Source organism: Scaptodrosophila lebanonensis, unplaced genomic scaffold, assembly GCF_003285725.1.
Source record: "Scaptodrosophila lebanonensis strain 11010-0011.00,11010-0021.00 unplaced genomic scaffold, SlebRS2 tig00000001-arrow-pilon, whole genome shotgun sequence".
NCBI classification, from domain to species: Eukaryota; Metazoa; Arthropoda; class Insecta; order Diptera; family Drosophilidae; genus Scaptodrosophila; species Scaptodrosophila lebanonensis.
In genome coordinates this window covers 30,117,370-30,261,548 of record NW_022060529.1, presented here as the reverse complement: position 1 = coordinate 30,261,548, position 144,179 = coordinate 30,117,370, and the positions used below count along the sequence as shown (strand labels likewise).

At 39.1% G+C, this 144,179-nt stretch overlaps 3 protein-coding genes across 6 annotated transcripts; 1 reads left to right on the top strand and 2 right to left on the bottom strand.

Moving 5' to 3' along the window:
• The first annotated feature begins 14,381 nt into the window (after positions 1-14,381).
• Positions 14,382-15,174, top strand: LOC115633869 (NTF2-related export protein). 2 transcript variants are annotated; one of them, XM_030531365.1, is made up of 3 exons: positions 14,382-14,499; positions 14,564-14,650; positions 14,706-15,174. In XM_030531365.1, the coding sequence occupies exons 1-3, from the start codon at positions 14,491-14,493 to the stop codon at positions 15,015-15,017; spliced, it is 408 nt and encodes a 135-aa protein (XP_030387225.1). In that variant the 5' UTR covers positions 14,382-14,490; the 3' UTR covers positions 15,018-15,174. The 2 variants fall into 2 exon arrangements, with proteins under 2 accessions (XP_030387225.1, XP_030387226.1); XM_030531366.1 differs by having other exon boundaries at positions 14,744-14,917.
• A 182-nt stretch (positions 15,175-15,356) lies between these two features.
• On the bottom strand, positions 15,357-17,657 carry LOC115633867 (gastrulation defective protein 1 homolog). 2 transcript variants are annotated; one of them, XM_030531364.1, is made up of 3 exons: positions 17,533-17,657; positions 16,322-17,360; positions 15,357-16,267 (listed from the first exon to the last, which is right to left on the bottom strand). In XM_030531364.1, exons 2-3 carry the CDS (start codon positions 17,262-17,264, stop codon positions 15,453-15,455), a joined length of 1,758 nt encoding a protein of 585 aa, XP_030387224.1. In that variant the 5' UTR covers positions 17,265-17,360; positions 17,533-17,657; the 3' UTR covers positions 15,357-15,452. The 2 variants fall into 2 exon arrangements, with proteins under 2 accessions (XP_030387224.1, XP_030387223.1); XM_030531363.1 differs by lacking the exon at positions 17,533-17,657 and having other exon boundaries at positions 16,322-17,374.
• A 52,026-nt stretch (positions 17,658-69,683) lies between these two features.
• Positions 69,684-133,329, bottom strand: LOC115623455 (venom metalloproteinase 3). Of its 2 annotated transcripts, XM_030517815.1 has the most exons (15): positions 132,394-133,329; positions 127,213-127,308; positions 110,854-111,288; positions 110,614-110,709; positions 100,137-100,266; positions 93,057-93,325; positions 90,275-90,379; positions 90,031-90,173; positions 86,427-86,482; positions 85,124-85,250; positions 83,548-83,712; positions 83,262-83,493; positions 77,923-78,002; positions 76,956-77,716; positions 69,684-69,868 (listed from the first exon to the last, which is right to left on the bottom strand). In XM_030517815.1, exons 2-15 carry the CDS (start codon positions 127,279-127,281, stop codon positions 69,840-69,842), a joined length of 2,697 nt encoding a protein of 898 aa, XP_030373675.1. In that variant the 5' UTR covers positions 127,282-127,308; positions 132,394-133,329; the 3' UTR covers positions 69,684-69,839. The 2 variants fall into 2 exon arrangements, with proteins under 2 accessions (XP_030373675.1, XP_030373683.1); XM_030517823.1 differs by lacking the exon at positions 76,956-77,716.
• Positions 133,330-144,179: the final 10,850 nt, after the last annotated feature.

Genomic DNA, 144,179 nt, shown 5'->3' with positions numbered 1-144,179 from the left:
TCCATGCCTCTAGATGTGAATGCCCTTTCGCGAAGATCTTGCAAACTTGATTTCCGTTTATCGGCATATTCAGTGTATTTTTTGGATTTCGATTATACAATATAATTTATTTACGAATGAAATACTTTCTAGGGTTCGGAAATGTGCTCACGACCCGCTGCTTCTATAAGAAAATCTGCCGCGGGTATTAGTGGGTCACTGCCCTTGCAATTTACAAAAAATATATTTGTTCGTTTTTGTGAATTCCGACACTCAACTAATTTCGTTCTGTGACCCACATATATATTTGGATATCTGCGTTGGATTTTTTTCGGCACTTGGGCAAAATTTAAATTTATATTTTATTAAATTTAATATTTCCCTCCAAATTATTTGGCCGTGTGCAAATTCTCCATATTTTGTACACGCGTTTATTTTGGATCCAATAACAACCTCGGCGTTGATTAAAATATATTTTCCCCGTTTTTTGTCTGCGCAAAATATTTATATATTTTTCTTTTCGCAATCCAAAAAAAATTTGGGGTTTATAAATATTTTTCCCATTTTTCAAAAAATTTAAGAAAGCAATCCTAGGCTTTCCGTTCGTATTGCCGCCCAATATAGTCATTCCAAGTCCGTTTTTACAAGGTTTACTATGCCAGCAGGGGATCAGGCTAAGGCTTCAGAGCAACAGAACATAGCTGATCCACTTTCAAAACCAGCGCTAGCTACACTAAACGTTCCATCTCCCTCAACGTCAAGGGTCAGTCCCACTCAGCCGCTCACACCAAGTGCGAGTTCCAAGGCTTCTGTTTCCGAAGACTGCTCCTACTGAGAAAAAAAGGACTAGGTCCGTATCTCAGGAGTCCCGATCGACCAGCCAAATGTCGCTTAATACCTTTCTCCTCGGGACCGACAGGTTAAGCGCTTTCGAGGCTACTATGTCCGCCTCCTCAATATCATCCCTGTATATACTCAATACCTGACGAGACCAAGTCAAGGCGTTATGGGCCCAAGTAGAGCAGGAGTGTGATCAATGCACAAGATCACTAAGTGCGTTGGCCACTGAGGAGAGCAGGCATGATATTGCAGTCGTCCTCAAAAAGTACGAGCACTGCTACTTGATGAAAAGTGTGCAGCCAAGGAGCAATTTGAGAACAAAAGATTGCTGGTTAATAGGCAGCTAAACCTTTTGTTCGGCCTTTCCACAATCGGCCAAGAGTCTGGAGCAGCTGTCAAAGGCCTTCAAAGCACCATTCAAGGGAACATTCCAAAAGTCAAAACAGAAAACTGGGACCCTATTTTGTGCTTTTTCTGTGAGCACAAGCTTCCCAAGGTCACCCGAGGTCTGTGGGAGCAGTCCTTAAAAAGTAAAACAGAAATTCCAAAATGGGCGCATCTCAACACGTTTTTGGTTGAACGCTACCGTACCCTTGAGGCAATGGACGACGAGAGGTCGGCGTCCAGTTTTCACGAGCAAAGCCATTCCAAGCCTCAGAGAAGGGACGGGCCGCCTAAGAAACTCAATTCATTCGAGGCAAAGATTAGCGTGAAACCACCTCCATCCAACAAGACCAAGCCACAGGCCTGTAAAATATCTTCCAAAGAAAACCAGTCAACATTAAACACAAGGAATTACCGTAAGAATGATGTAGTAGATATAGAAAGAGAAAAGAATCTGAAATGGTTCGTAATGAAGTGCCTCTTTCTCTTGACTGGCGCAGCGCGCGACCGCTGACACCGACTCCAAAAATAACAATAATTGTATCTACATTATATATTGAATATTAAGTTGTAGAAGAATACGCAATTATTTTTTACTTTTTAGTGCCTGTTAATAGTTTGAAATCGGTTTTTTTTTTTGTTTAAGTTGTTTATTTTTGGATTTTTAGTGAATGTGAAGTACACTAACTAATGTGTATGAATATGGGTAGACCTAATAAACGTGTTTCTCATATGAGACAGCGCCACTCTTGTTCTCAATATATTTTGTCGAAAACGTTCATCACACTGTCTGTCTGTCGTCTGCGAATATCTTCTGTTCTGATTTGTTGAGTTGCGGCTCTTATTGCAGTTTGTTCTTCTGACTTTTGAGCCTTTAGAACGCTGGGGTCGTGTATTTTTGCTACACGCATTGTTACGGTTAGATTTTTTCGACGGCATTATACTGAAATTGAAATTCTATTTCTCATTTAAATTTGACACTCATCTACCGGGTGCCTTCGAATGATATCTAAAACCCATGAACATTTTGTATGTTTTAAGAATTATATGGATTTCTCATGGATGCCATTGTCAGAATTGGACTAAATTGAAATGGGACCACATGGGAATCGTCAGCTTTCAAATACAAAAGTAGAGCAGGAGTGTGATCAAATCGGTTTACACTGTCTAAAGTTCTGAGGTAACAATGAACAATACAGTCGAATTGAGAACGTCCTCGTTTGCAGAACCTAACCAAACTCTCATCAAAGTACCCTTAAAGTACATCCTTTCCAATAAAAAAAGAATCATCGAAATCGGTTATCGTGATATAAAGTTATTCGTTCTTTGTCTTGCACATACTTAATACAAATTTAAGACTTATGCTGTTTTCTCATGGATGCCATTGTCAGAACTGGACTAAATTTATATGGGACCATTCTGGAAGCACCAGCTTTCAAATGGTATAAGAACCATTAAAAACAGTTCACCCAGTCGAGTGTACCGAGGTAACAAACATAAAAAAAAAAAATAAAAAAAAATAAAAAATACAGACGAATTGATAACCTCGTCTTTTTTGAAATCGGTTAAAAACGGACAACACGTTGCAAATAAAAAGTAAAACTACAAGTGAAACAACACAAACCAAACGCTTAACGCTGAGTACCGGGCAAACCGACAACGCTACATAGAGCGCATCAATGAATTGAAGGCCGAATTAAAACTTCACAACCGGGCGAAGCCACGCAAGGGAGCCGCAAATATGCGTAAGCCTTAACTTGCCATAGATTTAAGTCCTACATGCGAATTGATGCACATCAGTGCAATTCGCAAACACTAAAACCTGTTAGGCTTTTATTACTAACATATATGGTAGGAGAATTTTTTTTTGTGATTTGTAACATTGAATTGTGAGCCTACGACATAAAGTAAATAACTAACTTTTTCCACATCTCTGGCGCTGAGTATTTATACTCAGCTGCGTTTAGAATTTTTGTGCAATTTGATAAACCTTTCAATGAACTCAAATTTTGTTTTCGATTTCCTAAGAGGAAATATATTTTCTTTATAAAATCCCATATAAAATTAACCAATATTATGAAAATAAAATTGATTTGTCTTTCATGAACGTTTTTTTAGAAAAAGAAAGGAATTTTTTTTTGAATACACATTAATACAGTAAATGATTATATATTTGTTCAAAAGTCAACTAACAGAATTATGCACCAAGTATAGTGATGTGTTCGGACTGGAAACTGAACCAATAGCGACAAATAATTTTTATAAACAAACATTGAGACTTAAAGATGATGAACCCATTTATATTAAAAACTACAGAAGCCCGCATAGCCACGTTGAGGAAATTCAAAAACAAGTAGGGAAATTAATAAATGACAAAATCGTAGAACCGTCTGTATCCGAGTATAAGAGCCCACTCTTGTTAGTTCCGAAAATATCATTACCAAATTCGGAAGAAAAGAAATGGCGATTAGTAATTGACTATCGCCAAATAAACTTTTCATGCCTTGACTTAATGTCAGGTTTCCACCAAATTGAACTTGAAGAAAGTTCAAGAAATATAACATCTTTTTCAACGAGCAATGGCTCATATCGCTTCACGCGATTACCATTTGGTCTTAAAATAGCACCAAATTCATTTCAGAGAATGATGACTATAGCATTCTCGGGTTTAGAACCCTCTCAGGCATTCCTTTATATGGATAACTTAATGGTGATAGGATGTTCCGAAAAACACATGATGAAGAACTTAACTGATGTTTTTAATGTGTGCAGGAAATATAACCTAAAGTTGCATCCAGAAAAATATTCATTTTTTATGCATGAAGTGACATTCTTAGGTCACAAATGCACTGACAAAGGGGTATTGCCAGATGACAAGAAATTTGACGTCATCAAAAACTATCCTGTCCCTATTGATGCGGACAGCGTGAGACGATTTGTAGCATTCTGCAATTATTATCGTCGATTTATAAAAAACTTCGCCGATTATTCACGGCACATAACTAGATTATGTAAAAAGAATGTACCTTTTGAATGGTCAAGTGAATGCCAAAACGCATTCCAATACCTTAAAGAAAAGCTTATGCAACCCACATTATTACAATATCCTGATTTTCGCAGAGAATTTTGCATAATAACAGATGCTAGTAAACAAGCTTGCGGAGCGGTTCTAACTCAGAACCATAACGGAATTCAACTCCCAATAGCTTATGCATCTCGTTCATTTACAAAAGGGGAAAGCAATAAGAGTACAACAGAACAGGAGTTAGCGGCAATTCATTGGGCGATTATCCACTTTAGACCATATATTTATGGCAAACACTTTACTATTAAAACGGATTACAGACCATTGACATATCATTTTTCTATGACTAATCCCAGCTCGAAATTAACTCGCATGCGGCTAGAGCTTGAAGAATACGACTTCACAGTAGAATACATAAAGGGGAAAAATATTTATTTAGCAGATGCACTTTCGCGGATTAATATAAAAGAACTCAAAGATATGCAACATAAAGTCCTGAAAGTCACTACCAGGCGACAAAGTAGACAGAGTAAAAACTGTACAGTAGAAAATTATGAACTTCTGCCAAGGCAAAGTCATAAAAATGTATCTAAGCCCAACGTACATGAAGTCATTACAAATGATGAAGTACGAAAAGTAGTGACCTTGCGAATGACACAATCCAAATGTTTACTTAAGCACGGAAATAAAGTTATCGCAAGAATTGAAGTTAGCGATTTATATACTAATGGAATCCTCGACTTAGGTCAGTCTTCCAAAGGCTTGAAAAATCTGCCAACTTAAAGTGGCACCGAGCGAAAAGATCTTTGAATCAGTTTCAATAGATTCTTTTAAAAATATGGGCAATAAAATATTAAAATCTTTAAGAGTAGTGCTACTCCAGCCGGTGCCCCAAAAAAAAAATGAAAAAGAGATACAACAAATACTGTCTACATACCATGACGACCCAATTCAAGGAGGTCATAGTGGCATAACAAGAACGCTAGCGAAAATAAAAAGACACTACTACTGGAAAAACATGACACGTCATATAAAAGAGTACGTACGTAGATGTCAAAAATGCCAAACGTCTAAAACAAAGACGCACACAAAAACTCATTTGGCTCTCACAGAAACACCTGTGAATGCTTTCGATATAGTGATAGTGGATACAGTTGGTCCGCTACCTAAATCGGAAAAGGGCAATGAATACATAGTCACATTAATATGTGACCTTACAAAATATTTAGTAGCCATTCCAATAAAAAGCAAAAGCGCAAATAATGTCGCAAAAGCTATATTCGAAAATTTCATACTCAAGTTTGGTCCAATGAAGACGTTCATTTCGGACATGGGAACAGAGTATAAAAACCAGATTTTAACTGATTTATGCAGGTATATGAAGATCAAGAATCTCACCTCTACTGCATATCATCATCAAACATTAGGGACAATAGGACGAAGTCATCGAACATTTAATGAATACATTCGTTTATATATCTCTGCAGACAAAACTGATTGGGATGTCTGGATTCAATATTTCACTTATTGCATCAGCAACGCATGAGTATTGTCCATACGAACTAGTATTTGGCAGACTACCAAAACAGTTTATAGATTTAAACACAACTAATTACGTAGATCCTATTTACAATTTAGATGACTATTCTAAGAAAATAAAGTTTAGATTAGAAATAGCATACAAAAGAGCTAGAATTATGTTAGAAAAAGCCAAGGCTTATAGGAAATTAGTATATGACAAAAATACTAAGAATTTTGATTTAAAGGTAGGAGATAAAGTACTTATAAAAAACGAAACCGGGCACAAATTAGACCCAGTATATTTAGGACCATATATAGTAGAGAAAATAGAAGATAATGATAACATTTTCATTAAAGATAGTAAGAATAAGAAACAAAAAGTACATTAGGATAGGTTACAAATATATATTCAATGAAACGTTTCATGAAAAAAAAACTTATTACGTTATTTTTCAAAAGGAGGGAGATGTAGTATACACACATACTGAGTACACACTGTACGCAGTGTATTTATGAAAACCAAGCATAATTCATACGCGACGTAACATGATCGCACTTATGCGCCCTAAGCGGCATAATCAATTCATGTGCGCATGTTATTCTCTCTCGCGCTCTCGCTGCCAACAGCGCTGAGTATATAGGCTAATATATAATGCGGCCGCTCCGCTACCGGCGTCACCGACAGCGCAGCTACGCGGCCCTAGCTAAGCTAACCCTAGCTAATAAAATATTTAAAGTGAATGTACAACCAATCATCTCGTATGCATCATTTGGTACTACACAGCATCCACCCCACTACATTTCATTGGTCCTTCGAGCCGGATTTATAATGCGGCCGCTCCGCTGCCGGCGTCATCGACAGCGCAGCTATGCGGCCCTAGCTAAGCTGACTCTATGTAAAAATGTAACAGTTCAGTATGAATAAAGATTATAAACAAGAGACGTCTGTTTGTTTCAAAGAGGTCATTACAGTGTAGGAGTATGCACACCTGTCTTACGTGTAAAGGTCGACATCACGCTCTGCTTCATCGTGCCTCCCCTCCGTCTGCTGCGGCAGCCAGTGTTATTCCGGCTGCTCAGTCCTCCACTCCACAAATACAGTCCACATCCGATAGTCAGTTCATAATTATTTGGTTGCCAATTCCCAGAATGTCCTGCTGGGCACCGCCTTAGTTGACATTGGTCATTTGGATAAAAATTATACAGCGCGAGCTCTGATCGATTCCGGATCAGTGGCTACATTTATTTACGAGCGCCTTTTTAGTCGTCTACAGCTTCCATTCCAACCGGAGCAATCCCAAGTATCGGGACTCAACCAAGCTGTATCCGTCCAAGCGCGCAAGCTCTGCCATTTTACGCTCGCATCGCCGACCAAACCAAGGTTGCACGTCGAGACCTCAGTGTTTGTAATTCCACAATTGGCAGGAAATCTTCCCTCGTATACTATACCCCATGTTCCACAGAAGCTCGCAGATTGACGTGCTGATTGGCGCTGATAAACTCCCATCCATTATTTTAGGCGGCTTCCAGAAGAATATTTGTGGTACTCTCCTTGGGCAGGAATCGATTTTCGGCTGGATCCTAAGTGGTCCAGTGACCCAGAGCCCCGTGCAGTCTCTCGCTTCGTGCAGCTTTCCAACAATCATGGCACCACACAGGAACCGGTCGCAAGAGCAAGCGTTGCATGGGAATGGATTCATTTCGCTGGCGAGTCTGTCGGGGAATCCATCCCCTCCGCAAGTGTCAGCGTTTCCTGCGGCTGAATGCGGAAAAGCGGCTTTTGCTCCACATGCGGGAGCATGCACATCGTGGCACAACCCGCGATCGTGCAGACAACCCTCCCAGGCGGTCCGCCAGAGCGCCGATCATGGTCAAGCGCTTGTCGCGCCAACACGTGCGAGGCCGTGCAGGCCGCCCCCAAGGCATTCCGCCAACACGGAAAAACTCTCGGCATGCCCACGGTTGTCATCCAAGTCGCCTCAGGACGGAAATGGTTTCATGTCCGCGTCCTCCTTGAGCCCTGTAAGCCGCATCAGCGAATCCTTCGAAAAGGCCTGAAGCTGGCCAGTGTCCCGATAGGTGCCGAAAAAGCCTGTTCAGCCTTTGTACGCTCCAAGCACAGCCCTTCCACCGAACTGGAGGTGATCCTGAAGGTGGAGGCCAGGGTCCAGTACCGGACTCCCTCGGCTGCGGTGGGCGAGTCTGTTCGGCGCCACTTCGCGCATCTGCCGCTTGCGGATCCCAATTTTGACCGGCCTTCCACGGTCTTCCTAGTCCTCGGCGCTGATGTGTACCCAAACATCATACATCAAGGGCTGTTGCCGGGTCAAGCTGGAGTCCCCGTCGCTCAGAACACCCTCTTCGGCTGGATCTTGTCGGGCTTCTGCAGCTGCTAAGCGCTTCCCAAGTCCTCCCCACGTGGTTTTGCAATGTATTGCAAGGGGGGCGGAATGTTTGCGTAAGAGGAGAGCGTACTGTCCGTCGGTCGTCCGCTGCCGAACGTGAACAAACCACACCGACGGCCGCCTAGCATAGGCTTAGAATGAGCTTAGGCTAGGCTTAGTTTTTAGTTCTCTTATTGTATTGGCAATATAAGGTCTGCGCATGTGCGCCCCCGTCCAAGTGAAGTGCTTTTATTGAAATAAAATAATTAAAGTGAAGGTACAACCAATCATCTCGTCTGCATCATTTGGTACTACACAGCGTCCACCCCACTACATTTTCATTGGAATTGCATTTTCTCCTACTTAAAAAATAGGCTACAGAAGATACTGCTCAGGTCGAATATTTCTGAGCATGTTCTCGTCACTTGGCCCCCCATTATTCATCCCGTTTATTAACGACCTTCCGTCGATCCTGCTGCATTCCCGTATAATGATGTATATCGATGATGCAAAGCTAATTTTTTGTAAAAAGACTCTTTTTTTATCAAACTCATCTTCAGTACGATCTAAACTGCTTGCAATGGTGGTGCTACACCTTAACTGTTCTAAATGTAAGTATATGACTTTTCACCAGTCCAAACCACATCTAGGTACTTATGCGATTGACAATATTCCAGCGAATATCTACAGTAGAAGATCTTGGATTTCTGATTAGTCCCAAATTGAATTTCAAGATTCACATCTCCACTATCGTTAACAAAGATACGGGTGTTCTTGGTTTTATTAAATGGTCCAAAGAATGCAGTGACCTCTCTACTACTAAGCTACTTTACAGTTCCCTAGTACGACCAGTGCTGTTCATGTTCATGTTGTACTGTTCATGTGTTTGGTGTCCTGAATATAAATTGGTCCAGAAACAGTTTCTTCTTTTTGATGTCATTTTCTTAACTTGGATCCTAATCTGCGTTTACCACCCAGTAGACTTCTCGTTATTAACCTGCCTTTGTTAGCTCACTGTAGGATTGTTCTTGGTGTTCCTACACAAATTAATTGTTGGAGATGTTGATTCCTGTATGCTTTTAGGTCGTATACATTTCTTTGTAACTTTCAGGCCAACAACGAACTTTGTGCCTCTTCTACTTAACATATGCACTAGTGATATCGCCATGCAAATTTAATACCTTTTACTTTTTAATCTCAAGACAGTTCTCTCTGTCTTAGGGGTAGGGGCATATCTTGCCGGACTGGTTAATAAATTTTCCCCCAGGGTCAGTTATTCTCCACCTTTAACTATTAATTAAATTTTTTCTCTTATTATTTAAGTATTTTACTTCTTCTTTATTTTTATTGCTATGTATGTATTTCTTTAGTGTCATTGTGCGGAAGGCAAACGCAACGTCAATTACAACACAATGAACAATTACAAAGACGTCTTATTTAGTCATTGTTTCGTCAGAGACTCGGTTCGAGCGAATTGCTGGAACTACAAGGGACAGCGAGATGGGGGAAACAGCTGATAGGGCTTATCATAGGTATTTATCCTACTACAGTTTCTTTTTTGTTAGGTCTTATAACGTTTCAGACTACCCTCTGCGTGAATCGGGGCATAGCCACCGTTTGGCAAATAAAATTACCCCACCGAGCCGGATTCGTTATTAGATATTTTTTTAATTTTTATAGGCTTTTTTATTTATTTTATTTTATTTAGCTTAAGTTCTCTACTGTATTGACTTTTTTTATTTGTTTGTCGTTGAATTAAATAAATTAAAATAAATCCCACTCTAGTAAAACTACTACTGATAAACTTGGAAGATACAAAGACTTTGAAGCTTATTTAGTGTTCATTAGACGCCGCATTAAAATATTCGGCAAGTCTTTTTTGAGCTATGTCTATTGTGTGCAATTGTCACTAGTGCGAAAATCTTGATGCAGGAAATTTGGTTGCAAAATTGCGCTTGGGATGACCAAACACCTAACCATCTACTTCATGACTTGGAAGTGACTGATGTCGTTCCAAACTCAATTTTAGAACTATTCAAAAAGTCAATGTCGTATTAAAAAATTACCGTGTCGTTTCGTATATGTTTGATTTGTTAACTGTCGATCAAGTTATTCATCACTTGTGCCTGTTGTGGTAGGTGTACATGCAATACAACACGGAGCTTTTGCAGACGAGGTCTCAAAGCTAGAACCTTCATAGTAATAACTGAATCCATTTCTTCGTCCGTATCAGGAAGGGAAACACGCGTTTAGGTTGGTGCGAGTTGCCGGTCGGATGCTTAAGGCACCTTGTCTCATAATGCTATATTTCCTCTACTCTTTCCAAAAGGATGCCGTTTTGGAAATTTATATGTACAAGTATATGTAATATTTGCATTCAATTGTCAAGCTGAACCGAGCGCCAACAAATTTGGTTGATAAACGCGCGGCAGGCTTGCAGCGCAGTAATGCGACAGTGTGTGCATAATACGTTGCGTTGTTTATTTGTTTCATGTCCAAGACTGTCCAAATTGTCACTGATTTGAGTACGAATTCGATTCTATTTGATTCATCCAGATTAGTTGGTTGCCGTGGACCTGTCAAGCGCATCCATTGCGACAGTGACACAATTTTTGTGGATGCAGCTTGTAAGCTCGGGGAGTTTAGCCAGCATTGTGGTATTCTTCGAGAGCATCGGCTGTAAAGTCGGCAACAACGTTGTTGCTGAAGGCAATAGGCCACGCGCTTCTACGACAAGATGAGCTAACAACAGTTCTGGCGGAGGTAGAGACAGTGCTCAACTTGCGTCCTGTCGTCGTGGGGAGTGCAAATCGCAATGATGGGGAGGCCAGCTCACCAGTGTATCTGATCGTCGGAGCAACGCTCGTAGTGCTGCCATTTGAATCAATGCAGCTCGTGGCAGACATCAGGCTAAAGTACTTGCAACGTTGGCAGCTCATCTCTGCCATTAGCCGCTGATTGTGGGCAGATTGGTCGAAGGATGAGCCTGCAATAGCGTGAGAAGGGGTCCAGAGACCGAAGCAATCTGGAGGAGCAATTTATCGTTTTCTGGAGGAACAGTATCTGCAACCGATGAGGTCTGGTTGGCCATAAGACAAATGAATGCAAAAATTCCCGAATTGCTGGTTATTCAAAGATAAGGACTTTAAACGGTAGACCACATTCCTGCCACTGGAAAACGTGCGGTAGTAAAAGTTCGGACAGGGCACGAATAGCAGAATTTCAGAAGAAGCTAGACTCGATTGAAGATCAGGACATGCAGCTATGCAGTGAAAAATCGTAGAGTCGCTATTCCCAGACGGAGAGTAACGAAGTTATTCAGAAATGGTAGATAGAGTGTACACCCCACTTTACACGCCGCCGCATCCTCTTTGAAGAAAAAGAAAGCCACTGGTCCCGATGGTGTCTCAAGAAGGCCACTTGACCAGGACGATTGGGGCCATAACCGTGCAAAAAACACAAGGATAATTTCATCATTCCAGGGGCATAATCGTTTTAATAACCTGACGTAAGAAATGTTTTTATTGGAAAGAAGATTTCATGTACTGGTGTCCATGGCACAAATTAAGCGCAGCTACTTGAGTGTACAGGAGTGTGGCTAATATTCCATCGATTAAAAATGGCTGTCGAAAAGACGGAAATAATTCTCCTGACAAGTCGACAGAGAATTAGTTGGGTATTGGGTTCAGCCCTTGATTGACATTCTAGAAAACAATCAAATACACAGAAAAACGTCAAGGATTACAGCATGTTTTAGGAAACTAATGGCATGCGTGAAAAGAAGATTAATATGGATAAGCAAGTAAACAAATGTCCCACCCATGGATAAAGCTGTAGCGAGACAGCAGTTAATGCAGCAGTGGCAAACTCGATCGACCTAAGAGACCATAGTGAGACGGATAGCTAGGCTAATTCCCGAGCTCTTGGTATAACAGAAAGATTGGAGATAAACTACTACATACATGCGCAAATATTGTCTGGCTACGGATACTTCAAGTACCTAAATAAAATGGGAAAGTGCAACGATGCTTCTTTCATTTACTCAAACATATAATTCGTTTCGGTGCGGAGTAACCAGAGGCTGGCCAGCGAAGACCAAGCATCGACGATGAGGTTCCGATACGACAGCACCACTTGTCGAACGCAGGAAAAAAATTTGCAGTAAACGCTACGACGGGTCAAAAACTGTGAATGCATTCGTGTCACCGGCCATCGTGCGTTTTCAACAAGAACCGAAAGGCACAGGCAGACCGGGACACGTGCGAGAGAAAACCACGAAAGCCGAGGCACAACAGCGTCGGGAAACCTTACAATGGAAAGTAAAGTGTACTGTCACACGTGGCCAATAGCTCCAGCCCCAAAACTAGAGGTTGGTTTTGAAAATCAACTACGAGACTGTAGAAACTGAAGGCGGTTTTGATTGATGATAAAAGGTTGTGTTCCATCTCTAAACAAACGCTGACGGTATCTTTTATTTATTTTTGGGGTCTCAAAAACTAACAAATTAACAGTATACCATACAGTCTGCCCGACAAGCATACACGGTCCAGAGCATCATTCTGAAGCGATTTTCCTACTTTTTTTAAATTTCTACAATCGTTATTGGGGACCCTGATCTTAGCTTCCCCACTTGTCTAGCTCTCTTCCCCTCAATAACAGCTTTTTATACTCTGTACATGAAATGTACAAGAGTATATTAGATTTGCGGGAGGTGAAAAATTTAACAGCCAGAAGGAGGCATGGCCGACCCCACAAAGTATATAAATTCTTGATCAGCATGGCAAGACGAGTCCATCTAGCCCTGTCTGTCTGTCCGTATGAACACCTGGATCTCAGAGACTATAAAATCTATATATTTATATATATATATATATATATATATATATATATATATATATATATATATATATATATATATATATATATATATATATATATATATATATTTATATAAATAGATCATATATTTTTTTTCATTTCTTCATATTTTAATTTTTATTATTATTCTACTCAGAGTATTTCGAAGTCGAGACACCCGAGTTTAGCTTCTCCACTTGTTTTTCTTTTAAAGGGTTTTATATGACAAAAATAGTGTACATATATTGGGAGCTTCTTCAACTGCGCCTAGATATGCACTGTTAGTATATCAGTGCAATGACTTCTTATGATAAAGTTTAATCCATGGTGACATGACATAAAGTCCGAGGACCTGCCGCCTAGAATGATTTATTCTTTATGACCGAAATAGTTCGAGCTTTATGACCGCCAAAGTTACTTTTGCTATTAACGCCATGACCAAAATTATTTGCACTGAAAAATAAGTTGGCAAAAGTAATTTTTCTGTTGATTTATTGGTATATCAATACAATAATATTTATAATTAAATTATTATCATTAATAAATTAATAATAATAATTTTAATGTGTGGGATTAACGAGAAATATAAAGTTAACTTTAATTTTTAGGTTCGGTTTCGACTTCATCTTAACGAAGAAATTTATTTATATTAATCATAAATAATATGAATTTCCTGTTTCCAGTTTTGTTATAAAGTACATCTATCATTTGCGACCAGCCAAAAAAGAGACAATTAGGGGTGCCACAGAAATCTCTTCCGCCCGAGTTTTGCCTCAAAACCAATTGCTGTTGCTCACAGGTGGCTTGGAGGAGGTTCGAAAAAATGAAATCTTTCGAAGTTTTGTGGCCAAGATGGATGTTTTCAGAGATTTGAAAGACACCAGTAGCCGACATCTTTAGAGTTTTCTTTGGTACCCTTGAATGCTTCAAAGATTTTTGCAGAATTTTCGAAAACGTCACCGAAACATAATAAACAATCCTCAACAACACGGACTGACGAACATCGATTCGTCATGTTATGTATGTATACATAATTTGGTGGGTCTACCAAGGTTCCTTCTTATGTATGTATGTATGTATATACATTCGCACAAAAGTAATATACACCTTGGGTCCTGGAAATAAAATGGATTACCAATTGATAAGAGTGGTATGTGCGGAAATACCAAACAAAATGATTCATTTTATGTTTCACAAAAATGTCTAAAAAATTTAAAAATGAATATAACAAATTATAAAAAAATGCGTTTTATATTGGCTGTATTTCTTAACATTTCTTTCTTCTTCTAAATTGAAGGAAGTATTTATTTATTTGTGTAGTATTAATTGATTAATAATCAATGTCGTTGGTCGTAATTTATGTATTCTGCAGTTATCGATAGTTCACAAAATCAACGATAGTTGCAGAAAAATTAAACTATCGAGACAATTGTGCCACAAATGATGTGACATCTATTTTTACCGCTAAATCGTAAACTTCATTGCATTGATTATCAAATTATGGACAACGTTAGTATATTCTGTAATGTGAATTTTAGAGTCGGAAAACTAATATAATATTTAATTTAAATAGGAATTAAAAAGCAAAGTAGAGGCTTGTAGCCGGACTGCAGAAGATTTCACCAGAATTTATTATGCGTCTTTTGATAACCGACGTCAAGTGAGTTAGTTATTCAAAACTAATTGGATGATTCCATTTACCGATATTTTTTTAGCATATGGGTCGTCTTTATATTGACAATGCAATTTTCAGTTGGAACGGCAATGGCGCCAATGGTAGGGATATGATTGAACGTTACTTCTCGGAGCTCCCATCATCATCGCACCAATTGTCTACCTTGGATGCCCAGCCAATTCTTGATGCGGCTGTTTCTAATCAGTTAACCTATTTAATACTTGCGAGCGGTACAGTCAAATATGCCGAACAACCTATGCGCTGGTTCCAACAATCTTTTATCATAACAGCTGAAAACGAGAAATGGAAAATCGCCTCCGATTGCTACCGCTTACAGGAATGCATGCTGTAAAAGTTTTCGCTTTGTTACATATAATAAATAGAATTGGGAAATAAAATTTTTGGTTTGTGCGCAGTGTAAGGGGATATAATGGAATCGTCGTTTTTACAAGTAGGAGCCGTTGTTGGTCCTACAAAGTTAATAAATGTATGTTTTTTTGTGACCACGAGACGAGTTTTCCATTTCCATATGCACGCAAGGGCACATTACTATTATGTATACGACGAATTAATCTGACTCCAATTAAAAACAAAGATGGAACATATGTTAAGAATGAACAAAGATGCCGAAAAAGCCACATCCTAAACAGCATAAATCGTTAATATTTAGCAAATTTTTCTTGACACAATCTGGCTGCTAAAATAATAAATACATACTATATTCTTTATTTCTCTAAAACTAAAATGATATACAAAAACAAGGTATATAATATTGAATAAAGTTGGGTTATTGGTTATTGTCTGACACAGTTTTTATTTTTTTAGCTTGTGGCGTATTATCCTCCGTTAATGTCGGTAGTGTTTCAGAAAATATGGTTGTCGGTTGAGTATTTTTGTAGGCAGGGGCTATCCAATATGGGTTCTCCGCTGCGTCCCTTGCGTACTTAAGTATGGCTTCGCGTGGGTCTTGGTCGTCGTCAACGCGTTTGCTTAGACCCAAGTTACGAATGACATACGACGACAATGTGCCCCCTGAACTTGCCACACGGCCACCTTGTCCGGTTGTGATTGGTAAATCAGGTCTTTTTGACTTAACCGGGTCCATACGAGCTTTTTCCATCTTTTTGCGTGACGATCGTGACTTTTCTTGTCGGAATAGGGGCAACGCATGTGGAGTTATGATTTGGGAAACCCCTACCATTTCTGTCTGCTGTCGCTTCCGATGAGTCTTAACAGCGCAGAGTTTAGCGCCACGTACACTGCGAAGCTCGTCATAGTAACACTTAATAACTCCATTGCCGCAGCTTACGAAGAGCTGATTTAATTTGGGATGCCATAAGGTTTTGATTACATGGGAATCGGAAACGGGTATTCGGTGTACTTCTTCAAAGGTTTGCGTGTTATAGAAATAAAGATTCGCCTCTTTTCTTGTTTTATGAAGAGATTCGCCGGTGACGATTATACTATCATCTGGACTAAAACAGCAATCAGTAGTATCATATCGTGAATAAAGGTCGTACCAAGTATGTAGCGGCTGCTTGAAGTTGCGCAAGTCCCATAGTTTCATCGTTTCGTCAGTGGAACGTGTGGCCAACTGTCGACCTGTCAATGATGATATTGCGGCTTAATTGGAGACATAACAGAACAGGAACTTACCCATATAGGAAAACGTAATAGACGTTATGTCACTGCCTTTTTGATGTGCACCCCGTACGCAATGTGTTGTGCTCACAAACATCTTGCGCGTATCCCATGTTTGTATAGAACCATCAACACAACCAGCCGCTATCAGCGTAGCATCCCTGTTATAGTTACAAGCTGAGGCACTTGTTTTTAGTCCACCGCGTGCCCGTGTCTTTACGACTTGGTGCTGTTCCTTAACTTTCAAACCATGCCAAATGCGTAATGTGCCATCTAGAGCGGATGTAAGAAACTGTTCACGATTAAAAGGATGCCAACAGCCGGAAGTAAGCTGTGCCACATGGCCTTTAGTACGAGACATATCGCTAATGTATTGATCTCCCTTCAAGCATTCGAGTTTTTCAAATCCGTCACGATCGAGCACTTTTGCCTGTGCATTCCCTGATATTACTAGTACCATATCCCCAGTCACAGAGTATTGCAGCGCACGTATTGGATGGTTCTCACATGGCTGCAGCTGACGAAAGCTTCGCATGCCCGAGTCCATACCGGCAAAATCCCAAAAACACATATCGTAGTCTATGGAACCAGACACAATACGTGCGCCGGACGGATCGCAGGCCAATGCCAACACGGCACGTGAGCCGTGACGCATTTGAGCCTCGTGGGTATATGGTATACGACGTGCAAAATTGGACTCGTCGTCAGAATCATCAGAGGCAGTGTCCCCATATTCGTCAATTGCTTCACCCCTGGAAGTGTCCAATGATCCTGTGTTTGGAAGTGCATCAATTACGATTTGTTTTTCTTCACTGCTTGGTTTCAACAGCTCCGTTGGTGACGCTTTTTTAATTTCAACTTTGGTTATTTGGGGTGATATGTGCGATGAGTTACTTGGCCCCCTTACATTTTGTTTGTTGTCATGAATTTCTTGCATCATCATTTGTTCTCTGGTCATTTTCTTGAATCCGCCACCTTCTATGGAATTAGATGCAATTGTTGTAAGTTCATCGGACAGGCTAAGGTTAATTTTTCCAAATGCAATCTTCCCCCGCTGCATTTCAAGGAAGGTATTAATAATTATAATAAAGGAAAATTAGTGATGTAAGTAAACATTGATTCTGACAAAGTCGATTTATTTCGATTTTTCAATAGTTTTTTTCATTGATGTCCATTGATCAATTTCTACAATATACTTGTATTAAGCATTTGTCTTCTGAACATACCTAAAACATATCAAACCTCTGCCAAGAAGATCACAAGTTGTACAAAATAATTAATTTGACATTTCAGGTACATACTAAGTGTAAACTCTTTGATTATAATGTTACAGTTATTGTTTTCGATAAAAAAAATGACGATGGCCCTTTCGAGAGGTACGGTAATCGTTAAAAGTTTAACAAATTATGAAATAATAATTCGTTTTTAAATGTATTCATTCTCTTATAATTTTATGACCTTACTTATAAGCTATACTTTACAACTCAACCAAAACTATACTCAACCAATAATCATTATTTATGAGCAGAAAAAAACCGGATAAAATTAGGGTTATTCCTTAAACTTTTATTTTTGCTCATACAAAGTAATCATTTTAATCATTTAATTTTGTCGTTTTCGTAGAAAATAACGATAAATTTTCAACAATTCGCGAGAACGAACTTCTATAGTCCTTTCACAAAAAAAGGTTTCATTTGTAATCAATCCATTATCCTTCTGCAATGCAAAATTATCAGGGACCGCAAGTAAGTTTTGGGAAAACAAGGATTATTCCAATATCCAATGATTTATAAATTTTAATTTTTATTCGTTCTCTTAAAATAAATTGATTAGTTTTCAATAATATTTTGCCAACCAAAATAAAACTAATAATCATTATTTTAAAATAAAACATACTTGCACAGCGTACACCTATGTATATCTCGGAGACTATAAGACCTAGAGGCACCAAATTTACGCCTTATGTGAATACGCAGAAAATGTGTATTTAGGAGTTTCCCTCCCTCCCCCCTCTCCTTCGCAATGATTTTCCAATCTCCAGTATTTCAAACTTTGGACGCCAAAATGTGGGATTTTGATAAGAAGAAGCTGCAGGGTCGTCAAGTGACTCAGATAGGTGCAGTACCGTTGCGGACGATTAAGTAGTTCGGAAGCAGGTAAAGAACCCAGTGAAAAAACACACAGTGCCCGCTTGACTTAAGCGGAGGTAGGAAGTGAACGCCACCTGTGGTACATCCCAGAAAAGAATACAGCGGAAACGGATGAAATAAAGGCCACTGGTTATAACAGGCTGGAGTGTATGGCCTCTAAGCATTGCCTGATATTTGTTACGCCTGCTAGTTACTTAGCCATTCCAATGAAAGTTCGCTGAAGGGATCCTAATCCCTAAGCTTGGGAAGCCGGATCATCAACTATCATCATATCGACACATCAGGTTATTGCCGGAAATGACAATACTTGAACACAAGAATCTGATCTCCGACCACCAGTTTGTCTTCAGTAGCAAAGCATGGAACACCGGAGCAGTGTCACGGGCTAGTGTACCAAATTGTACAAGGGTATGAAAATAAAACAGTCTTTTTGGACATCAAATAGGCATTCGATCGAGTTTGGCATAAAGCGCTCCTCTTCCAGTTAAAGATGATGCTTTCCACACAATACTTCAAATTTGTCCTACCTGGACCATAGATCCTTCTATGTGAGAGTAGGTGAGGATGAAGTTACACAGTAATAAATACACTTTACACTATAGCAGACATACCAGTGCTGGACGAGCCAGAAATTATAGCTGCAACCTACACCAATGACACAGCTTTTTTGGCAATGTTCGTTTCAGCATGCGAAGCATTGGCATTAGTCCAGAGGCTAGAACAGAGGCTAGAACAATTTATCTTTTTGGTACATTTTTGTCCTTTATTTAAGATGTATCTTAAGTTGGACAATTATTAAATCCTATGATAACCTTGACATTTTTTCAATCATGCTTCTGCCATGATCATTGCGGTGTGCGTACGCACATTGCCATAGCTATGCCAGACCTCAAAACAACAATTGAAAACAAGAAAAGAATGCTAAAGTCGAGCAAGCTCAACTCTTAAATACCCTGTAGCTCCCACCAAAAAGGAAAAAATGAAAAACAATTTTTTTTAAATAATAAAAAAAAGTATATATTTATTAATTTATTTAATTAAATTAAAGACATGTTCATGTACAGTTTAAACAGCATACATTTACATCATAATAGTGTCTCTGCGTGTGTATATGCCTGTATGTATGCAGCACAAAGTTGAACCCAAGCAGCAACAACAACAACAGCTGCCGGCAGAGCTGCAGGCAGCGCATGAGCAGCGATTTTATTTATGGCTATAACTTTCTTCAGAATTGACCTATCATGACGCTACCAAATTTTAGTTCGAAATTCCAAGAACTACGGGAGTTATGAAAAAAAACACTAATTGCGGGGGAGTGGGGGGGTGTATCAGAATAAAAAAATAGACTTGACGTGCCTGGGGCTTATGGGAATCTGGATACCGAGTTTGGTTATTTTAGCTCTTGTACCTTCTGAGATCCTTGCGCTCATACAGACGGACAGACGGACGGACATGGCTATATCGACTCGACTTGTCACCCTGATCAAGAATATATATACTTTGTGGGGTCTGCCACGCCTCCTTCTGTGTGTTACATACATTCGCACAAAACTAGTATAGCCTTTCACCCTTTGGGTACAGGCTATAAAAATTAAGGCGTATTAAATATCCAATATTTACGTTAAGTTTATGTAGTTAAGTTTTTATGTAAGTAACTTATTTCCAGTTGCACACAATAACACAGTCTTTCTGTGAATTGGCAAACCGTGATGCCTGAGCTAGAGGGTTGGTAATATGGTCCACTCCCAAACTCAGCCCACATTTAAGGGCAGTAACATAGAGATCGGCGTTGTGAATGATCGCTCGGAGAGGATCAGTCGTAGCTTTTCACGTTTACATAAGATGGCATATTATTTTGAAACTAACAGCATGATAAAGACAAAACTGATAAAACGGACATTCGTCAGGAATTTGGTGTTCCTTACATCATAGGTGAAATAGCTAGGCTCAGCACCAGGTATACAAAAGCGCCTCTCTGTGCACCCAAACACCATGACCATAAATATCCTTGACAATAGTAAAACCAGTCTGCCCAAAACCGCTGCTTGATGCTTAAGATCAGCTGCCAGCGTTGCAAGTAGGTCAGCGTGTTGTCTCTCGCGAGTTGCCCTGACCCGATTGTCAGCGGCACGAGCGTTCCGCTTACGAGCAGGTGAGCTGAAGTGACCGCCTCGCCGTCGTTGGGATTCGATCCGCCCACCACGAATGGCCACGAATTGATGATGGCCTCCACTTCTCCATCTCGGTCGCCAGCTCGTCCTGCAGCACCTTGGTGCCTTCAGAAGTTGGACTCCTTCCGATTTTACGGCCGCGTAGCATAGGCCGCCGAAATGCTACCCTCTAGGGGGAATAAACTTAAACGTTAATCCCTTGGTGGCTGATGAAACTGGCCCGGAACTCCTCCAGCAAGCGCGCTGCACCCACAAAGTTGGTGGTATTGTCGCAGTAAATTTGTTTGACTGCTCCACGGCGACCACCAAAAAACCTGGATAGACACATTATAAAAGAATTAGCAGTCAAGTCGGAAAATATATCAATGTGCACAAATTCAGACATAAAACAAACAAAGACGGCAACGTACATCTTAACTGGAGCTCTGCCACGCACTCCCAGCGTGACAGGAATACGACCACAAAAGTCCACTCCGCTGACTTCGAGCGTCCTACATCCTACATGTAGCCGATCAGCGGGTAAATTTCCGATTTTTTGGCTGGCTACCGACTTGTATAGAAAAAAATGCACACACTGCCAAACCACTGCGTTGCAGGTATGCCTGGCGAAGAATAGCCAAGAGCGCACGAGAGCCTGTATGGCAATTGGTAAGATGCAAATACCGCAAATACAATTGAACAAATCGCAATCTTTTTGGCATAGGCAATGGGAATTTCGCAATCTATTTGGCATAAGCAATGGGAATTTCGCATTGTGGGGTAACGGCGCTTTGAGTGAATGGCCTCCAACTCGCAGCAACATCAAAGTTCGCTTTCCATTCTGATAAGGACTCAGAAATGAATTAAGATTCTGTTACGATGGTTGCAGGACCACCGACTTGTCTAATTTGGCTATTTCGGCTGCGAAAGCAGTACGCTGAATTAAATGCACAATGGCCAAAAAGGCCTGTGTCCTGACCCCTTTTCGTTTACATGTACGACACTATGTGGAGAATTTTTAAATACGACGACAACCTTTCAATTAAATCAAAAATTGTATTAAAAGCAATGTCGGCCGCTATGAGCACCGTCGCATTCTTCCGCTTCTCCAGCACTGATTGATCCTTGGCCTAATGTGAAAATTAGTTGGCCAAAGGTTCTGGTCACTTTGTAAGAACTTTGAATTACCAACCACGCGAAACTAAGTCAGCTGGATTTTCTGCAGTACGTACATGGTGCCAAGAGGCGTCTGATATCAATTACTGTATGGTAGCATTGGCGAAAAATGTATTCAAATGTGACAAATGTGGCACTGACTTTGTCTTCAGAGGCGATACCGTCGTCGTCGTTGCAGTCAGCAAATTCACAATTACTGTGTGCTCTTGCTCAACTCTGAGGTATTTACCTCAGCCACAGCACCCATAAGCCCTTGTCGATGCGTCAGCAAATTGTGCCGTTGGTGACGCCGTCATACCGGGGAATGTGTATCACCTCAATCACAATTGTAGTGAATGAATGAAGTTGATAAGCTTGTAAGACAGAACTGTGTCTGACATGTTTTATTCAGTTCTCTTTATACAAAGTGTGTACTAACAATATTTGATTACTGTTAAGTGTGTGTAAGTAGATCAGCTATTGCTGACTAAATATTGCTGTGTAAGTGTAAGTGAGTATTGGAGTGGCATACGACCCTTAATTGTTCCTATTCTTCTCCGTATGCATCGATCTTCAATAAGTCCATTTCGCGCACTACTTTGATTGGTCTTTAAGTCAGTGCTATTGCTGCAAGAGCGTTGACACTTTTTACTGTGCCAGTGGGCCATAGGTATTGATGAACTGTGGCTATGCTACACAAAAAACGATCGCGCGATTGTCTGCAACTCTGACAGCAAATGGTCAGGAATTTGCTCTCCCCAAGCGGATTTTAGAAGCGAAATATTTTGGTGTTCGATATTGAATATTTAAAAGCGTCTTCACGCGGGCTCCAAATGAGCCCCAACGTCTGATGGCCTATCACCATTTCGTCAGAAGGCTTTAAATGTTTCACAATTTGATGCCCATTTTGTTAGAGTGAAACCGAACGATTCGAGCCCTGAAACTAGCTCAGTCCGCAGCATTCGCAATTCTTCCACTGTATCTGCTCTAGATAGCACATCACCCACATAGAAATCGCTGGCAAGCGATGTCAAAAGATGCGAAATAGTATGTAGCTCACTCAGGTACATTATGCCACGAATTACCACAAAAGGTTCCGAAGCAGTACCATATGTTACCATATTTAAATTGGAGTGGTTCAGTGGAATTGCTTCTCCAAATTATAAGATGGAAATACAATGCGATTCATGGCAAAGCGGGCAAAAATTCTATTCAACTGGGAAAGCATACGAATTCATTTTAGAAAATTAACTGGACTTGATACTGTAAATTGATTTTCAAACAGAGAGCAGCACCCATTACAAAAATTATATATTTTTCTCTCCGTTTGCACGCCTCTTTATTTTTTTCGCCGCCAGTATGTACACGTATGTATATACGAGTATATAAAAATTGATAAATTATGTAAGAAAACAAAAATTCAAATTGTTAAATTTTACACTCTTGATGTCGCACGGGACCAACTTTATATTAGTTCCACGATTACAAACATCTTATTTTTTAGCAATTTTTTTTGCATTTGAAATCTTTAGATGAATACATTTTCATTTTTTTTGAATATAATTTTTCCTTAACCTCAAAAAAATCTTGACCCCCCTGGACTAAATCCTGGCTACGCCCGTGCTTGTAGTGGTCAATTGGCATACAAATCGGTTGACTTGCTGTGCCACTGCCAACGCTGTCTTGTCACTCCTTTGTGACCCATCGGATCTTGGCCTGATGATGCCTCCTTAACAGACAGATTCACCCCAAGATGGAAGCTGACTGTAGTCGAGGCCCTTTTTCTATTTGCATCGGGTGATGGAATCTACCAAATGTATGAGTATAACGTGTGCTATTCACTTCACCTAATGACAACAGGCACCCCTTGCATTTTGGGTAAGTCGAACAGCTTGGCGACGCTGTCGAAAACAATTACGCTAACTATTGTCATAATCCCGTTTCAATACTGCTAGTGCCTTTGGATAATTGGAAACAGTCACTTGGTAAGCTTTGACTCTACCAAGCGCTTCTTTGTCGAAACAAGATAGCAAGAGGTTTGTTGCGACGCGAATGAATATATGACATCTCATCAACGCAACGCAAATAGACATTCAATAAAATAGCTTGGCAACACATAACATACATATAAGTACACATAAACCTATGCACCCATATTGTTTTAGCATAGATAATATTGGCACCATAGTATGCACGCGCATACGAATTACAGGTGCATTGACACTGGCCAGTCAACATAAGCAAGAATAAGACACATAATTTTCTGCTACCTCAGTATAAGACCAACAATAAGGTCACAGTTTACGTAAGCTCATAATATATGCTTGTGCATCATTATTGTGAAACCGCCAACACATATAAATGGTAAATGTAAATAGTCGTAAGATAGTTTTAAGCATGGCTATATAAGCCATGATTTGTAAGAATAAAATCAGTATGCAAATTAACAACGAACGGCCTGTTACTTTGCGCCAATGCGAGAACCGCTGATCTTTTTCACGCCAACTCCCACGTTGAACTACATGCTCTCAAGGATTGCCAGCCGGCATCCTTGGTCACTGCGAGCACCCACCATCCAGTTTAGGATTCTGGGACAGCTCGGTATTAAATACGAAACTAAACCGAACGTCCTGCGTCACTCAAGCGCAACCAGGATAACCGGTGTTACTCGCACCTAGTGGACCACAAGGGTCCACTGAAGCATCAGGGCCACAAGTGCCTTTAATTAAACGGACCACGAGTGTCCACCCAAACATCAAGCCGGACCACTAGGATCCCGCCTTGATCAACAGAAGGACAACAACCGTTCTTTATCTGAACTCGTCAGGACCAGGATCGTCGTGCCGATTCGCATTACCACACGTGTGCGAATAAACAAGGTTAAATTTTTCAATAGTTGTCAGAGATGCGTTATGGTCAAACAAGGCGGGATCCTAGTGGTCCGGCTTGATGTTTGGGTGGACACTCGTGGTCCGTTTAATTAAAGGCACTTGTGGCCCTGATGCTTCATATATATATAGCGATAGAGTAGCTTCCCAACAGTGAAAGAATCATTTAAATCGGTCCAGTGGTTTCGGAGCCTATTCAAAACAAACAAACAAACAATCAAATCTTTCCTCTTTATAATATTAGTATAGATATACATATGTATGTGTGTATAAGGCCATTTATATAATAATATATATGTGTATATATATATATATATATATATATAATATATATATATATATATATATATATTATTATATAAATGGCCTTATACACACATACATATGTATATCTATACTAATATTATAAAGAGGAAAGATTTGATTGTTTGTTTGTTTGTTTTGAATAGGCTCCGAAACCACTGGACCGATTTAAATGATTCTTTCACTGTTGGGAAGCTACTCTATCGCCGGTTAACATAGGCTATATTATATTTTCACAAAAGATAGGGATCCTTACTAAAACGCCAATAATGTAGCCCAAGGTGTAAAAAAATTCCATAAAAAATTCACGAACAACGTGCAGTATGTTTTGAATCATCCTCGAAACAGTATGTCAGGGTGATTTACGATATAATTTATTTCGAGGTACGTACTATCCTGTTCGGATAGTGAATTAGTAGTTCATATAATTTCTTAATAACCTTTTTATATAGAAAAAATAGTGTTGTAAAATATGATGTAAGTCCGAAATAAACATCGGAAACGAAAATCGCCATGGCAAAAATCGATGCAGCGATGTATCAAAAACTAAACATCGATACATCGTTTTTTAATAAAAATGTTTAATTTAAAACAAGGATGAAAAAGGTTACGTCAAGCGGGATCAACTTTTAATTTAAGAGTCTTAAATTAAAAGTGCATATAACATTTGAACCCTTTGGTTACAGGGTGTAAAAACTGAAAGAAACTTGGTGCCATTTTGGCATTAATTATAAAATTTTAATTCATCAATATGTCTTATCTATACTAATATTATAAAGAGGTACAAGTAAGATTTGATTTTTTGTTAGTTTGTTTGCTTGAATTGAACGACGCTAATAATGCACGCAAAGGTGTAAAAAAATTACCTTAAAAAATTCTCGAATATCATGCTGTTAGTTCATAATTGTTGGTTTATATTATTATATTTTGTATTTTTTATATTTAAGTTGTCATATATGAATTGTTGAAATTGAATTGTTAGTTATTTAAGTTAATAGATGTAAAATTAAATTGTTAATTTAAGCTTAAGTAATTGAAGTCAATGTTGTCGTAGCTTGCGCCACTATACAAATGAGTGGTTTAATGTAAAACGGTATTAATCCAACTGTTAACCTAAGCAATCGCGCTTTTATGTTGCCGAAAATAAACATGAGCCTCTTCTCTTGTGACCACCGAACACAGCGGACGTTTTTGTTTTTTTTAACCAAGCGCAACAGCCAACTACTTTGTCTACTTTTCCGCAGTTCCATTTGTATGCAAGTTATTTAACTAAATTGATAGCTGCATTTATTTCATTTTGTTTATAAAATTTACATGGCGCCCGAGCAGGGACTTCGGGAAAGTTTGGTTTCGGTTTAAATACAATACTTTGATAATTTAAACATATTTTCGCGACAATTAGTTGGCTGCTCGCTTTGGTTATTCGCTTGTGAACGCCGCTGGACCTGGAATGGATACAAGGAAAGTCGATGAATCTTCATCTGATGACCAGGTAACCGTGTCATAGCATATGCATACGGATATATCTGTTCATTGTTCGAACTGCTTAAGATACACATATGTATGCACATTAAGCTTCTGCTAATTACATACATACAGTTCTTAGCACATACAATCAATTTTCGCATATAGTGGCGCTTGCATCTGGTTTGGCACAGGAAATATTTGTGTCAAGTGTAAAACGGCAATTTTAAGCAATTATTAATTGTGATTAAAAATCGGGAATTGAAAATTGTTCGTTCCCAAGTTCGTTGACCGACCAGTTTATGCTCATGATTCTTTGCTGACCGCGGTATCGAGTTAGTGCTGTGCGTGCTCCTACATTCCCCTTTTCGATTTCGTTCGTACAGCCTACGTTTACAGAAACGGCTTATGCGTGGGTGCGCGCCAGTACACACTTAGACCGCTCATTTCGTGCCCTTTGCCCTCTTGTCGTTTTATCTTCACACTTAAACGCTGGGTGCAGTGATTCTCTTCGTTAGTTGTTTTTTCAGCAACAATTCGGCTTGCGTAAGAGTATGGTAATTGCTTCCCTTGCTTTCATTGCTTAAATTGGCCGTCGCTTATCGCGTACGATAGGCAAGCCGACTTACTTTTGAAAACTCTCTTCGACGAACTAGATAATAAACTCAGCTGACAGCTGAAACTTGTTCGAGCTGCATTTGCTTTTATATATGCACAGTGGGATGTACCATTAGAAAACTCGTAACATAATTAATTAAACTTTAAATAATTACTTCGCAAATATGTCGACCAACAAAGTAGACGACAACTTACCAAGTTGTTCTCGAAATTAGAGAAGGTAGAAGAGGATATTCTTCGATTAAAAGAAGCTTTCGTGAAAAAAACTACTCCACCAAATCCGATCGAAATACAGTGCCGATTGGAAATCCTAAATTCTTATATATTAAGGGCCATGGATCTTCAGTCAGATATTGACTCCATTGACCCAGATAATACAAATCGAGCTTCATTGGAGGAAACTTGTATAAGTGCCAAAGCGCTATATTTATCTGCATTAAATGCACCGCCGGCAGTTGACACATTGCCTCCTGCTGCGCAACATTCTCATTTACCAAAAATGAAGCTACCAAGATTTAGTGGCAAACATGCAGACTACAAACAGTTTATAAGCCTTTTTAAAGGTTTGATAGATTCTGACCGCTCACTATCAAATATTGAGAAGTTTAACCATCTCCTCTCGTGTCTGTCCGACGAAGCCTTAGGGACAGTTAAAGCTTTCCAAATGATCGGTGAGAACTATTCAAAGGCCTTAGAAAGTCTAGAGCGCGTATATGACAACAAATGCTTAATATTTTTTGACACATTAGCACAGTTGTTTGACGTTCCGTCTATGAGCAAGCCCTCAGCTTCGGCTTTGAGGTCAATCATAGACACCGTACCAGCCATTTTTGAGTCACTTCTGTCTTTGGGGAATGAAAAACAAATGCACTGTTGATACACATCGTCTTGTCGAAAGTAGACAGTTACACAAAGGCTAGATACGAAGAGCAGCTCGACTATGATAGTTTACCACTGTGGTCGGAGTGTGTCACTGTACTCAACAGGCGATACCAACACTTGTCTGCTGAAGAGTCCTCAAAGTCAAAACGAAACCCAAGGTTTGAGTTTCCGTCGAAAAAGGCCACTAAATCGTCGTTTTCATGCTCCAAGAGCGAACAAAATTGTTCTTTTTGTGAAACCGATCACCATATCTCTAAATGTCGAGGTTTCAGTGCGACTCCTGTTTTAGAGAGGTTTGCCTTTGTAAAAAGCAACCTCAATAACTTGTCCGTTGTTGAAGCTTCTTCGCATCCTGCACATGTTAATCACGCTTCATCGGAAATCGAACACGTCATTCTTGCAACAGCCCTAGTGCATATCCGTGACCGCTTTGGTCAAATTCACGTCGCAAGAGCTTCGTTAGACTCAGGTGAATTTCATGACAGAAGACTTTGCCCAATCTCTGCGTATTTCCAGACAAAAGAAGTGTCTTACTGTCACATCAGTTGGTAAATCCAGTCTGGTGGCGAAAAGCGAAGTCACCGCAACAGTTTTTTCAAGAGTGAACTCTTACCAGTTCAATGCTTATTTTAGGGTGCTTAGTTCAATTTCTAAAAAGCAGCCCGATTGCGATTTGTCAAGCAATCAGTGGAAAATCCCAGCCAATCTTGAACTAGCCGACCCCGAGTTGTACAAGCCCCAAAGAGTTGACTTGTTGCTTGGCGCTGACTCATTCTTTGACCTGTTATGTACTGGTCAAATGAAACTTGCAGACGGTGCGCCATTACTGCAGAAAACCCTGTTTGAATGGGTAGTATCTGGGCGATGCAAGAACTTCAATACGCGAAGTCCGTCTTGTTGTGCAGTCTCATATTCTGTTGAAGACACTAAGCTTGAGGCTCTAGTGGAGCGTTTCAACACTCGAAAATCCACAAAATTCTCTTCCGAGAAAATTGCATGTGAAGAAGATTTCGTCAAGCGTGTACACACGTTGCCATCAGGTAGTTTGGAAGTCAGTTTGCCATTTAAGACCGATCCTCAGGTCTTAGGCTCATCATTTGACATTGCCAAACGACGAATTCTAACGCTAGAATGCAGAGTTCTAAAACCCCCCTCGCCCCAAAAGATGTATGTCGATTTTATGAACGAATACATCGAGCTTGGCCATATGACTGCCATAGGAACAAAAATTCCACCGGGACCACACTATTTCATACCAAAACAGTGTGTCCTGAGGCCTGATAGTAGTTCCACCAAACTGAGAGTTGTTTTTGACGCTTCGTGCAAAACAACTTCTGGCAGTTCATTAAATGATATTCTTATGGTGGGACCGACTATACAGAGGGAATTATTTTTGTCGCTCATTCGATTTCGTTTAAATCGCTTTGCCATTACGGCAGATATAACCAAAATGTATAGGCAAGTGAGCATATCCGAAAAAGATCGCTGTTCCAACTTATTGTTTGGCGTGAAAGCCTATCTGATGAGCTTCAAGTTTTTCGGTTGAACACGGTCACCTACGGCACAGCTTCTGCACCATTTCTTGCAATTCGGTGCTTGCAGGAGCTAGGAGTTCGTCATAAAGACGCTCTCCCAATAGGTGCCGAGGTTGATTGCAACGACTTCTATGTCGACGATATGCTCACTGGAGCCGACAATTCAGACATGGTAAAGACGATTTGCACTCAGGTGTCTCAAATTTTAGAATCAGGCAGTTTTCAGTTAGCAAAATGGTACACAAACCAAAGTCGTTGAACTTCAATGATACCGATTCCACCAAGACCTTGGGTATGAGGTGGACGCCAAACGACGTGCTCAAGTCTTCTTAGCTTCCAGCCAGGGTGACCTTTCGTATGTACTTAATCGTTTTACCTCGCATCGCAAACTTGTCAGAGTGTTCGCTTATGTATATAGATTCATATTTCGATCAGCTGAGAAACGCAGTACTTTGGAACTAAGCGTTAAGGAGTTAAGCTTCGCAACGCTTAAATTATTCGAGCTGGTGCAGCGCTCTGAATTTTCAGAAGTGTTTGCAAAATTAAAAAAGGGTCATCTTCTTCAACCACGCTTTCAAGCGCTGACTCCATTTATCCAGCAGTATTCAGACTCTGGTAGACATTTTTCGCTTATTCGGGTCAGAGGTAGACTGCTAAACGCCCCTCTTGACTATGAAACAAAGCACCCCATATTGATGCCAAAGTCCTCAGCGTTTGTCGCAATGTACTTGCGAGAGCTACATATAAAAAACTGCCACACTGGCGTTAAAACTATGATAGCGCTGTTCCGACAACAGATCTGGCTTATTAATGCCCGAAAATAATGCACGCAAATTGTTCGAAAGTGCATTCACTGCTATCGTTATAAGCCTAAGTTATAAGCCTAAGCCAGATTATGGGAAACCTTCCAGCTGACCGCCTTCTGGCTATGCGACCATTCTTTGTTTGCGGTGTTGACTTGTGCGGTCCCATTAATGTATCCCTCCGTACAAGAGGACGACCTCCAGTTGAAAGGTATATAGCAGTGTTTGTGTGCTTTGCTTCAAAAGCCGATCATCTCGAACTCGTAGCTGACCTATCAACTAATTCGTTTATTTTAACCCTAAAAAGCTTCATCGCGAGACGTGGCGTTCCTCAACGCCTATACTCGGATAACGCGACCAACTTCGCGGGAACCAACAACCTGCTGAAGGAGCTGCAGGCGGAGTTCAGCAAGCAGCATTCCAGTCTGCAGTTGTTTGCAGCCGAGCAAGTGATGGAGTGGTGCTTCATTCCACCTCGAGCGCCTCACTTCGGAGGCCTTTGGGAAGCGTCAGTCAAGTCGGCAAAGCACCTCCTCATATGCCAAATCGCAAACGCGTCGTTGGTGGAGAGCGAGGTCAGAGGCCACTTGGCGGACGTGGACGGCAAGCGTGGTCCAAGGACTACGTACACAGCCTTCAGCTTCGCACCAAGTGGCGGAGTCCGCAACCCAACGTAGGCGTCGGCGCCCTGGTAATCGTCCACGAGGACAACACACCACCGCAGCGTTGGATCGTAGGACAGTTAACCAGCGCTACAACAGGAGCAGACGGCCAAGTGCGGGTAGCAACCGTAAAAACGGCCATGGGCGAACTTAAACGGCCCATCCACAAGCTAGCCATGCTTCCTATATTTTGAAGGTCCAATGCATGGCCCTTCAACGTGGCCGGCATGTTGGTTTATATTATTATATTTTGTATTTTTTATATTTAAGTTGTCATATATGAATTGTTGAAATTGAATTGTTAGTTATTTAAGTTAATAGATGTAAAATTAAATTGTTAATTTAAGCTTAAGTAATTGAAGTCAATGTTGTCGTAGCTTGCGCCACTGTATAAATGAGTGGTTTAATGTAAAACGGTATTAATCCAACTGTTAACCTAAGCAATCGCGCTTTTATGTTGCCGAAAATAAACATGAGCCTCTTCTCTTGTGACCACCGAACACAGCGAACGTTTTTATTTTTTTAACCAAGCGCAACAGCCAACTACTTTGTCTACTTTTCCGCAGTTCCATTTGTATGCAAGTTATTTAACTAAATTGATAGCTGCATTTATTTCGTTTGTTTATAAAATTTACAATAATCATACTCGATACATTTTCACTTTTAATTATTAAGGCAATATTATTCAAAAGCCCCTAGCCAAATAAAAGTTTACAAGTCGATCAAGACCGTGATTAATATTGAAGACATTTAAATTCTCTAAGCCCTTCTGGACCGCCACATGAATTGACGGTAAAATTCGGAATTGCAATCATGCTTTTGAGAAACTAAAGCCTTCCAAGCACGTGCAATGGGACGAGGCTGCTTATTAAGGAATTGCAGGACAACAACAGGTAACAACTATTATCAACGGCCCAGCAACTGATCAACTAGTTCATATAACGAGGATACCGATATGAATGAAAATGAAATGAAATGAAAAATTCCAAGAAAAGCGGAAGTTATGGAAAATCACTAATTGCGTGGGAGAGGGGGAAGGAAGTTAAATTCCAAAATACACATTTTCTGCGTATTTACATAAGGCACCTGGGACTAAAATTTGGTGTGCCTAGCTCTTATAATGTCCGAGATATGGGCAATTATACGAATGGAAAATCGGGAAAACCTCCATAGGGCGGCAGTGGGGGGAAAATCAAAACAAACTCGTATAGCGTACACACATAAGGCATCTTTGTGAAAAATTTGGTGTTTCTATCTCTTATAGTCTCTGAGATCCAGGTGTTCATACGGACGGACAGACAGACATAAATGGACTCGTGTTGTCATGCTGATCAAGAATATATATACTTTGTGGGGTCTGCCACGCCTCCATCTGCCTGTTACATTTTTCAGCTCCCGCAAACCTAATAGACTCTTGTACATTTCATGTACAGAGTATAATTATTAAAAAAAATTTAATTAATTAATTTAAATATTGTTGACTAACTTTCTCGGCAACCACCAAACGACTGACTGCCATTTTTATTTCAGTTCTTCTTGTAACTCTTCCATGTACATTTTTACATTAAAACAATTTGAAGGCAGCCATTATCAAACGAGTCACTGAATCCTCTAATCGCCAACTGCACCAGGCAATATCAGGGCTCGATCTTGAAGATAAAAAATCATCGCAACTGCTACATCAAATGACAAAGCTTTTAGGCGAACATGGTTGTAGGGATCTCATACGCGTACGCTGGCTCTCATTACTGCCACTGCATGTGCAGCGCGGCCTTAAGCTACTACGCTTAGCTTCAATCGAAGAGCTAACAGCATTGGTCGATAAACTGATGGAAGATGAGATTGGATCCTTCGTTATGGCGACTACACATACAGTGGGCCAACGTCATCCTACAAGTCCTCCAACCACCACATCAGATAATCGCCTGGACGATTTTAAGCGTGACATCGTGGACATGAAAACAACACTGGCCTTACTTCAGAAGGAGCTTGCCGCCAACAAGTCGCGCCAAACAACAAAACATTCTCAAGAATCACAGTTTTCAGACAAAGCATCACGTCTTGCTTTTACCACGGAAAGTTTGGAGCTAACGCACGCCGTTGCACACAACCCTGTTCGTGGACATCACAACAGGAAAACTAAAAAAGTTGTCACCCGTACTGGCGGCCGATGACAGCGAAAATCGGTTTGCCCGCCTTACCAAAGAATATCTGCTCCATATCGGTTATAGATATCTACCAACTTTAAATTCCCAATTGATTCGGGTTCAGTCATATCACTCATACCGATATCAATTTTAAAAAAGAGCCAATATAAAAACGACGACTTCAAATTATATGCTGCTAACACGTCTGTTCACAAAAGTGAACAAGAGCTCAGAAATGAATTGTTGCCTATTCATAATCAGCAGGTAATCTCAACAGAATCTCGGCCTAAAAATAGCCGCATGCAGCAGTGCTGCAGACCAATGCATCATAGGCATATGCATATGAAAAGACAGCGTTTAAGGGTGCGTGCGCAATGCACTAGATAAGGAAGGCTTCAAATAAGTACATATGGAGGGAAAATCCACTTGACACCGTTAGGATAGAATAAGACAAAAAATGTAAAATTAGAGTAAGTACAATGTTTAGAGAATAAGAAAGAGTCAAATATTAAATTATTAGTACATAAGAAAAACCTAGTAAATAAGACAAAAAATTGTATAAATACTGAAGGAATTTCAGGAATAAAATTAGAATGAAATTGGAAATTTAAGAATTGGTTTGTTTCCTTTTTTGTTCTCTCAGAGACGCTCTACACGGGATTAAGTGTAGCCTCTGATAGTAAATAGTTTCTAGCTGTATAGCAAGGAACTATTTACACGTCAGTTATTGACACATACGGCACCACAAACATGTCGTGTGATCTCAACCTACGACGCAAGTTTAACTGGTCCTTCATAATCGCCAACTTGCAATAAGCGATAATTACGCCACATTGATCCCACCACTTCGCGGTCAACAAAAGGAAAGTTAACTGAAGTAAAACTCTAGAACATTCCTACATTTCCACAATCAACGCGCAGAACTACTACAGCACAGCCCAGCCGTATGTGGACCAACTTACATGTTACATCGAAATCACTCGACCAAGCACGTCTCCTGCAACACAAGTCAATAATGACGTAGCGCATTACATCGAGACTCACGGCCCCCCAGTTTTTGACAAGCCAAGACGTCTTACTAGTGAAAAACTGGATGCCGCACGCTGTGACTTCGATCTGCTACTGCAATGAGAGGTTATTCAAGTAGTCAATGGGCCAGTCCAATCCACCTGTTTCCTAAGAAACAAACACAAGGCTTGGCGTACCATAGGTTACACTCCAAAACTAAACTCTCGCACCAATTCAGATAGGTATCCTGTTCCACACTGTGAAGATATCCTCCAGCGACTACATGGCTGCAAAGTTTTCTCTACCATAGACTTGATACGCGCATGCCTTTAAATTCCAGTTGCGTCGGTAGACATTTCGAAAACCGCTGTTACGACTGTTTGAGTTTATTGGCATGCCGCCAGGCCTGCGAAATGCAGCTCAAACTTTCCAAAGTCACATAGACAACTTATTCCGCGGACTCTCTTTTGTCGGCTGTTTCATTGACGACATAATCGTCTGCTCCACTTCCCACGAGGAGCATCTGCAACATCTTTCAACAACGTTTGAAATGCTACGCAAAAACCGTCTAAGCATCAACCCACAGAAAGGCCAATTTGGTAAAAGTGAGGTTGATTTCCTGGGCTTCACAGTTACTTCTCAAGGTTTTAAGCCACCTGCCGAGCGCACTCAGGCAATCAGCGACTTTTCGAAGCCCAAATCAATTAAAGAGTTGCGAAAGTTTCTCGGAATGATCAACTACTAACGACGGCTCATTCACCATGCAGCCAAAATGCAAACTCCGCTAATTGAATATCTTAAAGACGCAACGAAGAACGGCAAGCGTGAAAAACCCTGAACGACTGAGGCAAACAAAGCTTTTGAAAATTGTGTGAGTAGTTGCTTGCTATACAGGTCACAACTATTCTTTTTAACCAGATGCCGCAACCAACTTGCGAAACGTCTCTGTGAGAACAAAAAGGAAACAAACTAATGCTTCAATTTCCAATTTCATTCTAATTTAACCAGATGCCGCAACCCACTTGCGAAACGTCTCTGGGAGAACAAAAAAGGAGACAAACAAAAGCTTAAATTTCCAAATTCATTCTAATTTTATTCCTGAAATTCCTTCAGTATTTATACAATTTTTGTCTTATTTACTAGTTTTTTCTTATGTACTAATAATTTACATTATTTTGTGAAACATGTCGTAGTATTGCTATCGAAATGCGTCAGTTTATGAAGCAGACGCATAAAAGCATAAAAGAACTTCGTGCCCAGTTTCAAGTTTTCCACGAAAAATTTGTAGAGCTGGAAACGACGTTTCTTGGCCTTAAGCTACTGTCCGAGTCTCCAAAAAGGAAGAAGCGAAACTTGACTATATCCCAGCCTAACATACTTACAATCCCGGATAACAACACAAATTGTGCTTCACCTTTTACACCGGCTTACCCTGATCCTATCGTTGAAGCATTTGCTACACCTGCCGCGGTCTCTCTTGGCGAGAGCGCTTCATCTTCGCGTTCACTTGCTGCCCCTATGAATAGTGAAGTGCTTGTTCCGGGTGTTTCTTCAGCCATATCAATTGCTAATGCTACTACCGACGTGATTGCTGCTGATTGCGGATATTCCTGTTACTGCTGCCTGTTCTGCTGTACCCACCATCGCTGCTGCTCCAAGACGCCAAACTTCTATTTCTTCTTCTGCCCAGCATGATCCTGGCACCACTCGGGCCTTAGTTGGTGTCCCGCCACGCCAGTCGATTTTTGTATCCCGGCTAAGGCATGATGTTTCAGAGGATGCCATCAAGCTGTACATTTGCCAAAATGTACCTTCTTGCTTAGCTGATGATGTTTTGGTTTCGAAATTCCAGTTTAAGTATAAGCGTGACATTTCGTCGTTCAAAATTTCTGTTCCTGAGAATTTATTTAATAAAATCGTTGACCCTACTTTCTGGCTAAAATATGTAGTTGCTCACGAATTTACCCGTAAACGAATTTACCCGTAAACAGTACATCATGCGTTGCTAATGTTATTATATTAACTGAAACGTGGCTTAAGCCCAAAGTGTTAAACTCTGAAATATTTATTCAAAAATATTCTATTTTCAGACTTGACCGTATATAACGCTAAGGTGGTGGTGTTCTTGTCGCTGTAGATTCTCTATTGTCGTCTGAATTTGTCTCTTTCAAAAATCCGTTTTTAATCGAGTTTATATGAGTAAAGCTTATATTTGCGCGTTTTTCTATATTTGTCACTTGTTCTTATATCCCACCTGCATCCGATAATGAAACTTACCTTCTTCATTGTTCTGCAATACAACGCATATCCAGTATGCTTAAAGATAGAGACTATTTGGTCGTTTTTGGTGATTTTAATTCAAATTTCCTAACTCCTTCTCCTGCCTGTCAATTTTTAGATGGTACGCTTGATATACCACTTTTTCAAGTTAATTCTGTGTTAAACTCGTCAATGAAACTTCTAGACCTTGTTTTCTTAAATGATGTGTCAAATATGGTTATAAATAGAACACTGCCTTTGTCCCTGCCCGTAGATCTTCACCATCCAACATTAGAGCTAGTGATTGATATTGAAATGTGCACCACCATGCCTCAAAACCAAAATACGCGGGTACGTTGCTTTAAAAAAGCTAATTTTATTAAACTGAATTGTATTTTAGCGCAGCTTGATTGGTCTCATTTATATGTGTGTAACGATATGGACTTAGCCATTAATATATTTTATGGAGCTCTTAACTCCGCGCTTGATGCTTGTGTTCCTATTTGTACTCTACGGCCATCGCGTCGTGTGCCTTGGTTCACTAAAGAGCTTTCCAAATTAAAGAATGATAAGTCCATGTTATATAAGAGTTTTTCAAAATCTGGGACCAACTCTGATTTTTACAAATTTAGTGTAGCCCGTTCTCAGTTTCTAATATTAAACAATCAATGTTATGCCGAGTACTTAACACGATGCAGACTTAACTTTTCTCAAGACCCAAAGCAATTTTATAGTTTTGTTACCTCAAAAAGAAATGCAAATGGGTTTCCTTCAATGTTGTTTTTTAAAGGACTTACTGCTAACACAGATGCTGGTATCGCTGACCTTTTTTCAACTTTTTTCCAAGATACATACACAACAAATTGTTTCTCCTCTTCCAACATTAACTTTTACGGCAATATTCATCCGGATCCGGTCCGGATGGTATACCTAGCTGCCTTATGAAATTCTGTACTGAGGCCCTTAGCAAACCACTTTATAAACTATTCTCCTTATCACTTGACAGATGCCGATTCTCCGATATCTGTAAAAGTTCTTACATCTTCCCTCTCTATAAAAAAGGACCTAAATGTGACATTGAAAATTACAGTGGGATTTCTAAACTCTCTATCCCCATACTTCTTGAAAAACTGATGACCTCTCAGTTACAGCACCATTGCAGGTCTATAATTTCCCCTTTTCAACATGGATTTATGAAACGCCGCTCTACCGCAACAAATCTCCTTGAATTCTCATCGTTTGGTATGAATGGGTTTTTTGCTAAGAGCCAGACGGATGTTGTATACACTGACTTTAGCAAAGCTTCTGATTCTGTTAATCATGAGCTATTGATCCATAAGTTGGGTCTTTTGGGATTTCCCAAAAATCTTATCTTATGGATATATAGTTATTTGTTTGGCAGAACACAACGTGTAATTTTTAACTGCGTACTGTCAAAAGCTATTAAAGTAACTTCGGGGGTCCCACAGGGTAGTCATTTAGGTCCTCTACTGTTTACTCTTTTTATAAATGATCTGCCATCATCCCTAACTTAGTCTCGTGTACTTTGCCTCTCATATAACTATGTTCAGTTTCATGATAATTTGCAGCTTGATCTCAATGCCTTCCAATCGTGGTGTTCGCGGATTCTGTTGAACTTAAATTTTGTTAAATGCAAACTAATGACGTTCCACCGATGCAAGCCTTATTTCATTTCATATTATTTAAATACCTCTCCTGTAGAACGAATTTTCATTGTTAACGACCTAGGTGTACTGTTTGATGCTAAACTTTGTTTTAATGATCACATCTCCACCATTGTTAATAAAGCAAAGGGAACTCTAGGCTTTATTAAACGTTGGGCAAAGGAATTTGAAGACCCCTACACAACACTAATTTTGTATACGGCTTTGGTACGGCCTACCTTAGAATATTGTTGTAACGTCTGGTGCCCGCAATATGAAATACATAAAAGTCGCATTGAATCGGTTCAAAAGCAATGTCTTTTGTTTGCCTTACGTGGTCTCGGATGGAGTAGAACTGACCCTCTACCATCATATTTTCACAGGCTACAATTGTTAGGTCTTCCATCACTTGCTAACCGCCGGATTTTATTAGGTGTTGTTTTTATACATAAATTAATTACCGGCGACATCGAGTCTTCGGTGCTTGTTAGCCAAATTAACTTTACGGTACCACAAAGACCTTCAAGATTTTTTGTTGCCATAAGCCTAAATCGCTGTACAAGCAAATATGCTTTGCACAGTACGTTTCGGGTTCTGTGTAGCAACTACAATAATTTGAGTCATCTCTTTGGCCATGAGAGTTCGGTTAGTTCGATTAAATCTTGCTTACTTAATTTCCTGATCCGGTCTGAATCTCTTTAAATCGTTTGTAATTCTACTTAATTTAAATTTTTATTTTTTATGTTTTTTTTTCAATATTTGAATGTATATCTAGTTTGTTATTTCTTTTCTTTATGTTTAACATTGACAATTATCAATTAAATAAATAAATAAATAAATAAATAAATAATAAATATTTCCGATCTATGCCTTCGAATAGCGGTTCTTGAATTCCAAATTGTGCTGGCCTTAAACTGTTCTCTAATTCAATGCTACTGTCTAACCTGTACAGTGGCCTGGAGTTTAGTATTGCCTTGATTTGTACTAGTGACGTACTTATTTCTCGTACGTAAGAGTGCGTCCTTTTACTATTTCATTTTGGGTATTTTTTACTCAATCCGCCCCGGCCCTCGGATTCCTCCGTAGTGAGGACTTGCCAGAAATATAAGGTGAAATTCAATTAAATTTGCGTGTTTGTATTGTGATTTTTGAAACTACTTTTCCTTTCGTTGATTGGACGAAGTCTGCACCTACGAGCTCAGAGGGTTTATTAATCTCGAAAAGGGTAATTGGTGACGTTCTTTCGTGCCTGTTTCCTCAGAAATTCCTAATTCCTAATTGTGTTTTTACAGTGGTAATACGAGAGGAAGTAGATGTCTCAACATCGACAAAATCATATTTTTCTTCAAACATTAAATCTTCTGATTTTGGGACCAATCTTTCTTCTGTCGATTGAACGAAATCCACTACTATGCTCTCAGAGGACTTTTCAAATTCGCATGAGGCTAGTTTTATGCCTGTTTCCTCACAATGATTGAAGTTGCCCTCTTTCTCAGTATTTTCACCTAAGACTTCCCAAAAACACATAAATTTAGGAAACTCTATCGCTTCCTCAAAAGAGTTTTCTGAGACTTCATTTATAACATCAAACTTAGGAACATCTATCTTTTCAGCAACTTTCTCTGAGACTTCCCAAAAATCCCTAAATTTTGGAAAATTTAATTTTTGCTCAGAGACTTTCTCTGAGACTTCTCTCATAAAACTCATTTTAGGAAAATCTAAATTTTCCTCAAAGGCCTCTGAGACTTCTGCAATAAAACTAATTTTAGAAAAATCTAAATTTTTCTCATTTTCATTCAATTCCCTCATCTTTTGGATATAACCGAATTTTATTTTATCTAACATTTCTTTTATTTCGTCCTCATCTTTCAATTGATGGAACAAGTTTATGGCGATGATTGCCTATCCCGTGGCAGAGTGCACGAGTGGTTTCAACGTTTTCAAAGTGGTCGTGATCAGCGAAAATTCCATCGAAACTGTGCGTGAATTAATCAAAAATCAGCCGTAATTATCATTGAAATTGATGGAAATAGAATTGAAAATCTCCAAAACATCGATTTATCACATTTTGACCGAACATTTGGGCTTACGAAAGGTGTGTGCGCGGGTTGTTCCATACAAATTGACTGACGACCAAAAATTGCTCAGATCGATCGACGCTTGTGACCGAATATTTGACCAAAAATTACATTTTAACCATTAACCACTCGCCGTATTCACCTGATGTGGCCCCGTGCGGCCATTCAAAAGGCTTGCACCGGCATTCTGGTGGCGATACCGGCCAACGAGCTAAAACACTCGTTCGACATGCTTTTGGATTGTGCAAAAAGCTGTATTGAAGCAGAAGGAGACTATTTATTTATTTATTAACCTTATCCTAGCGTTACAAGTATCGGTTACTTTTAAATTATTACGCTAGTCATTACAATTTAATCATAGTTTTAGTTTTCACATTAAACATTTTCATTATTCTTTATAATTAAATATTTTTAATTGGATAGTTTAATAGTTTTATACTTAATCTAAATTGCCTACTAAACTAAGTGTGTCGTTAATATTATAGTTTTTGGTAACGTTAATTTAGTTAATGTTTTGTAAGTGTGCTAGAATCTTAACTCTAAAGTGCGTCTCGCTGCTAATTGTTTTTAGGTTATGCGGAAGATCATTCCACAGACGAACAGCAGAAATAAAGAAATGTTTTTCCGAGATTGCTAATTTAAATTTAGTGCAAACTATGTTGTTCGTTCTTCTTGATGTCGTGAAAGCAATTTTGTCGTGCAGATAATTTGGTTCCTTACGTGCAATAATTTTGTGCAAGAAGATTAGGGTTCTAAGCTTAATCCAGGAGTCAAGGGTCAGATTGAATATTTTATTGGTGTATGTCGTTATTGAATCTCTTCTTTGAATGTTGAAAATGTACCGTGCTATGCTATTAAAGGCTACTTTTAATTTGTTTTGACTTACTGCATCGCAGTATCCAAAAAGTTCACTCCCATAAAATAGCAAGGATGTCAGGCATGTTTTGGCAATAAGGAGCTTTAGTTTTATAGGAAGAAAATTCTGCGTCAAAGACAGGCGCCTTAGTGCGCTATATAGTCTACCTACTGCCTTATTGACATGGTCACACCAAGTTAATGTTTGGTTTATATTTATTCCCAGGTTTATTGCCTGCTCTACATACGCAATGGGCTCATTGTTGAGGCGTACTTGCTCAAGATTGAGTGTGTTGATTTTTTTTTTATATATTACTAAACATTTTGAATTTTTAGGGTTGACCTCCAATCCGTTAATACTTGCCCATTTGCTGATTTTGAAGAGATCATCATTGCAGACACGTATACATTCATCTATTCTATATAACGGATGACTAACATACATCTGGACATCATCAGCATACATGTGTAACTCGGAATTAGACACACAACATGGAAGATCATTGACATAAATTGAGAACAATAGTGGCCCTAAGACAGACCCCTGAGGGACTCCACGCTTTATGAATAAAAAAGACGAAAAATTATGCGAAGTAATTACTGCTTGGTGACGACAGGACAAATATGACTGGACAAGATTAGTAGCTGAGTCAGAGAAATTATAAAGTCTTTTTAATTTCGTACACAGTATGTTATGATTAACAGAGTCAAAAGCTTTTGAGTAGTCTAGTAGGGTTAGGAAAGTTACCTTACTGTCGTCCATTTCTTTCCTAATATCGTCAGTAATTTTAATTAATGATGTAATACAACTTCTATTACTTCTGAAGCCCGATTGTTTATCACTCAAGAGTGAGTTTTCTACCATGTAATTGCTAATTTGTTTGGTCATCAAGTGTTCAAGTGCTTTTGATAGAAATGGTAGAATTGTGATTGGCCTGAAGTCATTGCTTCCTTTCGGGATAGGAATAATTTTTCCTGATTTACACTTGTACGGAAAGCACGATGTCGTAAGCACTGAGTTAAATATGTGAGTTATATAATTTAAGACTTTCGGAAGCAATAATTTTAAAAATTTGGGGTGTAACTCATCTAGGGCAATGGCGTTGGACTTCACTTTAAGAACTGCATCTAAGACATCACATTGACGTACACACATAAAACTAAAAGAAGTATCACAGTTTAATAACGAGGTAGAATTCAGGTACGTATTTTCAAGGACTTCAGGTATTGCTAGTTGTACAAATTTGTTGTTTAGTTCATTTACGTCGACATCAATACATAAAGAAGGTCTACTTTTTCCGATCCCTAACTTATTAACTACGGCCCAAACTTGTCTGGACGAGGTGACCGATGAACATTTCAAGGAGAAGTGAGCACGCTTCGCATTCATAATTTTCAGCCCAACTCTACGTCTCAGTTTCTTATATTGCGATAAGTGAGCCGTTGTCTTGTACCTTTTCCACTTTTTATATGCGTCGTCCCTGCATTTTATTGCACATTCGATATCCCTATTAAACCATTCATGTTTTACAGGCCTGATTACTTTGTGCCGCAGCGGCACAAAGGTATTGAACAGTAGCTCAACATTGTCATTAAACAGTTGGAGCTGCTCGTCTACGGTGGGTTTTAGGTAAATGTCATCAAAATTCAAGTTATCACAAAAGTCAAACAGTAGTCTGTGGTCAATGTTCCTAAAGTCCCTATAACTAAATGAGTGGTCAGTGTGGTCCAGGAAAATATCGTAAGTTATGAAAATCAACTCATGTTTGGAAAAAGCTGGTACGGACAACTGGTCAAATAGGAGAATTTTTTCAGTGTCATTTACAAAAAATAAGTCAAGAAGGGTATCAGAGGTGTTAGAGAAATGTGTAGGTACTGTAGAGTTTACTATCTTCATGCCAAGTGACACCATATCGTCCTTTAAATGTCGTTCAAGAAGCATATTGCTATTGAAATCTCCAGCCAGGACAATATTGTTATGCTTCAGGGACACAGAGGAGAGAATGCTCAAGAAATCAGTGTAGTCAGTGTTTCTGTTTGGTCTATACACACATCCGACTAATATGCTTTCCATATTTCTACTGTTTGATAATTGCAAAAACAAGTACTCAATGTTGCTGTCTACTGGCTGTTTGCAAATCACTTTAGCTTTGATATTATTTTTAACATATATAGCTACACCCCCCGCATGCCCCACACGGTCTGAACGGTAAACTCTAAACCCATCACAACATATATTATTATCATTAAGACAAGACACAAACCAAGTTTCAGATACACAAACTACGTCTACATTAGAATTAACAAACAAATACCTAAACTCATCCATTTTTTTTTACTAAGCTCTGCGCGTTAAGGTGGCATATGTGTATACCATTCTTTTGTTTACATAGAACCCGAATAATAGAATTACTGTCCGTTGTGGAAGCACATCTTAAGTTATCTTGCATTGAGTCCATAAAACAATCATACGCTCAACATTATACAGCGATCAAGAGCACTAACAGATGATCTGCACACTATTAATACATTAACATTTACAAGAAAACAAATATTACAAAAACAATTTATCCAAAAACTAAACCTAAAACTTATATTAATATTAAAAGCTAACATATGTTTACACCGCAGAGTTAAAGGCAGTGGGAGAGCGAAATCCACTCTCATTATGGAGAGAGAGCTGTAAAAGCTCGTCCCTGCTTTGTATGGGCTGCGCACTCTCGTTCTCCCTAAGCTTCACGTGCACTATGCCTCTACGTGAGAACACAGCCACAAGACGTTTCTGTTTTTTAAGCTTTTAATGTAAATGGGGGCTGGAGAGTCAAAGCCCATTATCTTTGCCGAGATTCCCTCTGACTGGCGGCCCTCCTTAACGTCAGTGACGGTGTTTTCTCGTGCGCGTTTGTTGGGCTGAGGTGCCATGTTGTTCAGTGTAAGTTTTCGTTTGTGTTTTATTGAGTGGTTTGTTGAGCACAGATGAGAGATTTTTTTTAGTGATTATTGAGCGTTAATACAATTAAGGTTATAGCTCAGTGTCTCGGTGTTGGAGTTGATCTATGTGTTTGTATAGATTGGTTTTTCGCGCTTGAATGTACTTTTATTTAATTTGTGATTTTATTAAAGATTCCTTTAATTTATTTGAACACCAGAAGTTTCTATGAAGAACGTTATTTTACTTCTCGCAATTATTTGCACTGTGTACGTACACAACTTAACAACTTAAACAATTTAAACGTCCGTATGCAAGCACAGCTGTAAGAGGTTTTGAATAAAATAAATTGATTTCGGCGAAAAAAGTCCTGTTTATTTTGGAACACACCTTGTAGTTGTGGTCTGTTGTCTTCGTTCTTCGGCCCAAACCTTGTAGGGATTTGGGACCTGCTCTCTTCCTTTTTCGTCCCTCGGCCCAAAGCTTGTAGGGGGACTTTGGGACCCGCTCTTTCTCCTCTTGCTTCTATGGCTTCTCGCTTCTTCGTCCTTCGGCGGTCCAAACCTTGTAAGGGATCTTTGGGAACCGCTCTTCATTGACCCTCTGGCTTCTATGGGTTCTCGCTTCTTCGCCCTTCGGCGGTCCAAACCTTGTAAGGGATCTTTGGGAACCGCTCTTCTTTGACCCTCTTGCTTCTATGGCTTCTCGCTTCTTCGTCCTTCGGCGGCCCAAACCTTGTAAGGGATATTTGGGAACCGCTCTTCTTTGACCCTCTTGGGCCAAACCTGGTAGCGGTTTGCAGGGGTCTTCCTTCTGATTTATCGGCCCAAACTTAGTAGAAGTTTGGCAATCGATTTTATTCTTTCGTTTTCTCAAGACCTGGTATTTTTATCCTTCCTACTTTAAAGGCTATGGCCTTAATGGTTCGGCTTTTTCGCCTTAAATTTTCATTTTTTGTATCTGACACTGATCGCTCAGATCATGCAATATTGCCGGTAGGCAAAAGTATAAATGGTCCCTCGTCGCGACGATCCAATGAGAAGTGTATATAAGTCGCTTGTGGACTTATACAACAAATGCACAGCTGACGCACCGAGAACCACAGGAAGAGCGAAATAAAGCAACCGCACAAATCAATTTCAAATTTCCAAATGTTTATTGCTAGCCATGCAAGGCTTAGCATTAGCATAACAAATGTTGTGGATCTTATGTTAACAGCGAGAGCAAGAGAATATAAACAGCTGTTACATTAAATGAGTGCACTTACAATTATTGCTTATAACAACTTAAATCTACAATTCAAATATTTACAACAAACTTAAATCTATACTTAAGTATAAAGGCATGAAATGCCCATATATCGGCCGCGTTGAAGCGATTCGCTTCAAAACAGCTCGCCTTCGTCCTTATCGTCACCACGCGCACTTTTCCATCGGCGCCTTTAATCGTCTCTTGAACGACTCCCAGCATCCACTGCTGAGGCGGCGCGTTGTCCTCGTGGACAAGTACTACGGTTCCGGTTTCCAGATTTGGCCGACCTACTGCCCACCTTTGGCGCTGCTGCAGGCTCAGCAGGTAGTCTTTTGACCAGTCTGCCCAAAACCGCTGCTTGACGCCTGAGATCAGCTGCCAGCGTTGCAAGAAGGTCAGCCTGTCGTCTCTCACAGGTTGCCCTGACCCGGTTGGCAGCGGCACGAGTGTTCCGCCTACGAGTAGGTGAGCTGGAGTTATCGCCTCGCCGTCGTTGGGATTCGCTCCGTCCACCACGATTGGCCGCGAATTGAGGATGGCCTCCACCTCTACCAGGACGGTTTCCAGCTCGTCCTGCCGCATCTTGGCGATTCCTAAACTCGAACGTTATTCCCTTGGTGGCAGCATACGACCTGATGACATCCTGGTTGCTGATGAAAGTGGCCCGGAACTCCTCCAGCAAGCGCGCTGCACCCACAAAGTTGGTGGCATTGTCGCAGTAGATTCGACTGACTGCTCCACGCCGACCCACAAACCTGGAGAGACACATAATAAAAGAATTAGCAGTCAAGTCGGCAACAATGTCAATGTGGACAGCTTTAGACGTAAAACACACAAAGACGGCAACGTACATCTTAACTGGAGCTCTGCCACGCACCCCCAGCGTGACAGGAATACGACCACAAAAGTCCCCTCCGCTGACTTCAAACGGCCTATATCCATGTAGCCGATCAGCGGGTAAATTTCCCATTATTTGGTTGGCTAGTATTGGCTTGTATCGAAAACAATGCACACACTGCCGAACCACTGCGTTGCAGGCTTGTCTAGCGTTTACCAGCCAAGTATTCTGGCGAAGAATAGCCAAGAGCGTACGAGGGCCTGCATGGCAATTGGTAAGGTGCAAGTACTGCAAATATTAATTAACAAATCGCCATTCTTTTGGCATGAGTAATGGGAATTTCGCATTGTGGGGCAACGGCGCCTTGAGTAAACGGCCGCCAACTCGTACCAACATCAAAGTTCGCTTTCCATACTGATACGGACTCAGAAATGGATTAAGCTTTTGGTACGACGGTTGCAGGATCACCGACTTGTCTAATTTGACTATTTTGGCCGCGAGAGCAATATTACGTTCACAATAGCCAAAAAAGCGAAGTGCAATTCAGCCGAAGTTGGCGCAAGCGAAATGTGTCCTGACCCCTTTCCGTTTATAAATCGAAACATTTACGACACTATGCGCAGAATTTTTAAGTACGACGACGACCTTTCAATTAAATCCAAAATTGGATTTGAAGCATTATCGGCCGCGATGAGAACCGTCGCATTCTTCTGCTTCTCCAGCACTGATTGCTCTTTGGTCAACTTAATGTGAGAATTAGTTGGCCAAAGGTTCTGGTACAACCACGCGAAGTTAAGTCAGTTGGATTTTCTGCAGTCGGTACATGGCCCCAAGTGGCGTCTGATGTCAATTCCTGTATGGTAGCAACTCTATTGGTGACAAATGTATTCAAATGTGAAGGATGAGTTTGCAACCAATGCAGGACTACCTCTGAATCAGACCAAAATACGATTTGGTCCACAGGCACATGGAGAAGATGCCGAACTTTCTCCCACAAATTTGCGAGCAAGTGTGCTGCACACAATTCTAATCGTGGCACCGACTTCGTTTTCAGAGGCGCTACCTTCGACTTTGCAGTCAGCAAATTCACAGTTACTGTGTGCTCTCGCTCGATTCGGAGGTAAATACAGCACCCATAAGCCCATGTCGATGCGTCGGCAAAACCATGAATCTGACATTCTGTGCCTTTGCTGACGCCGACATATCGAGGAATGCGTATTGCTTTAATCTCACAAAATGACTGCAAGTCTGGCAGAAAATGGTCAGGAATTTGGGCATCCCGAGCGGATTTTTGAAGCCAAATTTCTTGCATCAGAATTTTTCGTCGAGTAATAATCGGGCAAAGTAAACCAAGCGGGTCGTACAATCTGGATATACACTATAAAATCGAGCGCTTGGTGGGGGCAATGTCTATCGACTTGTTCGAAATCGAATATTTAAAAGCGTCTGCACGCGGGCTCCAAATGAGCCCCAACGTCTTCGTATCCTCCTGATGGCCGATCACCATTTCGTCAGAAGGCTTTAAATGTTTCACAATTTGATGCCCACGAGCACTGAAACAGCTCATTCCGTGGCATTCGCAATTCTTCCACTGTATCTGCTCCAGATAGCAGATCATCTACATAGAAATCGCTAGCAAGCGACTTTGGTGCTAACGGATGTGAAACAGCATGTAGCTCACTCAGGTACTTTAAGCAACGGATTGCCAGAAAAGGTGCCGAAGCAGTACCGTATGTTACCGTGTTTAAACGATACAATTGGAGTGGTTCAGTGGAGTTGCTTCTCCAAATAATAAGCTGGAAATTGCGATGCGATTCGTTGATTTCGACTTGTTGGTACATTTTTGCAATGTTTGCCGACAGGGCGAATGGATGATGTCGAAATCGCAACAATGTTGAGTATAGACATGGCTGTATGGTTGGACCAACCATCAGGATGTCATTTAAAGACAATTGTGACGACGTCTTGCTAGACGCGTCGAAAACGACTCTCAACTTTGTTGATGTGCTTTGTGGCCTTAGCACGCATTGGTATGGTATAATGCGGCTCTCTCGGTACACTGTTTTCAATGGCACTCATATGGCCCAATGAAATGTACTCTTTCATAAAGGTAATGTACATCGACTCCGTATCAGGCTGCTTCGCCATTCTTCTTTCCAGAGCCAAAAACCGCCTTAAGGCTGTCTCATACGAATTACCAAGACTTTTGGGACTGGATTGGAATGGCAAAGAAACAGATTCAAGGGCGTACGCAGGGGGTGGGCAGGGGTGGCCGTGATTGGTGAAAGCTGGCTACGCCCTTGGACCGATTCGAGAAATGTTTTCTCGCAAAGCACTTGTTCTGGGGTGTACAAACTTTGATCGGACAAATTTTGATCTTCTTCCAACTCCCAGAATTTACGGATGAGACTATCTAGTTCCTTACATTCTGTATTTGACAAAGAGCTCTGTTTTAAGCTCACGAGCGATGTTGACGGCAGCTCAGTTGACTCTGCAGAACGGCAACGACCAGCCACAATCAGTTCCCTGGCTAATTGGTAGGACCCTGACTGGTCCATTACCTTAACAATTGCCGTTGCCAAAATTACTTGGCCGGTCACCGTCGTGGCGTGGTTCAATGCCGACGTTTGCGTTAGTACTGTAGATTGTGCTACCAAAGTTTGACTAGAAGCCGCTGCTTGCGAAGTGCTGTGTACTATATTCGTACTTGTGCAAGAGCGTGTGATGTGGCTTCGAACAGACTGCAACAACCAGACTTGCAGGATTTAGTCTTATGACCTTTCCGTAAACAGTTAATGCATAACTGGACCCTTTTTACAAACTTGAAATGATCGTCTTTAGCGATCGCTGAGAATTAAGGCAATACTTGTATGTAGTGGTCATTCGACTGACAAAACGGACACTTAGAGGTCAAGGGTGGAATTGGCTGTGCTACTGCCAACGCCGTTTTACCAATACTTTTTGAACCATCATAACTTGGCTTCTTTGGCCGGCCAGACGATGCCTCCTCAGCAGACAGATGCTGGTAGCGTTTATTAAGAGTGGCCTTGCATTCTTCCCAAGATAAAGATTGACTGTAGTCGAGGCCGTCTTCCCATTTGGATCGAGTGATGGAGTCAACTTTACCCATAACCAAATGTATGAGAATAACGTTTGCTACTTGTTTCTCATCACCCAATGACAACAGCGATTCATAAATTGCCCTTACATTATCTATTAAGGAGCGCAAAGATGAAGCATAAGGCCCTTGCATTTTGGGTAAATCGAACAGCTTGGACACGCTGTCGAAAACGATTAGGCAACTATTGTCATACACTCGTTTTAATGCTGCTAGCGCCTTTGGATAATTGGCATTAGTCACTTGATAAGCTTTGACTGTGCCAAGCGTTTCTTTGTCCAAACAAGATAGCAAGTGATTAAATTTCTCTATGTTCGTCAGAGATGCGTCATGGTCAACCAAGTTTTCGAACAGACCAATGAAATTTTTGTACTCCGAATAATCGCCACTGAATTTTGGGAGTTTCATCGACGGCAGCTGCTTGCTATGGCAACCTGATCCAAACATTGTAGAGTTTGCCAGGCTATCCCTCTGAGGCTTAGGCCGAACACCTTTACTCATGAGCAGCGTTTCTGTCATGACGCACAAATTTTCTAAATCTGCTCTTGAGGCTAAGGCCGGATCGATTTGATCCAACACTTCCTGCAGATTGAACGCTCTGTCAATATATCTGGTTAAAATTCTCAACCGGCACTCCATTTCAACAGACTCAATGGGCTTAGTGGTATTTTGCATGGAATCTTTTATGCGTTCTATGTCTCTGACAACATTTTTGTGTGATTGCAATAATGCATCGAACTTGCTCGACTCCAAATCATCCGATAGCTTGTCGTAAGTTTGCTTGCTGCGTTTTGATGGCATGGTTGTAGCGAGTCTTTAAATGTTTGCACAAGACTAAACGTGTATAAATGTATAATTGGACTATGTCCAGAATAATATATACACATATATTATAATTATAGACAATTAATTTATGGATGTACATATGTATGTGCCAAGTCCAATCAGACAGATTTGGCCGCTATTTAATTTGCACTCGTTACCTGTGTATAACTTCCCTGTGGAATTGGGCACTGCATCGCCAGCTAGCGTAAATAAGGAGAGTTCCGAACCAAATATCTAGACCACTCGTTGCTGCACAACCAGATGGCAGCAATAACTCCAGACCCAATGTCAAGTGTCCAACACGTCACAACGAAAAGTCCACCCGGGGGCGCCAAAATGTTCGCTCAGGTCATGCAATATTGCCGGTAGGCAAAAGTATAAATGGTCCCTCGTTGCGACGAACCAATGAGAAGTGTATATAAGTCGCTTGTGGACTTATACAACAAATGCACAGCTGACGCACCGAGAACCACAGGAAGAGCGAAATAAAGCAACCGCACAAATCAATTTCAAATTTCCAAATATTTATTGCTAGCCATGCAAGGCTTAGCATTAGCATAACAAATGTTGTGGATCTTATGTTAACAGCGAGAGCAAGAGAATATAAACAGCTGTTACATTAAATGAGTGCACTTACAATTATTGCTTATAACAACTTAAGTCTACAATTCAAATATTCACAACAAACTTAACTCTATACTTAAGTATAAAGGCATGAAATGCTCATACAGACACCTTTTCGGTATCTAGTTCGGATGGGCCCGCTGCCGACCTCGCCGTTTTCTTGCTCGAAGAACCAAAATGTAAATAGTTCCTTGCTATATAGCTAGAAACTATTTACTATCAGAGGCTACACCAAAAAAGGAGACAAACCAATTCTTAAATTTCCAAATTCATTCTAATTTTATTCCTGAAATTCTGTCAGTATTTATAAAATTTTTGACTTATTTACTAGTTTTTTCTTATGTACTAATAATTCAATATTTGACTTTTTCTTATTTTCTAAACATTGTACTTACTCTAATTTTAAATTTTTTGTCTTATTCTATCCTAACGGTGTCAAGTGCATTTCCACTCCATATGTAATTATTCGAAGCCTTTCTTATCTAGATGGTGATGTCTGACGTCCTGTCAGTTTCTTCTCGCGTAAGCTAAGCCCTGCGGAAAAGAACTACAGCACTTATGATCGTAAACTTTTAGCCATCTTCGCTGCCATAATCTTTTTCAAGCACATTATTGAGGGGTCCTTTTATCTTCCAAACTGAGCATAAACCAATAGTTTATGCGTTTGCACAAAAAGCCACCAAATCATGGCCACGACAGCTTCGCCAGCTTGACTTCATTTGGCACCTCTCGACAGAAATCGTCCACACGCCTAGAACAGACAATGCCGTTGCCGATGCCAAGCAGTTTCGATTCGCAGATTATCTATGACGCCCAGCAAACTGATGGAGAAATTTCTCAGCTGGAATCAAGCACATCTTGTGCGATACGTCAACTGGACGCACTAGAGCATACCTACCAGCCAACACTCGACGACGAGCTTTTGACTCAGTGCACGGATTGGCGCATCCTAGTGGTCACACAACTGGAACTGTTTGGCCAGGTATAAACCGGGATGCCCTCGCTTAGTCAAGACAATGCGTTTCGTGCCAACGCGCAAAAATTCATCGACATACACGCATCGCTATTGACAATATTGAAGTTCCTGATAACCGCTTCGGGTACATCCATTTGGATTTGATAGAGCTACCTCGTATCAACGGACTATGCTACTGCTTCACTATCATCGATCGGTTCAGCAGATGGCCCCTCGCTGTTCCCCTAGCAAATATGTCAGCGAGACTATGGTCTCAGCTTTATACACGCAATGGATTTGCCTTTTCGGCACCCCTCTCACCATAACAACAGACTAGGGTACACAGTTCGAGTCATCCTTATTCGACGAGTTATCAAAACTCATAGGAGCTTAGCGGATTCGAACTACAACTTACCATCCACAATCCAACGGCATAGTTGAGAGATGGCATCACACACTCAAGGCAACGTTAATGTGTAATCCACAAATTGCTTGGCCAGAGCTGCTTCCTACAGTTTTGCTGGGACTACGTACAACCTTCAAACCTGCAATCTTCGCCTGCAAAAATGCTCTTCGGCACGACACTTCGCCTTCCCAATTACTTTTTCGTGCAGAAAAATGTAACATCGCTTCACTGAAAGGCTTCGCCAGCTAATCTGTGTAGTGAGGCCAACTCAAACAGCGCATCACAACAGGCCACAAATATTCTGCTCAAAAGAATTGAAAATATGTACCCACGTTTTTAAACTGGTGGCGTCTATGAAGAAGCCTCTCGAGCAACCATACACCATACACCATACATACCGCCGTATCGATGACAAGGTCTGCGTCATTAACATAATCGGTGTTAACAAAACAATTTCGGTCGACCTACTCAAGCCTGCATTCCTCGCTAACTTCGACCCCCCAAACGACGAAGTTACGAGATCTTGTCCAGCACCAGACCTGGATGCATCGCAGGCAACGTTATCACCAGCAATATCGCCTTCACGGCCACACGAGCATATCCCGTTACCTTCTCCTACCGACGAAGTCACTGAGGGGGGAGTAGATGTGGCGACTCGGTCTTAGCGGACACAGCCCCGTCTGGGAGCACCGCATCGTCGAAAACAAATTATAGAAAATAGATTGATTGAAAAGGAAGAAGCAGACGCGAGCACATGTAAAAAGAGACACTCTTAAACTTAATTTTTTAAAAGTTGTTAAATATCGAAAATAAAGTTGAATTTTAAACTTCAGATGTGGGGTGAGCCCTCCCACTTCTTCGCCAATCTACATTAATACATATGTGAACATGCTCAGCGTGAAATAGCATCGGATGGTTATGCTAGTTCTCTGGCGTCGGTGATGGCGACATGGTGAATACTCTCGGCTGTTCTGAGCGTGAAGTGGAGTGAAGCGGTATGGTAAGGTGAAATCTGGTGGCGTCGTAGGCGGCGGCGATAACCAGTATGTTCTTGGAAACGATGACATCCTTCTACTGGGAAAAACTATAAGTTAGTGAACAAAGATGAGCATAAAGAAGTTGGAAATTCATTGCCAGATCAGAATGTTGCTGCAAACGCAGCCAAGAACCAACAACACAACTTAAGCCGCACTCGATCAGGAGTTAAATATTTTGGAAAGAATGTCTGATGTGTGTATTGTCCGGAAACGCTTAGCAGAACTGCAGGCAAGTATGTATGATACCGAAGCCATGTTGGAAAAATTTGAAGCAATGATTTCAGCATTTTCCGGAGACGATCACCTGCCAATTAATGTTTGGGTGTGTGAACGTGCAGCGGAAACTTTTGAAATGACCGACAGGCAAACTTGGCTACTCGCTCTTAGAATGCTGCGCGGCTCTGTAAAGAACTACATCACTTACGAAAAATCATCAAATTGGAAAAAGCTGCGAGATTCTTTGACTGATGTGTTTGGCACCAAAAGTACACGCTTGGAAGTATTTAGGTTATTGGAAAGCCGTAAGCTTCAAAAGGATGAATCCTTGTTGCAGTATTTTATTGCAATGCGCAATATTGCAAAACAAAGTGATTTGGAAGACGCTAACATTATAAAATGTATAGTAGACGGCTTGGAAGACTTCAGCGGTCGGTCGAGTTCCCTGTATTTTTCCAAAACAATGGGTGAGTTGCAAAAACGTCTACTACGTTACGAACAAGTACGTACAATTGCAGTTCGGAAACCAGTTGCACTCCGTCGGCTGAGTTCTGAGCCCACAAAAGATATCCGATGTTACAACTGTAATCAGGCTGGCCATAAAAGCAAGATTTGTCAGCAACCGAAGAGGCCTCCGAATACTTGCTTTAACTGTTCTGATGCTGGCCACAAAGCCCTATGAAGATCGTAGGCGTCGCTACAGAGAACAACTTATCGTCACAAGAAGACCAGTCTTACATAAAACTAGTAAGTTTAAGAATATATGAAAATACCGGGTGCACAGAAGTGAAAAATCTTTTTTCGTTGCTAGATTCCGGAAGCCCAGTAAGCTTGTTAGCAAGATAATTTGTGCCACTAAGAATTTTGAAAGGCGAATTATCGAATAGTAAATACCGTGGCTTTGGCTATCAGTCCATCCAAACATTTGGAGAAATTACTTGTTCAGTTCTGTTTGAAAGAAAATATTATGAAATACCAGTTTATGTAGTTCCCGATTTGATTTTACCAACCCCTTTACTATTGGGAAGAAATGCTTTAAGTATACTCAATTTAAAACTTTTGGCAAATAGTTGTGTATCCGTACTCGACAAATCGAAGTTGTAATACAGACAATCACAATAGCCTTAAGGAACTAAATGAAATTAATGAATTTTTGGAAGTAAGTAACAAATGTAATGCATCCAAGGCCGAAGAAGCTGAGCAATTGTATGGTGCACGGTTGCGAGAATTTGAACTGTTACAGAATGTTAGCCTTGTTGATGAAAGTCTAAATGTCGGCTTGGAATTCGCACTAGGTATAGCTGACAAATGCCGGGATTTAATTAAGGTTCATTATTTAAACAAAATCCCAGTGAAGGATTGTCTAGGATATTTGGGGGGAAAGCAGTGTTCTCAGTATTTGATCTAAAAAGCGGATTGCAATAATATATGCCTTCGACGGTTTAGGATATATTTGGAACATATGCCTTTTCGCATAGTGACGAACTGTAACTCTTTAGTCCAAACGTTGAGTAAGAAAACTGTTAATCCTAGAATAGCCCGTTTGTCGTTGGAACTGGAAGGATTCAATTATTCTATTGTACATTGGACGGGATCAGGTATGACTCACGTTGATGCGCCCAGTAGTCAATTGAATCCATTAGAGTCCGAAAGTAATGACCCTGTGGCAAATGTTGTAACTTCATTTGAGGAGGAAGAGATTTTCGAGTCCATAGCCAAATTTTTCAAAACGCGTGAAAATATATTGTCAAATTATATTATTGGATTGGTCGGTGCAGCTCCAGGAGAATTGCTTTTGCGAACAGAACAAATACGAGATAGTGAGGTTATAGCTGTTCGGAAAGATTTGGAGAAAGGTAGGGCTAAAAACTTTGACTTGATTGACGGAGTGGTTTACAGAGTTGACAACCATGAGAATTTACTTCTGTATGTACCAAATTGTATGCGAGAACAGATAATTCGTTTGATCCACGAGAAGTTGGGTCACTTAGCGTCAGGAAAATGTATTGAGGAATAAAAGGCCAAATATTGGTTCTCGTCAATGAAGGTAAAGGTGGAATCATACATTCGCAATTGCTTGCCTTGTATTTTGCACTCTGAACACCAGAAGTATTCATAATAGGACCTTGCATAGCTTTCCAAAGGCACCAGTGCCTTTCTATACAATTCACATTGACCATTTAGGTCATTTACCGTGCGTCCAATCGAAAAGCAAGCATATTCTGGTCGTCATTGATTCGTTTACCATGTTTGTAAAGCTGTACCCAGTAAGCTCTACCAAGACTTTTGAAGTAAATGCCTGTTTGGAAAAGTACTTTGCATACTATAGCCGACCAAGAAGAGTTATATCTGACCGAGGTTCATGTTTCACATTCCTCGATTTGGAAGAGTTTCTGAAGAAGCGAAGGATTGAGCATATTAAGGTAGGCGCTAAGTCCCTCAGGCATATGGGCAGGTTGAGCGTGTCAATCGCGTATTGGCCCTTATGCTTGGGAAACTGTCTGACCCCATAAACCAGTCTGATTGGTACAAGATGCTTTATCATATTGAATACGCCCTTAACAATTCCGTCCACTCAAGTACTCTTGAAACGAACTAGCTGAATTTCTTAATTACAAATTCCCGAAATTTACCAGAGATAAGGCAGGAGGCTAGTTGTCGAATAGCACGGTCGCAACAAAGGATCGAGGCTAGTTGTGCACTAAAACATAGGCCACTGGCAGAGTATTCTGAAGGCGACTTCGTGTCACCGGATTCAAACGAGAAATAAGAGATTAAATGAGTCGATAAAAATTAAAATAGATTGATTGAAAAGGAAGAAGCAGACGCGAGCACATGTAAAAAGAGGCGCTTTGAAAATAAAGTTGAATTTTACAATAGTCATTTTAAATTTTTTCGAAACTTACATTTTCGAATTTAGTCTTTTGTGACATGTCCATATTGCTTTGACTTTCTGTAACATGTTTATCTATCAAGTAGCTTAGCTTCATTTTCGCAGCAAACATTAAGTTGTGGTTTCTTTGTTTTAAGCCACGGCTTTATATTGTGCACTGCCCAAATGCCTTGATATGGCCTCTGTGACTGTTGAACATTTTCGACATCTTCTACGTAATACCTGTCATTTTCTAGACCTTTTTGTTATTTGGTAGCGACCTTGATATTTTGGTATAAGTTTAGTAGGCGCACCTGTAGTTGAGTTAAAATTGTATACATACCATTACATAATCGCCTACGTTATAAACATTTGGTTTAACGCGTTTGGAATTGAAATAAGAATTATTGTCGCTTTGAATTAACATCAGAGTTTCCTGTTTCTTTTCTTTGCCTATTAAATTTTCTTTTAAACAATCAATAGACCGCCCTCTTTGCCATATCCCGAATAGCATGTGTTATTCCTGGCGTGTTCTACTTCTGAAAGGACTTTATGCCATTGTTCAACCTGGCCGTTGGCCTGAGGAGATCCTGTAGTTACCTTTATATGTTCGACATTATTGTCTTTGAGAAATTATTATTATTATTATTGAGAAATATTATTATCTTTTGGAATAGCATGCACATAGCATGAATATGAAATAGACTTAAATCAATTTTTATAGTCTGTACATGATGATAAAATCCATTTTTAAGGTCAAGCTTTGAAAACACACTCTAGTTTGCTAATCGATCTAAAAGATCCTCGGTTAGCGGAATCGGAAAGTTGTCCTTTGTCTTTGCTTTGTTTAACTGCCTATAATTTACGTACATCCGTAAATCACCAGTCTTTTTTTCACCAAAACTATTGGCGAAGCATTTTCAGACTCGATCGGTCTAATTAAATCCTTTGCAAAATTTTCATCTAACATTTCTCGTAACTTTTGTTTTTCTACGCACGCTAGACGTCTTGGAGGAGAATTAAAAGCTTTTAAGTCTTTTAACGATATACGCATTTCTTTGCACTGATGAACTTAAGCTCTTGACATATTATTACTTTTCATTTTACGTGTTTCACATGGAAAATTTAACTTAGCATTACATTGCTGTAAAAATCTTCTACCTAGAACACGGGACGCCCTATCCCATCGACTCATTACTAGCCACCAAATCAAGTTTAACGCTTTTATTGAATATTTGAACATAATAAGATACTTTTTCATAAGCTTTAAATCACTTTTTTTAAAACCAAAATAGCATCTTCCTTCAATATTATCAATAGTGACTTTAGGCGGTACACTCAATTTCTTAACTAAGTTGATGGGACTCCCAAAGTCAGGCATTCTATAAACATGAAATCATTAGTTTTTGTTAAAATAGTTGCTTTTAAATAGCTTACATATTCATTTTCTTCGGTGCTCTTGGACTTCTTTTTATATTTTGGGAAATCCTTGCAAAATGCCCAAAGCTTGCGTAAGCAAAATAAGCTCCATCAGGGCGTTTGGACTTGCGGCAATCGTTTGCAGTATGACCACGACTGTTGCAGTTGTAACACGTGATTGTCTTCTTTTTACCATGGGTCTGCTGCACAGCTGTTGATCGTGGAGGCGAACTAGGAGGGTGCAGCTCTACATTTCTCAACATTACGGAATAATTCGGCTGCAATTGTGCTTGTATTTAGTTCTAGTTGGAAAATTCCTTCCTAGATCTCCGCTCGACAAAACGGAACATATTATCGGTGACTGCCAGGCTTTTCGATCCTCTGGGCCTTCTTTGCCCGCTGATCACCAAAGCAAAAATGTTGCTGCAAGATTTGTGGTTACAGAAACTAGGTTGGGACGAATCCATCCCTGAGCATCTTCATACAGTTTGGGACTCATTTAAGCAGAATTTGTTGAACCTCAGAGGTATTCAAGTCCCTAGATTCGTCCATACAGATACGCAGTCACCCATTCAAATACATGCGTTCGCCGATGCCTCAATGCGAGCTTATGGCGCTTGTATTTATGTTCGTGTTTCGACTGCGAATGGTTGGAAAGTGTCACTTTTGACCTTTTTTTGGGAATCGAATTGAAGTTTGGTCTGATTGCGTACGTTCACATTCGGTATTACTTCAATAACGTACTGAATGAACTCTTCCTTTTCTAGATTTCGACCGCCTACCAAAATCAGCTTTTCGTTGAAATAGTTGCCGAAACGCTCGTTGTACTGCCAAATGCGTTGGGACAGTTTTTCGCGGGCAACCACCTTGCTTTCCTTTGTCCCGTGCACTGGTGTGCAACAATCTAAAAGGCTAAGCAAAGATCCAATCCATTAAAGACATGCTAATGAGGTTAATCGACTCAACAACATACGCTGTATTGGAGCTTTGCTTTGCCTTTTAGCTTGTTGCACACCAGTGCACGTATAGTGTTGTCGTTTACGTTATAGGTATCGCGCACGCACTTAAATTGTGCTATCCAAGCATTAAATTGATCATCGCCGTTGTACGGTGGCAAAAAATCCTTTAAGGTGTCGGGCGAAGCAACATTATTAACTTTCGTTTGATTTTGAACGCCAACCATCTTCACCAATGCGCTATGGTTTTTTTTTTCTTTTTTTTTTCAGAAACTCGAAGTAGTAAGATATTTACCAAATTTAGTTTGTACGCATATTTTTGTACCTCAAGACGACATACCAAGTTTGGTTCAGTTTGGGCCACTATTTCATATAGCTTGTTCCATCAATTGAAACGTTTCGGTAAAAGTTTTACCAATTTTAAAACAAAATTTAATGTTGGCGCTTTGTTCGAAGCTCATTTTCGCACCGACGATACGTTCCTAACGACGTAGTTACATACGGCTTAACATATAATATATAGTTAGGTAAATCATCAAATAGTCTTTACATAAGGGTACTTACTACTACAATATAAAATATTCGGCAAACCTCCGCATAAGCGGTCGTCCAGCTTACAACCATCTGCATATATTTGTATTGAATTGTCAGGACTTGGATGGCCGGAATTCCATTCATCCCTGGAGGGAATGATGGTGGTATGAAAATAAAGTAAATAAAAGTAAATAGCACCAGCTCTGTTTTGCTGGGCTTACACTTAGGCCGCTTGACGTCGCCCAAGTAGACAGTATGCTCAGTACATCGGTCATGCGCTCGCACAGAGTTTGAGGGAATTTTCCCGAGAAGGAGATGGTTACGTCATCCGCATAGGCCACCGCGTTGCATCCCCCTATCCCATCCAAGGATCGTAGGAGTGTATTGACTTGACACCACCCTGAGGCGTTCCGCTGCATACATACATACCTACATAAGTGTTTACGTACAATTTCAGCAGCACACATTTGGCATACACATAAGCACTAACTGGATGTAACTATCAAATTTGATTTCGAAATTTCGAAATGTACAAACATACTTGACCTCCCTAGGGCTTAGGGGAACCTGGATATCAAGATTGGTTATGCTCTACCTTCTGACGGACATGGCTATATCGACTCGGCTTGTCACTCGGAAAAATATATATATTTTGTAGGGTCTGCCATGCCTCCTTCTGGCTGTTATATACATTCGCACAAAACTAGTATGCCCTTTCACCCTTTGGGTTGTAAGGTTCTTACTCTGCCGCGGGTATGCTCGCCGGCCAGAGTTCGTTAAATTTAATAAATATTAGGCACCCCAAAGTGCTGAGGCGTCCGCTGAATAAAAGAGGGAGGTATGCCGAAATCGAGGGAGCCTTCCCTCGTCCGCCATCTGCCGCAAGCCATGCGCCTCCGCCTGTGAGAACAACGCCCAGGCGAGGGGCTTTGTGGGGCCGCCGCACTTCTCCAGCATGACCATCGGCTGCTCACTAGCCGTGCCATCAGGCTTTCTGCCCCACGCCACAAACACCGGCCAGGGGACTCGCGGCTGTGCCACTTGCGGTCTCCTATGCCGCGCCTGCAGCTCCTGTAGGCATCTGGCGTACGCCAGGCGCGCCTCCACGCTCCGGAGGGCCCCTCTCAGCCGCTGCCGCCTTTCGCCCCGCTCTCGCTCCTTCTCCTGCCGCTCGTGTTGCCGCTGCTCCTGTCGCCGCAGCCTCTCGCTTCGCTGCTGCTCCTCCAGCCGCTCCTGTTGCGCCCGTTGACGCCGCTCTTGCGCTCGACGCCCCCCGCGGTGCCCACGGCAGCGACGTCGGTTGCCTGCCGGCGTCGGTAAACTTACTCGGGCGGGCGCCCGGATCTGGCAGTTCCGGAGGTCCCGATCGAACTCGATCTGCCTCTGTGTCTGGCGCCACTCCTCCAGGTCCACATAGCCCCTATCCGCATCCATGTTTCTCACTTTTTACTTTATTTCTTCTGAAAATCCTCTTGCGACGCGCCGGTTTCCCGCCACGTGTAATGTTGTGCCAGCTGTTCTGGTAGCGCTGCCACATCTTACTTTCGCGGTCCGCCAGTGCTACCCACGCCTGGCGATCTATCGTCGGTGTTACCACTCGCATACTTATGCGATAGTGGCCGGTGTTGCCACTTATCGAATCCCCTCGATAACACATTATCGACGGCCACCTTCCGCTCTGGCAACTCGTCATCACCGCCCACATGTTTATGTTGTGATTGGCTTCCGGTCCTGGGCTATTTTTCCGCGTTGTGTCCAACCTCCTTCTTGTTGTGTTCGTCCAGCTGCCCGCCCGGCACTTGCCCATCCGCTGCGCCCCTGGCATATTTGGCGCTGTTTGTGTATCTCGGCTGGTGTGGTAATTTACGTCGCTTCATCAGGCCTGAAACGTAACAACAAACTTCGTCTAATTATGTTCGTAGGCTTACATGGGCATCTTCTTCGGCCAGAACGGCAGCTTTGCTGTTCCCGCTTGGGTGGACGCCGGTTGGATTGCTGTTGCTGCTGTCGGTGTGGCCGCTAGGGCCCTGGTTGCTGTTGCTGCTGTCGTGGCTGTCGTGCGGCTGCTGCGACCGTGGCTGCTGTCGTCGTGCTCGTTGATATGGCCGATTTTGTTGCCCGGACTGCCGCTGTGGCTGCTTTTGTTGACGCTGAGGAGTGGCCTGCTGTGGCCGCTGTGCAGTTGTCGGTGGCATGGTGGCCATACTAACGTGGCTTCCGTCGTTGCTGCCTTCGTCGGCCTCGCTGTCCTCTGCATTCACCGCTTTCAAGTCCCATACGTGTGCCGTTCTACCTCTGCCACCCGCTATTGGTCGCACACGCACTATGACTGGGGATATGAATTCCCGCACCGTGAATGGTCCATCGAAGCGAGGCGCCAGCTTGGCCGCAAACTGTTCGGCCGCGTTGGACAGGTGGTGTTGCCGCACGAGCACTTCGTCGCCCAGTTTGGGTCGCCACTCGCGTCTTCGCAGGTTGTACTGGCGTGCCTGATCCTCGCTGGCCATCGCTTGGTTCCTTTTTGCGACTCGGGCAACGAACTGTAGCAGCGTCGCGTGTGTTTCTGGGCTACCTGGTGTTGCCTCGGGGCCGTCCGGGTCTTCGCCGTACAGTGTGCGTGGCCGCCTTGGTTCTCTCCCAAATAGGACGAAAGCAGGTGAGTAGCCTGTCGCGTCTGACCCTGCTGTATTAATGGCCAATTGTGCTTCCGGCAGCTGCTCGTCCCACTTGTTGTGTTGCCCGTTTGCCAGCTGCGCGATCAGCGTTTTGACGGTTCTATTGGTCCGCTCAGTGGGATTCTCCTGCGGCGTATATGGTGCCGTCAGCTGTTGTTGTATGCCTGCTTCGGCGAGGAACTGCTTCAACGCGCGGCTCGTAAACTGGGCTCCGTTGTCCGTAATGATCTTTTTTGGTGTACCAAAACGCACCAGAATCCGTTCCCGTAAGGCCAGCTTCACTGCCGCTGCCGTCGCTTTGCGGATGGGGACCAATTCTGCCCATTTGCTGAACTTATCCACCAGGACCAGTAGATACACGTTGCCTCGTTTGGACTGCGGCAGCGGCCCCACAAAATCGGCACATACGACGTCCCACGCTGCCTCCGCTGGTTTAAAATGCATCTTTCCTGCCGTCAGTTGCTGTTGGGCTTTATAGCGTTGGCACACCAAGCACTGGTGCACATACTTCGCTACGTCGCGATACAGAGCAGGCCAGTGGTATCGGTCTGCAACGCGCGCACAGGTTCGACGTACTCCCATATGGCCCGCCGTTGCGTCGTCATGGCACTCTCTCAACACCTCCTGTCGCAAGGGCGTGGCGACGCATAGCCTCCACGGTGACACCTCGTCTTCTCCCAGCACGTGGGCGATGCGTCTGTATAGCCTGTCGTTCTGCATGGCGTAATCTGGGTACTTGCTGGGACTCTCCAACACCGCTGCCGTCAGCCGCTGTAACCATTTACAAGTTGGCGCTGTCTCTGGCTCCACGTGTGCACGGCCGGCCACCTCGCGCGGCTGTCGTGACAGCGCGTCGGCCACCATGTTCAAGGATCCTTTCCGGTACTGGACATCGAAGGTGTACTGCTGTAGCTCCAAAGCCCAGCGTGCGATGCGGCCGGTGGGGCTCTCGATCGAGTTGAGCCAACGCAACGCCAAGTGATCGGTCACGACAGTGAAATGGTAGCCTTCCAGGTAGTTCCGCAGCTTTCGGATTCCCCAAACAATTGCGAGGCACTCCTTCTCCGTGGCGCTGTAGTTGACCTCCGCTTTCTGCAGCTTCCTACTGGCGTAGGAAATCACGTGTTCGTGGCCGTCTATGTCTTGCGTCAGAACCGCGCCCAGCCCACACTCGCTGGCGTCCGTCTGTAGGCAGAAGCGTCGAGAGAAATCGGGGCACGCCAACACCGGAGCTTCCATCAGCTGCTTCTGGATACACTCGAATGCCTTCTGCTGCTGCATTCCCCAACTCCACTTGTGGCCGTTCTTCAACAGTCCGGTGAGGGGCCCAACCGTTGTGGCGAAATTTGGTATGAAGCGTCGACACCACGAGGCCATTCCAATGTACTGCCGCAATTGTTTTAGGTTTGATGGCGGCTTCAGCTCGTGGATGGCTGCTACCTTCTCCGGATCCGTTTGGATGCCCGCCTCCGTCACTAGATTCCCCAGGTACCTAATGGATTTACGAAAGAATTCGCACTTATCTCGATTTATTCGCAGATTGGCCGCTCGCAGTCGCCGGAACACCTCGCGCAAGTTGCTCAAGTGTTCCTCGAACGTCCTGCCGACCACTACTATGTCGTCGAGGTATGCAAACGCGTGCGGTGCCATGTCCGGGCCCATGACGCTGTCCAACGCCCTCTAGAATGTCGCGGGCGCAGAGTGCAGGCCAAACGGCATCACACGCCACTGGAACAGCCCGCGTCCTGGCACCGTGAACGCTGTATATCGCTGGCTTTCGCGCTCCATCGGAATCTGCCAGTACCCATTCCGCAAATCGATGCTGCTTATGTATTTGGCCTGTCGCAGCTGCTTCAAAATGTGCTGGATCCGCGGAATTGGGTACGCATCTGGTTCTGAGCGTTCGTTCAGCTGTCAATAGTCGGTGCACATCCTCCAGGCGCCTGTCTTCTTGCGCACCAACACGATGGGTGCGCTGTAGGCACTGTCGGAGCGCTCGATGCAGCCCTTTGCCAGCAATTCGTCGACTTCTTGATTGATCACTGCTTGAATGATCACTGCTTTGCGATTTCGCCTCCGCCGCCTGCGTGGCCGTTGACCGCCCACAGTCACCGCCCCGTTGGCCATTAGGACGTAATCTAATCCCAATGTGAGCTCATCTATGCATCCGGGGAGTGTGAGCAGCGGCAGTACTACGCGACTGTCGCCCACCGTGATCGTTGGCTTCGTTTCTTCACGGACCGTCTTCTGTGTCCCGTTAGCCATGGACACAGTCACGCTCACGGACCGTACATTTTCTCCGTCTGGCGCCCGCAGGCGTTGCGCCAGCCTCGGACTAGCGAAGCTGCGTATCGCTCCGGTGTCCACGACCGCCTCTACTAGTACACCATCACAGTCTACTGATAGCGTTGCCGCTAACCTGCGTGTCGTTGTTAATTGGAATTTGCCTGCGTGGGCTCGCCGGCTGTTGATGTGGGACGAGCCCCCCTGGCGTTTCCCGTCGCGCGTCGGCAGCATTCGTTCGCACGCACCCCCATCTTACCACAGTCCCAACAGTAAAGCTGTTGAGTGTTTGGGCACGCGTCCATAATGTGTCCTCCCATCCCGCAACGTCTGCAGATGGGTGGGCGACGATGCGTGTCCGCTGGGCCAACCGCCACCGGCTGTGGGATCGGCGTAGGGTGTGTGGCGTTCGTCTCATCATTGCCGACCGCCTGTGACCGTGCTAAGACTGCTTGGTACACGCCATGTGCCGCCTGTACGTACCCATCGAGTGAGCTCACTTCTTCGCCTGCCAGGCGGAAGTTGGCGCGTATTTCTGGTAGCCCGTTGGCGTGGACAAGTCTCAGCTACTCCTCTGCAGTCATCTCCGCGCCGCGCATCAGTCGTCGCATCGCTCGGACATACTCGATAGAGCCCTCTGATGCACCCTGGACCCGGCTGTATGCTTCCCGCCGGCGCTCTTCTATGTGGGGGCCTGCTGGATACTCCTTTAGTAGGTCTTGGCGGAACTCGATCCACCGTTGTGCCAAATTGCGCCTTGACCACTCCCACTCCTTCGCCTCGCCAACCAGGACTTCCGGTAATACGGTCACCAACTCGTCTAATCGCACGTTGCTCATCTCTGCCTTATCTTCCAGATCCCGGAGGAACGTTCTACCTGTGTCTGCAACGCGGCTCGTCTGTCTCGTTCGGCTGATGTTGGCGCATGTTGCTCTGCCACCGCCAGCGCACTCGCGAGCGGTGGCGCTGGAGTCGGTGCCGTTGGGTCATCTTCGTCAGGTGCATCACCAGCAGGAGCAGCAGACGCGGTGGAAGCGCAGATCTGGCTCGACAGTTTCTGGAAACCATCCTCCATAGTCTGGGCCAACCGGTGGGTGTACTGTGCCAACGCAACTGTCATCGAATCGGCAATTGCTTGTGCCAGGTCCACCGTTGAGAGCACTGGAGCCACTGTTGGCGTCGCTGAGGCTGCCGTGGGCTTGGCTGCGGCAGCTTCAGGCGATGCCGCGACCGCTACCGAAATGGTCGGCACTGTCGCTGGAGTTAGCGATGTCGTCCACGCTGGGGTCGGCGATGCAGCTCTCACCGGGACCACGGCTGGTGTCGTGTTTGCCTCTGTCGCGACGAGCAGCCCCTCCGGTACGTCCTCTTGTTTCGAGACTCCCAGCCGTCCGCCGGCACCGGGCTCAACTGGCCTGCCGCCGCGGTACGCGACGACATGTTTTCGTGATATGCCGCTAGTTCTTCCAGGCGGGGTCGGTACTCTTCTTTGGCCGACTTCACGAACGTGGACAGCCGCGACCGCAACGCCTCCACGTTGCCGGTCTCCTCGATTTCGAACTCGCGCAGCACCGCGCTGAGCTCTTCCTTCCGCAGCACACGTATCCAGCTCGTTCGTAGCATCGTAGGTCCACGCTCTCTTCTCTACATGGTCGGATCTAACCTCAAACTTCTTTGGGGTCCCTGCTCGGGCGCCACTTGTAAGGTTCTTACTCTGCCGCGGTTATGCTCGCCGGCCAGAGTTCGTTAAATTTAATAAATATTAGGCACCCCAAAGTGCTGAGGCGTCCGCTGAATAAAAGAGGGCGGTATGCCGAAATCTGCTCCACGTGTTTTTTTATTTAAACTAAAAATTGTACAACCCGCGCTTCAGTGCGCGTTGGGCAAAAACAAAAAAAAGACTAACTCTACTCACTATTCAAAGAACTTAAAAAACTACTTTTCCTTCATGGCTTACAACTACTTACAAATACTTATTACTACTTCAACTACTCTCGGCATCGTGACGACGCACGGCTGCCCGCTACGTAACGCGTCGTTACAGGGTTCAGGGTATAAAAATTGAATGCAGAAAATGCTGGGGTGCCAGAGACTATCGTTTCGGATAATGGATCCAAGTTTAATCTGAAGTATTTCAGAAATTCATGATGGGAAATAAAATTTTCCATTCACTTTAAGCGGTAGGCAAACTCGGAACGCTAATTGGTTCAGTTATATCATATTTAATATTCGTCAGAATCAAAAAAAACTGGGATGAGAATTTGAGCAGTATCTGCTGCGCTTTACGTTTTACTGTCCACTCTGGCTGATGACTTCTGGTTCAACGTACAAGTTGCTCAATGCGTTGCGCCTTATTCGCTTGATATTGTGCTCAGTAAGGCTCTAGATATAATGAAGAAGAAGCAGCAAAGGAACGAAAGGATCTATAATTTGCGTTTGCAGTGAAACACAAGCTTGAATATAGCAGGTGGCAATTTTTAACGACATTGGTAGCGAATATCGTAATGTCTATTCCATTCCTTATTCATGCAGTGCTTGACTGTTTGAAATTACACACTGCTTGTTTTTGAATTAATTTTAAATTAAAGGCAACTGCCTATGATTAATTATTTCCTTTTTTTTGGACGTTAGTTGTTACTTACTTTTTCTTATAATGAAGAAAAAGTTAGCTTACTTCAGCAGTACGGCTTTTGGGCACCTATTAGGTTATTTTCCTTATTGCCTAGTGGCAATATTTGCTAGTTGTCAGTGGTCCATTCTTAAGCCCTGACCTATCAAAAAAAAAAATGTCAAAAAAGCGGTAAAGCGATTTGCGTAAAGGAACGTTTTCTTGCTTAGCCTTGGCATCCTGGTTTTTCTTTTCATCTCGAGATCGCATAGAAGCAGGTTGTGTCTAATCCACTCTGGCTGTACCCGCAGGGTAAAAAGGGTATATTAGGCTTGTGCAAAGTATATAACAGGCAGAAGAAAGCATTTTGAACACCATAAAGTACGTACAAGTATATATATTCTTAATCAGCATGACGAGACGAATCGATTTACACATGTCCGTCCGTCTGGATGAACGCAAAGATCTGAAAAACTAGAAAACCTGGAATAACCAAACTTGGTATCCAGATTCTTCTAGGTCCGAGAAAGGATCAGTGTATTTTATTATTTGCCTCCTTCCCCCGCTACAGAATTTCGCCAATACTGTCCACATTTTTAGGCCTACGTATTTTATTTACAATTTCCTTACCTTATAAGCGAAACAATGTCACTCCAGCACTACGCCCACAAACTGCAGCATCAAGTTCGCTCTTTTTCTCCATTTTGCTTCTGTTAAGAACGCATATAACTCAGTGCCAGATGTTAGGCTGAGTATAGGATATAGGTACTGATGGGATTGCTCGACTGTAGAGTTCTCTCTTGTTTGGTACTGCGTAAGGATTTTCAGCACGTAAATTTCATATATGTTATTCTCGCATTTAAAATGCAAGCATTGATTGTCAATTCGATTTTGCGTAAAAAGATGAGCAATTAAGGTATAAAATTTTACTTATCACGTTAAAGATCTCTAACATCAGTTTCGTGGGTCAAGTCTAATACGACGGTCGCCTAGTTATTGTGGAGTGCATCTGATTTTTTTTTACCTAAATTAGCATGACAAGAGAAATTGATCGATTCTGATGTAAATGTATGCTGTTGAAATTAATTAAAAAAATTTTTTTTTTTCTCTGGGAGATACAGGGTATATAAAAGGTGAGCTCGCTCGACTTTAGCATTCCTTTCTTGTTTTCAATTAATTTGTGAAATATTTTTCTTTTTAATTTATTTCTTTTTTGTGGGAGTGGGTACTGGGTAGTTCACGAGCTTGCTCGACTGTAGCGTTCTCTCTTATTATATATTCATAATTTATTGCTGGCATGACTATTTATTTGGGCAACTAAATGAAGAACACATGGGTGCAGTTCCACTCCAGTACTACACCACAAACTATAGGTTCAAGCTCGCTCTTTTTAAACCCTGTACCCGTAGGGTAAATAGGGTATTTCACTGTCGGGCTTGCTCGACTGTAGCGTTCTCTCTTGTTTTATTTGCTTCTGCTATACAACTCAGGGCTGGAAGTTTGTTTGGGTACAGGGTATTTCACTGTCGGTTTTGCTCTATTATAGCGTTGGCTCTTCTTTTCCACATATGACACTTGAAAATGACATAAATATGTCTTCGGAGCAATGTCGCTAAGTCCACCTCAAAAGTGCCTAGCTAGTGCTTTTATGAGGAAGTACAAGATTTCGCAGGTCCTGCCGTCCAAATAAATCCATCATCCAAGATGAGGAGTTTGAGGAGCCAAAAAAAATTTTCGTAAAAATGTCCACTAGAAAAGAGTTTCCTGAACTTGTATATATTTTTGGTTAGCAAAAAATTGCACACACTCTTTTATATGAAGAATTCTGTTCGCGGGGATATCGCAAGTAACATTTGCGGGGATGTTATGTGGACACCTTAGAAGCCATGCGTCTGATGGGTCTTAAAACTCTAATACCTTAGCCGCTGCACTTTCATTAGCCGATCGAGCGCAGGTCCGGTCAATGATCAAGGGGTCATGTCAAGCTCCTGCTCGTTTGGTTGAAGCGTGTATCATGTACGCCGAGCAGGATGGCACCAGATCCTTTTGAGGGGCGATCCTGGTAGATTGTTGTGGTCTACTTTTTGCGATGTTACTAGAGGCAACCGGATACTTACTGGCGGATTCTCAAAGGATAAGTCATTAAAAAAGTAAAAATGTAAAATACCCGGTAGAGATGATCATAAAAATTTTCGGACAAATTTTTATTTTGATTGGATTATGAAAGTTATTTACCAATTTTAAAATAAATGGGAGAATACAAATATTTTCTCTGAAGTAGAGGAATAGCTTTTTGTTAATTTGAAGGATTTTAAAGGACATTTAAGTTATAAAATGCTTTTAATTTTACTGAGCTGACATTTTTACTTACATATTCAAGTTTTGTGGAACAGTCAATTATTTAAAAAGAAATAATGACAGAATTCACAAAAGCACCGATGTCATACATTCAAATGGTATACTAATATATACATAGTATACATATGTATGTGCGTTTTGGCTTCTGTAGGCTAAGTAACACATTCCTCCAGAAGAAGATGATGTATAAGTTGTACAACTTCCTAACACACTCTTCATACTATTACATACCGTAATGTTTCAGAACGTTTTCTTTTATATTTTTTTATAGTAAAGTCTAAAAATAATTTCCAAATTTGAAATGTGACCAAATTTTTACTTAGTAATCCATATGTGAACAAATTGGGGCGTAATATTTTATGAAATATAATTTGTATTGTTTAGAATAATTAATCATTTTTGTATGCTCTAAATATACAGTTCGCCTATTGAAAATTTATGTTTACTTCAAATATACATTATTTAGTACCTTATCAGACTATACATTTAATCTACTATTGCTTAAAAATGAGCTTTAAAATAACAATATAGTATAACGTTACTATTATTTTAAGCATGAATAAACGGAAGTTGAAGTTTTATTATAAGCAGAGTGCGGCAGTGCTATGAAGATGCTCTTTGCTTTTTCCAATAATGTGTTAACAATGATTTTAGGTTTGGTAAATACAATATTTATACAAAAATAATTATCACATTAATTTTTGTAATTTTTTAATTTTATGTGCTTGGTGATCTTTCCATGAAACCTTAATTCCTTGTATGTCGGCACGAGGTTAAGATAATACAAGAATTTAACTGGTCAGAAGTTCCGGTTGTTATTTGTTTTGCAATTGATAAATGTCATACTGTTGGTTGGTATTTGGATTTGTGTACAATTTTATTTAATCATAACCTTAAAAATCTCAAGCATATTTATAACAATAATTTATATCTACATTTTTTGAATTGTTGAAATTATAATGGCATAGCTAACACCAAATTATCAAATGTTCCTGCGGCAGCTCTGTATTAGAACCGAAACAGCTTCCAGTTAACCACTGCGCAAACGTAAAAAATAAGACGATACATATTAGAGTTTTATATAAAAAATATAAAGAATTCAAAATGTATAAAAAATAAAAAGTATGTATTGTTTATATTTGTGTTGTGGGATCTGAAGGAATTTCATGTCCGCATTTATTTTTTACTCGTTATATGATGCATGTTTGTAAAAATACCTTCGCCCAATAATTCTACATATCTATATTCATATGTATGTAAATTATTTTATGGACATACATACATATGTATGTATGTGTATGCATGCATAAGATTAAAATTCGAGATCCCAATTGTGGCCAAATGTCGCTGTATTAAGTATTCTTCTGTTTAGGTTAGGCGATTTTTACTGCATGCCTTCTGCAAAAGTTTAGATATGTATGTATGTGCATACTCTTATGAATTAAATGTTTTGTGATCGTGTATATGTTATGCACTTGTGTTCGTATGAAAAACAAGCACACTTTGCTCCTGTTTCCAAAAAATGCCAGAATTTAGAAGTATTATTTAATTCGCCTAATTCTTTTGTTTTGCACAATCGGAAGCGCGTTTGTATGTAGAAACATATGTATGTATATGTTTTTGTATATGTGCGTTCTTTTTACCAATTGGTTTATGTATTAACATTTTTATGAAGGCTTAAAATACAAAAAAAAAAAAAAAAAAAAAAAAAAAAAAAAACGAGTTAGAAATTTTGATCGTATTTGAGGATAGAACCTTTTATACCAAGCAGGCGTGAGGGGGTGAGAAATTTATTTTACAATCTATTGCTATGTGTATGCAAAGTGGTGTGTAGCAGTGAATGACCATGTTTCCATTTGTACCAAAGCATCATTTGGTATGGCAATGTATTGAAGTGGGTATTTTATTCACAACATTATGCCTTGCAGCTTCCCAAAAATTAACACTAGATAGGTCGATTTTTCCTAATGCTGCGGCGGTCCACCATCTTGGCATCAGCTTCGTTTCTTGTTTTATACATATGTATATAAATTTTTCCTGTGTGAGTTGCCCATGAGCAAAGAGTGAGCAAATAGCCATGAGACTATTTTTAAATGAACTGCTCATAGAATATCAAGTTCATCAAGTATATTATTTTTATACCCTGTACCCAAAGGGTGAAAGGGTATACTAGTTTTGTGCGAATGTATGAAACAGGCAGAAGGAGGCGTGGCAGACCCCACAAAGTATATATATTCTTGATCAGGATGAGAATACGAGTCGATATAGCCATGTCCGTCTGTCCGTCCGTCCGTCCGTCTGTATGAACGCAAGGATCTCACAAAGTATAAGAGCTAGAATAACCAAACTTGGTATACACATTCTCCTGAGCCCGAGAAAGGACGAGTGTTCATTTTTCCCGATGCGACCCCCACTCCCCCCCTATTCAAGATTTTCTATAACTCCCGTAATTCTTGGAATTTTAAAATTTTGTAGACACATCCAGTTAGTAATTATATATCCGTATACCAAGTTGCATTATGATAGGTTGATCAGAAAGAAAGCTATAGCCATATAACCATGCCCAATGCACACGTACATACATATGTACAAGTACAAGTACACAAACACGCATAGACACGATTCTGATGTAAATGTAAATGTATGTATGCATGTATGGAATATTTTTTATTTAATTTAGTTAATTAATTAAATTAAATTAATTAATTAAATTTAATTTATTTATTTTTTTGTGGGGTGGTACAGGGTATTTAAGAGTTGAGCCTGCTCGACTTTAGCATTCCTTTCTTGTTTTTGTACTCTGTAGATGAAATGTACAAGAGTATATTAGGTCTGCGGGAGATGAAAAATGTAGCAGGCAGAAGGAGGCGTGGAAGATCCCACAAAGTATATATATTCTTAATCAGCATCACAAGACGAGTCGATCTAGCTCTGTCTGTCTGTCTATCTGTCCGTCCAACACCTGGATCTCAGAGTTTATAAGAGCTAGAGACCTCTAAAAGATGCCTTATGTGTGTACGTTATACGATTTTTTTTTTTTTTAAATTTGTTTGATTTCATATTAGTTTTGTGCGTGCAAGTTTTATATAACATCTGCACAAGCTCTGGCCGCAGCTGTTGCTGTTGTTGCTCCTTTGACTTTATATTGTACTGCACACATGCACTTGCAAAAGCACGCATATATACGATTCTGTTGTAAATGAATGCTGCTGAAACTGTACATTAAAATATGTCTCCACCCATGTATGTGTGTATTCAATATTTATACCCTGTACCCAAAGGGTGAAAGGGTATACTAGTTTTGTGCGAATGTACATATGTAACAGACAGAAGGAGGCGTGGCAAACCCCCAAGAGTATATATATTATTGATCAGGATGACAAGCCGAGTCGATATAGCCATGTCCGTCTGTCTGTCCGTCCGTCTGTTTGTCCGTCTGTATGTACGCAAGGATCTCAGAAAGTATAAGAGATAGAACAACCAAACTTGGTATCCAGATTCTCCTGAGTCCGAGAAGGGACGAGTTTGTGTTTCTTTATAGGCCCCCACTCCCACGCAATCCGTGCTTTCCGTAACTCCGTTGGTTCAACTTTGTGCTACATACATACACGCGGAGACCCGATTCTGATGTAAATGTATGCTGTTGGAACTGTACATGAACGCTTTTGTATATATGTAATTGTATAATTTGTATTTAATTTAATTAAATAATTTAAATAATATAATTTTATAAAATTAATTAAAAAAATTTGTTTCCCTTTTTTTGAGGGAGGTAAAGGGTATTTAAGAGTTGAACTCGCACGACTTTTGCATTCCTTTCTTGTTTTTATTTAATTAAAAAAATAAATTACAAAAATTTTAAAAATAATTTAAAAAATCCAAATCTATACCCATAAAATTCAACCGAAATGGATGAATTAAATGAAAGTTAAAAATAAATCTTCTGTTTGACGTGAGCAATTAAGTAGAGTTTTAAATTTTGATGCTTGAGGGATTTGAGACTAAGGAGTACATGGTGGCGGCGTATTTGGATATAGGGCAGGCCTTCGACAGAGTCTGGCGCAATGGCCTTCGGGCCAAAATCAAACCATTCCTGCCCTCAACTTTACTGAATAGTACGGAGCTACCGGACAGGACATTCACGGTAGTGCTGGATAGTGAAGAGTCTAGTGTCTGGGTTATTAGATCAGGAGTTCCGAACGGTAGTGTTTTGGGCCCCCCCTTTATACCCTTTTTATACGTGATATGCCCACTGGCTCTATGATTCCCATCGAAGATCCGAATGACCTTCTCGTCAGAAACAACTGCCTTTATAAAGTCACATATATTTTGCAGCAGTATTTGAAGAGCTTCGAAATGTGGGTAAAGCGCTGGAACATTAGCATCAACGCAACAAAGAATTAGTCGAAAACACATATCTTGTGTCATAAAAACACTATGTGATAGTCACTCAGGAAAAAGGGGAGTAAGCGACAAAAAAAGATACAGTAGAGCTATCGTGCTGAAATTTTTGACATAGGCTTTGATTTATAGTAAGATGACAATATGTCAAAATCGTCAAGATCGGAGAACTATATCATATAGCTCCCATATAACTGACCGATTCAGAATAAACTCTTAGTACATTCATTTGTTTTGTGTTTTATCCGAATTGAACTAAATTTGGTTAGTATCCATTTAAGGAGATTTTACGTCAGCTGACCAAATTTGATCCAGATTGCACCTATATATCATATAGCTTCCATGTAACCAACCGAATACGAACGAACCCTACATCCTGGTAATAAAAAAATAAAGCCATATGATATTAAACTGTAGTATGTAGTATAATATGATATATTATATATCATTCTAACAGGCCAAAAACTTCTTGAGCGGGAAGCTAGCATTTTTGAAAAGTATTTCCATCATTTGATGTTCTGCTCTCACCACTTTAAGCCTTGTCGAATATCGATCCCATTTTTAAAAGAAATTCTGTTTGAATTTTTATTTTTTTATTTTCATAACAAGCTTTTCCTTTGAGGGACTTGTACATCAAGTTTGTAAGAAAATTTGAAAATAAATGCAAAATACGTGTACTATACTTGTATATGCATAAAGTAGTGACAACCATATTTTGAATCGATTATTTTGAACTTCTCTTTGCAAGCGTTTCTCAATATTTTTCATAACTTAAGGCTTCGCGTTGCCCCCTTTTGATCATTAGAATCAACTATACGAAAAATTGAAACTAATAAATATGTAAACTATAAACATGAAAAACCAAAATGCACCAAAGGAGCTTGAAATTAATAATATTAAATAAAAACATAAACCAATTTGACATTTTCTACATACATATATATCAATAACTAACACATAATATATCACTTAATACGCAGAGCACAAACAACGAAACATAAATACCTGCTGCATTCGGATCAAAATAGTATGACGCTGGGCAGCTGATTCCTTTTGTATTTTAATCTATTATTATAAAACTATTAATAATAATAAATATGAAAAAAACACGCTTTGTATTAGACGATATACCACAATATACAAAGGGTTATAAAGTAAAAATCATGGTTAATACTTGAATGAATAATATCCATATTATTATTATTTTTAAAAAATCTTTTATTTATTCTCTATTTAAGATCTGTCCTAAGGAGGACAATTATTAAGTTTTATGGTAACATTTGATTTGTTTAATCAGCATGCTAAAACGGCAAACAAAGAAAAGGACCTAAAAGTACAGAAAGTTAGTGACGTCCTCAATGAGGAAGTTTCACAATACTGTTGAATCGGCATTTAAAATGACGATTTGTAATGCGAAAGATGCTGAAGAGGTCACACCCTATTGACCTTGCCAATTGGTTTATTTAAGTTATAAACAATATGAAATGTAAACAAGAAAGAAATGCTAAAGTCGAGCAGGCTCAACTATTAAATGCACTGTAGCACCCCACCAAAAAAAAAAAAAAAAAAAAAACAAGATATAACGCTACAGTCGAGTAAGCCCGATAGTAAAATACCCTGTACCCCTGTACAAAAAAAGGATAAATTAAAAAAAATTATTTCAAACAAGTTGTGGATCAGAAAAAATGAACAAACTTGTCCTTTCTCGGCCTCAGGAGGATCAGGAATCTGTATACCAAGTTTGGTTATTCTAGCTCTTATACTTTCGGAGATCCTTGCGTTCATACAGACAGACAGACGGACAGACGGACATGGCTATATCGACTCGGCTTGTCATGCTGATCAAGAATATATATACTTTGTGGGGTCTACCAAGCCTCCTTCTGTGTGTTCCATGTGCACTCGCACAAAACTAATATACCCTTGTACCCTTTGGGTACAGGGTATAAAAAGCAAAAAGCAAATTTACTAAAAAGTTTAAGATTCCACGAATAACGGAAGTTATAGAAAATCGCGAATTGCGGGGAAGTGGGAAAAATGAACAAACTTGCGCTTTCTCGGGCGTAGGAGAATCTAGATACCAAGTTTGGTTATTCTTCTTCTTATACTTTCTGAGATCCTTGCGTTCATACAGAGAGACGGGCATGGCTATATCGACTCCGCTTGTCATCCTGATCAAGAATATATATACTTTGTGGGGTCTGCCACGCCTCCTTCTGTGTGTTGCATGTACACTCGCACAAAACTAATATACTCTTTTACCCTTTGGGTACAGGGTATACAAAGACTAAACTCCTACTTTAAGTTGTAATTGTATTTGCAATAAGTTTAATTATACCCTGTATAATTATAATTATTGCGAAGTTCGAATATCTAGATATCTCTAAAAACCTTCATTACATTACGAAGTGAATTTCGACAAATTTTGAACTTTTTTTATTTATATGGCATGTGGGAGCATTATTTGGTGTCTCTAGAACTTATAATATCCGAGATTATATACTTTGTGGGGTCTGCATCCTTGTCCCTGATACATTTTGCACTTTTCACAAACATAATACTATAGTTCAAGTATACTGTTTTACTTTTCAGGTACATAGTTACATAGTATAAAAAATATGTACATATATAGGTCTAGTAATATTATATGTACATACATATGTATATACATGCTGTTGCTCGATAGCTTTGTCAAGGTTTTTCTATACGCGTTTTGCGACGCATCCATGGACTCGCAATCCAAAGCTATGGGCTTTAATTTAGGGTAATATATGTAACACTCATACCCCACAAAGTACGTACTATATAAATTCTTGATCAGTATGCAAAGATAAGTCGATGGCCATCTATCCAGTCCTTTTGTATGAACGCAAGTATCTCGGGAACTAAAAGAAAGTAAGCCCTAAGACACATACACCCCTCGTATAGGTATGTATATATAAATCAATCAAGATAAAATATTGTAAAGGTATTTCCTACTTCCAAGAAGGTCAATGAATCAAAATTAAAAAAAAAAAAAATAATAATAATACAGCGAAATGGCCAATCATTTCGTGAAAATTAAAACCAGTGTATATATACTTGTACATCGAGCTTCAACTACCAGTTATGTATTATATGTTTATTTTTTTTTAGATATATCGGTGTATGAACTAATATAATTCCCGTATGTTTTGCAACTTCATGCTAATATTTAATGTGGGTTTAGGTATGGGTATAAGTTTGTAAGTATATATGCAAAGCGTTGCACGCACTATTACTACTTTTAGATAACGTTCTATGTGTTGGGCTTACCGAACATCAAAAACCAATCTGGTGTACACAGAGGTCTATTCTTATTTTAAATGTATACATATGTATGTATTTATGTATTTAGATGTGTTTACAGGATATTTTATGCGTTTTTACGGTGCGCAGTTTCGCTTTTTATTTTAGCAAGATTATTTCACATAACTCTCGAGCGGCGCAGAAGTTTTTGTGTTTTGATTTTTTGTTTTTTGGGCATTGTCGTAACAGTGTTGCTAAAATTTAATGACTGTGACATTTGTTGTGGTTCTGTAATCAATGCTTTTTCGTTAGCTGGCGTTGTATGTTCATTTGTGGTATTATTGCCATTGCAATTCGTCGCAGATATGGATAGTGTTTGTTGCACTTTTTGTACCGCCTGCCGTCTTTTCTGAAGTGTTCTAATAAAGTGATTTGGCTGTTCAATGGGAAACTTACATTTTTCCAGATCAGTTGTTTCATTGCTATCAATACCGGTATTGGCTTCATTATCCAGATCGATTTTACCTTGCTGTTGTAGTAGGTTGAGTCCTTGTTTGCTGCTATTTTTATTCTGGTGACTAATTCCATAGTTCTTGTTCACTGTTGCGCTATAATTTGTATCAAACGTACGAGGTACCAATGGTTTATTTAAGTGTTTTACTTCATATTGCTTTAAAAAGTGTATATAGTATTCAATTTGCTTTCGAACATCCTCCTTATATATACTTGAATATATATTGGTAGGTTCTGTGGTTTTAGAAATTGTCTCAGGTATTTTTGTAGTTTGTCTGTAGTAGAACATACTTGTATTTTCTTGCTGAATTTTGTTGTCATGGCTACCCCTGGTACTGTTTGTTTTAAATACAACGCCGTCATTGCTTAGCCGCGTGTTGATGTTGTGAGTGTTATGAGCCTGTCGTAACAGCTTCCGTAAAAACTCAAAAGCCTTGACGTCATCGTGAGCTGTTCTTGAATGTACTATTGTAGTTGTATTTCTAACGGAAGCACTATTAGCCGCTATTTCTGTAATGTTTCGTTCTAGCTTATTTTCGCTATCTTCACCATTATATTCCTCATTACTTTTAAGATCTTCAATGTCTTCCTCATTGTTGCTCATATTTTCATTGTCATCTTTATTAGATTCAGTTTCCTCGCTATTACTTTCAACATCATCCGTACTTTTCAATGCATCATCAACTTTGCGATTATTGCTTATCCTGTTGTGACGTGTGTGGGTTTATGTATAAAATATTGTGTTTGTTGGATATAATTGTTGTAGGTAGTATTTGTAGGTAGTAATTGCATTGATATAAAAGGGTTTAAAAATGTTTGGTTTAAGTGTGCATCTTTTGAGTAAATAAAACTTATTTTACGAAAAAGCTTATAATAGGCTTACATACAACAAATATGCTGTTCTACTTACTTGTAGGATAAATGATAGTTTTGCCCGTAGTCTGGTATAATGTTCGAAGGAAGCGGCGCACAGCGACCATCCAAGCAATGCTTTATGATAAAAATAGAAAACAGAAGAAAGCATATACTTAATTATAATGAGAACTTAATTATCTATATATATAAAACAGTTTGTCCTGACTGACTGACTGACTGACTGATTGGTGATCAACGCACAGCCCAAACGGTAAAGGCTAGGAAGCTGAAATTTGGACTCAAGTATTCTTTCATAGTCTAGGTGCCCATTAAGATTTTGGAAAGCTCGAGCTCCAAAGGGCGGAAAACAGGCTCCAACGTTTGTATGAAAAATCTACAGTTTTCATCTGATTAACTTTAAACTTAGTTTGTATACTTGATATTTTTTTTGGGGCCTAAAATATGGGAGTTTTCCTGTAAAAAAAATGTTGGGGCACAAAAGCAAACCGCGTCAACAGCCCACAGCCCAAACGGTAAAAGCTAGGATGCTGAAATTTGGGCTCAAGTATCCTATCATGGTGTAGATGCGCACTAAGAAGGGGGGAAAACGAGCTCCAAAGTTTGTTTGAAAAATCGACAGTTTTCATCTGATTAACTTCAAACTTAGTTTGTATACTCCAAGGGATTTTGGAAAATTCGAGCTCCAAAGGGGGGAAAACGAGCTCCAAAGTTTGTTTGAAAAATCCGAATTTTTCAACCGATCGACTTAAAACTTAGTTTCTAAAATCAATTAAAGGATACAAACAAAACTGCATACTCGGATTTTCGTTTGTGTTGGAGCTTGAATTATTGAATTATTATTATTATTAATATTTATTCACTATTTCAAATGAAAAGTTTGTGTTATAAATTTAGTCCGATCGATTTAAAATTTGGATAATGTAATCTACGTAACTAAATCTACAACTTTGCATTTAAGGATTTTCAAAATATGCATTTTACAAAAGCAGGCAGAACAAACAATACAAAATATCAAACAGTTGGGGACAACTAAGTATACATACACACACATACAAACAGCTGTTCGTGTAGTTGCGTGCAAACGATTGAAATAGCCATTGCAACATGTGAGACACTAATGTGTGAATGTCCATACATATATGCACATCTATGTATGTACATATGTATCTACATATGTATGTATGTACATTCGTCTTGCACTGACAGAGCAAGAAATGTTAATTAATTGAAAATTATATAATATAACATTTTTAAAAGTAATTTTTTCTTTGTTTAGTGCATTTGGCATTAGTGTTTTCATTAATAACTTTATGCAGCAACAACAAATATCAAATAGTTGGGGACATCACATACACACACTCACACACAAGTACGGTTGAAAAAGTAAAGAGAAACATATGTACATATGTACATATGTATGTATGCCTGTGTATGAATATAGCATGTATGTACATTCGTATTAATGTATACATTGGGCAATCGAACACAGTTGTTTGATTGTAAAAAAAAATAATGCTCTAAAAACAACAACAACTGCAAGTCATTAGCTCGCTCTTCTTCTTTCGTTTTGACCATTTAATGTTAATTGCAAAGGCAAAACGCCAAAATGTTACAGTTACCGTCGCTAGGCAACGACTGCGTAAGCGTAAGTAAAGCAGAAACCGAATAACGGAGCTACGCATATTTTGCTTCGCATTGCGGGCAGATGTATGTATGTATATGATTTGTTCTTATTGATGTCAATAAATAATTAGATTTTGTTATTTAAATATTCTGCTTATTGCATTCAAACTTCGATATTTTGATGGTATCGGTGCCAGTGCTTTTTGATCGTGGCTTATCGCTGCACGGCATTGACACGAGTGCCGTGTTTCATATTCCGAGTTTGTGCGTGGCCGTATTGACTCAATATGGCACGAAAAGACTCAAATGTGAATTTAAATTTGGACTCAAGTATCGTTTCATAGTATCCATCATAGTGTAGGAGCACACTAAGAAAGGCTTTTGGAAAATTCTAGCTCCAACGGGGGGAAAACGAGCTTTAAAAAATATTAGTTATAGTGGTCATGTTCGTTTAACGAAATAGTTTGTCAAGAACAAAAATGTAACGGACTACTGAACAATTTTTTGTCAAGAACAGAAAATGTTCATTTAAATACCTTAAATGCCTTCCTACTGGTAACCTTTAAGGTGAAAACATATGGGTAGGTTATGCACACACAAAATAAATACAATTGGAAACATATTGAGCCGGGTTAAGACGGGCAATACCTGCTAGTACTAAATATGTGTCCATAATTCTTAGTCCACATAGTATACTACAGCATAATTTATGGTAATTAAACTTAAAAACATTTCAGGACATTCCTGTTACATAATGTTCATTATACCCTGTACCCAAAGGGTGAAAGGGTATACTAGTTTTGTGCGAATGTATGTAACAGGCAGGAAGAGGCGTGGCAGACCCCACAAAGTATATATATTTTTGATCAGGATGACAAGACGAGTCGATATAGCCATGTTCGTCTGTCCGTCTGTCTGTATGAGCGCAAGGATCTCAGTAAGTACAAGAGCTAGGATAACCAAAATTGGTATCAAGGTTCCTATAAGCTCTAGGCAGATCGAGTTTGTTTATTTTTTCTGATACACCCCCCCACTCCCCCGCAATTCGTATTTTTTCTTATAACTTCCGTAATTCTCGGAATTTTGAAATCAGTTTTGGTAGGTACATCCAGTTAGTACTAATGTGTCCGTGTGCCGTGTGCTGCGGGCAGCGCTGCCGACAGAGCTGCAGGCAGCGCATGGGCAGCGATTCTATTTATGGGTATAACTTTCTTTAGAATTGACCTATCATGATGGCACACGGACACATAAGCACTAACTGAATGAAACTACCAAAATTGATTTCAAAATTCCAAGAATTCCAGAAGTTATAAAAAAACACGAATTGCGGGGGAGTGGGGTTGTATTAGAATATAAAAACAAGTAAAAAAGCTAAAGTCGGGTGTCCCGACTTTGAAATACTCTGTACATATGTTTACAATAATTATAGAAAATAAAACAAGTAAAAAAGCTAAAGTCGGGTGTCCCGACTTTGAAATACTCTGTACATATGTTTACAATAATTATAGAAAATAAAAAAATTAAGAAAATAAAAAAAAAAAATTGCTCGATTTTACCTCTCTCGGTATTCGAACTCACGTAAAGGGTGTATAATTGCACATTTACATAGCAATTGCGTCTGTGTGTGTGTATGTATGCCTATGCGCATCTATTCGTGTCTGTGTAAGCATTTTCGCAGTCAACCAAACAGCAACATCAACAACAGCCGCGGGCAGCGCTTGAGCAGCGCTGCAGCAGCGCTGCATCAGCAAATATATTTATGGCTATAACTTCTTGTTAAATCGGTCTATCATAATGAAATTTGGCATACGGACACATAATAACTAACTGGGGGTATTTCCAAAATTTTAGTTCGAAATTCCAAGAATTACGGGAGTTACGATTTGCGGGGTAGAGGGGGGAGGGAGGGGAATTCCAAAATATACATTTTCTGCGTATTCACACAAGGCATCTAGGACTAAAATTTGGTGTGCCTAGGTCTTATAGTCTCCGAAATATAGGCGATTATACGAATGGAAAATCGGGAAAACCCCCATAGGGGGGAAGTGGGGGGGAAAATCAAAAAAATAAAACAAACTCGTATAGAATACACACATAACGCATCTTTGTGCAAAATTTTGTGTCTCTATCTCTTATAGTCTCTGAGATCCAGGTGTTCATACGGACGGACAGACGGACAGACAGACAGACAGGGCTAGATCGACTCGTCTTGTCACGCTGATCAATAATATATATACTTTGTGGGGTCTGCCACGCCTCCTTCTGCCTGTTACATTTTTCAGCTCCCGCAAACCTAATATACTCTTGTACATTTCATGTACAGAGTATAAAAAAAAAAGAAAAAAAAATTGGATCGATTTTACCTCTCTCGGTATTCGAACTCACGTAAAGGGTGTATAATTGCACATTTACATAGCAATTGCGTCTGTGTGTGTGTATGTATGCCTATGCGCATCTATTCGTGTCTGTGTAAGCATTTTCGCAGTCAACCAAACAGCAACATCAACAACAGCCGCGGGCAGCGCTTGAGCAGCGCTGCAGCAGCAAATATATTTATGGCTATAACTTCTTGGCAAATCGGTCTATCATAGTGAAACTTGGCATAAGGACACATAATTACTAACTGGGAGTATTTGCAAAATTTTAGTTCGAAATTCCAAGAATTACGGGAGTTAGAGAAAATCGCAGTTGCGGGGGAGAGGGGGGAGGGAGGGGAATTCCAAAATATACATTTTCTGCGTATTCACATAAGGCATCTGGGACTAAAATTTGGTGTTCCTAGGTCTTATAGTCTCCGAGATATAGGCGATTATACGAATGGAAAATCGGGAAAACCCCCATAGGGGGGAAGTGGGGGGGAAAATCAAAAAAATAAAACAAACTCGTATAGAATACACACATAACGCATCTTTGTGGAAAATTTGGTGTCTCTATCTCTTATAGTCTCTGAGATCCAGGTGTTCATACGGACGGACAGACGGACAGACAGACAGACAGGGCTAGATCGACTCGTCTTGTCACGCTGATCAATAATATATATACTTTGTGGGGTCTGCCACGCCTCCTTCTGCCTGTTACATTTTTCAGCTCCCGCAAACCTAATATACTCTTGTACATTTCATGTACAGAGTATAATAAACTTGACCTGCCTAGGATTTATGGGAACCTGGATACCAAGTTTGGTAATTCTAGCTCTTGTACCTTCTGAGATCCTTGCGCTCATACAGTAGGACTGATGGACAGACGGACATGGCTATATCGACTCGGCTTGTCACCCTGATCAAGAATATATATATTTTGTGGGGTCTGCCACGCCTCAATTTTAGTAGGTACATCCAGTTAGTACTAATGTGTCCGTGTGCCAAATTTCATCATGATAGGTCAATTGTGAAGAAAGTTATAGCCATAAATAAAATCGCTGCTCATGCGCTGCCTGCAGTTCTGCCGGCAGCGCTACCCGCAGCTGTTGTTGTTGTTGCTGCTTTGGTTCAACTTTGTGTTGCATACATACACGCATATAAACACGCATAGGTACGTGATGTAAATGTATGCTGTTAAAACTGAACATAAACATGTAGCGTTCTATCTTGTTTTAATACTGGTTTCTAGCTAATTTGTACAATCTAGCTAACCTTACATATGTTTAAACTTGAATACAAAACATCTAAATCACTCTTAAGGTAAAAAGTATCCCAAGTTTGCTTATAATGTCTATAATGCTAATTTATTGCAAAAACAAAATATACTTACATATCCATTACCACAAGCTGATCCCTCAGCAGCTGGCCGATATGCCACACAATACCCTGTCTGTGCATCAAAACAGAAAAGTTGCGCGCATACACGCTCGTCCTTGAAACACGCATAAGTGCCTCGATCACGTCTGCATTGAGCGTCCAGCGACAGCAAAGTTCCAGGCAAAGAGCGTCCCAATGCACTGTCCTCATGAGGAGCATTGTGCAAACAAGTGGCAGTGTCACCGCTATGCAGAGGTGAGTTATAGAATAACAATCAAATAAGACATTCTTGCACTTACTTTAAAAAATGATGAAAACTTTGCACTGTGCACGGGGACCATCTGAAGCCACGCTCTGTGTGACGCAAGTCTGACATAATGTAACCATCTTCCCAGCGGCAGCGTTGTGCACCTGGCCCTCCTAGGTAACTTGGTGGAGGTGATCCATCATGCACAGCTCCGAGTCTACGAAAATGATGAAGAATTAATAAGTGAACAAAACAAGCTTTTATTACTAAATACTTATTTAGTTTATTCTAGGTACTATTTACACAATAATTCGAAATATAGAAATATGTAAAATTTTCTCTAACGAACATTTTTTCTTTAATACCGTAGGTGTGGCAGACCATACAAAGTATATACATATACTATTGTCCATTTGTATAATTAGAACAAGAATGGAATGCTAAAATCGAGCAGGCTCAACTCTTAAATAGCCTGTACCTCCCACCAAAAAGGAATAAATGAAAAAAAAACATTTTTATAGCCTGTACCCAGAAGGAGGCGTGGCAGACCCCACAAAGTATATATATTCTTGATCACGATGACAATGCGAGCCGATATAGCCATGTCCGTCTGTCCGTCCGTCTGTATGAACGCAAGGATCTCAGGATGTACAAAAGCAAGAATAACCATACTCGATATTCAGAGTTTGGTTTTTTTTCTGATGCATCCCCCCCCCCCCCCTCTCCATTCCTCTCCAATTCCAAGAGATACGGAAGTTACGGGAATTATGGGATAAACACGAATTGCGGGGGAGTGGGGGGGGGGGGTGGGAGGGTTGCATCAGAAAAAAAACACAAACTCGTCTTTTCTCGGACTTACGAGAATCTGGATACCAAGTTTGGATATTCTTGCTCTTGTACTTGCTGAAATGCTTGCGTTCGTACAGACGGACGGACGGACAGACGGCTATATCGACTTGTCATTGTGATCAATAATATATATACTACCACGCCTCCTTCTGTATGTTACATACATTCGCAAGAAGAAAGTCCGAGAAAGGACGAGGATGTTTTTTCCAAAACTCCCGTAATTTTGTACTCAGATTTGGGAAATACCTCCCATTATTACGATAGGTAAATTATGAAGGATGTTATAGCTATAAATATATTCCCTGCCCAAGCTCTGCCCGCAGCTGTTGTTGTTCCTGCTTTGGCATGATTATACATTCTGATGTAAATGTATGTAATGTGTGCATGTATTGAATATTTTATATTTAATTTAATTAATTAATTAAATGTTCTTAATATATTTTTTTTTGTATTCCTTTCTTGTTTTTTAATAATTTAATTATTTTTTTTGTAATTATTTTTTTTTGTAATTTTTTTTTATTTTGTGGAGAGTACAGGCTATTTTACTGTCGACTATAGCGTTCTCTCTTGTTTTTGTTTTTTTTTTTATATGTATATAGTATTTCTATATTACAATTTTATATAGTTTAATTTTCCTTACAAATAAATATGTGCTTTAACTTCATAAAAAATAAAATATAAACGAAACAGAGATCATTTTGGAACACGAAAAATGTATATGATATTTGACGATTTGTAGCCAAACTACACTATTATTTAATTGAATACATATTACTTACAAATGTCCTACTTCGTGTGCTGCCACAATGATGCCACTAAAGCCGCCTGTGTCTTCAATGATTGCAACACTGTTCACCTTTTCCAATCGCTTATTTACCACGCAGGCGCCACCGACGTAAGCAAAGCCTAATAAAAAGTAATTGGATTTTAAATGGAGTGGAAACACACAACTGATTAGATTATTGAAAATATGTGGGATGTATGGGTATACTATTATTAGTTGTATTTACTTGTAGGATTTTGGCTCGAAGGGTGTATTGTTGTGTGATGGTGTCGAATTTCTTAAATTAGTGCATGTCCTTTACCCGTTTTTAAAAGGTCCAATTAGAAAATTGTGATTAGATGGTTTCTATTTTATGTACTATACTTCCCTTATATTAACATTTTTATGTGTATAAAATATATATGCGAATATAAATCAAACTTCAAATTGATGTATCAATAAAATCTACTGAATTCGGTTGAATAACCATTTAAAAATGAGAGAAAGAGAATTACTTAGGTCGAATATCTCTGAGCCTGTTAATGTAGCTTCTGGCGTACCTCACGATATTATTTTGGCCCTTTTACAAATTAATATTCAAAGCTTACATTTACGCTATCCTAAACAAGGCAAAAAATGGTCTGCTATACTTGTATAATGCTATAATGAAAGAAGTGATTCACTTCTTCTACACCCCCATAAGGGGAAGTGGGGGGAAAACCAAAAAAAAGAAAACAAACTTGCACAGCGTACACACATAACGCATCTTTGTGCAAAGTTTGGTGTCTCTACTTCTTATAGTCTCTGAGATCCAGATGTTCATAAGGACAGACGGACGGACAGACAGACAGGCATACAAGTAGATCGACTCGTATTGTTCTGCCTGTTAAATTTTTCAGCTCCCGCAAACCTAATATTTTCTTTTACATTTCATGTACAGAGCATAAACAAGAAAAGAGTTATATAGCTAAGCGCTAAGGTGGCATGTATTTTAAAGTAATTATAATATTAAAAAATCAATATATAAATATATGTTATTATACATAAAAAAAAGTTGATTATACCTACTTCTATACTCGTACTACACATACTGAATATACATAACTACAACAAAATTACTATTTTAACAATACTTGTAAGAGAGGCTAGGTTTAAATTCTGAAAATAGTAACGACACGGGGGTTACTAGTACGTACATGTATTTGTATTGAAATAAAAGTTTAAATATCATCGACGGGTTTTGTCTTAAATATTTCTTAATGTTGATTTTATTTAATATTTTTGCTACGGGCTTGCAAACAATTTATTTTCATGTTTACCTGCAGTACCGCGATTACATTCACCATATGCAGAAGTGCGACGGCACATATCAAGTCTGCGGACGAAAGGTTTTTTAAATAATTATGTTGTTTGATTTTATTTATATGTTTTGTAATCGTAGTAACCATGTCACAAATAAAATCGAAAATAGGTTGCGAAAAGAAATTAAAACATATGTAGACAGGAAATATAAATATATACATAAATAGGTCATTACAATGATAGTAAAAAGTTTAAAGAATTGAAGTAGTTGATGACGAAAAGAAGACTCTTATCTGCTCCGCTAATAATATATGGTGGTTATGTGAAACTCTCAAAATAGTAATGCATGTTGCACTTTCTTGGAATAATTTAATTGTATAGATATAAAAAGTACATATGTATGTGGGGGTCTAAAGATGACGGTTGTTGTTTGAATCGAGTTGCTTTCAAACACCTAAGTTTTGGCGAATGGCAATGCAACATATGAAAATAAACATAAGAGCAAATGAAAGCAAAATTAAAATATGTATATAAAAAGTTAGACGCCACGCAGGTAAGTGTTCTTATAATATTGATGACCCTCACATTATTGCAATTCCTGGATATCAAAATAAATATTACATGTGTCCAATTATCAGACGATCACGATTATTTAAACAATTAAGAGCATAAGAGCAAATGTCTGCCGAGCAAAAGAGATTTCGCCAAGCGTTACAGTTTCACTAGCAGAAGAAACTAATCTAGTCAAACCAACCTCAAGCCAATCGAATAATTATGCGTGTATGTGAGTGTTTGTGTGTGTCTGTGTATTTCTCGTGTTCCAGTGCAAAGCAGTAAGAACAACAAAAACTGCGGACACTGCTTGGTATATACTGGGTGCGCCATCTTCGGTGTGTAGATATTGAATGGCTTTGTCATTAGTGAACCGATTGACTTGAGTAGACCAGTGTTGAAAACCTCAGTTCAAGAAATTGTACAGAACCAAATTAAATAAAAATATCTCATACTTGAAAATTGGTTGTTTATTTTCAAAGATATTTAGTGTTTATATACCGACATAAAAGATGGCGCACCCTGTATGTATAAATATATGGCAATAACTTGCTGTTAAATCGGCCTATCATTTTGAAACTTGGCATACGGAGTGATAATCATAATAATCTAACTGGAAGTATCTTTCGAATTTTAATGAAAAATTCAAAGAAATGCGGAATTTATGGAAAAGTAGTGATTGTGGGGGAGAGGAAAGAGGGAGGGTAATTCCAAAATACAAAATTTTCTGCGTATTCACAAAAGGCATCTGGGACTAAATGTCGGAGTTCCTAGCTTTTATAGGGTCTGAGATATAGGCGATTATAAGAATGGAAAATCGGGAAATCTCCCATAGGGTGGAAGTGGGGGGGGGTGGGGGTAGGTTAATCAAAAAAATAAAACAAACTTGCTCAGCGTACACACATTAGTGGCCATTGTGCAAAATTTGGTGTGTCTAGCTCTTATAGTCACTGAGATCCAGGTGTTCATACGGACAGACAGGCAGACGGACGGACATACGTTTGCTGCTTTGGTTCAACTATGTGTTACATACATACACGCAGAGACACGATTCTGATGTAAATTTTTTCTATTGTAATTGTACATAAATTATGTATGTATGAATGTGTTGAATATTTAATATTTTATTTAATTAATTAATTAAATTTTGTTTCATAAATTTTCCTTTTTTGTGGAGAGGACAGGGTATTTTACTGTCGGGCTTGCTCGACTGTAGCGTTCTATCTTGTTTTGTTTCTTGGAAATAAGCACAATATCAGAGAGAGAAAAAAAGTGCTACCCTTGGTATTCGAAGTCAAGTTAAGGGTGTATAATTAGACATTTACACAGGAATTGTGTCTATGTGAGTGCATGCAAGCCTATGCGTGTCTATTCGTGTCTGTGTGTGTGAGTATGCATGCAACATTTGGCCAAATATTATATATGGCTTTAAGTTCCTGATAAATCGGTCTATCATAAGGAAACTTAGTAGACGGACACATAATCACCTACTGGAGGTATTTGCCAAATTTATTTCCCAATTTTCAAAATCATAAGAATTACGGGAGTTATGGATAATCATGAATTGCGGTGAGAGGGGGAAGGGAGGGAAATTCCAAAATACACATTTTCTGCGTATTCACATAAAATTTCACTAAAATTTTGTGTCCCTATAGTCTCCGAGATATATACGAACGAAAATCCCCCATAGGGGGGGAAATAATAGAAAAAACAAGAAAGGAATGCTAAAGTCGAGCAGGCTCAACTCTTAAATACCCTGTACCATCCCACAAAAAAGAAATTAAATTAATTTAATTAATTAATTAAATTAATTAACTAAATTAATTAACTAAATTAAATATAAAATATTCCATACATGCATACATACATTTACATTTACATCAGAATCGTGTCTATTCGTGTTGGTGTACTTGTACATACTTGTATGTATGTATGTGTGCATTGGGCCTGGTTATATGGCTATAACATTCTTTTCGATCACCCTATCATAATGAAACTTGGTATACGGATATATAATCACTAACTTAATGTAACTACCAAATTTTAGCTAAAAATTCCAAGAATTACGGGATTTATTGAAAATCGTTAATAGGGGGGAGTGGGGGGTGGATCAGAAAAAATTAACAAACTCGTCCTTTCTCGGTCTCAGGAGGATCAGGAATCTGTATACCAAGTTTGGTTCTAGCTCTTATACTTTCTGAGATCCTTGCGTTCATACAGACAGACAGACGGACACACAGACGGACATGGCTATATCGACTCAGCTTGTTATGCTGATCAAGAATATATATACTTTGTGGGGTCTACCACGCCTCCTAAAATTGCTGCCCGTGCTCTGCTTGTAGCTCTGCCCGCAGCTGTTTTACTGTCGGGCTTGCCCGTTCTCTTTTGTTATACATAAATATATAGACTCTTGTACCAGATGAGCAAACACTTGAGCTTGAAACTGCTCGCTCTACCCCCTTATGCATGTATTTATTTAGTTCACATATGAATATTAAGTAAGTATGTCTGATTGATCCTGTTTGGTGGCAAATTCATGTATATATGTATGTATGTATATATTCTATAGATAAGTTATTTGTGTATAATGATGTTATGCAATCTATACAACACATTAAGATATATACTATATACATATGTATATAGTATATAGTTTAGTATTACAACGAAATATTTATGAATGTATGTTAAGCCCCGCCTTTGCCCATAGCTCTAAGGTGTTAATATTTTAACCCTGATATCCAGTGTTTCTATGATAAAGTGTTGTGTATGTGTTTATACGTGTTGCTTGGATGTTCCCACTATTGGTACTAAAAATTGTTGGAATGTTCTTTACCCGCTGTGCCCTTGGTGCAACGGCCGCCTTTACGCCTGCGACACATATCATACCTGTTTATAAGTAGACATAATAGGTAAAGAATAGAGATTGAAGAATTTATTGAATGGAAATGTTTCCATAGATGGTAAAAAGCATAGAAAATATAAGAATGCACGAAATAAAAAAGATTATCGTGGAAGAAGAAATGCCGCAACATTATAGCGAACCATATTTTTGCTGATACTCACTTAGTAATGGCCACAGCGATATCGTACACAGGTAAACGACGTTCACGAAACAAGTATTTACCCATATCGGTTAGCGCTGCAGCTGAGTCAATGGCATCGCGACCTACACGATTGCGTTCTAAATAGGGCGTGGCATCGCGACCCTGAAATGTTTTGCCAAAAAGTGTATTACTCCAGGTGATATGGACATTGAAGCTTATGGGATTTATTTTTTAACTTACAACTAAGAAACACCAGTACTTACGCGAGATATAATGATGCCGGCTATACTTATTCGTATTTTGGGTCCTTTTAGCAGACGATAACGCAAATCAACGCCATTCCAGAACGAGATGAAGTAGCGTTTGACCTGTGAATATCAAAAAGCACAATTCCATGGAATTAAATGGACTATGAACAATAAATAAAATTATGAACATATTTTAGGACTGCGATAGTAGTACATCTATATATACATATATAAAACAGTTTGTCCTGACTGACTGACTAATTGGTGATCACCACACTGCGCATATGGTAAGCTCTAAGAATTTGGATTTAAGTATCGTTTCAAAGTGTATGTTAGATGACAAAGGGGTTTTGGAAAATCTTGGCCCCTAAGAGAGAAAAAGGCTCAAAAGTTTGTATGAACGAATACAAAATCTTCTTCATAATTGGTTTATTTGTAGTATTCAGTGGAGCTTAAATTATTGGAATTTTAGCATTTTTCACTTTTTATACTCTGTACATGAAATACACATAAGTATCTGTCTGTTCATCTGTCTGTATTATCACCTGGATCTCAGAGGCTATAAAAGCTATTCATATACACCAAATTTCACAAAAATATACCTTATGTGTGTACGCTGTGCAAGTTTGTTTTATTTTTTTGACTTTCCCCTCCACTACGAATTTCGGATACGTCGTTCGTATAATATACGTCGGAGACTGTAAGAGCTTAAGACCCCAAATTTAGTACAAGATGAATTGTGTGCATACGCAAAAAAAATGTATTTCGGAATTTCCTTCTGTCCCTACTCTCCCCCGCTATTAGTTATTTACCATAACTATCGTAATTCTTGAAATTCCAAATTTGGCAAATATCTCAAATTACTAATAACAAGAGAGAACGCTACAGTCGAGCAAGCCCGACAGGTTAATACCCTGTACCCAGGTAAACTTCCGTCACTGAGTTATATGCGCCCATAGCAGCAGCAAAAAGAGGAAGAAGAAGAGCGAACTTGTTGCTGCAGTTTGGGGAGGTTGTACTGGCGAGAATTTGTTTCGCTAATAACTTTTCTTAGAATTGACCGAATTAAACAACAGTAGACAATTATATATAAATTATGTGTGCAAAGTTTGGTTTAGGTAGCATTTGAAATGTGGACGCTATTGACGAAATTCTGTGGCGGGGGAAGGGGGGGAAAATTAAAAAAAAAAAATAAACTTCTTCCTTACTCGGACCTAGGAGAATCTGGATGCCAACTTTGGTTATTCTAGCTTTTATAGTTTCTGAGATCCTCGCGTTCATCCAGACGGACAGACGGACGGACATGTCTAGATCGATTTCTCTCGTCATGCTGATCAAGAATATATATACTTTATGGGGTCGGAGATGCTTCCTTCTGTATGTTACATACTTTGCACAAACCTAATATACCCTTTTTACCCTACGGGTACAGGGTATAAAAAGTCCGTACGTCAAGTTTCATTATAATAGCTCAATTTGAAAGGAAGTTATTGTTTTAAGTGTACTCTCTGCCAAATCGTTGCCCGCAGATGTTGTTTTTGTTTCTGCTTTGCATAGACATACAAGGCATACATAGCCACACATAAACATGAATAGATGCACATAGACACAATTCCTATGTAAATGTGCACTTTTAAACCATTTACGTTAGACCGAATACCCAATGAGGTTTATCCGGTATAAAAAAATGTTTGTAATATTAAAATTTCCTTACTTTTTCACTTTTCACTTTTTATACTCTGTACATGAAATGTACAGAAGTATATTAGGTTTGCGGGAGCTAAAAAATGTAACAGGCAGAAGGAGGCGTGGCAGACCCCACAAAGTATATATGTATATTCTTGATCAGCATGACGAGACGAGTCGATCTAGCCCTGTCTGTCTGTCTGTCCGTCTGTATGTCTGTATGAACACCTGGATCTCAGAGACTATAAGAGCTAGAGACACCAAATGGCACAAAGATGCGTTATATGTGTACGCTGTGCAAGTTTGTTTTATTTTTTTCATTTTCCCCCCCACTTCCTCCCTATGGGGGTTTTCCCGATTTTCCATTTGTATAATCCCCTATATCTAAGAGACTATAAGACGTACGGAGACCAAATTTTAGTCCCAGATGCCTTTTGTGAATACCCAGAAAATGTGTATTTTGGAATTTCCCTCCCTCCCCCCTCTCCCCCGCAAATTGCGATTTTCTCTAACTCCCGTAATTCTTGGAATTTCGAACTAAAATTTTGTAAATACCCCCAGTTAGTAATTATGTGTCTGTACGCCAAGATTTACACCGATTTAACAAGAAGTTATAGCCATAAAAATATTTGCTGCTGCAGCGCTGCTCAAGCGCTGCCCAAGCGCTGCCCGCGGGTGTTGTTGATGTTGCTGTTTGGTTGACTGCGAAAATGCTTACACAGACACGAATAGACGCGCATAAACATACATACACTCACATTGACGCAATTGCTTTGTATATGTGCAATTATACACCCTTTATTATTGTAACATATGTACATGTATGTATGTATGTATATATGTAAACATATGTACAGAGTATTTCAAAGTCGGGACACCCGACTTTAGCTATTTTACTTGTTTTCATTAAAAACGCAATCCAAAAATTTTTGTTACTCTACAACTCTAGAAAGTTAGCGGACTCTTCCCAAAATATTACAATTTCATGTTGCCCATATATAGTAATATTTCATCTTCATTCCACTTTTGTATGTCTAAAATATAAACTATTTTTATAATTATTTAACGTTGACCAAAATATTACATAATATTTATTATTTGAAGAACGTACTTGCAAATTATCACCACCATGCAACCGATAGCCATCGTAGTCAACAATCACCAGAACTTCTGGATAAATAATATAAGGAGCTTGACGTCTGGCCCTATTATGTAAACCTGCTGTTTGAGAATCGGAATCAACTGCAGCCCCAGCACTTTTGCTTAAATTGTCGTAAGTTTTGAAATTGTCGCGATTACGCTCGGTTGTAGTACGTTTCTTACGATGCTGCAGCCGGTCTATTTTTCCGCTTGTCAACACATCGTCGGGTTCCATGTAGGCTGTAAAGAAGAAATACACAAGAAATTTAGTTGTTACTCGTACCGCAGGTTTTAATATAAAATTTTCCTTTGGATATGAACAAAAGATAAATAGTGAATAACAATTTAACAGTTTGAACATTTTTTTATACCCTGTACCCGTAGGGTAAAAGGCATATTAGGTTTGTGCAAAGTATGTAACATGCAGAAGGAAGCATCTCCGACCCCATAAAGTATATATATTCTGAATCAGCATGACGAGAGAAATCGATCTAGACATGTCCGTCCGTCTGTCCGTCTGGATGAACGCAAGGAAAAGTTATTAGCGAAACAAATTCTCGCCAGTACAACCCCCCCAAACTTAAGCAACAAGTTCGCTCTTGAACTAACTTTTCTTAGAATTGACCGAATTGAACAAAATTTTGAACAACAGTAGACAATTATATATAAATGATGTGTGCAAAGTTTGGTTTAGGTAGCATTTGAAATGTGGACGCTATTGACGAAATTCTGTGGCGGGGGAAGGGGGGGAAAATTAAAAAAAATAAAATAAACTCGTCCTTTCTCGGACCTAGGAGAATCTGGATGGCAACTTTGGTTATTCTAGCATTTATAGTTTCTGAGATCGTTGCGTTCATCCAGACGGACAGACGGACGGACATGTCTAGATCGATTTCTCTCGTCATGCTGATTCAGAATATATATACTTTATGGGGTCGGAGATGCTTCCTTCTGTATGTTACATACTTTGCACAAACCTAATATACCCTTTTTACCCTACGGGTACAGGGTATAAAAAGGGCATTCAAACGGTCGAGAGTAAAATTTGGTGCTTTTCAAATATATGTAATTATACCCTGTACCCAAAGGGTACAAGGGTATATTAGTTTTGTGCGAGTGCACATGGAACACACAGAAGGAGGCGTGGTAGATAATGTATATATATTCTTCATCAGCATGACAAACCGAGTCGATATAGCCATGTCCGTCTGTCTGTCTGTATGAACGCAAGGATCTCAGAAAGTATAAGAGCTAGAATAACCAAACTTGGTATACAGATTCTCCTGAGCCCGAGAAAGGACGAGTTTGTTCATTTTTCCCGATGCACCCCCCACTCCCTCCTATTTTCTATAGCTCCCGTATTTCTTGGAATTTTGAACTAAAACTTGGTAAACACATCCAGATAGTGATTATATATCCGTATAATAAGTTTCATTTGATGGGTTGATCAGAAAGAAAGTTATAGCCATATAACCAGGCTCAATGCACACACACATACATACATACATATGTACAAGTGCACAAACACACATAGATTCTGATGTAAATGTAAATGTATGTATGTATGTATGGAATATTTTATATTTAATTTATTTAATTAATTACGTAATTTTTATTTAATTAATTTAATTAATTTATTTTTTTGTGGGGTGGTACAGGGTATTTAAGAGTTCAGCCTGCCTTTAGCATTCCTTTCTTGTTTTTATAATGGGAGCTAGTCTCAATTTATATTAACAAGCTTAGTTAATTTTCTAAAAAGAATTCGGATGTTTCTCAGTTGAATAGAAGCTCAGTTTTTGCAAGCTCACATCAGAGCAATTATTGAAAGGAAGTTAAGGGAGATAAAGAAATCCTAAATTATTTTGTTTCACGATTCCGAACTTAAAGTAGTTAGGACTCCATATTCTGAAAAAAAGGTATATAATTATTCGCATTCAAATTTTTTTTGTTTATTACATTACAGCTGCCCGTTTTGCCAACTTGACATACGAACACATAATCACCATTTGAAGGTATTTGCCAAATTTCAGTCAAAAATTTCAAGAATTACGAGAGTTAAGGAAAATAACTATTTGCTGGTGCGTGGGCGGATGCAAGAAATACACACTTTCTGCGTATTCATATAAGGCATCTTGGCATCAAATTTGGTGTCTCTAGCTCTTATAGTCTCTGAGATCCAGGTGTTCATTCGGACAGCCAGACAGATAGATAGACAGACAGGGCTAGGCTAGATCGACTCGTCTTGTCATGCTGATCAAGAATATATATACTTTGTGGTGTATGCCACGCCTCCTTCTGCCTGTTACATTTTTCAGCTCGCGCAACCCTAATATACTCCTGTACATTTCATGTACAGAGTATAAAAACTTCAAAAAACCAAGTATACAGTTTTTCTTGGAATTATTCGGAGAGTATACAAACTAAGTTTGAAGTCGAATGCAGATTTTTCATACAAACTTTGGAACCTATTGTCTCCCCTTTGGAACTCGAATTTTTTATAGGATACTTGAGCCCAAATTTCAGCTTTGTAGCTCTTGGGCTGTGGGCTGTTGACGCGGTTTCCTTTTGTGCCCCAACATTTTTTTACAGGAAAACTCCTCTATTTCGATTTGCTAGGGAGAGGGAGAGAAATTCCAAAATACACATTTTTTGCGTATTCACAGAAGGCATCTTGATCAATATCAGAAAGAAGTGATCCTCTTGCCATTTTTATTTAATTTAAAGAAAAAAGTGCCCAATAATATCCTTACAGAACAAACTGTCGCCAGCCAAAAAAAGAATGAGAATCTAAGTAGTGCAGCTATAGTTATGCACCATGCAGAAAACAATATTTTAATATAACTGTAAATATTGCAAGGAAAGGGTTGTTGTTTATTATCTCTTCCCATGCTCTCTCTAACGGTAATCGATTTTTTTTATCTCCCTCCCCCCTCTCCACCACAACCCGTGATTCTTGGAATTTCGAACTCAAATTTTGCAAATACCCCCAGTTAGTGATTATGTGTCCGATGCCAAGTTTCATTATGATAGACCGATTTAACAAGAAGTTATAGCCGATTTAACAATATGTTATAGCCATAAATATATTTGCTGCCCAAGCGCTGCCCGCAGCTGTTGTTGGTGCTGGTGCTGGTTGACTGCAAACATGCGAACACAGACACGAATAGACGCGCATACACATACATACATTCACATAGACGCAATTGTATATGTATATGTGCAATTATACTCCCTTTACGTGAATTTGAACATCGAGCGAGGTAAAATCAATCAAAATTTTTTTTTAAATTTCTATAATTATTCTAAACATATGTAAAGAGTATTTCAAAATCGGGATTTTAGCTCTTTTACTTGTTGGATCTCCAAAGGAGGGAAAACTATCTCCAAAGTTTGTTTGAAAATTCTTCAGTTTTCCACCGATCAACTTCAAATTTAGTTTTTTTTATAAAATATTACAAAACAAGTAAAAAAGCTAAAGTCGGGTGTCCTGCATACTCGGTTTTTATACTCTGTACATGAAATGTACAAGAGTATATTAGGTTTGCGGGAGCTGAAAAATGTAACAGGCAGAAGGAGGCGTGGCAGACCCCACAAAGTATATATATTCTTGATCAGCGTGACAAGACGAGTCGATCTAGCCCTGTCTGTCTGTCTCTCCGTCTGTCCGTCTGTCCGTCCGTATGAACACCTGGATCTCAGAGACTATAAGAGATAGAGACACCAAATTTTGCACGAAGATGCGTTATGTGTGTATTCTATACGAGTTTGTTTTATTTTTTTGATTTTCCCCCCCCACTTCCCCCCTATGGGGGTTTTCCCGATTTTCCATTCGTATAATCGCCTATATCTCGAAGACCATAAGACCTAAGAACACCAAATTTTAGTCCAAGGTGCCTTGTGTGAATACGCAGAAAATGTATATTTTGGAATTTCCCTCCCTCCCCCCTCTCCCCCGCAAATGCGATTTTCTCTAATTCCCGTAATTCTTGGAATTTCGAACTAATTTTTTGCAAATACCCCCAGTTAGTAATTATGTGTCCGTATGCCAAGTTTCATTATGATAAACCGATTTAACAAGAAGTTATAGCCATAAATATATTTGCTGCTGCAGCGCTGCTCAAGCGCTGCTCAAGCGCTGCCCGCGGGTGTTGTTGATGTTGCTGTTTGGTTGACTGCGAAAATGCTTACACAGACACGAATAGATGCGCATAGGCATACATACACTCACACAGACGCAATTGCTATGTAAATGTGCAATTATACACCCTTTACGTGAGTTCGAATACCGAGAGAGGTTAAATCGATCCAATTTTTTTTATTCTTTTTTTTTTTTTTTTTTTTATTTTCTATGATTATTGTAAACATATGTACAGAGTATTTCAAAGTCGGGACACCCGACTTTAGCTTTTTTACTTGTTTGAAATTTGTCTTTGGCACTGAATTATTTTAATAATATAATAATTATATTTCTTTACTATTTTTCAAATGAAAAGTTTGTGTTATTAATGTTGTTCGATCGATTTTAAATTTGTTTACGGTTACCAACACACAAGGGCGTAAGCCACACGTTCATTAATATTACAAGAATTACTGGAGTTAGAGAAAATCGCAATATACATTTTCTGCGTATTCACACAAGGCATCTTGGACTAAAATTTGGTGTTCCTAGGTCCTATAGTCTCCGAGATATAGGCGATTATACGAATGGAAAATCGGGAAAACCCCCATAGGGGGGAAGTGGGGGGAAAATCAAAAAAATAAAACAAACTCGTATAGAATACACACATAAGGCATATTTGTGCAAAATTTGGTGTCTCTATCTCTTATAGTCTCTGAGATCCAGGTGTTCATACGGACGGACAGACGGACAGACAGACAGACAGGGCTAGATCGACTCGTCTCATCATGCTGATCAAGAATATATATACTTTGTGGGGTCTGCCACGCCTCCTTCTGCCTGTTACATTTTTCAGCTCCCGCAAACCTAATATACTTCTGTACATTTCATGTACAGAGTATAAAAATGTAGTAATACAGTACTTATCTTAATGGGGTATTTTAGTCGCCGAAATAGGCCGCTGTGCCCGACTCACAGCGAGTGATTAGTATTGCATTAGTGCAAGTTTATTTAATGATGATTAGTTAAGTAAAAAAGGATGTTACTGCTTAAGTTACTAGGGGATTGTATAAAAGAAATTAAATGGTAGAGTTCATTATAATTTGAACACAGAAGAAGGAGAGTAAAGGGCGAAATTTGACGTACAGCGCAGAAGATGTAGAGGCCGGAAATTTTTGAAGGTCTAGAGGGAACTACGAAGCTTATACGATGAATTAGGTTGCCTGAAGAGAATTCTCCCGCCAGTAGCTTGTAAATAAAAACTACACCAGGTTCTTCGATGGTGCAAGGTAGGGAGATCGATCAAACGTAATCTGTCACGATAAGGTGCAATCAACGCACAGCCCAAATGGTAAGCGTTAAAAAGTTCTCAAAGTGTGGATGAGCACCAAGAAGTGGTTTTAGAAAACTGGAAAACTTGGTTTATATATTTACTTTGAGAAAGAATACAAGATAAACTGCGTTGTATATTTGTAACTTTTCATTAAAGAATAAAGAAATAATTATGATATACGTATGTATGTATGTGTGTATGCTCATTTAAATGTTGTGCAGTTGCATAAATTGACCAAATAACTTTGCCAAATTGTACAGCTTTTAATTCTAGAAATTACTTGCCTTGATGTATCCCTATCATACTACAAGTATATACATAAATATACATACATATGTATGTACATATAACCATACATAGTATTTATTGTACTTTATGTCCTAGATCTCCAATCGTACCAAAGTACTTTGCTGTTTAGGAACTCTTTAGAAACTTTAGAGAGTGTCGACAGAGAAATATCATATATATCATATATTCTGGGTTTAACAGTGGACTTCTTCGTTTTAAAAGAAGAAAGTAATACTAGAGTCAAGCGGGCTCAATTCTTAAATACCCTCTTCCACATTTTTATGCTCTGTACATGAAATGTACAAGAGTATATTTGGTTTTCAGGAAATGAAAAATGAAACAAGGAGAAGGAGGCGTGGCAGACCACAGAAAATATAGATATTCTTGATCAGTACGACAAGACGAGTCGTTATAGCCATGTCCGTCTGTATGAACACAAGGATTATAGAAAATACAAAGTGAGTTTCAAAGTAAACAGGACTTTTTGAATCTAGCGCCCCCTGATGGTGCTATCTATATGTCTATATGTCGACTGGTGCGTTAGAATCTGCTATCTTTATCGATTGTCCAGTGAGAATTTCATGACATTTCATCGATTGGAAGGGAAGTTATTGCGTTTTAAGTGTCAGTATGTTTGTGTTATCGGTGCGAGAATGAGCTTCGAACAAAGAGCCAACATTAAATTTTGTTTTAAAATTGGTAAAACATTTACCGAAACGTTTCAATTGATGGAACAAGTTTATGGCGATGAGTGCCTATCCCGTAGCAGAGTGCACGAGTGGTTTCAGCGTTTTCAAAGTGGTCGTGAGGACATAAATGACGATCAACATGTGGGCCAATTAAAATTCGTGATCACCGAAAATTCTATCGAAACTGTGCGTGAATTCATCAAAAATCAGCCGAAATCATCATTGAAATTGATGGAAATGGAATTGAACATCTCCAAAACATCGATTTATCGCATTTTGACCGAACATTTGGGTTTGTTCCGCACAAATTGACTGACGACCAAAAATTGCTCAGAATCGATCGACGCTTGTGACCGATTATTTGACCCAAATTCACATTCATAGAGAGTATAACCAATCTTGGCATCCAGTTCCTCCTTACAAAGGACCCTGTGGCTAGGTATATAACTTCTTGTAAAATTGAGTAATTCCATAAAGCATGCATACAACAACATTCCAACATTCCATTAGTTAGGCTTATAAAGTGGGGAAACATCGGTCGAAGCCCTGTCCCGTCTATTGAAAACCCATTTCACCCATATATAACATTGTACTAAAATAATCCAAGCTATTTTGTTAACTTACCAAAATCACTCATTTCATTGGCTAAATCATCTACTTCACGTTTGTAAACGATATGGTGAAGCACCTCATTGTTGGAGCTAATATTATGTAGCAGAGGCTTAATGACGAAATCGTGACCAATGCTTCCTTCCTGCAAATTATCATAAAAATCATATTTAATAATATAATAATAAACAAAAAAACAAGTAAAAAAGCTAAAGTCGGGTATCCCGACTTTGAAATACTCTGTACATATTAGTTTAGAATAATTATAGAAATTAAAAAAATTAAGAGAATTAAAAAAAAAAATTTTTCGATCGATTTTACCTTTCTCGGTATTTTAACTCACGTAAAGGGTGTATAATTGCACATTTACATAGCAATTGCATCTGTGTGAGTGTATGTATGCCTATGCGCATCTATTCGTGTCTGTGTAAACATGTTAGCAGTCAACCAAATCATCAACCAGCATCAACAACAGCTGCGGGCAGCGCTTGGGCAGCAAATATATTTATGGCTATAACTTCTTGTTATCAGTTTATCATAGTGAAACTTGGCATACGGACACATAATCACTAACTAACTAACGAATTTCAATAAAAAATTCCAAGAAACACGGGAATAATGGAAAATCACTAATTGTAGTGGAGAGGGGGAAGGGAGGGAAATTCCAAAATATTTTCTGCGTATTCACATAAGGCATCTTGGACTAAAATTTGTCTGAATGAGCCTGAAAGAGCTAATTCGTGCTATTGGTGGTATTCTAAGTAAAATACATGTACAGCCGTTTCCAAAGGTAAGCACTAACCGGTGGTTCATGCAGATGTATGGGGCCCATTTGACATAATGTCATTTGCTGGATCCAAATACTTTCTAACCTTCATCTATGACTAGTCTAGGCATATATGTATTTGTTTACTTTTTGCGCAAGAAAGTTGAAGTGTTCAATAAGTTCATCGAATTCAAAAACTTGGTTGAACGGCAAACAGATAAAAAGCTCAAATATATTTGAACCAACAATGGAGGCGAGTTCTACAACATAACGTTCACAACGGTCACGTACCAGTGACCTGCACAACCTGATTTCAATGGAAGAGTGGGATGACTGGGAAGAAGCCCTGTTTTAGCCATTCATTTTTCGGTTCCGTCGCAAATTTAAACCAAAGGGCATGAATACCGAATGTTTGGGTATTCGGTAGCAGCAAATGGCTATCGATTGTACGACCCAGAGGCGAGGACGATTGTCGAGAAACGAGATGTTCTATTTGATGAGCACTGTGGTGGTCAGACCAATGAATATACCGTAATAGTAGATCTTTCTGTATGCGAGGTCCAAGAGCATGCCTTTCACACGGATGGTGACAGAAGCATCGACGATGATGTGAGAATAGAATGATGTGAAGATTGGGCCAGGCCGACTGGAAGATTTTACAATCTATTTTTAACCGGCAGCTGCCATTTATCGTAGCCCTGGTCTTTGGCCGACGAAGGATGCCCAATATCGAAAATTAATAAAAACCTTTTCGATCTTTGGCTCGATAAATACAAAAAGTTCGAGTTGAGCAACCGAAGTGATTGGACGTGTGGTGTGTGCACGGAAGAGTTCGAAGTGTGCGACCGAATCGAGTAGACGCTTTATGTGTGTGCCGGAACAATTAGATATAAATTCCGTGAATTACAATGTAGGTTAGGCTTTGAAATTACAATAAAACGATATAACGTTACACCCCTGATCAGTTAAAGGCAGTTTGCTCATCGTTGCCGCTACAAACGAGTAACGACACAACATTTTATGGTGGCCTATGAGGGGATCCGTTATTTCACAATTTCAAGATTGCTGGTGTAATACATACAGATGTGCGGCAATCCCTAGTCTGAACATACACATAATGGAGACGTGCGGCAATCCCCAGTCCCAATAGAACATACACATATAGGAGGCCAGTCTCAATAAATACACTTAAGGACGTGCGGAAATCCCCAGTCTTACGAACTTCACACATACAAACATTCTACGATCGAACAAAATTGCTTTGGTGTACATCATCATACATTCTTACAAAGCGGCGACATCGGTTGCTCGGCGACAGACATACATACATATAAATGATAACGCACAAATGCTCTCGGCGAATCACACAGCAAGAAATAACGGGATATCAGTAAGTAAGTAAAACAAGTAAAAAAGCTAAAGTCGGGTGTCCCGACTTTGAAATACTCTGTACATATGTTTAGAATAAATATAGAAATTAAAAAAAATTAAGAAAATAAACAAAAACAAGAGAGAACGCTACAGTCGAGCAAGCCCGACAGTGTAATACCCTGTACCCAGGTAAACTTCCGTCACTGAGTTATATGCGCCCATAGCAGTAGCAAAAAGAGGAAGAAGAAGAGCGAACTTGTTGCTGCAGTTTGGGGAGGTTGTACTGGCGAGAATTTGTTTGGCTAATAATTTTTCTTAGAATTGACCGAATTGAATAAAATTTTGAACAACAGTAGACAATTATATATAAATTATGTGTGCAAAGTTTGGTTTAGGTAGCATTTGAAATGTGGACGCTATTGACGAAATTCTGTAGCGGGGGAAGGGGGGGAAAATTCCAAAAAAAAAAATAAACTCGTCCTTTCTCGGACCTAGGAGAATCTGGATGCCAACTTTGGTTATTCTAGCTTTTATAGTTTCTGAGATCCTCGCGTTCATCCAGACGGACGGACAGACGGACAGACGGACGGACGGACATGTCTAGATCGATTTCTCTCGTCATGCTGATTCAGAATATATATACTTTATGGGGTCGGAGATGCTTCCTTCTGCATGTTACATACTTTGCACAAACCTAATATACCCTTTTTACCCTACGGGTACAGGGTATAAAAATTTGATCGATTTTACCTCTCTCGGTATTCGAACTCACGTAAAGGGTGTATATTTGAACATTTACATAGCAATTGCGTCTGTGTGAGTGTATGTATGCCTATGCGCATCTATTCGTGTATGTGTAAGCATTTTCGCAGTCAACCAAACAGCAACATCAACAACAGCCGCGGGCAGCGCTTGAGCAGCGCTGCAGCAGCGCTGCATCAGCAAATATATTTATGGCTATAACTTCTTGTTTAATCGGTCTATCATAATGAAATTTGGCATACGGACACATAATAACCACCTGGGGGTATTTCCAAATTTCGAAATTCCAAGAATTACGGGAGTTACGATTTGCGGGGTAGAGGGGGGAGGGAGGGGAATTCCAAAATATACATTTTCTGCGTATTCACATAAGGCATCTGGGACTAAAATTTGGTGTTCCTAGGTCTTATAGTCTCCGAGATATAGGCGATTATACGAATGGAAAATCGGGAAAACCCCCATAGGGGGGAAGTGGGGGGAAAATAAAAAAAATAAAACAAACTCGTATAGAATACACACATAAGGCATCTTTGTGGAAAATTTGGTGTCTCTATCTCTTATAGTCTCTGAGATCCAGGTGTTCATACGGACGGACAGACGGACAGACAGACAGACAGGGCTAGATCGACTCGTCTCGTCATGCTGATCAAGAATATATATACTTTGTGGGGTCTGCCACGCCTCCTTCTGCCTGTTACATTTTTCAGCTCCCGCAAACCTAATATACTCTTGTACATTTCATGTACAGAGTATAAAAAATTTGATCGATTTTACCTCTTTTGGTATTCGAACTCACGTAAAGGGTGTATAATTGCACATATACAAAGCAATTGCGTCTATGTGAGTGTATGAATGTTTATGCGCGTCTATTTGTGTCTTTGTAAGCATTTTCGCAGTCAACCAAACAGCAACATCAGCAACAGCTGCGGGCAGCGCTTGGGCAGCACATTTTCTGCGTATTCTCATAAGGCATCTTGGACTAAAATTTGGTGTCCGTAGGTCTTATAGTCTCTTAGATATAGGCGATTATACGAATGGAAAATCGGGAAAACCCCCATAGGGGGGAAGTGGGGGGAAAATCAAAAAAATAAAACAAACTCGTATAGAATACACACATAAGGCATATTTGTGCAAAATTTGCTGTCTCTATCTCTTATAGTCTCTGAGATCCAGGTGTTCATACGGACGGACAGACGGACAGACAGACAGACAGGGCTAGATCGACTCGTCTCGTCATGCTGATCAAGAATATATATACTTTGTGGGGTCTGCCACGCCTTCTTCTGCCTGTTACATTTTTCAGCTCCCGCAAACCTAATATACTCTTGTACATTTCATGTACAGAGTATAAAAACTAAAGTCGGGTGTCCCGACTTTGAAATACTCTGTACATATGTATGTTTAGAATAATTATAGAAATTAAAAAAGTAAAAGAATTAACAAAAAAAAATTTGATCGATTTTACCTCTTTTGGTATTCGAACTCACGTAAAGGGTGTATAATTGCACATATACAAAGCAATTGCGTCTATGTGAGTGTATGAATGTTTATGCGCGTCTATTTGTGTCTTTGTAAGCATTTTCGCAGTCAACCAAACAGCAACATCAACAACAGCCGCGGGCAGCGCTTGGGCAGCACATTTTCTGCGTATTCTCATAAGGCATCTTGGACTAAAATTTGGTGTCCGTAGGTCTTATAGTCTCTTAGATATAGGCGATTATACGAATGGAAAATCGGGAAAACCCCCATAGGGGGGAAGTGGGGGGAAAATAAAAAAAATAAAACAAACTCGTATAGAATACACACATAAGGCATCTTTGTGGAAAATTTGGTGTCTCTATCTCTTATAGTCTCTGAGATCCATGTGTTCATACGGACGGACAGACAGACAGGGCTAGATCGACTTGTCTCGTCATGCTGATCAAGAATATATATACTTTGTGGGGTCTACCACGCCTCCTTATGCCTGTTACAATTTTCAGCTCCCGCAAACCTAATATACTTCTGTACATTTCATGTACAGAGTATAAAAAAACAGAACAAATGGTTTTTTCGGCAAAATCAATTTATTTTATTCAAAATACTCTGCTTCTGCTTCAATAGAGCTTTTTGCACAATCCAAAAGCATGTCGAACGAGAGTTTTAGCTCGTTGGCCGATATGGCCGCCAGTATGCCGGTACAAGCCTTTTGAATGGCCTCTACGTCTGCATAACGCTTTCCTTTCATGGGCAAATGCATTTTTCCGAAAAGGTAGAAGTCGCACGGTGCCATATCAGGTGAATACGGCGAGTGGTTAATGGTTAAAATGTGATTTTTGGTCAAATAATCGGTCACAAGCGTCGATCGATTCTGAGCAATATTTGGTCGTCAGTCAATTTGTGCGGAACAAACCGTGCACACACCATTCGTAAGCCCAAATATTCGGTCAAAATGCGATAAATCGATGTTTTGGAGATGTTCAATTCCATTTCCATCATTTTCAATGATAATTTCGGCTGATTTGGATGAATTCACGCACAGTTTCGATAGAATTTTCGGTGATCACGAATTTTAATTGGCCCACATGTTGATCGTCATTTATGTCCTCACGACCACTTTGAAAACGCTGAAACCACTCGTGCACTCTGCTACGGGATAGGCACTCATCGCCATAAACTTGTTCCATCAATTGAAACGTTACGGTAAAAGTTTTACCAATTTTAAAACAAAATTTAATGTTGGCTCTTTGTTCGAAGCTCATTTTCGCACCGATAACACAAACATACTGACACTTAAAACGTAATAACTTCCCTTCCAATCGATGAAATGTCATGAAATTCTCACTGGACAATCGATAAAGATAGCAGATTCTAACGCACCAGTCGACATATAGATAGCACCACCAGGGGGCGCTAGATTCAAAAAGTCCTGTTTACTTTGTAACGCACCATGTATATATACTCTCTAAAAAGGTTAGATGAATATGCTGCTGAACTCAAACAAGTACATCGAGATTTTCTAATGTCATTTAATGACAACCATACTAACATATATTGTGAAATTTTGGAAGCTTATGAACAGTCATTCTCTCCAATGTAGAAATGGCAAATTAACTTTCTAACATGCAAATTCAAACTTCGATCAAGCAAACATATCCGTCGTCTAGCGTACAACTGCCAAAGTTGCCTGTACCTACCTTTTCTTGAAATTTATAGAGTGGCCAGTATTTTACGACTCATTTGCACAACTTATACACATTCCATTTCCTTAGGCAAGCCTTGCCTAAGGTTGCGATATCCACCAAATGGACTTAACCGATACCAACAACGAAACATCTTATTTTCTGATTGTTCATGCATCAGATGAACAAGATCTCAAGATGTTAGAAATGTATGCATCAATGAATTAAAACTTCTCAATATCGAAATGAAGTCTTGCGATCATTGGATGGTACATCAACTTGTGACTAAACTTCCTTCAACAACTCTATAAGCATGGGAGCACTTTCTTGGTAGCTCATCTAACTTTCCTATATTTAGTACGATGAAGCAGTTTCTCAATAATCGCCTGATCAGCATCGATATTATTGAGAATCGGTCCATCAGCCAATAACCACGTCAAGCGGCTTCAACAACTTAGCAACGTACATCCAAAAACTATTCAGGTAATGCGTTTCAGAAACCAAATAGTTTTCATACAACCACAAACAACATGGCTTCCCATCGGTGTGTGAATTGCAGCGACAGCTGTCATGTGCTGCGTCGTTGTCCTGACTTTCTCGCAAAGCATTGTTTCACTCGAAAATCTATTGCTGAACGCACCAAGGTATGTTTTAATTGTCTTGATTCCGCACATACAAAATCGAAATGTGGCAGCAAACGAAACTGTCAACAATGTGGACAACGATATCACAAGCTTTTGCATTTTCCAACCAACAAACCAGACTACATAGCTGTTCCGCAAAAGCTACAAACTAGTACTTCAGATCAGGCAGTGGTCACAAACACAACGCAACTCATATCGGCAGTGACCAAGCCTTCATCTCAGTTAGTTCGCACTGTACTTTTGGCAATGGCTTTGGTCAAAATACATAATGACGAAACTGGGCAGTCATCCATAGGAAGAGCGCTAATAGATAATGTATCTAAAGAAACTCTCAGTACAGAGCATGTCCTACAATCTCTTGGCTTGAAACGTCATCCAATTTCGGCAGAGATCAACGGAGTCAATTACAACTCTAAGAATAGATGTATAGTAAATGGATAACCCAATTCAGACATAGCTCGTGTACCGACCGACAATTCAGCACACACATCGACACATCATATGTTTTAAAATCACTTACGTCTCAGTACACAGCTATACCAGTGATGCATCAGCTTGCAGATGATGAACGTGATTGCTATCCTCTTAGTGCACACGTTATCAAACATGACGTTTATGTGGATGACATATAAACTGGAGATTTTACTATCTCTGGAGCCATTGCCATTCGTGATCAACTTATTGCCATCTTACGCTGAGTAGGGATAAAGACGTACCACAGGCACTTCAAGAGCACTGGCAAAGCTATATCGTCACTTTACCCAACGTAGAGAGTATCAGAGTGCCACGGTGGCTGGGAATCGATTCATCGCAGATTATGTCAATTCAGCTGCATATATTGTGCGACGGATAATCGTTGGCCTACGGTGGTTGTGCATACCTTCGCGTGGAAAACAAGAATGGATTGGTGATTTCGCATTTGCTGACAGCTCGTAGCCGCGTTTCACCTACAAAGCCTTGGACAATCCCTAGCATAGAACTTTCTGGAGCAGTTCGAGGGCACACAACCTACGAGGCCTATATTGCAATTTTTATATGCCTTGCAACAAAGGCCATTCATCTGGAAGCAGTGACTGGCTTATCTACAGAACATTTCTTTTGGGAACTGCAGCGCTTCATTGGTCGTCAAGGACTCTGCGAACACATCGATTGCGGAACTAATTTTGTTGGTGCAGACAAAGTCTTGAAAACTTGGCACAGCATTTTAAACAGGAAGTAGCAAACAGCATTGTTCCTGAGCTTGCCAAGCGAAACATACAATTGCACTTCAATCTTCCACATTCAGTGGAATTCTTATAACGTACGAGCAATTGTCAACAGTTGTAACCCAGATAGAAGCTTCCCTAAGCTCACGCCCACTGTGCCTTTTGACCGCATAGTCGCAGCAGTTCCTCAAGTCTAAGAATCGTCAAGGACTTTCTTTAGGGCCAACGAATTCTTCGACAGTTTTGGAAATATTGGAGCAACGATTGGCTCTCTTATCTACAAGCTCGTCCCAAATGGTGTCATGAAACAGCCAACATATCAATGGGTGACATAGTCGTCATAAAGGACGATCAACTTCCACCGAACGAATGGAAACTTGGCCGTTTCATCGAACTTCATCCAGGTACAGATCAACTTGTTACAATGACAACGGTTAAAACGACTTTTGGAATTTATAAACGAAGTCTTTCTTGCCGTTTGCCTCTGCCATCTCGTTTATCCCAAGATGAACAACACAGAACTAATCTCTATGATGGTTTCCTTGCATGCCATAACAGATACTTGCCTTCTTTTCTTTGTAGCAGGTTTCTGGTTCTTTGGGTTGAATGCTAGTGCCAGCATTGGGGGCGGCATGGAAGATTTTACAATATATTTTGAACCGGAAACTGCCATTTATGCCCAATATCGAATATTAATAAAAAACCTTTTCGATCTTTGGCTCGATAAATACAAAAAGTTCGAGTTGAGCAACCGAAGTGATTGGACGTGTGGTGTGTGCACGGAAGAGTTCGAAGTGTGTGACCAAATCGATTAGACGCTTTATGTGTGTGCCGGAACTATTAGATATAAATTCGGTGTATTACATTGTAGGTTACGCTTTGAAATTACAAATGCAATAACGTTACATCCCTGAGCAGTTAAAGTCAGTGCAAACGAGTAGCGACACAACACCGGCCTAAAATTGTTCGAACTGTCATCCTGTGCGGAGACGAGAGGCGAGGAAAAGAAATATCCGGCTCTACGCTCAAATAATACCTGGCAAATGGCTGATTTACCAATGGTTTCAAGTGGTTATATAGCCTAAAACGTGACTCCGATGGAAAAGTAAAACGCTTCAAGGCACGACTCGTAGCCAAAGGATGTTTCCAGAAGTATGACGTGAACTACGAGGAAAGGCATCGGTTTTATAGCATGCGAAAATGAACCGAGCATTGACAATCGTTAATCCTTGTTTATGCTGATGATATAATTATAGCATGTTGATGATATAATTATAGCATTACGACCAAAAGAGGACTTGGTCAACATCAAGAAAGCCATTACTATACAACATCATTTGAAAGTGTGGACAAGGGAGAGTTGCATTTGTTCATTGGCAAGGAAGTACAGCGCGAAGGTGAGCTTGGCCAGACTTGTTTAATTGCGTTGCCAAGTTGGCTCAACGGAATCAAGGTCCGCATGCAGAGCACCTAGTGGGCGTAAAACAAGTCATTCGCTACCTGGCGTAACTTTAGACATGAAGTTGCATTACAAAGAGTGCGGACAACCCCTTCCCGGTTATGTGGATGCGGACTGTATACTGTATACTACTTGGCTGGATGACCGATTTCCTGCCGATCTGAAAAACAGCGTAACGTGGCACTTAGCAGAATGGAGGCAGAGTATATGGCTCTTTCAACTGCCTGTAATGATGCAATTGTACAGGTATTACTTGTTGAGAGGACCCAGGTAGGCAGACCCTCTGGTACTATTATTAACAAAAAAGGAATTCTACCTAATACCACAAAAAAATAATAAAAAACTCAATACATACATACATAAATGGATTAATATGTTTATGTGCCGTTTCGACAGCATACATCATACATCAAAATCGTGTCTATGCGTGCGTATATAAGTAAACAAATTCCATTTTGAGTAGTTTCAATTAATCGTTTATTAGCTCAAGTGCGCATAAATATAAATAAACGGCGTGTGAACTGACATCTATGTGGCAACCGCGTCCAGTCTAATGACCTGTTAGCAGATTTTGCATTGTGCGTGTTAACTTATATATGCCGTACAGAAATAAGTCAAAGCAGCAACAACAACAACAGAGCTTGGGCAGAGATTATATTTATGGGTATAACTTTCTTCATAATTTAGCTTTCATGGTGGACCTTGGCATACGGACACATAAAGGGATGTAATTGCCAAAATTGAGTTTAAAGTTCCTAGAAAGACGTGAGTTATGCAAATTTACTAATAGCGGGAGAGTGGGGGTGCATCAGAATAATACAAAAAAAACTTTATCTGCCTCGGCTTAGGGGAAGCTGGATACTAAGTTTTGGTATTCTAGCTCCTTCTGCAATCCTTGCGCTCATACATGGCTATATCGACTGATCTTGTCATGGTGATCAAGAATATATACTTTGTGGGGCCTGCTACGCCTCCTTCTGCCTGTTACATACAGTCGCACAAAACTAGTATACCCTTTCATCCTTTACAAATTAAGTTTACAATAAGTCTAATTACAAGCTAACAATTAAAACTTATGACTAACTCCTACTTCAACAGGTATAATAAACATTTTTTCAACTTACCATTATTAGTTCACCTGATTCTATATGACGACGCATTAAAATTGCTGCCATATTTTCATGATCCTGGAAAACCCCTCCAACTTCGTGCGTATCGTTCTACAAGACGGGAAATAAAAATTAAGTTTCAATGCACTTGCAAAAGTAATTATTACAATATATATGCAACCTGCGGATATTATAAACGTAACACTCCGCAGGTATTCCCAATATTTTAGGATACAAATGAAAAAAGTGACTTACATCTGTTTGCGAAATTTCTGTAATGTCCAAGCCGTGTGTAGCATTTGCATCCTTGTCTACCGACCACATACGAAGTTGATGTGGCGGACCTTTAAATAATCCTTCCGTAGCACGCAATGTCAGATTCATATGTCGCCCGAAGGCGGTAAAAGAAACATTATGAGTTTTTATTTTGCTCACGTCGATGTCAGTAAGTAAATTAGTTACGCCTTCGTTATTTCTCTGATCGCTTTTAAAATCACTGTAATACGCATTTTTGCTTAAATCCTTTTTAACATGATGCGTGAGCTCCGTTAAGGAAGTGGGTTTGATGCTGCGCCGAGCGCGATGTCGGGTATGGTGCAAAAGCTGGACCACCTCGTAATTCGGTACAGCTGCATATGTGTCTACGTGAAAAACTAAACGTAGTTGCTCTAAAGACATTTGTTTGTGTATCTTTAAGAAACAAAAATAAAACCAATTATTAGTATTAACGAGTTTCTTTATAATGGGCAGCTTTATATTGATAAGGGCTCCCCCCACAAGTCTAAAAAAACAAGTAAAAAAGCTAAAGTCGAGTGTACCGACATTGAAATACTCTGTACATACGTTTAGAATAATTATAGAAATTAAAAAAAATTAAGAAATTTAAAAAAATTTTTGATCGAGTTTAAATCTTTCGGTGTTGGAACTCACGTAAAGGGTGTATAATTGCATTGAGAGAAGTGGGGGGAAAATCAAAAAAATAAAACAAACTTGCACAGCGTACACACATAAGGCATCTTTGTGCAAAATTTTGTGTCTCTAGCTCTTATACTTGTAGTATACGGACAGATAGATAGATCGACTCGTCTTGTCATGCTGATCAAGAATATATATACTTTGTACTCTTGAACATTTCATGTACAGAGTATAAATAGAACCAGGGTATATTACACATTATTATTCACTCTCTCAATAAATGACCTCCGGTCTAACTTACCGCATTAAGCTTGTTCTCTCGTATGGTGTTTGGTTAAAGTGATTAATTTGTACCTTAACTACTCTAAATATAAGTTCATGATTATACTCTGTACATAAAATGTACAAGAGTATATTAGGTTTGCGGGAGCTGAAAATGTAACTGGCAGAAGGAGGCGTGGCAGACCCCACAAAGCATATATATTCTTGATCAGCATGACGAGACAAGTCGATCTAGCTCAGTCTGCCTGTCTGTCCGTATGAACACCTGGATCTCAGAGACTATAAGAGCTAGAGGCACCAAATTTTGCAGAAAGATGCCTTATGCGTGTACGCTGTGCAAGTTTGTTTTATTTTTTGATTCCCCCCCCCCCACTTCCCCCCTATAAGGGGTTTTCCCGATAATCCATTCGTTATATCGCCTATATCTCGGAGACTATAAGACCTAGGGACACCAAATTTTAGTCCCACATATGTGAATACGCAGAAAATGCTTATTTTGGAATTTCCCTCTCTCCCCCGCAAATCTTAACTCCCGTAATTCTTGGAATTTCGAACTCAAACTTGGCAAATAACTCCATTTAGTTATAATAAGTCATCATGATAGGGCGATTTAACAGGAAGTTATAGCCATATATGTACATAAGACCAAGTAGTGCCCGCAGCTGTTATTGTTGTTACTGCTTTGCTCAGGCACACGAGACATACACAGACACACACAAACACACACATACACGCATAATTGTTCTAAACATATGTACAGAGTATTTCAAAGTCGGGACACCCGACTTTAGCTTTTTTACTTCTTTAATTACGTGATCGTGCTGTGACGGGCCGAAAAAAGCCGACACATGCCCATCTCTAGCATCTTAGCTGATCGCATATTTACAAGCGGTTTTACCGTTTGTGTTAAACGGTTGCGTCAGCTAACAACTACAAATGTATTGAAGAATTAAGGGAGTCATTAAGCGTTAAGCTTATTCCATGAATGTATTCCTGCGATTTAAAAAAGCACGCCTTTCACACTCACAACATTCATATTCAAAAAACACATGTGGATAAGTGTTGAACTGTACAGTTGAATACATACACTTATATGTACATAATATATGTATGTATCAGAGAACTGCAACTTGTATGTTCGACCACCCTTGAATCAAATCAGATCTTTGCTTGGCTGCAAACGGACTCGAACGAGTTGATGATCGAACTTGAATGATAAATCTTTCTATTTTTACGAACAAGCACCAGTCTTGATTGGTTTGCTTTCAAACAGTTCAGGTTCGGTCACTTCGTGTTTTCTGTTCGTTGCGAACGGCTACCAGCCTTGATTGGTTTGCTTTCCTGAACAGTTTAGGCTCGATCACTTCGTTTAAGATGACTGGGTCCTGATCGAAACGAACCAGACTTTAAAGAATGAGCGTTTGATAGAACGAGTATAGTACCGTTATTGCTCGAGTATTCTTTGGGTATTGCGCGAGTTATACTCGGGTATTACTCGAGTAATATGTCTCGAGTATTGCGCGGGTTTTACCCGAGTATGACTGTATAAAAAATGCATGCATGCATACATATTTATGTATTTTTGCGTGTATGTGTTGTTTGCAATTGTGCGCAAACATGTGTATATGTATGTACGTATTTTAAATAAAGAGGTACAGAATGAAAACAAAACATATTTATTTATTTGTATATTATGATATTCAGCACGATTTTACTTTTTAAACAAGAGAGAACGCTACAGTGGAGCAAGCCCGACAGTGTAATACCCTGTACCCAGGTAAACTTCCGTCACTGAGTTATATGCGCCCATAGCAGCAGCAAAAAGAGGAAGAAGAAGAGCGAACTTGTTGCTGCAGTTTGGGGGGGTTGTACTGGCAGGAATTTGTTTTGCTAATAACTTTTCTTAGAATTGACCGAATTGAATAAACAGTAGACAATTATATATTAATTATGTGTGCAAAGTTTGGTTTAGGTAGCATTTGAAATGTGGACGCTATTGACGAAATTCTGTAGCGGGGGAAGGGGGGGAAAATTAAAAAAAAACAAGAAAGGAATGCTAAAGTCGAGCAGGCTCAACTCTTAAATACCCTGTACCACCCCACAAAAAAGTAATTAAATTAATTAATTAATTAAATTTAATTAATTAACTAAATTAATTTAATTAATTAACTAAATTAAATATAAAATATTCCATGCATGCATACATACATTTACATTTACATCAGAATCGCGCCTTATGCGTGTTTGTGTACTTGTACATATGTATGTATGTGTGCATTGGGCCTGGTTATATGGCTATAACTTTCTTTCCGATCATTCTATCATAATGAGACTTGGTATACGGTTATATAATAACTAACCTAACTAACCTGACTACCAAATTTGAGTTCAAAATTCCAAGAATTACGGGAGTATATATATTATAGAAAATCGTTAATAGGGGGGGAGTGGGGGGGTGGATCAGAAAAAATGAACAAACTCGTCCTTTCTCGGTCTCAGGAGAATCTGTATACCAAGTTTGGTTATTCTAGCTCTTATACTTTCGGAGATCCTTGCGTTCATACAGACAGACGGACAGACAGACGGACAGACGGACATGGCTATATCGACTCGGCTTGTCATGCTGATCAAGAATATATATACTTTGTGGGGTCTACCAAGCCTCCTTCTGTGTGTTCCATGTGCACTCGCACAAAACTAATATACCCTTGTACCCTTTGGGTACAGGGTATAATAAATACTTATTGATGTACATACATATGTACATACTATACATACAGACGTATGTACATATGTATGTACGTATGTAATACATATGGTGCTGGTGTAATTCATAATGCGAAATTCTGCGTACGCCCTTGTAGTCCGTTGTCCTAAAAACCCCTTATGCCAAATGTACTAAACAAAGAAAAAATAACATCAAAATGTTTATGTTATAATGTTAATAATTTTTAATTAATTAACAATTCTTGCCCTGTCAGTGCAAGACGAATGTACGTACTAAGTGTACAAATGAACATTCACACATTAGTGTCTCACATTTTGCTTTGGCTACTTCAACCGTTTGCACGCAACTACACGAACAGCTGCTTGTATGTATGTTTGTGTGTGTGTATGTATACTTAGTTTTCCCCAACTGTTTGATATTTTGTATTGTTTGTTCTGCCTGCATTTGTAAAATGCATATTTTAAAAATCGTTAAATGCAAAGTTGTAATTTTAGTTACGTAGATTATATTACCCAAATTTGAAATCGATCGGACAAAATTTATAACACAAGCTTTTCATTTGAAAAAATGAATAAATATTAAAACCCCAATAATTCAAGCTCCAACACACTCTTTTATAGATTATAAAAACCAAATTTAAAGTTGATCGATTCAGAAATGCAGAATTTTCAAACAAACTTTGGAGCTACTTTTCCCTCCTTTGGAGCTCGAATTTTCCAAAATCCCTTCTTAGTGCGCATCTACACCATGATAGGATAATTGAGCCCAAATTTCAGGTTCCTAGCTTTTACCGTTTGGGCTGTGGGGTGTTGATTGTGTTTCAATTTTTCCACGGAAAACCCCCCCTTTCCATGCCCCAGGAAAAATGGTGAAAAACCAAGTATACAGTTTTTCTTGTATTCTTTTTGAGAGTATACAAACTAAGTTTGAAGTTAATTGGATGAAAATTGTAGAATTTTTATACAAACGTTGGAGCCCGTTTTCCCCCCTTTGGCGTTCGAATTTTCCAAAACCGCTTCTTAGTGCTCACCTACACCACTGAAGACAACATGTGTCCAATTTTCAGCCTCCTAGCTCTTACCGTTTGGGCTGTGCGTTGATTGCAAATAGCTTTTCGTTTACCGAATTTTCCACCGGAAAATCATTATTATTCAGGCCGCAGGTAAAATATTGAAAATCCAAGTATACAGTTTTTTTTGTATTCTTTGTGAGAGTATACAAACTAAGTTTGAAGTTAATCGGAAATTGTAGATTTTTCATACAAACGTTGGAGCCCATTTCCCCCCTTTGGCGTTCGAATTTTCCGAAACCCCTTCTTAGTGCTCACTTTCACTATAAGAGGGATCTTGTATCCAAATTTCAGCTTCCTAGCTCTTACCGTTTGGGCTGTGCGTTTATTGCCAATCAGTCAGTCAGTCAGGACAAACTGTTTTATATATATAGAGATATGATATTCTTCTTTCGACGATCTCTAAAGTTTTTTAAAGAGTTCATTTTTGAAATAACAAATAAAGTACAATAAGTACTATGTATGGTTATACGTACATACATACATACATATGTACATATCTTCGTTAGGCACCGGGCGGACTGCCAGTCCTGACTTAACTGTGTGCTTCCTCAGCACGTTGTACACACGGTCGAGTTATCCCCGAAAAGTCAGACGCGGGACATTTAATTTTGATTTATAAATCGGGACGTTCCGCAAAAATTGGAGCGTTCGGCAACGCTGATATGTACATACATTTACATTTTTCATGCAGGCGTTATCCGCCTATATACATACATACATACATATATAAGTATGTATTAAATTTTTTAATTCAACACTAATTTGTGTCTTCAATTCCAAATATGATTGTTGTGAATGTAAAAGGTGTGTTTCTGCTTTTGTAAATCGCATGAATACACTCACAAAATAGGCTTAACGGTAAATGACTCTTAGATTTGTTCAGAATTCATTTGTAGCGTAAAACGGTAAGACGCTGTAAATATACGATCAGCTAAGATGCTAGAGATGGGCATGTGTCGGATGCTCTATGTGCTAGAGCATCAAAATCTCGATCCGTCGATACAATCAATAATTCCATCGAAGTTTGAATACAATTAACAGAAAATTTAAATAATAACATCTTATAATTTATTGAGATCAATTAGAACAAATCATATACAAACATACATATGTACATTCCTGCTTTACTATCGCTTACGCAGTCGTTGCCTAGCGACGGTAACTGTAAACTTTTGGCATTTTGCCTTTGAAATTAACAGGCGTAAATGATCAAAACGAAAGAAGAAAAACAAAATTGCACAGCGTACACACATAAGGCATCTTTGTGCAAAATTTGGTGTCTCTAGCTCTTATAGTCTCTGAGATCCAGGTGTTCATACGGACAGACGGACAGACAGACAGACAGGTCTAGATCGACTCGTCTCGTCATGCTGATCAAGAATATATATACTTTGTGGGGTCTGCCATGCCTCCTTCTGTCTGTTACATTTTCAGCTCCTGCTGAACAGAGTATAATTACTTTTAAAAATGTTAAATAATTTTTAATTAAATAACATTTCTTGCTCTGTCAGTGCAAGACGAATGAACATACATACATACATAGATGTGTACATGTACATAGATGTGTACATATGTATGTGTGTACATTCACAAATTAGTGTCTCACATTTTGCTTTTGCTATTTCAGTCTTGGTTGATATTTTGGATTGTTTGTTCTGCCTGCTTTTGTAAAATGCATATTTTGAAAATCCTTGAACGCAAAGTTGTAGATTTAGTTAAGTAGATTACATTACCCAAATTTGAAATCGATCAGACGAAATTTATAACACAAAATTTTCATTTGAAAAATTCTTTCTTAGTGCGCACCTACACTATGATAGGATACTTGACCCCAAATTTCAGCTTTCTAGCCTTTACCGTTTGGGCTGTGGGCTGTTGACGCGGTTTCCTCTTGTGCCCCAAAAAAGCTCCAATAATTCAGTCTCCAAGAAAATATTCAAAAAACCAAGTATGCAACTTTATTTGTATTCTTTTTTTGATTTTAGAAACCAAGTTTTAAGTCGATCGGTTGAAAAATGAGAATGTTTAAAACAAACTTTGGAGCTAGTTTTCCCTCCATTGGAGCTCGAATTTTCCAAAATCCCTTCTTAGTGCGCACCTAAATTATGATAAGATACTTGAGCCCAAATTTCCTAGCTTTCCGTTTGGGCTGTGGGCTGTTGACGCGGTTTCCTTTTGTGCCCCAACATTTTTTTTACAGGAAAACTCCCATATTTCAGGCCCCAAGAAAAATTTCAAAAAACCAAGTGTTCAGTTTTACTTGGAAATTTTCTAGGAGTATACAAACTAAGTTTGAAGTTAATCAGATGTAATTCGTACAAACCGTGGAGCTAGAATTTTCCAAAATTATCGCCAGCCTACACTATGAAAGGATACTTGAGTCCAAATTTCAGCTTCCTAGCATTTACCGTTTGGGCTGTGCGTTGATCACCAATCAGTCAGTCAGTCAGTCAGGACAAACTGTTTTATATATATAGATTAAGATAGATCATACTTGTGTATGTATGTATGTATGCATGTATGTATGAAACACAATACTCCTATCAACCTAGTTCAGCGATGAGCGACGAACGATAAGCAGCAACTATCTCTTTTCCATACACACTCACACGTGTGTATTGGATGTTTGATGTTTTGCATTCTTTGTTATTTGTTGTTGCGGCATTTGTAAATGGAAAAACATATTTCTATATTTCGAAAATCGATGATAGTCAATTTGTAGATATAGTTATGTTGATTACGGACCCCAAATTTGAAATCGACCGGACAATGTTTATCTCACAAAAGTCGGGTGTCCCGACTTTGAAATACTCTGTACATATGTTTAGAATAATTATAAAAATTAAAAAATTAAGAAAATTAAAATAAAATGTTTATCGATTTTATCTCTCTCGGTATTCGAAATCACGTAAAGAGTGTATAATTGCACAATTACAAAGCAATTGCGTCTATGTGAGTGTATGAATGTCTATGCGTGTCTATTCGTGTCTGTGTGAGCATGTTTGCAGTCAACCAAAGCCCAGCATCAACAACAGCTGCGGGCAGCGCTTGGGCATAAAATATATTTAAGGCTATAAGTTTGGCATACGGACACATAATCACTAACTGGGGGTATTTGCAAAATTTTGAAATTCCAAGAATTACGGGAGTTAGAGAAAATCGCGATTTGCCGTGGAGAGGGGGGAGGGAGGGAAATTCCAAAATACACATTTTCTGCGTATTCAAAAGGCATCTTGGTGTCCCTAGGTCTCATATTTTCCGAGATATAGGCGATTATACGAATGGAAAATCGGGAAAACCTCCATAGGGGGAGGTGGGGTAAAGCTTCAAAAAGACCTACATATACAATAATGTCTATTAATGAGTCCGACATGTTGGGCACATTTTATGTGCTAGTCGAGCAAGCTATGATCCGACTACAAACGGCAAGTGGTCAAAGATTTTCCGGGATATAAATAATATAATTATAACAAATAGCCCAAAAACGCACAATGCACAGCGTAATCAGTTGTGCATCTATACAAGATATATGGGAAAAATGGCCTTGTTTGTCTATAAGACACTGAAAAATAAAGTCGACCTAAGAGAGCCGAGGAGTCTACATCACCGATAACCAGATTGTGGAGAAAAACTACTCCAAGAACAGTCCTAACAAGAGAGAACGCTACAGTCGAGCAAGCCCGACAGTGTAATACCCTGTACCCAGGTAAACTTCCGTCACTGAGTTATATGCACCTATAGCAGCAGCAAAAAGAGGAAGAGAAGAGCGAACTTGTTGCTGCAGTTTGGTGAGGTTGTACTGGCGAGAATTTGTTTTGCTAATAACTTTTCTTAGAATTGAAATTGAATAAAATTTTGAACAACAGTAGACAATTATATATAAATTATGTGTGCAAAGTTTGGTTTAGGTTGGTTTAGCATTTGAAATGTGGACGCTATTGGCGAAATTTTGTAGCGGGAGAAGGGGGGGAAAATTCCAAAAAATAAAATAAACTCGTCCTTTCTCGGACCTAGGAGAATCTGGATTCCAACTTTGGTTATTCTAGCTTTTATAGTTTCTGAGATCCTTGCGATCATCCAGACGGACAGACGGACGGACGGACAGACATGTCTAGATCGATTTCTCTCGTCATGCTTCCTTCTGCATGTTACATACTTTGCACAAACCTAATATACCCTTTTTACCCTACGGGTACAGGGTATAAAAATTGCTAATAGTAGAAGGTTTTTAAGCAGCCGTCTGCTGGAATACGAAGATTACGATCCCAGCTAAAATCACGTAAATCCTGATACTTTCTATACTGTGGGTACACTAGAGAAGTGTAATGAAGTTTAGTAGTATAAGGGTCAGTAAATTCCTTGGACCATCGTTTAATGAATCCAATTACACTCCTTGTTAACAATGCTACAGATGCGCGACTACCCCAATTCGTTCTTCTGCGAGGCATTATTCATAGTAAAGAAAGTGTATGCTGTAAGTACATATTGGCAAGTAGTAGCAAGGCGAACAAAAATATGCTTGTGAATTATAAAATCTTCCGGCGAAAGTGCGAACTGGGCCACGACTTCTGAGAGCATTGTTAATTGACTCAAATGTATTCAAAATATTTGAGTTCAACTCATGTAAAGGATGTATGTCTGCATATACAAGTATATATACGTATATACTTATGTATACTTTGGTATTGTGTGACTATGGATATCAAACTGGATACGGAGCGGAATTAGCGTCTTTGGTGAGACTTTGTGAGAATTTCCTGATGAGCTCTACCGTTTTAGCGGCTGAGTGTGAGTTAAAAGTGTTTCACTGGACCGTTGTACGTGCTTTAAACAAGAAAGGAATGCTAGACTCGAGTGGGCTCAACTCTTAAATACTCTGTACCCAGTACCCTGTACCACCAATAAAAAGTAATTAATTTACAAAATTTAATTAATTAAATAAATTCATTACATAAATTTCTTAGACATATGCTTATGTATAGTTTCACCAGCATACACTTACATCATAATCGTGTTTCTGCGTGCTTATATGCGTGTATGTAAAGGGTACAAAGTTGAGCAGCAATTTTAAATGTATGGCTATAACTTCTTCTAAAATCAGCCTATCATAATGAAACTTGACATACGGACTCATAATCAGTAACTGGACGTTTTGCTAAATTTGAATTAAAAATTCTAAGAATTACGGGAGTTATGGAAAATCATTAATAGCAAGGGAGTGGTGAGTGTATTAGAAAACAAGTGGAGAAGCTAAAGTCGGGTGTCCCGACTATGAAATACTCTGTACATACATATGTGTAGAATAATTATAGAATTTAAAAAAATTAAGAAAATTAAAAAAAATAACAGTAAAAAGAACCCTGATCGATTTGTGCGGGTCTCGTATGTCTGTGCAAAGCAGCAACGACTACAACAGTTGCGGGCAGTGCTTGGTCATATATACATATATGGCTATATCTTCCTCTTCAATCAGCCTATCATAATGAAAACTTTCACAAGGTAGAATTACCAAATTTTGTATCCAGGTTCCCCTGAGCCCTAGGCAAGTCAAGTTTGTTTTTTATACCCTGTACCCGTAGGGTAAAAAGGGTATATTAGGTTTGTGCAAAGTATGTAACATACAGAAGGAAGCATCTCCGACCCCATAAAGTATATATATTCTGAATCAGCATGGCGAGAGAAATCGATCTAGACATGTCCGTCCGTCTGTCCGTCTGGATGAACGCGAGGATCTCAGAAACTATAAAAGCTAGAATAACCAAAGTTGGCATCCAGATTCTCCTAGATCCGAGTAAGGACGAGTTTATTTTTATTTTTTTTAATTTTCCCCCCCTTCCCCCGCTACAGAATTTTGTCAATAGCGTCCACATTTCAAATGCTACCTAAACCAAACTTTGCACACATAATTTATAAATAAATATCTACTGTTGTTTATTCAATTCGGTCAATTCTAAGAAAAGTTATTAGCGAAACAAATTCTCGCCAGTACAACCCCCACAAACTGCAGCAACAAGTTCGCTCTTCTTCTTCCTCTTTTTGTTGCTGCTTTGGGCGCATATAACTCAGTGACGGAAGTTTACCTGGGTACAGGGTATTACACTGTCGGGCTTGCTCGACTGTAGCGTTCTCTCTTGTTTTTATTCTGATACACAACTTTGGTTCAACCTTGTGCTGCATACATACGCTCATATAAGCACGCAGAGACATGTATTTAATTTAATTAAATAATTTAATTATTATAATATTGTTCAATTAATTAAAAAATGTTTTTTTCCATTTTTTCCTTTTTGATGGCAGGTAAAGGGTATTTAAGAGTTGAGCTCGGTCGACTTTAGCATTCCTTTCCTGTTTAGTTTTCCTTTTTTGTGGAGAGTACAGGTTATTTTACTGTCGGCCTTGCTCGACTGTAGAATTCTCTCTTGTTTTATTTGTTTGACTTCCCCTTCTCCCCGCTAAAGAATTTCATCGATACTGTCTACATTTCAATCATTGCACACTTAATTTATATACAATTATCTACGTTTGTTTCAAGAAAAGTTTTTAGTGAAATAATTTCTCTCCAGTACTAAGCCCACAAGCCACAGTGTCAAGTCACCTGCTCATATAACTCAGTGCCGGAAGATTGTCTGGGTACAGGGTATTACACTGTCGGGCTTGCTCGACTTAAGCGTTCTCTCTTGTGATACCCTATATCCAAAGAGTAAAAGAGTGTTCTAGTTGTATAATGTCAAAGCCCACTCCGTTGGTTTATGCTGTTATTTCGTTGCTGTAAAAAAATTTCCGAAATGAGTTTCAATTATTTGTGTTGCCATATCCATATGAGGGGCAGCCGTCTCTAAGTCCTAGTTCGTTAAAAATTCTTCTTGAGCAAATTATACCCTGTACCTAAATGGCAAAAGGGCATATAAGTTTTGTGCAGATGTGTGTAGCACACAGTTAGTAATTATGTGTTCGTATTCTATGTTTTACATCAGAATTGTTTTTGTATTTTTGTGAGTATGCACCGCAGAATTAAGTCAAAGCAGCAAGAACAACAGCAACTGTTGTAGGCAAAGCTAGGGCAGAGACTACATTTATAACTATAACAATAACTTCCTTTACATTTGACCAATCATAATAAAACTTAACATGAGGACACATAAGCACTAAAGGAATGTAATTTTTGCCCAAAATTTTGCCCGCTGCGGTTGCTGTTGTTATTTTGGGTCAACTCTTTTCTGCACACACAAAAGGACACATATAGGCGCAATCCTGTAAATGGATGCTATTAAAGCAGCAAATAAACATAAGTACTTAATTATACCCTGTACCCAAAGGGTACAAGGGTATATTAGTTTTGTGCGAGTGTACATGTAACACACAAAAGGTGGCGAGGCAGACCCCACAAAGTATATATATTCTTGATCAGCATGACAAGCCGAGTCGATATAGCCATGCCCATCTGTCTGTCTGTATGAACGCAAGGATCTCAGAAAGTATAAGAGCTAGAATAACCAAACTTGGTATACATATTCTCCTGAGCCCGAGAAAGGACGAGTTTGTTCATTTTTCCCCATGCACCCCCCGCTCTCCCCTATTCAAGATTTTCTATAACTCCCGTAATTCTTGGAATTTTGAACTAACTAGACACTTGGTAGACACATCCAGTTAGTGGTTATATATCCGTATACCAAGTTTTATTATGATAGGTTGATCAGAAAGAAAGTTATAGCCATATAACCAGGCCCAATGCATACATACATACATATGTCCAAGTGCACAAACACGCATAGGCACGATTCTGATGTAAATTTTAATGTATGTATGCATGTATGGAATATTTTATATTTAATTTAGTTAATAAATTAAATTAATTTAATTAAATTAATTAATTAATTAAATTTATTTCTTTTTTGTGGAGTGGTACAGGGTACTTAAGAGTTGAGCCTGCTCGACTTTAGCATTCCTTTCTTGTTTTAAAGTTTTAATTTTTAAAATTTACAAAAGTAAATAAACAAAATTGTTTTTAATTTTAATAATAAGTACTGAAAAGTTGGGCCCGCCTTACCTTAGCATTCCATTCTTGATTTGTTAAATTAACTGACAAGTGAAAAGGAAAAATAGCAAAATCTAAATTAAAGCAAAAACTTAGTCCGGGAAATGGCGGGCAACATTTGCCCGTAAATATATGTATGTATGTATAAAAACTGCTAAACAGAAGACAAAGTAACAATCATTGAACTGCTCCTTGGGTTTTTATAGCCTGTACCCAAAGGGTGAAAGGCTATACTAGTTTTGTGCGCATGTATGTAACACACAGAAGGAGGCGTGGCAGACCCCAAAAAGTATATATATTCTTGATCAGGATTAGAAGACGAGTCGATATAGCCATGTCCGTCTGTCTGTCTGTCCGTCTGTCTGTATGAGCGCAAGGATCTCAGTAAGTACAAGAGCTAGGATAACCAAAATTGGTATCAAGGTTCCTATATGCCCTAGGCAGATTGAGTTTGTTTATTTTTTCTGATACACAATTCGTGTTTTTTCTTATAACTTCCGTAATTCTCGGAATTTTGAAATCAATTTTGGTAGGTACATCCAGCTAGTACTAATGTGCCCATGTGCCAATCATTTCATCATGATAGGTCAATTCTGAAGAAAGTTATAGCCATAAGTAAAATCGCTGCCAATGCGCTGCCTGCAGATCTGTCGGCAGCTGTTGTTGTTGTTGCTGCTTTGGTTCAACTTTGTGCTGCATACATACACGCATATAAACACGCATAGGTACGTGATGTAAATGTATGCTGTTAAAACTGAACATAAACATGTATTCTAATTTAATTTAATTAATTAATTCATTCATTTTTTTTTAATAATTTAATTTAAAAAAAAAAATTTTTTTTTTTAATTTTTCCTTTTTGTGGAGAGTACAGGCTATTTTACTGTCGGGCTTGCTCGACTGTAGCGTTCTATCTTGTTTTTGAGTGGTATACTACCATAGACTCCGTAATCGCAGCGTTTTTATAAGGTAAAATCAAAAACAATTTAAATATAGCACTAATTAAATTAAATAAACGACTACATGACCAACCGGCCAATTGATCTATTTCAGCATATTAGGTGAAAAACATACTAACGGAAATGTTACAAAGACCTGCCATATATTTTTCACTTTCATTTAAAACGTGTTTTTGAGCTATAATTATACTGGCTTAAACGACTGCAAAAGCTCCAAAGCGCAATGGCACATAGTGTCACGAGTCACCGACCATATTGTGCTTTGAGCGCACAGGCAATGGTAAGACTCAACTAGTGCTTGAGCATGGAGCTTCTAAAGCTTTGTAATATGCTCTAACTCTCATTGAAAGTGAAACTGTTTGAAGTAAACGTTTAAAATGAGTTATTTTGGTTGGGAGTTTGGAATATTTTTTTCGCTACTGCGGTTTTTTGAGCTTTGTGAAATATCTACTATATTACCTAATAACGAGTGAAAAACTTGTACTAAAAATATCTTTTATCCTAAAAAGTCCAGTGTAGAAACAAGGCTATAAAAAGTAATGCGAAACTTGATTTAGAATTTTTGAAGGCTAGCTGATGTTATTTATTAACATGTTCTTTTTCGCATAGTTACGAATATAACTGTTATAGTTAAATAATGTAAGAGTTTGTGTTCAAAAGTATACAAATCTTCTAAATATGCCCATATTTCCATTGCAAACATATAGTATATTTAAAAGCTTACCATTTAGTTGGGCATTGACAGTTGCCAATCTACATCAAAAGAGCATAAAATACGCTCCCAAAAGTGTCGGCCGACTTGTTGCTTATAAATGTGCAAAGTATGCAGGTTTTCTTTACGATAACTGATGTTACTGCTATGTGGATAGGAAATTGACCTATTTCCAAAAATCACGATTTATGTAGCGGTAATAATACATTAAGAAACAAGTTGTGTTAACTGTATTCTCAGTCATCCAATTATTTATACTTATAATAGGTAAGCCTTAAGTTCTCTTAATTTAAATGCGCCTAATTTCGTGCTCCAGTTTTTATACCCTGTACCCAAAGGGTACAAGGGTATATTAGTTTTGTGCGAGTGTACATGTAACACACAGAAGGAGGCGAGGCAGACCCCACAAAGTAAATATATTCTTGATCAGCATGACAAGCCGAGTCGATATAGCCATGTCCGTCTGTCCGTCTGTATGAACGCAAGGATCTCAGAAAGTATAAGAGCTAGAATAACCAAACTTGATATACAGATTCTCCTGAGCCCGAGAATGGACGAGTTTGTTCATTTTTCCCGATGCACCCCCCACTCCCCCCCTATTCAAGATTTTCTATAATAGGGGGTAATTCTTAAAATTTTGAACTAAAATTTGGTAGACACATCCAGTTAGTGATGTCCGTATACCAAGTTTCATTATGATAGGTTGATCAGAAAGAAAGTTATAGCCATATAACCAGGCCCAATGCATACATACATACATATGTCCAAGTACACAAACACGCATAGGCACGATTCTGATGTAAATGTAAATGTATGTATGCATGTATGGAATATTTTATATTTAATTTAGATAATTAATTAAATTAATTTAATTAATTTAATTAATTAAATTAAATTAATTTATTTTTTGTGGGGTGGTACAGGGTATTTAAGAGTTGAGCCTGCTCGACTTTAGCATTCCTTTCTTGTTTAAATTTTGTTTGTAGTAGTTAAAAAGGTAAAAAATTTACTATTAATAAGTTCTTCATTGTCAAAATGAATGAAATTTATTGTTTCATCATCAGATGTAGATTAAAGATTAATGAGAAACTTGTTATACTATATATAAACTGTACAAAGTTTATAGGGGGGAAAGGGTATAAGGACAAAAAGGAGCGTGGGAGATAGCACAAAGCATACTTATATTCGTAATAAATGTACATATATTTATAGCCTGTACCCAAAGGTTGAAAGGTTATACTAGTTTTGTGCGAATGTATGGAACACACAGAAGGAGGCATGGCAGACCCCACAAAATATATATATTCTTGATCAGGGTGACAAGCCGAGTCCATTTAGCCATGTCCGCCTGTCCGCCCGTCCGTCTGTATGAGGGCAAGGATCTTAGAAGGTACAAGAGCTAGAATTACCAAACTTGGTATCCAAGCCCTAGGCAGGTCAAGTTTATTTTTTAATTCTGATACACCCCCCCCCCCACTCCCCCACAATTCGTGTTTTTTTTTATAACTCCCGTAATTCTTGGAATTTTGAAATCAGTTTTAATAATTACGTCCATTTAGTGCTTATGTGTCTGTATGCCAAGTTTCATCATGATAGGTCAATTCTGAAGAAAGTTATAGCCATAAATAAAATCGCTGCCCATGCTCTGCTTGCAGCGCTGCCCGCAGCTGTTATTGTTGTTGCTTATATGCACAAGTATATAAACAAGTATAGACAAGTGATGTAAATCTGTACATAAAGATTTCTTCTACATATGTATGTATTAAATAAATTTTCTTAATTAATTTAATAAATTAATTAATTTTTTTTTAAATAATTTAATTTTTTTTAATTTTCTTTTTTGTGGAGAGTACAGGCTATTTTACTGTCGGGCTTGCTCGACTGTAGCGTTCTATCTTGTTTTGTACTTACGTTTGGAAATGCCTGGCATATTGCGCTGCCCAATATAATCGTAATAGTAAATCCAAATATTGAAAACATTTTAAGAAATAATATATAAAACTTAAGCTGAAACGAGAGAAAGAATAAATAGATATATTAAATACAAAGTCCACAGAGTACATATACAAACATATATTCTTAATCACTATGCTAAATTGAATCAATATAGCCATGTTCGTCTGTATGTATGACCGCATGTACATGAAATGTATTAGGTTTGCGGGAGCTGAAAAATGTAACTGGCAGAAGGAGGCGTGGCAGACCCCACAGAGTATATACATACATATATTCTTGATCATCATGACAAGACGAGTCGATCTAGCCCTGTCTGTCTGTAAGTCCGTCCGTATGAACACCTGGATCTCAGAGACTATAAGAGCTAGAGACACCAAATTTTGCACAAACATGCCTTATATGTGTACGCTGTTTTATTATTTTTATTTTTTTATACCCTGTACCCAAAAGGTACAAGGGTATATTAGTTTTGTGCGAGTGTACATGGAACACACAGAAGGAGGCGTGGTAGACCCCACAAAGTATATATATTCTTGATCAGCATGAAAAGCCGAGTCGATATAGCCATGTCCGTCTGTCTGTATGAACGCAAGGGTCTCAGAAAGTATTAAAGCTAGAATAACCAAACTTGGTATACAGATTCTCCTGAGCCCGAGAAAGGACGAGTTTGTTCATTTTTCCCGATGCACCCCCCTACTCCACCCCTATTCAAGATTTTCTGTAACTTCTTGGAATTTTGAACTAAAATTTGGTAGTCACATTAAGTTAGAGATTATATATCCGTATACCAAATTTCATTATGATAGGTTGATCAGAAAGAAAGTTATTCCATATAACCAGGCCCAATGCACACATACATACATATGTACAAGTATACAAACACACATAGACACGATTCTGATGTAAATGTATGTATGCATGTATGGAATATTTTATATTTAATTTCGTTAATTAATTAAATTAATTAATTTCTTTTTGTGGGGTGGTACAGGGTATTTAAGAGTTGAGCCTGCTCGACTTTAGCATTCCTTTCTTGTTATTCTTATTCTTCTGTTTTCACTGCATACATGCGCACACACAGACACGCATATTATACTTACATAGACACAATCCTTTGTATTTATGTACATAAGTATGCAATTACTATATACACGCTTAACGTGAGTTTATGTACCAAGGAAGGTAAAATCATTTTTTGTATTTTTTTTTTAGGTTTTCTTAATTTTTGCAGTTCCTATAATTATTCCACACATATGTACAGAGTATTTCAAAGGCGGAACACCCGTAACGATCGGTTAAAACCATTTGTGTATTACGGGATATTCATGAAATGTTGTAACTAAATACCCGAAGGGTAAAAGGGTATATTAAAGAGTATAATTGGCGTATGTAATTTATGTAGCAAAATGAAAGAGGCCTGACAGGCCCCATATATGTATTTCTATCTACCCGTATAACCACCGGAAACTTTTGAATCATAACAGCTAAGGGCACCACTGTTGACTTGTTCATATGTAAAACATGTTTATTATAAATCTTATATTGTCTCATTAAAAACAAGTAAAAAAGCTAAAGTCGGGTGTCCCGACTTTCAAATACTCTGTACATATGTTTACAGTAATTATAGAAAACAAACAAAAATGAAAAAAAAACACGTTTTCTGCGTATTCACATAAGGCATCTTGGACTTTGTATTCCCTAGGTTTTATAGTCTCCGAGATACAGGCGATTATACGAACGGCGTTACGGAAAGCCCTGCCTGTCTGTCCGTCTGTCCTTATGAACACCTCGATCTCAGAGGCTATAGGAGATTGAATCACCAAATTTTTTACATACTCGTAAATTCTTTATGTGTGTACTCAGTACGGGTTTATTTTATTATATTATGAAATGTACAAGAGTATACTAGGTTTGAGCGAGCGGAAAAATGTTACAGGCAGAAGGAGGCGTGGCAGACCCCACAAAGTATATTCTTGATTAGCGTGACAAGACGAGTCGATCTAGCCCTGTCTGTCCGTCTGTCCGCCCGTCCGTCCCCGGACCGTCAGCAAGTACAATAGCTAGGATAACCAAACTTGGCATTGAGGTTCCCCTAAGCCCTAGGCAGATCGAGTTTGTGTTTTTTTTCTGATACACCCCCCCCTCCCCCACTCCCCCGCAATTCGTGTTTTTCCTAACTCCGGTAATTCTTGGAATTTTGAACTCAAATTTGGCATATACATCCAGTTCGTGGTTATTTGCTGCTTTGGTTCAACTTTGTGCTGCATTCATACACGCATAGGCACGTGATGTAAATGTATGCTGTTAAAACTGAACATAAACATGTCTTCTAATTATATTTAATTAATTAATTCAATTTTTTTTAAATTTAATTTTTAAAGAAATTTTTTTTTTTTTAATTTATCTTTTTTGTGGAGAGTACAGGCTATTTTACTGTCGGGCTTGCTCGTCTGTAGCGTTCTCTCTTGTTTTAATTTTCCTTTTTTGTGGAGAGTACAGGCTATTTTACTTTCGGGCTTGCTCGACTGTACCGTTCTCTCTTGTTTTTATTTTTTCTGTCATGATAAGTCAATTATGAAGAAAGTTATAACCATAAAAGTAATTTCTAAACTGTACATACATAAACACTTAATTTAATTTAGTTAATTACATTTTTTACATTTAATAAATTACTTTTTTTTAAATTTATGTTAAAGTACATATTTTAAAAAGTAACATTTGTTTGTACAGGATATTCTAGTTTTTAAATAATTGTGAGAATTGTTCAAAATGTTATTTTTTTGTTTGTTTTTATTTGTGTTAATTTTGTGATTTTTGTAACTCCTTGTGCCTTTATACTATAAATGAAGAAGCTCTCGCGCGGGTACTGTAAAATTTTAAAGGTGAAATGAAACGATTTATGACAAAATATTATCAGGTAAAGTATTTACATATGCACAATGCTAAGATATACATAGTCCTACTTAAAAGTTGGCTTACTATTTACTCCAAATTTTGACATGCGCTCCTAAGTTACAGAAAACAAGAAAGGAATGCTAAAGTCGAGCAGGCTCAACTCTTAAATACCCTGTACCACCCCACAAAAAAATAAATAAATTTAATTTAATTTAATTAATTAACTAAATTAAATATAAAATATTCCATACATGCATACATACATTTACATCAGAATCGTGTCTATGCGTGTTTGTGTACTTGTACATATGTATGTACTTGTATGTGAGCATTGGGCATGGTTATATGGCTATAACTTTTTTTCTGATCAACCTATCATAATAAAACTTTGTATACGGACATATAATTACTAACTGGATGTGTCTACCAGTTTAGTTTAAAATTCCAAGAATTACGGGAGTTATAGAAAATCTTGAATAGGGGGGGAGTGGGGGGGGTGCATCGGAAAAAATTAACAAACTCGTCCTTTCTCGGGCTCAGGAGAATCTGTATACCAAGTTTGGTTATTCTAGCTCTTATACTTTCTGAGATCCTTGCGTTCATACAGACAGACGGACATGGCTATATCGACTCGGCTTGGCATGCTGATCAAGAATATGTATACTTTGTGGGGTCCACCATGCCTCCTTCTGTGTGTTCCATGTACACTCGCACAAAACTAATATATCCTTGTACCCTTTGGGTACAGGTTATAACTAGGTATGTAGACGCTCCTAGTTTATATGAGTTTATTTGTTTAATTATTTTTTCCCCTCTTCTTTCCGCACTACAGAATTTCGTCAGTGCTTTTCACATTGCAGATTTTACTTTGCACATGTAGTCTAGTATATACAACAATCTAATTTTGTTTCAAATTTCAACCACATCGGTCAATTTTAAGAAGTTATCTAAAAGTTATTAGCGAAACAATTGCAGTCCAGTACTGCGCCCACAAACTGCAGCAAGTTAACTCTATTTATACCCTGTACCTAAAGGGGTAAAAGGGTATATTAGTTTTGAGCGAGTGTACATGGAACATACAGAAGGAGGCGTAAAGGACCCCACAAAGTACAGGGAGCGCCATCTTTTATGTCGGTATGTAAACATTGAATATCTTTGAAAATAGACAACCGATTTTCAAGTATGAGATATTTTTATTTAATTTGGTTCTGTACAATTTCTTGAACTGAGGTTTTCAACACTGGTCTACTCAAGTCAATCGGTTCACTAATGACAAAGTTATTCAATATTTACATACCGACATAAAAGATGGCGCACCCTGTATATATATTCTTGATCAGCATGACAAGCCGAGTCGATATAGCCATGTCCGTCTATCTGTCTGTCTGTCTTTATGAACGCAAGGATCTCAGAAAGTATAAGAGCTAGAATAACCAAACGTGGTATCCAGATTCTCCTGAGGCCGAGAATGGACGAGTTTGTTCATTTTTCCCCCACTCCCCCCCCCCCCCCCCCTTATTCGTGATTTTCTAGAACTCCCATAATTCTTGGAATTTTAAATTAAAATTCGGTAGTCACATCCAGTTAGTGATTATATATCTTTATACTAAGTTTCATTATGATAGGTTGATTAGAAAGAATGTTATAGCTTTGACATAATTATGTAATGCACACATACATATGTACAAGTACACACGCATAGACACGATTCTGGTGTAAATGTAAATGTATATATGGAATATTTTATATTTAATTAAATTAATTAAATTTTTTAATACATTTTTTTTGTGGGCCTGCTCGATTTTAGCATTCCTTTCTTTGCTTCTGGGCGCATATAACTCAGTGGCAGAAGTTTGTCTGGGTACGGGGTATTTCACTGTCGAGCTTGCTCGACTGTAGCATTCTCTCTTGTTTTGTATTAAAATCATTGACTATGTATTTCCAAGCGCACACACATAGCTTGTATGAATACGGTTGATGCATTTAATAAAGTTTTGCGAAATTGTGCAAGAGAATAATTAAGGTATCAGCAGTTTCTGCACATAAGGTTGTGTGCTTGAGGGCCAGTGGTGAAGAATTCACATACATTTTGGTTTGTAAACAAAAGCAATTAATAAAGACTGCTAACTTGCAATATAGCCTCAAAATGTTGATGGCTTAGTATACACAAAATTAAGAGTACATACTTGTATGTACATGTTTGGCATTTATCCTGATTTGCTCTTTTATCTTATTGCTTACCTAAGACCGATGTTTTGTAACTCCTGATAACGTTTAACGTTATAATTGGAACATTTATACACGTATTATCCCGTAGTTCTGTCGATCATATATATAGGTAAGTGATATTTCCTATTCACCGTTTATATATACATACTTTATGTATGTATGTTTGTACTATTCGTACATATATGTATGTATGTACTATCTATTATGTAGGATGGCTGAAATAACAAAATGCTTGAGTACTGAAATTGCTTAACGTTTTCGCGTTGATGTGAACGATCAAGAAGTGATAATTGCAACAACAGGGCACTTTTACAGAAACGCAGAACGAACAGAAACAACGACGAACACAGATTAAGCTTGTCCGAGCCGCACGCAATTATTAAATACGACCTAAAATTAGGTTGTTGTTGTAGAACTTCGTACTGGAGTTGTGTTGACTGTGGTTTTTGTTATTCGTGTTAACGAATTTTATTTATTTATATTTCACTCATTTTGATTTTTTGCGTTGCTTTTTTCTTACTTGTAACCTTCTAAATCCACAAAAATAAATGAACAAACGGTGTGAGCAATAAATTTATTTTGGCTGTTGGTGCGAGCGAGATGATCTGATCGCTTGCGTTCAAATGCCAAATCACTTTTTCACATTGCGTCGTGGAGGAGTTTCGTAACTGGGGGATATGGAGATTGAGTAAATTAAATTGTCTGACTGACTGGGAAGCTATTTTTTATTTCTTTATTTGAGCTTTTAAGATAACGTTTGGGTGATTGACGTCACTTTATATTGAAGGTCGTTGTTATAGAGCCACAGTTATGTTCTGATTTTAAGGGAAATTTGAAGCCAAGCTTACATAAGCAGCGTCAAAAATGTGTAACTGCGATATCTGGCCTTTTCAGACTTATGCACTTTTTTCTTTTGTTATCTCTATTGGCAACGGCGTATATTGCTACTCTTAAACCGTTTTTGTGGCCGTCTACGGAAACAGGTCGGCACACACTAAAACGGTCGAAACAACAATTCAGCTTAGTCCAAAATAAAAAGCGCACGATCACAACAACAAAAAGCTGATGTCAGCTATGTCTACAGCTACAGTGTGAGTGAGATGGTCTGCAGAGCTTTTGCAGCGGCTGTTGGCCCCAACCAGTCAAAGCTAATACAACTTGGCTTAAGTCATTGTTGCCTTGAAAGCTTCAAATGAAAGTGAAAACACTTGCATTTTCCACAGTACAGACAAAGCGCTAAAAGTACGAATCACTCAAAATTTGAGTAACTTGCGCGTTGGATAACTGTTCGAGTGTCTTGGCTCATTATTGCATTAGTTCATATTGCATCGTCTTTCTAGCCGTAGCATTGAAAAACTTTTGTCAATTCTTAAAATAAATATCAGCCGTGCTCGTCTTGAAATTTTTTGATGCAATCTTCACAAAAAATGGGGAAAAATACAGTTCCTAAAGTTCAAGTTTTTATACATATGCATATATGTATACATATATAATATATTTACATATAACCTTCACTGAAAAGTGTAAAGGTAGAATATTTTGGCGTGCAAGTTTAAAACACCCATCTTAACCTTATGCATGACGAGAGAAATCCATATCCGTCAATCCATGTCAATCAGTGCTAGCGCGTTGGAACTTTGAACAACAGATAATATGTCGAAATGAGTAATTTTGTTGATCTAGAAATAGATAATATATATGTTCTTTTTGTTATTAATGTTACAGTTTATTAGTTTTCTTTTGGTGCATTTTCTATTGTCCTAAGTCATTTATTTACTTACTTAAAATGTGGAAAAAGTGCAGGGTTTCAACAAGAAAAGTATGCGTACAAAATACTGGGAAGCAACGAAAAGTGTTTTTTATAGCCTGTACCCAAAGGGTAAAAGGATATACTAGTTTTGTGAGAATGTATGTAACACAGAGAAGGAGGCGTAACAGACCCCACAAAGTACTATTGATCAGGTTGACAAGTCGAGTCGATATAGCCATGTCCGTCCGTAAGGATCTGTGGAACTACAAGAGCAAGAATAACCAAACTTGGTATCCAGATTCTCCTAAGTCCAATAAAGGACAAAAACATCGATTTAAAATCGGAAACAATAGCTTACGTGATAATTTATACATCGATGTATCGAGGAATATTTACATCACTATGCTGCATACATACACGCATAGGCCCTCATAAACACGATGATTTACATCATGCTGGTGAAACTGTACATAAACATAACTTCACTTTTGTATTTATATATGTATTAAATATTTTGTATTTAATTTAATTAATTAATTACATTTTTTAAAATTATTTTATTTTATTTAATGATTTTTTTTTTTTACTTTTCCTTGTTTGTGGAGTACAGGCTATTTTACTGTCGGGCTTGCAGGGCTGTAGCGTTATCTCTTGTTTAAATAATTTAACATTTGCACATAACTTTTGGGGTCCCGGTTCATCTACGGCAAAGTCCCTATATAAGAACAAGCCCGTTAGTGTAATACCCTGTACCCAGGTAAACTTCCGTCACTGAGTTATATGTGCCCATAGCAGCAGTAAAAACAGGAAGAAGAGGGAACTTATTGCTACAACCCCCCCTGTACGGGCGAGAATTTGTTTAGCTAATAACTTTTCTTAGAAATGACCGAATTGAATAATTGAATTTTAAACAACAGTAGATAAATATATATAAATTATGTGTGCAAAGTTTGGTTTAGGTAGCATTTGAAATGTGGACGCTAATTCTGTAGCATGGAAAAGGGGGGAAAATTTCAAAAAAAAAAAAACAAGTAAAAAAGCTAAAGTCGGGTGTCTCGACTTTGAAATACTCTGTACATATGTTTAGAATAATTATGTTCGAATGTTCGCAATCAACCAAAGAATCAGCATCAACAACAGCTGCGGGCAGCGCTTGAGAAGCGCTATAGGCGATTATACGAATGGATAATCGAGAAAACCCCCTTAGGAGGGAAGTGAGGGTGAAATCAAAAAATAAAAATAAAACAAATTCGTATAGCGTACACACATAAGGCTATTGCATCTTTGTGCACAATTTGGTGTCTCTATCTCTTATAGTCTCTGAGATCCAGGCGGACGGACGGACAGACAGACATAGATCGACTCGTCTTGTCATGCTGATTAATAATATATACTTTATGAGGACTGCCACGCCTCCTTCTGCCTGTTACATTTTTCAGCTCCCGCAAACCTAATATACTAATATAATATACTACATTTCATGTACAGATAAGAAGTATACCCGTTTTTTATATACAAACAAAGTTTGAAGTTAATCAGATGAAAATTGTAGATTTTTTATAGTAATAACTTACACTTTAATACTAGTGTCCAAATTTCATTTCACGTCACGTCAGATTGGAAATGCCAATACAGTGCGATTACATTCTGTTGTACATTTTGCCATTTATTCTAAAAAATTTGATCAATTTTAATGAAATAAGTAAAAATTACGAAAACGTACGGCAAAGAAAAAGGTTAGGAAAAATTAAAACGAAAACAACAAGCGATTCAGTTACACAGGCAGTACCGCACGATTTGAAGCCGACAGCGTCTGCTCATCTTCGACTTCGCCAGTACTATGAACAGTTTCTCGGGAATCCAAATGTTTGTTTCTGCGGGAGTAGTTTCGGGAGAACAACTCCTATACAACGCACGAGCATTGAATACCACCGGCATCCTATAACAGTAAATTTAATTTATTTAATATTTTTGCAGAATTAGTTATAAACATACAAATTTTGTTTGACACCATTAACATATTTAATATTTCACGACTTTTATAGCACAAACAAATGCATAAGCAAATTCATGCATTAGTACAAACTAAAAAAAAATAGTGCAGCTTTTATCTCAAAATACAAAAACATTGAAATGACTGTTTCAAAATATTTTACGAACATGCTATACAAACACCCACAAAAATGCGAACACATACATACATACGTGCAATGTGCATCTAACAATTCTTATTTATTTCGAAAATGTTAATAACCTTACCAGTTTCTGACTGTTTACCTTTCATCTGCTTGCTCATATCAATATTCATTTACTGTATGTGGAATCGACAAATACGAGTTTATAATTAAAGAAAACAGGTTACACAAGTGTGCCTCTAGGTGACTGACATTTTGGCAAAAAATCTGTACTTAGCTGAAACTGCAAGGAACGTACACTCAGAAAATGTTGTTACTTATCGTTTAGAGTAATATACTTGTAATACTATAAACAAAATAATCAATTATGATAAAAAGGAAAAAAAACTGAATTTTTCTATATTATGGTGCTGTCTTAAATTTTAAAATTATAAGTATACCAAGTCTTGCCCGCCTTTGGTCGGCTATGTACAAGTATTTAAACTCTGTACATGAAATGTACAAGAGTACACCTAGCCCTCGCTTAACGCGGGGGTTACGTTCCTTGAACACGTCGTGTTAAGCGAAATCGCGTTTAACGAGCCATGTATTTCCATACAAAATGAGGGTTTACGTTCCTAGACTTCGAAAAATGCATACAACAAATTTATTAGTTTCAAAAACATAAAAAGGTTTATTCAAATTGCAAAAGTTTTCCAAAGTAAAAAGAGAACTCAAATGTACTTGTATGTATTAAAGTAAAATAGAAATTCATTTAGTGGCATTTATAGCAGCTTTAGTAATTAACATTTTTTATATGGTGGCTTGCCACGCAAAGGGGTGGTAAAAAATCTTAAAGCTTCATAGCAGCTCTCCTTATATGGTTTATTTTCTTTTGCTGCCATGTAGAAACTGCAATTTGTATAATTTACTTTATACCATTTTATTTCATTCAACGGTTAAACCATTTCACTTATCACAAGAATTTTAATCTTACTATCTGCGCGTCTGAAGAAATAAAGTTTTGCTCACCTTAGCAACTTTATGTATGGACATTAGAGTATGCACTCATTTTTTTTGTTGTTCCTTGTACTCTGATGGTGTTGAAAGTGGGAGTTCCCTTTTTCTATCACATCTCATGTGTAGTGATACATACTATACCCAAATATACTCACGCAATAATCGACAAAAAAAAAAAAATCGATTTTGTCAATCGCGTTAGAATGAGGTATTTCACCGCGTTAAAAGAGAAAAGGTAGAAATTTTGAAATCTCGTTAGACCGAGTTAGCATTAAAAGAGTTAGCGTTAAGCGAGGGCTAGGTGTATATTAGGTTTGCGGGAGGTGAAAAATGTAACAGGCAGAAGGAGGCGTGGCAAACCGCACAAAGATGTATATTCTTGATCAACATGACAAGACTAGGCGATCTAGCCCTGTCTGCCTTTCTGTCCGTCTGTCCGTCCGTATGAACACCTGGATCTCAGAGACTATAAGAGATAGAGACACCAAATTGTGCACAAAGATGCAATAGCCTTATGTGTGTACGCTATACGAGTTTGTTTTATTTTTATTTTTTGATTTTCCCCCCACTTCCCCCCTATGGGGGTTTTTCCGATTTTCCATTCGTTTAATCGCCTATATCTCGGAGACTATAAGACCTAGGAACACCAAAATTTAGTCCCAGATGCCTTATATGAATTTTTTTTATTTTCTATAATTATTGTAAACATATGTACATAGTATTTCAAAGTCGGAACACCCAACTTTAGCTTTTTTACTTGTTAATAAAATATATATATTTTATTAAATATATTTTTTAATATATAATATGTTTTGTGCATATATGGAAAAATTCAAAAAGTTATCCTACTTTAAAGTTACATTACATTTTCAAAAAACACGCATTTCGGACCCTATTTCATCAACAAGAGTACGCATGAAATCGAAATATGAAACACAACTTTCTAACTGTGGTTGTTTGAGTGTCTGTTTGTACTGTCCCCAAATGTTCAGTATTTTTATAGCCTGTACCCAAAGGGTGAAAGGCTATACTAGTTTTGTGCGCATGTATGTAACACACAGAAGGAGGCGTGGCAGACCCCAAAAAGTATATATATTCTTGATCAGGATTAGAAGACGAGTCGATATAGCCATGTCCGTCTGTCTGTCTGTCCGTCTGTCTGTATGAGCGCAAGGATCTCAGTAAGTACAAGAGCTAGGATAACCAAAATTGGTATCAAGGTTCCTATATGCCCTAGGCAGATTGAGTTTGTTTATTTTTTCTGATACACAATTCGTGTTTTTTCTTATAACTTCCGTAATTCTCGGAATTTTGAAATCAATTTTGGTAGGTACATCCAGCTAGTACTAATGTGCCCATGTGCCAATCATTTCATCATGATAGGTCAATTCTGAAGAAAGTTATAGCCATAAGTAAAATCGCTGCCAATGCGCTGCCTGCAGATCTGTCGGCAGCGCTGCCCGCAGCTGTTGTTGTTGTTGCTGCTTTGGTTCAACTTTGTGCTGCATACATACACGCATATAAACACGCATAGGTACGTGATGTAAATGTATGCTGTTAAAACTGAACATAAACATGTATTCTAATTTAATTTAATTAATTAATTCATTCATTTTTTTAATAATTTAATTTCAAAAAAAATTTTTTTTTTTTTTAATTTTTTCTTTTTGTGGAGAGTACAGGCTATTTTGCTGTCGGGCTTGCTCGACTGTAGCGTTCTATCTTGTTTGTTATTCCTTCGCACATGCAGGAACTTTTCTCTCGATTTCCAGAAAAAGCTATCTCATGCCATCCAACTCAACATGCAGCTGACGTCAGGTGGTGACATTGATGCAGAAGTGAACCTTCTTACTGAGAAGATCCATCAAGCAGCCACTACTGAAAAAAAAATATATATCAGGGACTTGACCCTGAGGTCTAATATTCTTTAAGAAGAAAATCGAGGCGCCATACTCGTAACCAACCGGCAACCCTTGAAAGTGACTCTAATTACGAAGACCAATAAGGAGTACTGCAGGACTGACGAGGAGAATGCCGAGGCCTGAGCTGGAGACACCGCTTAAGATGTTACTCCCAATCAGACCCATTCGCGTTGACGAGGTTAGCGAAGCGGTTAAAATCCTGCCGCAGAACAAATCCCTAGGGCATGTGCAAGTTTCCAGTATTGTGAACCATATCACTATGGTCACATAGAGGCATAAAATCAAAAAATGTATGAAATTATTTTTGGAATATAAGTAAAAATTTCGATAAATATACACCCCAATTACAATAAGTCTTTTTTTTTTACCTTTGTTACAACCCTGTTAATTTGGCACCCTCATTAACTTAGCTGATCGGTGACAGCCCTGGTATTTGCAAATCGGAGGAAAGGTTTTGCTAATTTTCGCTTTTCATAAAAACTGTTCTAGTTGAGTAAAAATAAAAGTATAAGTATGAAAAATAAAGGTCAAGGTATGTAGCACCAATTTCAAAACCATATCGTGACGTCATTGTATGTGTTTTAGCGGTTAAACCACACAGACTGGACTGATGTTAGGCATGGGAGAGAGCGCACGGTATGATCCGGCTCTGGCTCATCGGCAATAGGGTGTTCATAATATCACGCGCCAGCCCTCAAAAGATAATATTATTTTTATAAAAAGCGCACATGAGACGAACAAGCAAAAAAAATAGTACATCTGCATACGGACCAAACATAGAGATTGTATACAAGAACATTTAAAGAAAATAACAACTACAAATAAACATTAACGCAAAATAACTTAAACGAGCAGCTCAGCTGTTTTTGAGGCTCTAGTCGCCCAACCTACCGTGGTCATTGTAATCAGCATCACCTGATGCGGGGGAGTGCAATGACCGCTTTTGCTCTTTCAGCTGAACAGCAGCGGGAGTGAGAGCTGGGCGGAAATCAAAAGCTACGTCTTTAAATAGACATTATAAAATTTAATAACAACTAATCTCATTATTCTACTCATGTTAAATTTAGATTAAAACACGTTCAGAAACTAAAGTCGGGTGTCCCGACTTTGAAATACTCTGTACAATTGTCTAAAATAATAAGAAAATGTTCAATATTACCTCTCTCGGTATTTGAACTCACGTAAAGGGTGTATAATTGCACAATTACATAGGAATTGTATCAATGTGTGTGTATGCATGTCTATGCGTGTCTATTCGTCACTGTGTGAGTATGTTTGCAGTCAACCAAAGCACCTGCATCAACAACAGCTGCGGGAAGCGCTTGGGCTGCAATTATATTTATGGCTATAACTTCTTGTTAAATCGGCCTATCATAATGAAACTTGGCATACCTACACATAATCACAATCTGGGGGTATTTGCAACATTTGAGTTCGAAATTCCACGAATTACGTGAGTTACTGCGGTGGAGAGGGGGTGGAGTGGAATTCCAAAAAACATATTTTCTGGGTATTCACATAAGGCATCTTGAATTTCAAATTTGACGTCCCTAGGTCTCATAGAGATATGGGCGATTATATGAATGGCGTTACGAAAAAACCTCCATAGAGGGGGGAAAAATAAAAAATAAAACAAGCTCGTATAGCGTTCGTATAAGGCATCTTTGCGCAGAATTTTGTGTCCCTAGCTCTTGACGAGATCGTCTACCACTCTCTCAACCAACGGGAGCACCCAAAAAAAAGAAGACGCAACTACGAGACTCTGCATTACGGCTCCTCTCGGTTCAGCTGTGCCGTTGTTGTCGCGCTTGCGTCCAAGAAAATTTGCCAGCCAAAAATAAATGTATGTATGTGCGGCCGGGCCCGCCGGAGCCAATCAATTGCACAGCTTTACAAAATATAATCCAAAATGGGTAGTCTGCAATAACAGGTGAATAAAAGAAACCCAAAGACCTATAACGTTTTCCTAACCAAACTCTGACTTCTAAATTTAGACTTACCAGTCTGTAGGCTCCCACTCTTTTATAGAAAATAGATAGGCGACTTTCGCATTTACTTAACGATAATCTTTGGTTAAAAAAAGGATTTTTAACCGCCTGACTTAGCACTTTCCTTCGAAAGTGGTGAAAGAGCCATGACAGGAGACACTGGACCACCGTGACAGGTCCTATGACATTTAAAATTTCATACAAATCACCCCTGCTAAAATCAGACATGCGGGCTATCGGGAAACGCAAACCCAAGGGGCTGATAAATCGTAAAACCAAACGCTACTGGGGATATTTATTGCAAATCCTTGCCATGATAACATCCAATAGATTGTCCCTGCATATCTTCCAACTCATTATAGGAATTCTTTAATTTCGCTCTTTATCGGGCCTTCACAAATGTAGGACCTAATTTTGCATTGAGAACTACTTTGCTTTAAGTTCCGCCTATACACTTACTGGCCAACGATATACGAAACCGCGCGTGATCTCAAGTTATACTGGCACAATCCTTGCTACTGACTAGTTCAAAGGAATCCTCTTTAGAGAATACCGCAGCCCTATCTTGTAACCACTCTAACGATTTCAACACCTTGTATGCTGACCATAAGTCATATAGTACGGTGAGGTACCAATGCCAGAATGCACAGCAGAACGCGCAGGCAATGCTTCTCAAATGCTCATCCCAATCCTTCTGGTCAGGTCTAATATAGGATCGGATGAACGATTGACCTGCTTCGATGTTTTTGCTTGAGGAGAATATACTGCAGTAAGAGTGTGAACAATTCTATACTCTCGAAGCAAATTCTGGAAAGTGACTGCTTTAAATTGCGAACCACTATCTAACACGATCAATTCGGGAACCCCAAAAGTGTGAAATAGTTCTTGCCGTAGGTATTTTATAATTATTTCCGCACTCAGCTTTTTTACCACCTGCAAAAACACTAATTTGGAATAGTAGTCCAACACTAGAAAAATGCTAATATTCCCAGAACGAGAACGCGGATATGGACCCAAAAAGTATACATAACGGCGCTGGAAAAATCTATGCGATTCGGGTGGCTGAGCATTTTGCAGCACAATTTGAACTCAAGACCGAGGTACGCACAGCTTCTAAGCAAATGAATCGTGCAGCTGTTCACCGCGCACAAAATCTGAGCGACGATACACTAGATTATCGACAACTTTAACATCCGGCAGTTTACTTTCGTTCGCCCTCACTCGTTCTATCAAATCTAGGTACTCGTCAGACATGATCTACGTCAACTCATAAGCCATTTTCCAAATCTAAAGCGGCAATTGCATCCTCACTTATTCTGGAGCCACATTCATTTTCCCTTTCCTGATTTCCATTTTATAGCGCCCTGCAACTTTAAAGCCCATCTGGCCAAACGCGAACGCAAATCGCTTTGTGACATAAGCCATTTTAACGAGGCTTCATCCGTGATCGCCATGACCTCTAATTCCTCCGCATACGCTCGAAATCTTTTTATGCTAATAATGGCAGCTAGGCATTCGACCTAAGTAACTGAGTAATTCCTCTGAGCCTTGTTTAGTTTTTTGGAAACAAAAGCTATAGGATACTCATCGCCATTTTCCGTTTTCTGAACGAGTACGCCTCCAACACCAGTTTTACTAGCGTCACAATGTATAAAAAAAGTTTCGAAAAATCTGGACTACGCAGTACTGGGGCGATACATAAAAGCTATTTCAGTTTCTCAAATGCCTTTTCTCTTTCAGCCGACATTGCAAACTTTTTCCTATTTTTAAGTAAATCAGTTAGCGGAGCTTTAAATAACTGCTTGAAATAAATCTTGCGCTGAGAATGCCATCTATCTGAGGGAGCGCAGAAAAATACTTTGCTCTTTGCAGTACAATCTTGGTACCGATGTCCCTCTTTGCGGAAATTCCAGCATATAAGAACTATAGCACCTATTTCATCTTCTTCATCATCCTCTGTGAATTGATGCCACTATCAGACTTGTCTTCATTGACCAATTCCACAACCTGCCTTTTAAATGGGACTACTTTTTGGTAACAGTGCGAGCGCCTTATTTCTCCTAAAATCCATTCACGCTTACGGCAAATTTCCCGCAATTTTACAACCGAGTCAGTTTCAATATTTAAAATCTCGTACTGTATTTCTGGTCGCAAGTTTCTTCTTAAAACTTTGACTAACGTACGCTCCTCTAGAGGGTGCTCTAAGCGATCTATCAGTTTAGATACTGCTTCGTAAAAGGTGTCAAATGATTCATTTTCTTTCTCTTTCAATTTTCTTTTATGAGCTCTCTTATATCCACGTCTGTGTATCGGCAGCGCAATGCATAGCTCGTACCAACGCACTACCTGCACTGTTTTGTGGAACCTCGAAATCGAAATAATATTTTTAGCTGCAACAGAATAAATTCAATAAATTATTTGTGTATAATATTGTATTATATATATTAAACATTTTCAAATACCATACGCTCTATTAGGGAAATATTGTTTCCATTGTGAATTGATCATTTTTGATTTGAAAAATACTAAGAGCTGCAGGCAGCGCATGAGCAGCGATTTTACTTATGGCTATAACTTTCTTCAGAATTGACCTATCATGATGAAATTTGGCACACGGACACATTACGGAAGTTATAAGAAAAAACACGAATTGCGGGAGAGTGGGGGGGGGGGTGTATCAGAAAAAATAAACAAACTCGATCTGCCTAGGGCTTATAGGAACCTTGATACCAATTTTGGTTATCCTAGCTCTTGTACTTACTGAGATCCTTGCGCTCATACAGACAGACGGACATGGCTATATCGACTCGTCTTGTCATCCTGATCAAAAATATATATACTTTGTGGGGTCTGCCACGCCTCTTCCTGCCTGTTACATACATTCGCACAAAACTAGTATACCCTTTCACCCTTCCCTTAGCATTTAATGAAGAACGCCTAAAAAGAAAGTATGCTGCATAACTTGTTAATTTAAAAACAAGAAAGGAATGCTAAAGTCGAGCAG

Coding starts and splice junctions, on each gene's coding strand:
- LOC115633869 (XM_030531365.1), top strand. Junction 14,651..14,705: donor CTTTTGATAACCGACGTCAA/GTGAGTTAGTTA, acceptor ATATTTTTTTAG/CATATGGGTCGTCTTTATAT.
- LOC115623455 (XM_030517815.1), bottom strand. CDS start 127,281: ATGTTTTCAATATTTGGATTTACTATTACGATTATATTGGGCAGCGCA. Junction 90,380..93,056: donor ATGGTGGTGATAATTTGCAA/GTACGTTCTTCA, acceptor TGATATTCACAG/GTCAAACGCTACTTCATCTC. Junction 69,869..76,955: donor AACAACTGATCTGGAAAAAT/GTAAGTTTCCCA, acceptor ACGTTTGCGCAG/TGGTTAACTGGAAGCTGTTT.
- LOC115633867 (XM_030531363.1), bottom strand. CDS start 17,366: ATGCAGCGGGGGAAGATTGCATTTGGAAAAATTAACCTTAGCCTGTCC. Junction 16,268..16,321: donor TATTACGTTTTCCTATATGG/GTAAGTTCCTGT, acceptor CATCATTGACAG/GTCGACAGTTGGCCACACGT.